Source organism: Juglans regia, chromosome 8, assembly GCF_001411555.2.
Source record: "Juglans regia cultivar Chandler chromosome 8, Walnut 2.0, whole genome shotgun sequence".
In the NCBI taxonomy this organism is placed as follows: Eukaryota; Viridiplantae; Streptophyta; class Magnoliopsida; order Fagales; family Juglandaceae; genus Juglans; species Juglans regia.
Window position 1 is genome coordinate 6,107,570 of NC_049908.1, and position 143,402 is coordinate 6,250,971.

Below are 143,402 nucleotides of genomic sequence, written 5' to 3' on the forward strand. Positions count from 1 at the left end.
CGCCTGCACGTATTTTACATTGAACAGTAGTTACTGTCTTTAGTATCCTTCATTAAAGTGGGCTATGCCTTTTGCCTTTTCAAAGGAAATCTTTGATTACTTCTTAGAAAATCATTGAAAACTGTGTAATCGCTCTCCAAAACATTTGGAGTTTCAAAATATTGCTTAGTTTCTCGAAACATTTGAGATGAACCGGATAAAGGCATTTTAGAGTTTAGATTATGGTAGAGCTAAGAGGTGGAATTTGGAAATCGGTCTAAGGAACAGTGTTCATTGAAATCAAACAATAAAAGGGGCACCATATAAAAAGTAATCTTTTCTTTTGAACAAGCTGTCTTAAGATATTTCGTATCAATTGTGTTTACGGATTCATTAAAGTTTTATGTACTAGCTGAGTTCTCTATGTAATAGCTTAAGCTTTTAGGTTGATACTTTAACATGAAATGGGAGTGTGCGTGATGTGTTCGTAGACTCCATGGTTTTGGACTTAATGAGTATATGTTTTTTTTTCGGATTTTATGTACTAGTTGAGCCTCCCTATCTACTAGCTTAAAGCTTTTGGGTTAAGTGTATTAATTCAAGAAAAAATATACTGTTGTTTCTTCATTCTCAATGTATGTTGCGGAAATCAAATTTCAAAGGCAAGAAAGTGGTGGGAGGGTTTTAGAATCAAATATACTGTTGTTTGGACGGGTGCCCATCCAAACGTCTCCTAAATGAAGAAGAAATAGAAAAAAATTTGCTGGCATGTTTTTTGGTTGCATTATGTGATGATTCCTAATCGGTAGACTTCTCTGTTTTTCAAATCTGAAATGACTTAGGCCACGCTTGAATCTTGAGCTGAGTTGAGTTCTTTATAAATAATAGTGAGTTTTGTAGGGCCCACCTAAGATGGGTTTGAAGTTTAAAATGAGCATAGTTATATTTAGGAGAAGTTGAAAAAGGTTGTGGGTCCAGCATGTAAAGAGGTATTGAGTTGAAAAAGGTTTTGGGTTCCACGTGTAAAGAGGTTTTTGAGTTGAGATGAGTTTAGTGATTTCAGAGTTGGGTGTTTGGATATTAGATTTAGTTTAAAATTAGTCTGAACTGAGTCTAAGTTCCAAACGTGGCCTTGAACTGTCTATGCACAGTAGCTATGAAAAAACTTAATCATGGGGATATGTAATGCAGGTCTCATTATTATCCAGACTTGCAGCCTTTTTTTTTTTTTTTTTTTTTACAAGTAGACCTGCAGCCTTTCAAAAGATATTTATATTGCTACTCATTATGAATAATTATATTCTAAGGCCTCTATACCACATACCATCTACATGTCATAATTTGATTTGGAAGATAAGTTTTAAAATTTGAATCTTACAAATCAAATTATGTCATGTGGATGGTGTGAGGTGTAAAGGTTTTAGAATAGCAGTACTCATTGCTTATAACACAGTTATAAAACTTGATCACGACCTAGAAACAGAAAAGTTTTGCACTAAAGGACATCCGGAGTTCCATTCTGTTCTTTTTATCAGTTCTGCCAAACAGATTTAAAGTCGTACATAAATTTCTTTTAACCTTGATATGGGGGCCACTTTGGGTGCTTTTTGCATTATCTGGTAATAAGAAAAAACAGTGTTGCAATGAATGTTTTTATTATATTCCTTTCATTAACTACTTATTTAATTATGTTAATTTTTATAAACATCTACCATGGTCCATGATGAAACAATGGGTAGGAGAGGGACTTTTTATGTGTAAAGCATACTTCTGCCTTGCGTAAATGGGACTTGGAGCAAGATAGAAGAATTGAGTCAATCTTTGGAGATGCTGATTAATGTTATACTTGCTCGTTTTTTTTTTTATAAGTAATAAGTTATTTCATTAATAAAAGTAGGCATAGCCCAGGTACATTAGAAGTATACATGTGATTACACTTATTTAAGCACTAGGAACAGTTACAAGGAAATCATGGAAGCTGCGACCATTCCAATCAAGTGCAATGGCCCACAAAAACAAAGTCTTCCAGAAAAAACTCCTAAACTCTTCCAAGGAACGTTCATGATCCTCAAAGAGTCTCTCGTTTCTTTCATTCCAAATACACCAGAAAATACATATAGGAACCATCTTCCACACGGCTGCAATCTGTGGTGTCCCTGTGATCCCTCTCCAGCTTGCTAACAAATCAACCACCTTACCCGGCATTACCCATACTATACCCATTCTACTGAGAAAATAAGTCCAAATATCTTGGGCAAACTCACAGTGTAAAAGTAAATGGTCCACCGTTTCACCACTATTTCTGCACTAACAGCACCAGTCCATAATAATAAGGTCACGTCTTCTAAGATTCTCAATGGTCATGATCTTCCCTAGAGCTGCCGTCCAGACAAAAAATGCAGCCTTTGTAGGTGCTTTAGTCCTCCATATATTCTTCCAAGGGAAATTGTGCATTTGATGCATAGTAATAGAGTCATAAAAAGAGCATACCGAGAATTTCCCTTTTCTAGAATGTCGCCATTCCATCATGTCTTCCGTTGTGACAGCAATAGAAATGTTGTATAGCATATTCAGAAATTCCACTAGCACCGTCACTTCCCAGTCATGTGCATCTCAAGTAAGGCTGATGTTCCACTCCTGTGAACCTTGATTAATAACCCGCAAATCAGCCACCATAGCTTCTTTTTCCTGTGCAATTCTAAAAATCATAGGATAAGCATCCTTCAAGGCCATGTCTCTCAACCACACATCTTGCCAGAAATTAATCCTACTACCATCCCCCAAACGCAGCCGAGTATTACTAACAAAGGAGCACCAACCTTTTCGTATATACTTCCATAGCCCCACACCATACGTCCCCCTCCCCTCTTTAGAGCACCAACCCCCCCCTTTCACTACCATACTTCATGTCAACCACCCATTTCCAAAAAGTACCCCTCTCATGGTTGTAACGCCACAACCATTTACCTAATAGTGCCTTATTGAACGCCCTTACATTCCGATCCCCCAATCCACCGTCTCTCAAAGGAGAGCATACCTGATCCCACCCTACTAAGTGAAACTTAAACTCCTCTCCTAGCCCACTCCACAAAAAATAACGTTGGATCTTCTCCATTCTAGAAGCAATACTAGCGGGTAGGGGAAATAAAGATAAGTAATAGGTGAGGAGATTGGATAAGGTACTCTTAATAAGTGTGATTTTCCCCCCTTTAGAAAGATACAACCTTTTCCACCCAGCCAACCTACGCCCAAATTTTTCCAGCACCACCTCCCAAATACTTTTAGCTTTGAAAGAAGCCCCCAACGGGAGTCCAAGGTACTTCAATGGCAATAAGAAAACCCTACAACCCAAAATATTCGCCAACCCTCTAATATTGCTAACATTGCCAACGGCAACCATCTCCGTCTTGGCAAGATTAATTTTCAATCCAGATACCGCTTCAAAACAAAGTAGAATGGCCTTCAAAGATTTGATATGTCCTGCATTTGCCTCACAAAATAACAAAGTGTCATCTGCAAACAAAAGGTGAGAAATAATGGTTGAGCCGTGAATATCTCCCACCGAGAACCCTGAAAAAAATCCTCCTTCTACTGCCGCTGTCACCATACGACTTAGAGCCTCCATTACTAAGACAAATAAAATGGGTGATAGTGGGTCACCTTATCTTAGACCCCGCGAGCTATTAAAGAAGCCCACAGGATCGCCATTAACCAGAACCGAGAAACGAGCCGTTGACACACAATACTTCATCCACTTCCTCCATTTTTCCCCGAACACGCATCTACTCAGCATATATATCAGAAAATTCCAATTAACATGATCATAGGCCTTCTCTAAGTATATACCTCAAGTGGACCATCATGGAAGTTTGCTTGCGAAGGATGGTTGTCATACGTGACTGATCACAACATAAGTGATCAGTTAGCAGTCCTTCTCTAACTGAGCCCAGTTAGCAGTCCTTCTCTAAGTATATACCTCGAGTGGACCATCATGGTAGTTTGCTTGCGAAGGATGGTTGTCATACGTGACTGATCACAACATAAGTGGAGATAAAGCAGGATCTGAGTTTTTTTTCTTAAAATAAATAAACAAAATTGAGATATACTATTATAATCCTACACAAATTCCAGGTCTGGGTGTTAGAGAGAGCAACAGAGAAATTAAGGTTTTAGGCAAATGTTGACTCCTTGTTTCCTGATAGTTGTCAAGTTGATTGCCTTTGTATCTTTTTCATTTCACGTGATGGTTGTAGTTATTGTCCTGATGATTTGCAAACTCTGTCGAAAAACATTTGTTGCTTGTTTCTGTGCTTAGATATGTTGTTGTGCTTGTTGCCTGGAAACCTTTACTCTATTATTAGTTTTCCTGTTTGATTGTTATTTATTTATCTTTATCATTTTGGTCACAATGTACAATTTGTTTGTTTAAAATTAGACTCGTCGTTTTTAGATTATAATTGTATAGGTGGACAAGCTAATGATCAGTCTATCTGCATTTTTTACATGAGCATTATCCATGGTAAATTTGCGCACGCACACACACACATATTTATGTGCACTTTCAACTCCCTCTTTAGGATCTACTGTTTCATTCTGCAATATTCTTCTTTGCCTCGTTCTTCCCTGTTGGGGGTTTAACACTCATGTTGACCTGCTTCATTGTGACTTGTTCTTATGTTTGTCAGAGACGTGCTGGAGATCCGCTTCGTGTATACATGGATCTTGAGGCTGGCAGAAAACGGTCAGGGGTAGAGGATTTATTTATAAGTTATCACGCCAAAGATGATGTTCAGTCTACCTATGCCGGTGCGCTCTTTCATAATGGTCGAAATTATCACGTATCTTCTTTGAAGAACAATGTAAGTATATTTTCCTTCCATATCATTTTGTGAAGGGGTAAAAAAAGAAATCACGGTAAGTTGACACGGGTTTTTTTTTGTTTCAAGGATACACTTGTATATTGGTCTTCATCACGTTGTCTTCCTCAAAGAAATTGGCTTGCCAAGCGGCTTCTCAGTTTGCTGCCTCACCATTCATTTGGCAAGTGTTTGAACAATGTTGGCGGCGCAAACATGGCCCTATCTTTCTACCCTAAATGTGCCAATGATGCCAGTGTCATCCCAAAATGGTGGGATCATTTACATTGTGCAATGTCTCACTACAAGTTTGTTCTTGCCATTGAAAACACCATGACAGAGAGTTACGTGACAGAGAAGCTATTTTATGCCCTAGACTCTGGTGCAGTGCCTATCTACTTTGGTGCACCCAACGTCTGGGACTTTGTCCCTCCACATTCAATAATAGATGGCTCTAAATTCAGCTCCTTGGAGGAATTGGCTTCTTACATAAAGGCCCTTGCTAATGACCCTGTAGCCTATGCAGAGTACCATGCTTGGAGAAGATGCGGTGTCCTGGGTAACTACGGAAAGACCCGTGCAACGAGCCTTGACACATTGCCGTGCCGGTTGTGTGAGGCTGTCAGCAGAAAAGGTGGGAGGAATGCGAGAGCATATTGAATTTTGGAGGCCGGTTTTCTGAGTCCGTTCTCATAGTGGTCCTAGTTGATCATAGGATTGAGTCTTAATACGATGTGTTATTCTTAGGTGTGTATAGGGTCAAGAATGAGTTTGACATCTTTTTATTATTAGAATTCGAATACTGATAGATTATACCATTGAAAAACAAAAGCTCATGTTAACCCAAAACCAACCAGAATCTATGAAATTTTTAGCTCTTTGCTTTCCTCTTTTTAGGCATCCCTTCTATTTCTGAGTTGGATTTTGTTCTTTTATTTACTCCTTGGTTTTTTTCGTTAATATTATAATAATCCTATATTTCCCAACGAAGTGCCTCCCAAATGCTCTCTCTACCTCTCCTTTACATCTTCTGGAAAAATGCTAGAAGTTTATATTACAGTGCTACTCCTCTTTGGCTTTAGATCGAAATACTAGTTTAGACAACACAATGAAAAGGAATGCCACAACTAATTCAATGAAAGGTTTGACATTTGTAAGAGGGGATCTGGCTTTTGATAAAGCTACTTACATGCTACGATACCATGCCAAATCAATACAGCACTACTACTTTAATATTTAGACATTAGAATTTAGACCCACTTTTGAATTCATCATCATCTTCCTTATGGAACTTCCATACCGAAGCCAAAATGCCATTAGAAGTAGAAGGTTTGGATTTCTCACCTCTTTGGACCTGCACTAGGAACATGACCATCGTTAAAACCATAAAGAACAGGGGAAACTCAAGCCTGTTATTAACTTTGTATCTTACTCTTTGCCTTGGTTTGCCTTTTTGGATCTTCACAGTCTTTAGTTCGTGGGGTCTGTTATATAGATACTCCTTTTTCTGCTCATCATTCATGGAATCCATCATTTCAGCCTGTCAAACAGAGTAAACGAAGTACCATATTAACTGGGTATCCATAAAATGTTTTAGCCCTTTTTGATTTCAAAAGAATTAGAGCTCAACGGTATCGTTTGGATGATGAGATGAGATGAATTAAATAAAATAATATTAAAATAATATTATTATTATTTTAGAATTTAAAAATATTGAATTGTTTATTGAGTAAAGCTAGCGTGCCGCTGCAAGTGACCGCTAGTGCAAAGTTAGTATTTTTTTTTTATCCAATTTTTTTTCATTTTTAAATATTTTTTAAAAATATAAAAAATATACCAATATACTAAAAATCAATTCCTTAATCATTAAATAAAAAAAATTATTATTATTTTTTTTCTCAGAGCGGTCAAATATAGTGGCAAGGTTTGTGCGGCAAAATAGCTTTTTCCTTGTTTATTATATTTATGTGAGAATTTAAAAAATTTATAATTATGAGATGAGATGATTTTTATATCCAAACTAGCCCTTAAGTCATTTCCTTCCTTTCTTACCCTCTGAGGTTTTGCTTACAAACTTTAGAAATGCAAAGCTACGAAATCAATGGGAAGAACTGAAGGGAACTTACCCATATTCCAAGATCTTCTATTTCTTTCTGCAGGACTTCTTCCTCCTTATCTGCAAGGCTTTTCTTCTCTTGCCAAGAAACTGCCTTGGCCTCTGCAGTTCCTTTCTTTTTCTGGTTCCCTTCCCTTGTAGTAGACATTAATAACTCACGATAGACAAAATGTGCAATGCAAGTACTGCAGAGAATATGGAGAGAGAGATTTAAGGGGAAAAGAAGAAGAAAATATGTAACGGCTGATCAAATGCAACACATGATAGACAATGGGGTTGCATGATTAATGTTAAAAGGAGTAGCGGAAAGTGGAAACGTTAAAGAGAAAAAACCACTCTATGCAATTCACAGAGAAAAATTCTATTTATAAGTCAGTATAGATAACATAATAAATGAGAAGTATTTTTGTTCTTACCGAAGTGGAATCATTAAAGAAGAATAAATACGTATGCGATCCATAAAGAAAAATTCTATTTGTAAATCGGCGTGGATAACACATTAATTAATATCTCACATTTTATTTTATTTTATTTTATAGGAACGCTTGAATTTTTAATTTTTAAAATTAATTAATATGTGATATAATTATTGGAAATGATATTTTTAAAGATAAAAAGTAGTATTGGTGATGTGAATTTAATTTTAAAAATTAAAAAAATATTTTATTAGTTTAGCATTATTAAATTAAAAATAAAACCAAGGTTGACATGGGCCCATTGGGCCGTGGCCAACCCAGCGCCTCGTAGCCCCTTATTTTATAAAGAACAGAGGAATGTAAGTCAGATTCTTCAGATCGTCGTCGTCGCCGTCGTAATAAGACATGACGAATCGCGTTTCAACGATGTTGTTGTGTTCGCTGGTGGCAATTATACCGTTATTGTATTCTGTTGGTGCGGAGCAGTCGCTGTCGGCGAATGGGAAGGTATTGGAACTGGACGAATCGAACTTCGATTCGGCCATTTCTACCTTCGACTTTATCCTCGTCGACTTCTACGCCCCATGGTGCGGCCACTGCAAGCGTCTCTCTCCCCAGGTCCCTCTCTTTCTCTCTCTATTGATTTCCTTTTCGAGAAATTGCTTGGGTAAACGCTAAAATTCATCGGTGGTAATTCTAGAGGTACATTTTTTAATATTAGCCGTGACAATCTTTAACGATCATTCACCAGAAGGCGTAGAATTTGAATACCCATATATGAACCTGACAGTATGGTCTAAAATGATTTCAGTAGAAGCCTATTTGTTTAACATTTTTTAAGAAAATCATCTAAGAACAGGAGGATATATCACTTCGTACTGTTGCCAGTCTTATTAATACAGTTGAGTCATGGTATATTTTGGGAAGGTTACCCATGTTGATCTTTCACTCTGCAAACTCTGTGGAGAATGAATATATGGTAGATTGCGAATCTTGCCCCATTTTATAAGGATATTCTTATTTTATTAGATTTCAGAGAAATGATCCGATACTTGTGAAAAGGGGTTCTGGGATTTACTGTTATGATTATTATTTTTTAAGTGAAAAGAACTTTTATTAATATGAATGAGTGGGCTACTCTGCTGCCCTACTCTTACCGCATGGCGTACCGCCCAGTGGTTTTTTTTTTTCTTCACATTTTTTAATAAATTTAAATATTTTTTAAAAATAAAAAAAAAATACATCAATACACTTAAAATCACTTCCTTAATCACCTAAGTAAAAAAAAAAAAAAAAATTGACCATCGGTCAAATGGGGTGGTCAAAGTGAGAGGCAAAGTAGTTTTATTCTAATACGAATATAGGCATAGCCTACTTACTGTTATGATTCTCGAGCAACTCACACACCCCATGGGACTTGAACTAATGATATCACCCACGTCCCCATTCTTCTTAGTAATAACCATGATTGAGTCTAGAAGGGTGGTGAATTGGGATCTCACTTTGTTAGGAGGGAGAAATTGTTTCTGTTTATAATGATTCTAAGCGGTTCCAATTGAAATCTCTACTAATCTTTTCAGTATAAGCCCATACGTGACTTGGGCTTTCTTTGGATTGTTAAAAATGGTTTTAGTATCAATCATAAATTAGAAATATGAGGCTTGGACCTTGCCACTAAGAATGAAATGGCCTGTCGAGAACATCAGGGAATGAAGGAGTAGATTTTCATACCATAGATGATAGATTGAATATAGAAAACTGGTGAATGAGATCCTACATACATTGCTTGAGAATGAGAAGTTGTGGCAATTTATAATGATTTTAAGGGCTCCAATTGTAACCTTGACTAGCCCTTTTGGAGTTTTCTTTGAGTCGTTACAAGTATATAAAAACCAATAAAGTTGTTCTTAGAATGTATTTAGGTGTTCTTTTGTATACTTCTTGTGTACATGGGCTAGGCCTATTTCATTCATGTCAAAAAATTTACTCTTAATTATAAAAAAAAAACCAATCAAGTTGTTATCATATAAAGTAGTCAGTTCGAAGAAACAAATATGAGATACCATGTATGGAGTACTTGCCCATCATGGCTCAAGATAGGTGTCAGGTTTATTGTGATGCACTCTCAGCTTAGGAATTTGAATTTTTGCTGGCTAAGTTTTTCTTATCTTTGAGCTTGGGGCAATGACGCAACTAGTGAGGTTCTAACCGAAGTGCCTCTTTTGCTTGTTGAAGACTATTTCCAAATCCCCTCTTAGACCCAGGTTTGGCCCTGGCCTTCGAGAATTTCTGGAACCCTTTGGGGGCAAAGCCCTGAGAAAAAAAAAAGTTGTTCTTATGTAAAACCCAGTCAGCTTTTGAGTTATGGAGGGAGACCAACTAGTGAGATACCATGTATGGAGTACTTGCCCATCATGGCTCAAGATAGGTGTCAGGTTTATTGTGATGCACTCTCAGCTTAGGAATTTGAATTTTTGCTGGCTAAGTTTTTCTTATCTTTGAGCTTGGGGCAATGACACAACTAGTGAGGTTCTAACCGAAGTGCCTCTTTTGCTTGTTGAAGACTATTTCCAAATCCCCTCTTAGACCCAGGTTTGGCCCTGGCCTTCGAGAATTTCTGGAACCCTTTGGGGGCAAAGCCCTGAGAAAAAAAAAGTTGTTCTTATGTAAAACCCAGTCAGCTTTTGAGTTATGGAGGGAGACCAACTTTGCACTTGCTTTTTCTGTTTTAAATTTGCTCAGGAAATGATCAAATCATGGAGAAGGATATATGTTTTGATGCCTCTTCTGTAGTACAGCTCTACCTTTACGGTACAGTTGTTAGATTCCTTTGTAATTTTCTGTTTATTTGGAGTGGTTAGTTTCAAAATTCAAAGATCTCTTTTAGCTTAGAATGGTTTTTTTACAATTCCTTTCAGCATTATTTTTTTCATTTAGACATTGGAACTTATGTTTCCAACTTGTATATTGAAGTTAGAACACTAACAGATTTAATTGTTACATTGCAGTTGGATGAAGCTGCCCCCATACTTTCCAGCTTGAAAGAACCCATAGTCATAGCAAAAGTTAATGCTGAAAAATTTACCCGCCTTGCTCGTAAATACGATATTGAGTACGCTTCTGGGGTTTTCATCCCAATCCCTTTTAATGTTAATTACACTTGTCTATTTGTTGGTCTATTTGTTGGATATTTGGGCTTCCTTTTGCGGTTGACTTGAACAAGAATATTAGGACTCAGCTCCAAGACACCATATTGATGCTTTCAGTGTGATCATAATCATAATTCCTACTCAGAATATGTTTCTCAGTGTGTTCTCTAGAATATCATTATTTTCAGAAAGCAAATCTTGCTACTTAATGATTCTGATGGAACTGTGGACTATGTATTTTTCTGTGATGTAGTGGTTATCCCACCCTCAAAGTCTTTATGCATGGAGTCCCTGTGGAGTATAGGGGGCCAAGGAAAGCAGATTTACTTGTTCGTTATATGAAAAAATTTGTCGCTCCTGATGTTTCGGTTCTTGATTCAGACTCTGCTATTAGTAATTTTGTTGAAGCAGCGGGCCTGCACTTCCCTATATTTATAGGCTTTGGCTTGAACGAGTCAATGATATCAAAGTTAGCTGAAAAGTATAAGAAAAAAGCATGGTTTTCTGTGGCAAAGGATTTCTCTGAGGACACCATGTTATCATATGATTTTGACAAGGTTCCTGCTTTAGTATCCCTTCATCCAAGTTACAATGAGCAGAGCATCTTTTATGGTCCATTTGAAGGTAAGTTTTTACTACGATAGCTATCCCCGTTCATTTCTAAAACCATGTGTTAAGTCTGTGTTGAGTACCTCATATGAAATGTCTAATTCATAAAAGTGAAAGATATTTTAGACTGTCGTGCTTCTGAGATCTTGTTTCCATAACATTTGATGGCTTAATGATGTAACTTTAATCCTAAGGGGTGGAATAGTTGTCTTGGGGTGAGCTGTATAAACCAGACTAACTGGGTTCGAAATTCCAGCATTCACACTCTTGGGGCCATTGGAGTGGGAGAATTTCCCCTTGAATTATCCGAGGTGCACTTGAGGTAAATTGCTTGCCGAGGGCCTGTGCACCAGGATTAGTCGGCACTTTGTACAGAACACCAAGTGCCAATAAATTAAAAAAAAAAAAAAAAAAAAAAAACCACCTTTCCATGTCTCATACACTTGGTAGTTCCTTCCCTCTCTCAAATTAAAAATAAAAATTCCTCCCCCTTCCCCTTGTGAGAATTTGTGTTATATTTAACCCCGTCTGTTCCTATGGAGGATTTCCGCTGCAAAAAATATCTACCTGGTTAGATTGGTGCATATGATTGTGATTTCCTTCCATTTGATACCTGGGAATTACTTTTTATATTGGGTAAAACGCACAAGTGTGCACCTACAGAGGATAGACCCTGACCTCAAATCATTTGAATTGGGCTGGCCAAAGTTGATCTAAAATTAGCTAAAAGGTTATTCTTTTTCTGTTTTAGCTACCCACTTTTCCAAAAACACCATACATCCCAAGACATTTTTAAGAAATTATCATTTCCTATCAGTTCCTTTTTTTCATAAATTCTTCTCTTACCAATGGTTATATTTTCAAAATATTTGTTTTTCCCAAACGGTAATATGCAATATACATAAGACCATTTTCTCTCCAATTTTTATCCACCTCATTCCAAGTTTCTCTTTTTATTTTAGTGCCTGTTTGGCATTGCAGTAGGAAATAGAGCTTTTCATAGTAGCGCTTTTTATTGTAGAGTTTTACTAAAAAGCTCTGTTATTAAAAAGTTCTTTACTGTTTGGTAAACATGCGCCTAAAGCGTTTTTAAAGTTATTTATGGTGGTTTTTTAAAAATATAGCATTATCCGTATGAGCTTTTCAATAAAAGCTTCAATTTGGTGTTTTTAAAAAAAGTAGATTTTCAGTTTTTTTAGGTGCTTAAAGTGCTTTTTATAAATTTACCAAACATACTATTTTTTCTTTAAAAGAGCTTTTAGGCTATTAGAAGCACTTTTTAAACCTCCAAAATCAAACCCAAACATGCACTTAGAGAAAGAAATGAACTGCATTTGAGAGGAGATGGAAGGGGGAGTGGCCTTACAAACTGAAGAGCCGGATGTGATCCTCTTTTTGATGGTTTTTTTTTGCTGTAGGTTCAGCTCACTTTAATTTGTCTAGCCAATTGTGAATGCTCTTACCCTTCATCCTTATGGTGTAGGAGATACCATTTCATCCAAAGACCATTGGCTGGTTAACCCCTTTCTTAAGGAAATATTCTATTGAGGCCTCAGTTTTGGATCTGAAGCTAGACAGACTCAGAACTATGCCTGGATGGAAGCCACACATTGCTTGAATTTTTCAAAAATATGCTCGATTTTTAGATTGAAAAACTTCATAATTTTTTTTTCTTGTATGGGTCTATTCTATATTATATCTAATTATAATTGTTAAATGCTTTTAAATTTCATTCATCACCTGTGAATCAGTAGTGGAGAAAAAAAGTTGTTTATAGCTTCCTGTTTCCAACATGCAGCGGTATTTTTGGAGGATTTTATCAAACAAAACTTGTTCCCTCTTGTCTTACCAATCAACCAAGACACACTAAAGACACTGAAAGATGATGAGAGGAAAATTGTGCTGACATTTGTGGAGGATGAGACAGAAGAGAACTCAAAGAAAATAATCAAGTTATTGAAGGCTGCTGCATCTGCAAATCGTGACTTAGTATTCGGTTATGTTGGCATCAAACAGTGGGAAGACTTTACCGAAACATTTGAGGCTAACAAAAAGACACCACTGCCAAAAATGGTTATTTGGGATGGAGATGAGGAGTACTTTTCAGTAAGTTTAAGTTTTTTTTGGAAAAACTTGTCAGATTCTGGTGCTAATTTTAGCTTGCAGATGATATTTGGGCAAATATTTTTATTTTTTATAGTAACTTATAGAAAAAAAATATTTTTTATAGTAATTATTAACAAATGACAAATTTTAAGTGAAGATATTGCTCATCATGTTTACTGCTTAGCTCTTGATCATGTTTTTACTTATATTGCATGGGCATGAGATTGTAAATGTATTTATAGTATGGAACTGTGGGTTTCCTCTAGAGTACACCAAGAAAATAAAAAGAAATGGAAAAATTCTTTGTACGAGATTTTGGGGGGGGGAGAGATACAAGGTCTACAATACAATACAGAAAGGATCAGGAGTAGAATGGTCGCATGGGGGAAATTAGATTTGTCTAGGGGGGGCTGATAATACTTTTTGCTAATTACTAATTTGTAACTTCCTATATTTCTTTTCACTCTTCGCCTTGTGGCAATTAAAACTCCTGGTAGTATGGAACTATGGGTTCATAATGAATTAGGAAGTGGTTTTTTCTCCTATTTTGAGCTTGGTACTGTTAACCATCTTGGGAAGTGATTGTACTGTTAAAGGAGAGGGATCATCTGTGTATGGTGAAGAGTGGGTGTCAGTTGTCTGCATCTATCTTGAGTTCTTTATTGCAGTCATGAATAATTCTGTATAACTGCTGCTTTTCCTAGGAATGTATTCTATGTGCTCGACACATTACCCTCTCCATTTTGCATCTCACATAGAAGTTCGCCATATTGCCTATTGTGGTATTTTTATGCTCTATCATCATCACCACCGTCATTATTTTTATTAAATTAGTTCTTTTCTACTCACACCCATTTCAGGGGGGAAAATATATAATGACATCTTTATGGATATTTTGGATTTTGACATCTTTATTGGTCTTTGTGTTTTTGTTGATGCTAATATTTTCTATTTGCCCAAGACACTTCACCACAACTGTTTGGGTCACTTCTAGAATTTTGACATGTGACTCATGTCAGTAAGTTCTCTCTACACTTATTTCTAGTGGCTAAAGTGTGAATTTAATAGCTAATGGATTACAATTATTGGATAAATCCTTTTACTACCTGTAACTTATCAAAAAATAAATAAATCCTTTTACTACCTGTACTATATAATTTGTTGAACATCTGTGTGACATCATCTGGGATATTTTGATATTTTCATCATCCTTAATAAGTATGTTCATTTCATGTTGCCACTTAGAAGTTGGTTTCTGTCCCTTCATTGACTTCATAGACACCAATTTACCATTTTTTCATTAGGTTATTGGTTCCGAAAGGATTGATGACCAGGATCAGGCAACTCAAATTTCACGATTTCTTGAAGGATATAGGGAGGGAAAAACAATTAAGAAACGAATCGGTGGTCCATCCTTTCTTGGTTTCATCAATTCATTAATCGGCATCAGAACTTTGTCCATGATTGTTTTTGTTGTTGCGGTTGTGATGATGATCCAAACCATCAATAAAGGCGACGAGGAACCACCTCCCATGGTTGGTACTCGAGAACAAGGGGATCATGCTACCAGCTCTGTCTCCGAGGCTGAAAGCAAAGAATACAGATCTGGAGAGAAGGAAGATTGAAGAGTAGGGAATTCGACGCCTTTCTAACTGACAATCTATTTGTGGATGTGCTTATATACAAATCTACAGCATTGAGTATTCACGAAAATATCAGAGTCGAGGTTATGTTACACTTACATGCTTTTGTAGAGAAGTCTTATTTATATGCATACCTTGGTCAGTTCATTTTTTCCAGACTTCTTATTAAGCATTGTAAGTTTAGTTACTTTATCAATCTTAGAAGAAAAGCAAGTTTGTTCTCCTTTCTCCGTGATAACACTTGTTGAAGGTTTTTTAACCGTTACTCCTTTGTTACTAGTGATATTATCGACATGTTTTTAGAGGATTTTAAATAAAAGATCATGCCTCTTCAAAACAAGGTTTGACATGGATCTCCAAGTTTTACTAGAAACCCCCTCATTTTACCACTTCCCCAATTTTGAAAAAAACAAAAAATACTAAGATTAATCAGGAGAAACATAACCATCAAGGTGCAGCCTAGTGAACAAGGGATGTGCTTGGCAGTTGGCATTAGTTGGAGATTTAAGTATTTTGATTCGATTCTGTACTTAGAAGTAGTCCCTAAATTCTATTGTACGTGGTTTTTATGAGTGAAGTCGTGTGTGTATTTGGGATTTATTCCTACCTCAGTGAGGTTCCAAATCATTATATATATATATATATATATATATATATATATATATATATATATATCCTCTTCAATAGAGTAGTCTTGAACCACTGCAATTGGTATGTAGAGATTAATAGGGATAGAAGACTTGCAACGCTGCATGGTTAAGTCCTTCCTGAAGAATGTTGAGATAAAACCTCTGCATTCACAATTCTTTGTGAGCCTTGCCATCTTTTTGCCTGTGCCCAAAATATAAAAATACAAACTTCTTCGATTGCCCCATTGTTCTTAGTAAAAGAACTAAATCCCAAGCCTCACAAAAAAGCAATTATAGCAACAGTTCCACATCAATCAACTTTAAGAAATTAGTTCCACTCAAATTCTCAATGAAGGTGTTTGTGAGTTAGACAGACCTCAAATGTAAAAGCCACAACTATCACTTGAAATTTGAAAGAGATGACATAACCTTATACTACAATGCACATGTGAGCAGGTAACAAGGAACGCTCCAGACAAAATCTGGTAAGCCACGGTGCAAAGTAAAACCCAATTATGATGCAGCAACTTTGAGGTTCAAGCCAGAGGTAAAAATGATCCAGGGGTGTCAGTTCAACTCCCTCTGATGAGCTCTCTTGGCCGCACCCAGCTTCCCAGTCATATGCTAAATTATATTGGTTCAGCATTCCGGAAGAGATTGGGCAGAATTAAAGGGAGAAAAACTTGCAGCCGACTCACTGCAATGCAGTGGGTGCTCCTGATAACCAGATGAACTGACAAAGCTCGGTGGCACATAGCTTGAGCTTGGGATAAATGGGGACATGTATCTCGAGTTATGTGGCGATAGAGATGGGTAACCCAATGAGTGTTGTGAAACCAAATAGGAAGCATGCGATCTTAGGGATGATCCATTCCTGAAATCTGCTGAGCTTCGGCTTACACTCAGGGGAGGGGATTGGCGGTAGGATCTGAGAGAATGCCGAACATGAGGAGTGCTAGCAACATAATGAATTCGAGAAACTGAAGGGGAGTGAGACGACGCTGGAGCTATTTGTATGGCTGATGATGATGCTAATGATGATCTAACGGACGACAAAACAGAAGAAGCCACAGAGGCTGGGCTAGATGAAAGCAATGGCGTTGATTCGGAAGCTGGTGGATCACTGGTGTTAGTTCGTGCATCGCGCTTGCAAACTGGACAGAAGGTTCTCCAGGCAGTAAGCCAGGAATCCACACAGAAGGCATGAAACTCTGTTGAATTTCAAAAATTATCATAATTATATTGCACAAAAGCTGACTAATATATGATAATGTATTTAAAGAATTTAATGAGCAACAACAAAAGAATCACTAAAAATAGTATGCCTGCCGCAAATATACATAAACTCGCCCTGAATGACAAAGGCCTGCAGCAACAATCCCCAGGTGCAGCCTTCAAATCAACACAAATAATTTCCCTCTCTTACATCCCTATGTCACTATCTCTAATAAATACATTCTCACTAAAGATAATTTTCTCATCAACAAAATTATAGACAATAAGAAGGACAAGAGCACACAAAACAATTCCTCTTTCCCTTCTCGCTGCAAAACACACGTGCACACAGCACATAATGTCCCTCCTTTTAACCTTCTTGCTACAAAGACACAAGCGTTACTATTTTCCCTGTGTAATTCTTTTTTTTTTTTGCACTGGGTATCTGAGAACAGTGTCCCGACTAATCCCAGGGGTGCATAGGCTCCTCGGCAAGGAGTTCGCAAGTGCATCCCGGGTAATTCAATGAGAAAATCCCTCAGTACGATGGTCCCTAAAGATTGTTTGCACCCAAGAGGATTCGAACCTTAGACCTTGGAGGGAGCATACCACCAAGACCAAGGCCTTTACCACTTGAGCCAACCCCTATGGGTAAATAGTTTGGTCACCAGCCTTTTGCTTTAATTTGGTTCTCTCTCTCTCTCTCTCTCTCCACACAAAGGAACAATAAAGAGATTACTACCTGGAGAGAAAATTTCTTCATATTAATTTACAAACAATGTCATGCAAAGGAAAAGCCATTTCGTGGAATAAACATACATGCAGTTAATAAATTAGTTTACAAATGTTATCATATTTGCTACTGCAAGAAAGACTTACTGTGACGACAAGGTAGAATCCTGAGCTTATCTCCAACACTATAGTCTTCAAGGCATATGGCGCATGTTATTGAAGTACAATTATCGTCCAAAACAGTTGTAAATATCAAACTTGGCATTGCTTTCACAAATCGACTACTCATCCCATGGAATTCCCGGGCGTGAGAAGCTTGTGGTCTTTCATGTCTTATGCGATGCCTGCGAACGAAGAAACAAGTAGCCAGCACTGCAGACATGGCAAGTAGGGAAAGGAAAGCGATTGCCATGATTGCCCATGCTGAGTTTTCAAAACTTGGGACAATCCATAGTTCCTTGTCCGTTAAGCCGGTGTATTTTGTCAGAATTTCTCCTGAAGCTTTAGAAACAAATACAGCATGTATTTTAATGCCAGCTGAATTTCCTGCCACTGCATTGTCCACATGAGTGCGATTAGGGACTCTCACAATAACAAAGTTCCTTGCTATTAACTAAAAGAATAGCACATAAGAAAAAAACCAATTAAAGAGAGACCTATAATATTAATCTAGAAAAACAGACTATACAAGTAAAACAATTAGATTCCAAATATCACGCATTACATTTTAAAAAAAACACAAGAATGGCCATATGACCTTAACTCTTTTTCAGTGCACACTATTCTCTCTCTTATCCTTTGACTCTCTTTTCAAAGTCCTTTCCACATTTCCCTTGAGGTACTTGATTCCTATCAGTCTCAGGCTCATATTTAGCCTTGGATGGGACTTACTGCATAATTGGGGCCACATTCCCTAACAACCTGACTTGCTAACAATGCCTCATGATGCAAGCAAGCTCAAGGCACAACGGGGCTCTCATCCTCTCCAATGCCCCCCTTCCAAGCAATTTACGTTTGAAGGATGATGAGGGGAGGGGATTGGCAAACAGTACATGATCAAGGTGGTGGCCTCATTCATAAACAGAGATAGAGAGTAAAGTGGACTATATGGCAGTAAAGCATGTGGACCATGTCAACTAGCTGGAAAGTCATTTCCAGACAATTATTCACTGGTTGTTACTACCAGTACACACAATGTTCTAGATAAAAATATTTCATTTTTATCCAACATTTTTTAAAGAGAAGTAATGGTGCTGAAAGTAATCAAAATCTGATCTTACACAATGCTTGTCAATTTCCAACTACAACTTGCAAGCATTCTACCAGACAACTTGAGTTACATTCACAATTTGAACAATTACATGTTTAACAATTTACTTTTTATTTTCTGCATTAAAATATCTTCATTAAGCTTCAAACACAAAGTCCTGGAGACAAACGCATTAAAGGTATGTTCACAAATACGTAGGAAGTGAATCTAGAATATATCCCTCATTAGACTTATAAAGATGCTTTGCATCATTTGTCTGAGTTCTTGCATGGAAAGCTATAAAATCTCCTTCAGTACTCAGTGGAACACATGTGAGAACTCACATTGTCAAAAGTCTCAGACTTCGAGTGAAGAGTAATTTAATTAACCATAGGCATGATATATAAAAAAATTATTATGCAGGAAAAGCTCGTACTTGTGACCAAGAAGCCACTGTCTTCATCGTCATAGACAATTGCAGCTTTGAATCCAGCATTTTGTGCTCTTCTGACTTTATCCTCAAAACTACATCCTCCCCTAATAATTATAACAAATGGGGAATTAGCATTTGAAGCTGGTTCGACTTTATTGGTCAATGTTGAGCATGCATCAAGAGGCTCTGCCTCATATAATATCCCACATTCCCCTGAACCTTTAACCGGTGGAGCTGAAAAATACAACATAACACAAACCACGAAACTGTACAAATAAGTGCACGCTCAAGTTGGCCCAGATGCACACAATCCAAACTTTGAACAATGGCATGTAAACATATGATGAATATGTAAAAAATGGGCAATATAACATAAACCGTAATCACTGCTCAGATTCAGTAAAATAAAAAGTTTTCAGCTTTATCACCAGAACCAACAACCTAATGCAGTTTTTAATCTTTTCCCAATTATGTCTAGTGAAGTTGCTCTTCTCTGCCAAAAAAAGAAAACGAAACAGCTCAACTCAACTAGGCCAACAAAATTAATAATCTAACCTGAGTGAAACTTGCAAAATACCCAGGCCCCCGATAGTCAAAATTTAAATACCCTTTATATAACCAAAAACAATGTATAATTACCCCGCTGAGAAGTCCCTTACTACTTCCCAAATCTTCTCACCACAAACATAAAAGTTTAAGCCAAAAAAATAATAAAAAACTCACCGAAATTAGCTTCGATATCGTCGAAAGAGAGAGTGACGTTGTCCCCAACGAGCACCACAGTCGCTGCTGTCATCCAACAGACTGACAATAGAGAGAGCAACCAGAAAACTAAAGCCGGATTCATGGCCTTCCCCAAGATTAAACTCTAAAATCTCCAGAAAAATAAAAAGAAACCCTAGTTCCTAGGCGAGACAAACATTAGAGATAAAAATTTAGGGTTTTGCAGAAATCGTGATAGGAGGAATAGACACATCCGCTTCCATTTGAGACCAAGAATAATAAATCAGAATCTTCTTGTTAATTCTTTGATGCTCTTCAAGTTTGGGGGATTTGTATTACAACGTGAAAATCAAACGATAAAATCTAGATTGCCTGTTTGGGTAAGAATTTCTTTTTGGCAATGATTGTTATTTATGAAGTGAGAGAAGTATTATTTTCAATGTTATCATCTTACAACCAGAGGAGAGAGAGAGTATGGGCCTGGTGCGCATACGTACGATGACGTGGCCCAATGTGTCGTGGGTCCTGCTCTGATGTGTGTCTTGTCATTTTCTTGATAAGAATAGATATGATACGCATAGGCGCGTATTGTGGGTGTAGTTATTTTAAAATAAATTTTATATTTATTTAATTTATTTTAAAATGATTAGACAACGTTTATATATTATTTCTCAAAAATAGATTATTTAGAGCAATTGTAGTTGCAGAGAATTAGTGAAATTGAGTGATTTAGATTTAGAGGTGAATTAAAATAATTTATGAATAATAAAATAAAATAAAAATAAAATTATTTATTATATTTTATATAAAAATTTAAAAAAATTATTTTAAAATTTTAAAATTTTAAATTTTAAATTATATTTTATATGATAATTTAATAAAATTATAATAATAAAATGATATGACCTGAAGTGACCTTAACATCTAGCTAGAGTTTGGTCACTAAGTACAAAATACATCAATTATCAAACTAGCATAAAGTAAAAAATAATCAACTATCAAACTAGCTAAATTAACGTTAATTTTGCTATTGATCATTTGGGCCGGTTAAATATGATCAGTGCTATTTATTTTTTATTATTATTTTATTACAAATGTTTTAGGATATCGGTTATGTTTTATTATTAATCTAATTTTAAATTAAATTTAATATTTAAATATTTAATTTTTAAATTTTTAAATTATTAAATTTATCACAACTTAAAATTTCTTTATACGTAAAATTCACAATCTTTATCAACTCAACACTCCTCTATACGTAGAATTTATAATATTTTTTAACTTTTTATAAATATATCTAAACTTATCTTAATATTTAAATTCATCTTAAGTGAATTTTGTAAAACTCATTCCACCATTTTACTTTATTATTATTTATAAAAAAAATTTAACTCATCTCAATTCAACTCAACGTCTAAACAGAAACTAATCTTTTTAGCGACTGAAACCATTTAATTGGACAGCAAACGTGAATTATTTGAACTCCACGATTCCATCCCAAATCAAAATCTAAACTTTTTTTTTTCACTTGACTCACAAAAATCTATAATGCCCATTTCATAAAACTCTTTTTTTTTTTTTTTTGCACTTGTAAGTTGTTGTATTTTAATTTGTGTGAATTTTTAAAAATGAATAAATATCTCAATTTTTGTGAGAATAAAAAAATATAAAAAAACATAAAAATAATTTTTTAATGAAATAGAGATCAATTGAGAGAGTTTGTTATTTGTTGTTTATGAAAAGGGCTAGCTATAATGAAAAAACTGAATTCTCTAGCTAAATTTTGATAAAAATTTAGCCACTTCACTATAAATATGCTCTTATTAGATTAAAATTATAACAAGAAGAGGTGGGATTTTCAAAACACCCTCCCCCCAAATAAATATTCTATGTCAATAAATAAATTAAGACTTCATTTGGATGTTGAGACGATCTCAACCAATTTTAGATTTTCATCTCATCTCATGATCTATTCTCAACATCTAAACACCATTCAAATATAAACATTTTTCAAATTTAAATTTTTAGTTTTTTAACTTTTTTATTTAATCATTACAATTTTTTAAAACTTTTAAATAAACACAAAAATCAATTCAACTTTTTCAAATCTTAAAACAAAAATTATATTAAAAAATTATATTTTAACTTTATAATTTTTTTATTCAACTTTTTTCTCTCATTTCTCAAATTCTCATAAAACATCTTAATTTAAACTATTTTACTACTATTTACATATTATTTTATTATTATTTATAGATTTCTCATATCATCTCAATCTTAGGACATATTTATGAGATGATATAATAAGTTTTAAAATAGTGATGAAATACTTTGAGTTAAGATTTTTTTTAGTTTTGAGAATTGAGAGATAAAAAAATTGAATAAAAATATTATAAAGTTAAATTTATTTTAAAATTTGAAAATTTTTTCTATTATTTTTTATATTTTGTTTGAAAGTTTAAAAAAATTATAATAATTAGATAAAAATGTTGAAAATTTCAAATTGAAAAGTATTTTATATCTGTGATGTTTGAGAAAGACGATTATGAAAAATTTTGAGATCGGATTCTCTCAATTCCACTTTCGGGTAAATTAAACACAAGTAGTCCCTTACAAATTAATTTGTAGTACCCTGAAATGAGATCTAAAAAGAGAGGAAAAACAATAAAGCAAGTACAGTCAAAGAAAACGAACACGAACAGGGCAGGAGACATGATCAAATCAAATTACTCTTTCTCTAGTCATGCTGATCATGATGTTCTTGCCCAAAAAAAAAACATGATATATGTGGCATGCAGCCGCGCGAGTGAGAAGGGATGCACGAGTGAGAAGGGGTGAAGAAAATAGAGTGACGATGATGACTATGCTTTGTCTTCAACGTTAAGCAAACTTAGATGGTCATCATCATCCGGCCACAAGGTCCCACATGTTTCACTCTTTTCCAATACATGTATAGATCCCTGTAATATGCTGTGTCGGCGTCGGCGGTGGAGTTGCTCATGTTGGTGTTTTAAGATTCGTGATCATGAAATTAATGATGTTAATTACATATAAAATGTTTTCAACTTGCAAGTGGGATACACTTCTCCAAGTAGCACTAATATTGTTAAGAATGATAAAAAGAATAAAATTATAATCAATCAAACACGACAAGATTTACGTGGTTTCATAATATGCTTACGTCTATAAAATTGTAAAAAAAATTTATTTAAATAAAAATAAAAAATAAAATGCGGCAGCGGCATAAAAATTTAATATAAGAGAAAATATACTTACAACTGTGAATTGCGTAATCGCCGCGTAATCGCTTTGAAAAAAATGAATAAAACATGAGACCCACATGAAAAAAATTAATTTTTTAATAGTGGATCTCACTCTTTTTCAAAACGATTACGCGGCGGTTACGCACTTCACGGTTGTATGTAGAATTACTCTTAATATAATATAAAATAAATCTTTAAGTAGTAGTTATCAAGATAAATAATAGTTACAGTAGTGAATGTGTAAATACTGTACAATCAATTTGAAAAAAATAAATAAATACATCCACATAAAAAAAATAATAAATTTTTAATAGTAAACTTTAAAATAACTGAACGACACTTACAGACTTTACGACTATATATAATATTCATCAAACTACCACAAAATGTCAAAAACAACCAAACTGTACAAAACGTAAAAAATACTTGATAGTAATTGATATAATAGAGTTATTAAATTGAGAGTGTTGACTCTCCTACTGTAAACTATATTATGTTTTATTTGTATTATATTGCATGTAAATATATATTGTATCACTTGTCAGAGTGTAGACTAATCAATACTGATAAACATCTTTAGTTTGATTTTGTATTAATAAAAATGATATTTGCAGTGCATCGCGCAATTTAAAAAATTAAATTTTTAATAATAAATTTAACTCTTTTTTAAGATGAGTCATGCTACGGTTTCGAATTTAGAATCTAAAAATTATCCCAAAAAGAGTAAAAAATTTTCTTTTTTTTTTCATATATTTTTTTAATCATTATAAATATTTTAAAAAAAATAAAAAAACTCACAACATCATTAAAAAATATTTTTTAATCATTCTGTAAAAAATGAAAAAAGTCCCATTCGGGATATTTTTTAGGTCCCGAATTCAGGACCCAAAGTATTTCTCTTTTAAGATGTGTGTATTGTATTTACATATTTTATAATTATATCTAAAATTATTATTTATCGTCAAAATAAATTGTTTATATTTCTCTCTAAATGATTGGATTTTTTTTATATAAAAATCTTACATCACACACATTTATCTAATTAATACGTAATTTGTCATTTTTATCATTTTGTACTAATGTTTAAATATGTAATTTATTTAAATAGAATGGTAAAAATAATAAATTATATATTGATTAAGTAAATGTATGTAGTTTAAGACTTTTAGCATTTTTCCAAATTATCGAAGAGACGCCACTCGAGCTAGCAGATAGGTCAAACACACACACGTGCCTGTGTGTGGACCTCTTGTTCATGTGCCATCCCTGCTTTCAGCACTCTCCCACCGGCATAAACTTGACAAAAAGACAATGCCCACAGTAACTTTCATCATATGCAACACACACACACACAAAACAAAATGGAAAGAAGATCGACCCCTATTTATTTAACAGAGAAAGAAACCTCAAGAACACACTCATGAATTTATCAAAAGGATTGACTTCATGATGAGTATAGACACGTACCCATCCAAGGAGATGGAAAAAATGCCCAACTTGAATTTAAGGACACAACTTAACCGACCTCATGATTCTAATGACACTATCTAATTCAATCGCCGTTTGTTTTTCATATTTGTTTTTTATCTTAAATTTTATCACGAGAACTGCTATATATACAAAAAGATTATATAAAAAAAAATTCACAAATTGATATGATTTTATAGAATACGTTAGATCTATTTTATAATAAAAATAATTTAACAATCTGACGTATCACATCAAGACACATCAGTTTATAAATTTATTGTTGTGTAATTCTTTTGTATCTAAAATATATATTTTCCTTTTGGGTTTATAGAAAACAAAAACACCACCAAAATAAAACGTAAGAGTGCATATATAATTGGGTAGCTCAACAACCTCTAACCCTCGTTCAAGGGGCACACAGAACTGTGTAATGGGTCAATAATTGTATAAAAAAAAAGATATAAAAAACTCCAATCATCAATACAAGAGCTATCTATTCCCCTGTGCATGTGGTCCTGTACCTTTGCTTCCTCCCACATGGGTTTTAAGTACATTTCACTCCTCCTGTCCCATACATCACATGAAAAACAGCAACTATAGTATATACTATAAAGATCTCGACATCATCACATACACAAAAACAATAAGATAAAACACTGTAACTCTCTTACTAAATAATGCAGACAAACACTGCATGCAGCTTCCTACTTATATTAACATTTTACAATGGCTTATGAAATTCTTGACATAGTTGTCCACTTGTCGTCACATACCATTTAAAAAATAAAAGAGCAGAAAAAAAAGAAGAAGAGATCAACCAATATAGCACAAACCCGGTAGAGGATGACTGAAAGGGAAACAAGTTCATCGGGAACGGGGATGAATCAGATCGTAGGAGTTTCTGCTTGATCTTGGAAGATAGACTATTGACTTTGATATTGCGCAAGTTCTCTTGCAAGAAGCATAAAGATTGATAATCCCAAAACGATCACTCAAGCTCCTAGATACCTTATTAGCTGCATTCCAAAGATTGCTGCTACTGTTTGATGATTTTTTATCATCAATATCCTTGGAGCACTCCACCATTGCAGCAAAGAATGGATCCCTTTGGAAAATCTGTCTAGAGTTATTCTTCTTCCGATCCCCAACATCTTCGGAGCTGACTCTCTTTGAGGTTGAATTGGTCGGTGGTGGCAATGGCAGAAGCTTTAACGAGGGTCCCCTTTTCATGGAGACTTGTTTCTTGGGAATTCCTGGTAGTTTTTCCCAAGAAAACGGGACACCGGAATATCTTAGGGGAGTGGCTGGGTTGAGCGGGGAATCATCAAGGAAATAAGAAGAAGCAAAGGAAGAAGAAGATAGTGAAGGTCGTGATGATGATGAGGAGGAAGAGGACGGAGTCCGGCGAGAGGATGTGTATTTTGTGGCCGGAAATGTGGTGTCACTCTCTTTGCTGACAAGTTGGGAACTGCCACTCAGAGTTGCTAAGGAATCCATGATCACTTTCTGGCTAGCAAAAGAGAAGAAGACTTGGCTTCGTAAAGTGACTTTTCTTTTTTCTTCTCCATCTTCTTTGCCTCTATATATAGAGATGTGTCACTCATTGCTCATAATCTTTGGACATTAGGAGTGAAAATATAATATTTACTAAACGACCCTACTCATCGATGTCAATTGTCAAGGAGCGAGGGGCTAGGGAGAAAAAACTGGAGATTGAAGGGACATTGTGATTGTACTAGTAGTGGACTCTTCTGCACATTATTATTGTAATTGAGTTGACTGGGTCATTCATTACACGTGTAGATCACCATATAATGTATACAGACAAAGTACTTCTATTTTTAAGATTTGCAAAGGTTTTGAGTTGAGATAAATTTAATAATTTAAAATTTTAATATTTAAATATTAGATTCAGTTTAAAATTAGACTTCAACTCAGTTCAGTATAAATTATAAAGAGTGACTAATGAGAGGTTTTGATTCAGATATGAGTTAAGATGGATTGAGATGATTTGGAAATAATTAAATAAAAGTTGAATTATTTATTAAATTTAGTGTGAAAATTTAAAAAAATTATTTTGAGATTTGAAAAAATTGAATTATTTATTATATTTCATGTGAGAATTTAAAAAAATTATAATAATAAAATGAGATGAATTGAGATAAATTTTGAATCAAAACCTCTCCTAAATTAAGTTGGATTAGAATCTACGGCCAATAAATGAGCATTCCAGTCTATTGCTTTGAAAGCTTTTTAACTAATATGTCACTTTTTGTATTTTGACTATCTTAACCACACATTAAATTAGTTATTTAACTCTTTATAACAATAAATATTATTCATTATTTTATTTTATCTATTTTTTTAATACTTGTATTTTCAGATCTAATGATGATACTTTATTCTTTAATCTAACGATAATTATATTTTATTTAATTACTATAATTTTTCGTAGATTTTTTTCAACATGCTTATTTTTGGGAATCTAACGGTCATGTATGTCATTCTATCTAATTGTATTTCAATTATATATTTTGTTCTTTTACCTTGTTTTGTTCATGAAAAATTCTTCAGTCGTAGTGTCATACAATCTTTGCATGTGTTATTTATATATTCGAGACTGACTAGAAAACTATACATGGACAATAAAAGATGATGTTTATCAGTATGCATTTAAAAAAGTGGATTAAAATAAAAGTAACATGAAAATATTTAAAAAATAGATATATAGAATGCACATAGACTTTATATATAATAAAGCGGCAAAAAAAAAATATAGTATACATTTTATCAAATGGAAAGAACAAAGTTTTTGAGTGTGAGAAATAACATTAAAAAAATAATTGCCTCAGTTAGTATACACTTAGTGCATATTTGGGATTGCGATGAGAAATATAACTTATAACTTTATGACTTATATCTTATAGTTTAAATAATAAGTTCTACTATTAAAATTTTATTTATTGTTTGGTAACCATGTGTTTAAAACACTTTCAAATATGTTATATTTGTTTGGAAACAAATTAAAATTTTTTTTTTTGATGTAGAAAAGACAATCATTTGATTTTTTACTGTTTGGTAACCATGTATTTAAAATACTTTCAAATATATTACATTTGTTTAATATTTTTTGATGTAGAAAAGATGATCATTTGATTTTTTTTTAATTATGATCATATTTTTGAAAATTTAAAAATTATAATTACCTTAAAATTATATGGATATTTTTGTCCATTGACAATTTTTTAAATATTCAAATTATGTTTCACATTATCCAAAAAAGCACGTTTGAGAAAATTATGTCTTTTCTCAAATGTACTTTTTAACTTAGTTGAGAATAATTTAATTTAAAGAACCTGTATTGTTATTTAAACATTTTTTAAAACTTCAAACACAACTCTAAACATTTCCCTACATTCGAAAGTGAAAATGGAACTCTTATGTAGGCCGCTACCCTGCCCCACATGGAGAGGGCCTAGCAGGGGCAGGGGGCGGGATGACCCCAGCGAGGCCCCGCCCCTCCCCCCGCTTCGCACCACATATATAATTTATTAAAAACTTCAAATTGTATTTAAGTCATTGTATTAAGTCTCATATTACTTAAGGATGATTATTGTATTGTCTTGATCTTTTATATAAATGTTGGCCTAAGAGGTCAAGACAATCCAAAATCTAACTCTAATGAGTTTAAGTTCTTTTTATATTTATAAATTTTAATTTATTATTTAAATTATATTATAATTTGGATCTAAAAAAATATTTTTAGACTAATTTTTTTTTTAAAACACAATGTATTAACCTGAGCGGGTGGGGCGGATGGAGTTTTTTTTTCCGGCAAGAGACGGGAAAAAAATCTCAACCCTCGCTTGATGCGGGGCGGGGTGCGGGGGAGGGTACCCCCGCCCGGTACCACGCGGGTATCACCCATACTCTTATTAGAAGCAATGAAAAGCGAACATCATCTGTCAAAATATCACATTATCTATGATTTCTGCGAATCCTAAGATATGTTTGCAGTTCAAGAATAAACATTCGAGAAGTTCTGGATCACGTCTCGCTCAGAAACAAACACAGCCTTATTAGTTACATGGAAAGACCAACGTCTCGTTTCAGTTTGGATAACCATTACAAACTTATTACGGACAGGGAAAAGCAGGACCTCGTACCCAAACACACAACACACACCCGTATCTCTGTTTTAATTCTACTACTAGCAACCGTGCTGGATTTGAAAGAAACGTTGAGAAGATCATCACCTCACCGCTCCTCCTCGTCGTCGTCGAGCTCAATTGGTTTTTTGACGCGTTTGCTTGCTTCCAGTCGAAGTTCATCTTCATTACAGAGGAGAAGAGACCGTGCCAACCAATTTCAAACAAACAAAGTGCAAGAAAGCAAAAGCGATAGAAATCCCCCCCTCCCCCCCCAAGCCCTCCCGCTCGCCATGGCAAAATTGGAGAGAGACCTTCAGTGCCAGTGCGTCGGAAGACTTGAAGTCGTTAAGCCCAAGCCCGTCGGATTCCTCTGTGGTTCTATCCCCGTTCCCACGGACAAATCCTTCCAGTCTTTCGATTCCTCCGCTCTCATCCCATCACCCCTAGCGTAATCTATCTCCCTCGATTTTCTTTAACTATTTCGGTTGAACTTTTTGCGATTGCAATTTTGTGTTTTTTAGCTCTAACAAAAGAAAAAAAATTGAATATTGTTTTTGGTTCTAATGAAAGAGTTAGCGCTCCTCGGTATCGGATGCTTCCGACGGAGACGGATCTCAATACGCCTCCAATTTTCTCCAAGTTTCCGGAAAAGTTTATTCCTATTGCTGCTGTGCAGTCCAAGGCTAATGGAGGTGCGCATTGATCCATTTTTTTTGTTGCAGATTGTAACGCATTGTAGTAGCTTGCATGGAAAAACTCATTCGATAATTTCGTTTTTGATACGTGTTGCAGTACTTTTTTTTACTTTGAATTTCCGTGCTTCCGGATTTTAGCGGTTCTTTGGGGGATACACACACAGGCCTTTGATCACAAAAATGTCACGTTTTGTGTTCGTTATGGATCTTCTTGCCATTGCACAGCATTAGATTATCTAATTAGATGGATTTCGCTCTTAGTTTCCAGAATTGATTTTGATATTTCACTACTCAGGATGCATTTATTGTGTTTCTGCTTGTAGATATCTGTTTGCGTAATTTCAAGGCTTGCTACCTTAATGAACATGTTTTTTTCTTGGATGTCCGTTCATAGAGTAATTATTAGATACTCCCGGCCCATCCCATCATAGGATGTCATCAATTAAAATTACTACTTAAATAAGCATTTAAATTACATGGCATGTTAATACTCCTTTAAAAGAATCTATAAACTGATGAATATCTAAAAATTAATAAACTCCAGAAACACTTCGCCACTGCATCCATGCAAAGTTTCCGTTTTCCCCTATGTCACCCGAACTTCTCCACTCTCTTTTTTGCTGGACATGTATAAGTATTTGGGATCCTGTTCTGATCTTACCTTTACCAAAACTATAGCCCAATTAGAGTTCACTAGTCTTGTTTACCCTTGATCTTTTGCTTCTTAATTTCCTCCCTTCAGTTTCAATTGCTTTTTTATTTCCTTTTTCTTTTTCCCCTTACGCTAACCTCTACATTCAAAACAATGTCTTAAATGAAGACATGAAAAATTCATGAGCCAAGGAGGTCTGAGACTTCTATATCGTCGCCTGGTTAATAGCATTTCTGCTATAAATCAATGGAGCTGACAATTTCCATCAGTGTACGTATCCTACTGGCTGTGTTTACTGGCCCCCAGTGGGACCCACAAAATGATGATCCTTTGAACTCAACTGATGTATAGTTTATATAGTATATTAAGGTATGTGTTTGGGGTTGCTTGGACCTTGCTAAAGTTTTCAGATAAGGAAGACTAGTTTGTAATGCTAAAGAGATTATTTCTTTGGAAATGCCTAGGGGCAATATGTCAACCGGGCCAGAAAGGTAGGAGCAGTTGCATGATCTAGTTTTGTTGTCAATTTAACTCACGCTGTTTGATGTTATGTTTTGAGTGGGTGGAGTCCATGACTCAATATTTCTTTGAGCTTCTTCAACTATTACTCTATATGCTCAAGTTTATCTTCCATGACTCTGGATGCACAGAGCCACGGGCTTCCCAACCATCTGGGTGGGCTATTTGAAATGATTATTGTTAGTTGCTAGGTGAGATTTTAATCAATGTCAAACTCAAAGATGGTTAGAAAATCTTAGTTCCTCACTTAAGCTCTTGCCACCGAGCCTTACTCTACTAATAGACGCAATGCAATCACATTTAGACTTTCAAGTTCTAGTTGGACTTTAAATCTGTAATGTTCTTAAGAAACATGCACATTCTCTGCCATCAACTTTGGTGTTCTCTATGAAATCAAGGGTCACACATCAGCTCTAGCTTTTGGCTCAATAACTTTTTCCCCCTTGCAGAAGCTAAATTTATGAGTTACCGATCTTTCTGGACGCTAAGAGTGTAGGTTCTTGTGAACTCAACTCTTTGTTGTTGCAGAATTTCTGCTCTTTAATCAATAATCATCCCATACCCTTGTTTTTAACGAAGAGATCCCATTCTCAGGATCAATCAATCATTATCATTATACCATAGTTATAAGCATATCAATCCTAGATACCTGAGTTGTTACTTGCTCATGCACCGGTTTTGGTCAGGAATGTGCTGATTCACAGAGCCAAGACCGAATATGTTTGAATGATGGGTACTTTCACATCCTATGTTCTGAAAAGGAGAAGGGACCTGTACCCTTTGTTGCAACTATTTGCTAGGGTGATCAATTAAGCAAGGGCCCAATTTAATCCTTCTTAGGTTCTTTTTTTTTTTTTTTTGGGGGGGGGGGGGGGGGTGGATGGGCTACAATTTGGTATGAGTCCCCTTTTTAGGTCACTGTATTGCCACACTAATGTAAACAAAATTTAGATAATGCTTTACTTCTTATTTGCTTCTTTGCTGAATCATTTGCACTGGTGCTCATGCTTGGCAGATTTACCTTGGGAAAGTGGTGCTGTTACATCAAATTTTTCTAGGAAATGTGAGGCCCTTGCAGTTTCTGGTTTGGTTGAGTATGGGGATGAGATAGATGTGATTGCTCCAGCTGACATTCTGAAGCAGATCTTTAAAATGCCATATTCTAAGGCACGATTATCAATTGCCGTTCATCGTGTTGGACAGACTCTTGTTCTAAATACTGGGTGGGTATTTGTCTACTGCCTTAATTTCATCCCATTAAATTTTTTCAAGATTTTTTTGTTGCAAAGGAATTCTAAGAGTGAATTGTCAGTGGATGGATATGATTGAAGTTTGTCTATCCATTTGACAATTCTTTAGAATTTCCACTCCCATAATTTTTTTAAAATGTTTAAAATGCAAGGCTATCTTTACCAATTGAAATTTGTCTGTACTAGTTGTAATCTATTTGAACCATGCGATCAATCAAATTTTAAGTACATTTAAACGACAATGACGTTAATTCTTGGGATTTCTTGCTCTTTGTGAATTAGATTCTCAAAAATAATAATTGTTGAGCATTGATTTTCTGAGAAATACTTAACAAAAAAATTCTACTACAAAATGAGCTGAATCTTTATGTCTATTCTATTTTATCAAGTTCAGGCCAGATGTTGAAGAGGGAGAAAAGTTGATTAGAAGACACAACAATCAGTCAAAATCTGCAGATTCTTTATTTTTGAATTTTGCCATGCATTCAGTTAGAATGGAGGCTTGTGATTGTCCTCCTACTCATCATGTCCCACCACAGAAGCAATCAAATTCTTGTGTTCTTCCTGGGGGAAATAGAACTCAATTTGCGGGGAAGTGCGATAGTGTTATTCCAGATGAAGGATCCAATAGTTGTTCCGAGTACCCTCAAGTCAAACAAGATAGCATCTTTTGGGGCAGTAAGAAGAATAAGAGAAACAAGGGGCGGGATCATGTCAAAAAGGCTTCACAAGTTGGCGAGAAGCCCAGGTGCTCAATGCAGGAGTCTGAAAAACATAGAAGAGTTGGAAATGATGGGTTTCGAAGGGTTTTATTTTGGCAGTTTCACAATTTCCGTATGCTTTTGGGCAGTGACTTGCTTCTGTTCAGTAATGAAAAATATGTTGCTGTCAGCTTGCATTTATGGGACGTTACACGACAGGTGGGCGTGAACTTTTGAAATTTTCCATGCTTGTGCTTATACTTTTTTTTTACGTTTTTCATCCATGTTTTGACAGGTCACTCCATTAACTTGGCTTGAAGCTTGGCTTGACAATGTTATGGCAAGTGTGCCTGAGTTGGCCATCTGTTATCATCAAAATGGCGTTGTTCAAGGTTATGAGCTTCTGAAAACAGATGATATATTTCTATTGAAAGGAATCTCTGAGGATGGAACTCCTGCTTTTTATCCTTATGTAATCCAGCAAAATGGCGTTTCTGTTTTGAGGTTCCTCCAAGATAACTGCAAGCAGGATCCTGGTGCTTATTGGGTACTGTTGTGATTTATATTCACTCTCTTTAAATGTGAACTACCTTCAAATAATGAATGCTAAACATGGATTTGATGCCCCGTAAGTCCAACTTGAATTTGCAAAAGCAATGTCTTCTTACATAAAATGATCTGAATCTGAATCAAATCGATCTATATACTCATCAGTTCTTAAGTGTTAGGAAAATAAACTTCAAACTAAATTTATTGAACCAACTTTATTTCCCAAGAGTAACAGTCGACTCAGAAGCTTGAATGATAATTTGATTTTTTTTATTTGATGCATTTGTAGCTTTTTTTTTTATAAGTAAGAAAATTTTATTAATCACGTAATTAGGCAGTTGTAGCTGATCCCCCAAGCATGTTTTTTAAATCTCTCTCTCTCTCTCTCTCTCTCTCTCTCTCTCACACACACACACACACGTTTTGCATACAGGGGTATTCTCTTTTTGAGTTCATAATGTGTATGTTTGATCTCAATTTCTTTTCCACCTATTTACTTTTAAATTGCCAGTGAACCTGTTATTTTTGTTCTACTTCAATTTCTGCAGCTTTATAAAAGTGCGGGGGAAGATGTAATTCAACTTTTTGATCTTTCTGTTATTCCCAAGAACCATTCCTCCGATGATTGTGATGATGCCTCAAGCTCCCTGCCTTCTCTATTGCAAAGGGGACGAAGTGATTCCTTGTATTCATTAGGGACTCTTCTGTACCGAATTGCTCACAGGCTTTCGTTTTCAATGGTGTGGAAGAGATATAACTATTTTTGTTCATATGTTGTCTTGTAGCCTCTAAGTAGCTCTCACTAATTATTGATGGTTTGCTGCAGGCTTCTAACAATAGGGCCAGATGTGTGAGGTTCTTCCAAAAATGTTTGGATTTTCTTGATGAGCCAGATCATCTGGTATGCTTCCTGAATTACTTTTAAGCTAACAATTGAACGCTTCTATGTTATTACTTTCATTTTAATTAGTTGAAGTACATGATATGTTTGCTCTTACAATTAATATTGTGCCAAACAGGTTGTACGTGCATGTGCTCATGAACAATTTGCAAGGCTCATTTTAAATTATGATGAAGAGCTGGATTTAACATCTGAATCTCTTCCTGTGGAATGCGAAGTTACAGTTATTGATGCCGAGGAAGAATCTTCGGACTTTGTAGGTGGTAATTCAGAATCAGTTGGGCATGAAAAGGTCTCCTCTTTAGTTGCGGAGGATAAACCATACGAGGACGGACAAAGTTTTCAAGATTTAGTATCAGAGACTTCTGTCAAGATGACGTTGGAGGCATATTTATCTGCTCCTGAAAAATTGATAGAAGCAGGTGACACGGAATTAACAGATCCAGGAGCTGTGACAAGTTCCAGTGGGAATGAAAGCTCTGCTTTGTGCAAGGTGTCACCAACACCAGTTCAAACTGTTGTTGATCCCATATCCTCTAAGTTAGCTGCAGTACATCATGTTTCTCAGGCTATCAAGTCTCTCAGATGGATGCGCCAACTGCAGAGCACTGAGCCACAGCTGGTGGGCAAAAGCGGTGGAACTAATGATGCACTGCCTTCGTCTACGAATTTTGCTGTTTGTGCATGTGGTGATGCTGACTGTATTGAAGTTTGTGACATTCGGGAATGGCTTCCAACATTAAAACTGGATCATAAGTTGTGGAAACTTGTTCTTTTGCTTGGAGAATCTTATTTGGCACTTGGTCAAGCTTATAAGGAGGATGACCAGTTGCATCAGGCATTAAAGGTGGTAGAATTGGCATGTTCTACTTACGGATCAATGCCTCAGCATCTTGAAGATACAAGGTTCATTTCTTCAATGATCAGTTGCTCATCATTGCAGAAGAAATTCAGCGAAAGAAATGAAAAGGCCAGATTATACGGTGGTGATGTGACGGATGAGAAATCCAGCTCCTCAGATGATTCTCTTACTTTTGAGCAATACTCTTCCACTTACCTCTTCTGGGCCAGGGTGTGGACGCTGGTTGGAGATGTTTATGTTGAGTTCCATGTGGTACATGGTAAAGAGATCTCAATGCACGCAGAGAGGAAATCCAATACTAGAGAGTTGAGAATCTCTTCTGAGGTGGTGAAGGAAGTTAAAAGGCTCAAGAAGCAGCTGGGCCAGTGTGGCCAGAATTGCAGCTCATGCTCCTTGGTAAATTGCAGCTGCCAGAGTGACAGGGCAAGCAGTGGTAGCAGTGCAAGCAGTAGCAATGCAGATATGCGCTCTGTAGGTTATGGCAGAAAACAGTCAAAGAAAGTTTATGCAAAGAGCACATCCTGCTCCCTTTTGGGAGACCCTGAAGATGGGCATGTTCATCACCGGATGGACAATACTAAGGCTTTTGATGGTGGGCATTTACAGCACAACGGAAATGATGAAAGCCTAAAAGAAGTTCCTTATACTGATAATGCTAATCTTGGGCTAAAATCTTTGGGAACTAATACTAAAAAAGTTGAGGGTTTTCTGGAGATGCATGATACAGGCTCCACAGTTGCCTCACAAACTGAAATGGCTTCTAGAGAAACACCCAAAGTGAAAAATGGTGGAATATTTAAGTACCTTGGGGGTCCTGTAGTCAAAGATGCAGAGCATAATCTTTTAACTGCCCTAACCTGTTATGAAGAAGCTACAAAGGCGCTGGGTGGATTTCCATCGGATTCAGCAGAGCTACAATCTGTAGTCAAGAAGAAAGGGTGGGTTTTTAATGAACTGGGTCGTAACAGGCTCGAAAGAAGAGAATTGAACAAAGCTGAAGTTGCTTTTGCAGATGCTATAAATGCATTCAGGGAAGTCTCAGATCACACCAACATTATATTAATTAATTGTAATTTGGGCCATGGCAGACGTGCATTGGCTGAAGAGATGGTATCAAAGATTGAAGATCTCAAAGTACATGCACTCTTCCATAATGCATACAACCAAGCATTGGAGACTGCTAAACTAGAATATACTGAATCACTGAGATATTACGGGGCAGCAAAGTCAGAACTGATGCTTGTTGCTGAAGGGGATGAATCTGTGACAAGTGCCTTGAGGAATGAGGTACAGACTCAGTTTGCGCATACATATCTGAGGCTTGGCATGCTCTTGGCAAAAGAAGATGTAACTGCAGAAGTTTTTGAAAATGGAGCCTTGGAAGGTAAATCTGTAGGTTATACCAATTCCAGTGACAGGAAAGCGAGGAAAGAATCAAGAAAGCATGAGATTTCAGCTAATGATGCCATACGGGTGGCACTGTCTGTGTATGAATCGCTAGGTGAATTGCGCAAACAGGAAGCTGCATATGCTTATTTTCAGCTGGCTTGCTACCAAAGGGATCGTTGTTTGAAATTTTTGGAGTCAGATCAGAAGAATAGCAACTTTTCTAAAGGTGAAAACAGCATTCTTCAACGGGTCAAGCAGTATGCTTCCTTGGCCGAGAGAAACTGGCACAGAGCCATAGATTTTTATGGCCCACAAACGCATCCCACCATGTACCTGACTATTCTCATAGAAAGATCAGCTCTTTCATTAACCCTTTTCGACTTTTTTCACTCAAATGCAGTATGTTCTTGGACTTCTCTACTTGTACAAAAATGTTCTTGGACTTCTCTATTTCTGGTCTGCTTAGCACTGTTACTAATATATTGCATTTGTTTTATAGATGCTGGAATCAGCTCTGTCTCGCATGCTTGAAGGACGTTATGTATCAGATAAGGATTCAGACTCTTTCAGAACAGACCATCCTGATACGCATGCAAAATTTTGGAGACAGTTGCAGATGCTTTTGAAGAAAATGTTGGCCGTGACAATTTCAGGAAGTGCAAACAAATCATCGCCAGTCTCTCAACCAAATCCAGTATCCTGTAGGTCTGGAGAAGCTGGAAAGCTCAGGGAGCTTTACAAAATGTCTCTCATGTCCACCGACATGAGTGAGTTGCATGCTATGCACACATTGTGGACATCATAATCAGAAATTTGACTCTTCAGTTCCTGGTTTTCAATATTGTCCATCTCAGGGAGAAAGTTCGCATGGGTTGTACACTTGTACTAAATATAGAGTAGAATGCTCTTTTTTCACTGTCTATATCATAGAGGAAAATTTGGGAGATGAAATTAACAACACTTGTAGATATTCATTTAAATCGACAGACTTGAGTAGCATATAGGGAAGTCATTTTATTTTTCTTCCCTTTTATTTGAGATTGTTAGTTAATTCTTTAATTCAGTCAAGTTTTCTTACTCCAAATTGGCTTTGAAGGTCTGGGGCGAGTATATTTGAAGGAAAAATTCTTCTCATCAATTACTATTTATTACTCCACATCACACATCTTAAGAAAAACACTCCCACACGGGAAAAATATATATATATATATATTTATATATAAATGTAGGGTGTGAAAATAAATAGTAGTTGATGAATAGCATTACTCATTTGCATCAAGATGACAAGATTGGTGGCAAATATTGCTAAATTAAGCCATCTAAATCTAAAGGGTGACGTTTCATTACTTGCAACTATAATATTTTTTAGAAAAATTTTATTTGCAGTTCTCAAATGGAGACTGAATATGCAAACCTTTCATTAAATAGAAAAAATTATTATTTTAATAAAGATATTATTGTAATTTTGAAAAAATTTAAAAATAAAATTAACTAGACTTGCAATGCAATTTTCAAATAGAAACTGTAAGTAATATTGCTCTATTTTTTAAGGGCATTTTGTGAGTGGTCTTTATTTCTTCGAACCATACATTATCTGTTCTCCAAAATGGCTCTAAAGATCATGATTTTGTATGCTAAGAAGATATGCTACCATAACTCTCCTAATTCTTAAACATTGATAATTCTAGTACTCTTTTCCTTTCCATTTGATTATATCTAGTGAATTAGATATATATATATATATATATATATAAACAAATAATATATATCATCAGGTGAAATGAACATAAACTTGCTAGCAAATGTTGTATTGATATGGAACCCAAATTTATTAGTAGCCATGCGCGCACCTTATTATAACATAAAGATTATTGGATGAAGAGCAATGACCAGCAAAACCTGACAACCCTACCCAACCCAATATTGCTCTCACTTATTTAATAAGCTTAATACGACACAGATCCAACTGCTATTTATTGAGGGAAAGTTGTCTGAGATATTTGAGAGCTTCCACCAGCTTTTCATGAGGGGGCGTTGCCTCTTTCACCGCAGGTATCTCACGCAGAGCTTTCAGCCAAGAAAATAACAATGGAGTCTTTTCTGTGTCTATAAACTTAAAACCAAGGACTTCTTCCTGAACCTCATGAGGGCCGAAGCAGGATACAACCATAATGTCCAGGAGTCCTACGCTCTCGTGGTTAATGGAGGATGGAATCCCCTCTGGAAAAATCTTCTTAATTCCCTCTTCGAACACCTTTAATTTATCAAGCAGTTCCTTGGTGACTTTCTGTTGTGCTTCTCCTTCGGATTTCATTACCGAGATCATTGTCTCAAACAACTGCATGGCAAGCAGCTACAAGCATTAGTTCTTGAACAGAAAGCTTGTAATTAGTATGGATCGGGTGAGCGAAACTTCGACACAAATTAAATAAAGATGCAAACATCTATATATGTAAAAAGGGCTGGAATTTAAGGTTGCTAGAATATATCAATCAATCTGACCTGTTGCTCGACAAAGCTAGCCCAAAAGCGAACTTGTGCTCTTTCATAGGGATCTCGTGGAAAAAGTGGAGGACCATTTTTCCAGGTTTCATCAATATATTCAAGGATGACAGACGACTCAACAATGGGTTTTCCATTATGAACAAGGATAGGAACCATTTTGTGAACGGGATTGTACTTCAGAAGCTGTGGGGATTTGTTCTTGATGTCTTCTTCCACATACTCATAAGGAATGCCTTTGATTTTGAGGGCCAACTCCACCCTCTTAACGTAGGAACTAAGCCATAATCCATGCACCGTAACTTTGTTTTCCTCAGCCATCTGATCTCTCTTTTTGCTTAATTTCTCTTAAATATTGGATACTGAAGTCCAACGTCGCACTTGATCAAGCTTTATATCTAGCACTTGCTGGTAAACTTCAACCTTGCATTTGATTGTCAAACTTTCTTGGGGACAAAGAAAATCAATGAATATTAAAATACAAGTACTCATTCGTCATGGATTACTTCAGCCTACCCATAAATTATAATTAATGAAAAGGAAATTAATGCAAGTACCCTTTTAGTTCTTCAAGTGGTGTATATATATTATATATATATGTCTTAAAATTGTTCCATTTATTTGAAGCTATCCCAAATTCTCATTGACCAAATCATGAATCTTGTTTTCCAAGAATGTTTGGGTAATTGGGTCCAACCATGTTCATATATATATACACACACACACACAATATTATATATACACACATGACACACACATATATCCTTTTGCATTTAAAAAGTACTAAATATTAACTGATCATATTATATAGTCTTCTAACACGGCATGCATGGGATAATTAATTCATTAATCCATGTGAAAGTTGAATTCCCTGTTTGGATTCAGAGATGGTTTCATATCATCTCATTGTTACAATTTTTTCAAATTTTCACACAAAATATAATAAACAATTCAATTTTTAAAAAAATAATATTATAATAATATTTTATTTAACTCATCTAAAACTATATCATCACATCTCACTATCCAAACCAATAATCCAATTATCAAAGTTAATTCATTATTTATTCAAAGGGAAGAAAAAACAATAAGGTAGCATGAATCATGATCCTAACAAAAAAGGCTTTATGCAAAGGGTAGTGCTACGGTTCGACACAATGTACAGATAATGGTCCCGATAAGCGTAGTTTTTCTTTATTTTTCATGCATTTTTTTAATTCTTTTAAACATTTAAAAAAAATTATAACATCATTAAAAAAATACTTCTTTTTTAATATTAAACATTTCCTTAAATATTAAGTAAAAAAAAATCAGATCCATTGTCGATCGAGACCCATAGTATTTTCCTTATACAAAATTGCGGGAATAATTGTTTTTTTCCATACTCAATTATATAATTGTCAACCCTAGCTTATAAATTGCTTGAAGACGTCAACCGTCATGTATTTATGCAGTAGTTTTATTTTATATGTATAGATAAATATATATTACTTTTAGATCAAAATTCCTTATAATTATTTATCTTAATTTATTTTTGTAATTAAAAGAAATAAAAGTATCTCACTATTTAAGGTTAAAGCCTACTTTCCAAAAACAATATCATATTAAACACTTTAAAATCGAAGATCATGGATATATCTCTCCTAAATCCTATTTATAAAAATACTTAAAGATAAATAATCATAAAAAAAAGTCTTTAATCTATTTTTCTAAGAAAATATTTTGTATTTATAATATATATATATATAATATGATATTATTTCTTATCACTCATTTATTATTATTTTTTATTTAATAGTTAAAGAAGTAATTATAAATTATATATTTTTTTAATGATTAAAAATATTAAAAAAAATTAGAAAAATTAATAAAAAAATAAAAATGTTAAAATAATAATAGTAGGATAATAAGTTATCATTATTCTTCTCTATATGTTTGTTTGTGTAATAATGGGGGTGGCCCACTCTATCTTTCATCCTGGATATGTCCTGTCCTCCGCCCCTCTCCCACCAATAAAACCAGCCCCCAGATTTACGTCTCAAATTCCCACCATCTTCCTTCTTTTTGACTAAAAAATTCAGAGTCTTTTTATAAAGAAAGAAGAATACGGAGGTAGGAAAAGCATTGCGTTAGTCGGGATAGCGACCGACGCCATTAGAGAAAACTGGTGTAAACAACAGTCTTTTTCTTTTCACCTTTTCTTTGATTCAGAATCAAGAATTGCAAAAAAGAAAGAGCGAATCGAAGAAACAGTGTCACGAAAATAGAGAGAGGTGGGGGATCCAAGTCTGAGAGAAGTAGAAAATAAAGAGACAAAAATAAGAGGCTGGGGCCATGAAGAAGCAGAGCACGGCATCACAATCGACGACTACAAAGCCTGCGACCACGGTGTTGCCTTATCAGACCCCAAGGCTGAGAGAACATTACCTTATTGGGAAGAAGCTGGGCCAAGGTCAGTTTGGGACCACCTACCTCTGTACCCACAAGTCCACGGATGCCCACTACGCCTGTAAGTCTATCCCCAAGAGAAAACTCCTATGCAAGGAAGACTACGACGATGTTTGGAGGGAGATTCAGATCATGCACCACCTCTCTGAGCACCCACATGTGGTACGGATCGAAGGGACTTATGAGGACTCGGTGTTCGTTCACTTAGTTATGGAGTTGTGCGCTGGGGGAGAGTTGTTTGATAGGATTGTGCAGAAAGGGCATTACAGTGAGAGAGAGGCGGTGAAGCTCATAAAGACTATTGTTGGAGTGGTGGAGTCTTGCCACTCCCTTGGGGTCATGCATAGGGATCTCAAGCCCGAGAATTTCTTGTTTGATAGTCCTGGTGACGATGCCAAGCTCAAGACCACCGATTTCGGCTTGTCTATATTCTACAAGCCAGGTTGGTTTCTGGGTTTCCTTCGTTTTTCTTGGTTTTCGTTGGAAGTGGTGGTTTGTATTTCTTTGCCTTTCTTTGGCTACCCCGGCGGTTGATAGGTACTTTTCAGTTTGCGTTCTCTCTTCATTGTTTATGAATTTGGTGGATTTTTAAACTATTCTGTCGTGGTTCCGATGGATGTTGAAGTGGACCTGTAGATTTTTATTAAATGTAGTAGTTAAACGTTTCTTGATTGCTTACTGAGATGATATCTGTGCTAATTTACTGTCTACATCTGGAAGTTGTTTCGATATTTCTCCCATATAATTTTTTTTTTTTGGGGATCTTCAGGCGGGGGTTTGCTAAACTTGTTAGACTGGACTATAGCCATTGGCATGAGTACATGTGGCGGAAATAAACAGTCTGGCGAATAGTATAATGATGCCAAAACCAATGGGTTACCTCACTGATTGAAGTCTTCAATTTTTTTTTTTGATAAGTAGTAAGAGAATTTTTATTAATAAGTAAGTAGGCATAGCCCAAGTAGTATACAAGCGCACCTAAATACAAGCTAGGGACTAGAGAAGGCTAAAGGCAAATCATGAAGATTATCTCCATTCAATACAAGAGCCTTAGCCCAAATGCACAAAGTACTAAAGGAAAACTCTCTAAGTTCTCTCATCGAGCATTTTCTATCTTCAAAGCGCCACCCATTTCTTTCCAACCATAAGCACCACATCAAACACTAATGAATCATCTTCCATATGGCAATGATGCGATGTCTCCCCTTAAAACCTTGCCAACATGCAAAAAGATCCACCACTTGCTTAGACATCACCCAAGCAATACCAGTCCTACCAAAAATCTCATTCCACAAAGTCTTAGCCACCTCACAATGAAGAAATAGATGGTCAACAGATTCACCATCTTTCTTACACATGAAGCACCAATCCGCGACAAATAATCCACTCTTTCTCAAATTATCCATGGTCAAAATTTTTTCAGGGGATACCAACCAACAGAAATATGCCACCTTACTAGGCACCTTAGATCTCCAAATGCATTTCCAGGGGTATTTAATGAATCCACAGCAGACTATCCTTCCCTTCCCTGAACAATCTTTATAGACGACATTCACTTCCCAGTCATGCACATTTCTAATAAATTGACATTCCATTGAAGATTATTATTTTAAAAAATAAAGGACTCAGCCACTGCAGCTTCTTGATCTCTAGCAATCCTAAAGAGGGAGGGATAAACATTCTTTAGAGCTTAATTCCCACACCCAAATATCATGCCAAAAATTAATCCTTGTCCCATCACCCACCTTGTATTTAAAATGATTGACAAATTCCCCCCAACCCATCCAAATAGACTTCCACAAACCCACCCCATACACTCCTCTAACTTTGTTGGAACACCAACTCCCCCACATCCTTTAACATTTAACATCAACAATATTTCTTCATAATGCATCCCTCTAAAGATGATACCTCCAAAGCCATTTCCCGAGAAGAGCTTTGTTGAAGAGCCTCAAATTTTGCACCCCTAATCCTCCACAAGAAACCAGTGAGCAAACCTTATTACAACTAAGCAAGTGAAACTTTCTTTCCTCCCCATTACCTCCCCACAAAAAATTTCGAAAAATCCTCTCTATTCTATTAGCCACCCCTGCAGGCAAAGGAAAAAGAGAAAGGAAATACATAGGAAGATCAGACAAATATAGCTTTTTCGAACCAGTCAATCTCCTCTCAATCTTCTCGATCACACCCTCCCAAATCATCAAAGATTTGTGAGGAGCGCCCAAAGGAAAGACCAAGATATCTCATAGGTAATGAGGCTACCTTACACCCCAAGATATTAGCCAAATCCAAAATATTCAAAACAGAGCCCACTGAAACAATTTCAGACTTAAGTCTTCAATTTTATGTACTTCTATGCAACATTGTGATTTTCCACGATTCTCAGATGGCAGGCTGGTCTTCAAATGGTCTTGTTTCGATGTGAATTGCTGGTTACTTTCACTAATGTTACTGTTTTCTTCCAGGAGAAGCTTTTCATGATGTAGTTGGAAGTCCTTATTACGTTGCACCTGAGGTTTTGAAAAAGCATTATGGACCTGAAGCAGATGTATGGAGTGCTGGTGTTATCCTATACATCTTACTAAGTGGAGTTCCACCTTTTTGGGCTGGTAGTCATCTTGATGAGCTAAGATATTTTATACTTTTTAGTTGTGGCTATATTGCTGACAGTTGTACTTTACTTTGCATCCATTAGTGCAACACCCCATTCCCTGGTCCTAATGTGACAATTATACCTGAGTTGTACCTATTTTGTCCAATTACTTGCAGAAACTGAAACAGGAATCTTTAGACAGATTTTACAAGGAAAATTAGACTTTGAATCTGCACCATGGCCTAGCATTTCAGAAAGTGCAAAAGATTTGATCAGAAAGATGCTTGAGAGGGACCCAACAAAAAGAATCTCTGCCCATGAAGTGCTATGTGAGTTTTTCATTCATGATATACTTGGTGCGCTGCTTGTAGAAATAGAAGTATCTGATGTCCTAGATTTTCTAGTGCTCTTGTATCTGAGTAAGCAATAACGACAAAGTTTGTGCGCAGGTCACCCATGGATTGTAGATGACACAGTTGCTCCAGACAAACCTCTGGGTTCTGCAGTTTTGTCACGGCTGAAGCAGTTCTCAGCAATGAATAAACTTAAAAAGATGGCTTTGCGGGTATATTTCTTTTCCCCCACAATACTTATTCCATTTACATTTTCAAAAGGATTTCTGTCTCAAAATATATTATCAAATGATCAAAAACTGAACTTTCTTTCTTTAAGTAATCAAGAGTTTTATTAGTGAAAGCAGTAAGCATAGCCCATGTATACAGGACATATACAAAAGATACATTTAAGTAGGACTAACTTCTGATACAAGAAAATCATGAGCACTTAGTCCATTAAAGTCTATCACAATTGCCTAGAGGAACCAAGAGTTAAAAAAAGAAAGTTTTAAGTTCGTCTATTCTCCACTCACGACCTTTGAAATTTGTATTGTTCTTTCCCTCCAAATGCTCCACAATATGCAAATAAGAACCATCTTCTATAATGCTACAATTTTTTTATCACACCCCTCTAGCTAGCTAGAAAGTCAACCAACCTTCTAGGCCTCACCCATGCTAAACCCACTCTACCACATAAGTAAGGTCCTTCGCAATCTCCTAGTAGACTATAGTAGTAGATGATATATAGTTTCACCATCCTTTTTGCACATACAACATCAGTCCACCACAATGATCCAATGTTTCTTTAGGTTATCAATGATAAAGATCTTTCCTAAGAAAACAGTCCAAACAAAGAAAGCTGCTTTTAGGTGCCTTTGTCTTCCAATATATTTCTCCAAGGAAATGGGTTAGTGTCTTGGATAGTGAGGGCTTGGTAGAATGAATGAACAGTGAGTTTCCCTTTTTGAGAAGGGCACCAAAGGACTTGATCACCTTCTCCAATTCTCACTCTTGTGGAGTAAAATAGACTAAGAAACTTTGAGAAGACATCAACATACCATTCTTGTACTGCTCTGGAAAAGCTGACCTTCCATTGGGGAGAGCCACTGGAAAACTCCAAAAGATCAACTATTGAGGCATCCTATGCCCGCGCAATCCCATACACTTCTGGAAAGACTTCCCTTTCAACCCGCATAACATCAAAATTGGATGACCAAATCTATGCATCACAGAAAAAGTATCATAATACACATGTCAAAGTACGTAATTTAGTCCCAACTTATCAAGTCTGCTGAATGAGTCTTTTTATGCCACTTGTCGCTCCCTATCAGGAGCCCGTTTCTCCATTTATCTATCCAGCATTCATTTTTACCATATAATTTTTTCTCACACCTGTATGAAATATAGATGAGTTAGATATTAACTTGTTTCCTTCGGGACTGAAGTGTGTCAAAGTTATGAAAATGCTCTTGTTTATTTTTTGTGTGTCCAGTGACATGAATATGAAGGCAGTTTCCACACTTTGCACCGCCCTTTGTATTATTAATATTTACAATTCTGTTTCTTAGTGGCCACTTCTTATTTGTCTCAGTATCTATGTAATCAATTCGTTCATTTTTGATTTGGAAAATCTCATTTTCAGGTCATAGCAGAAAGACTTTCAGAGGAAGAAATTGGTGGTCTGAAAGAGTTGTTCAAAATGATTGACACGGACAATAGTGGGACTATAACATTTGAGGAGCTTAAAGAGGGTTTGAAAAGAGTGGGCACTGAACTAATGGAATCTGAGATCAAGTCTCTGATGGAAGCGGTAAATTGATTGTCATAAACCCTGACTAGACAATAACTTAGTTTCACACTTATTCCACTTTATTTAATATATTATTTGTTATAATGTAAATGAATTGGTTTGGCAGGCTGATATAGACAACAGTGGATCAATAGACTATGGTGAGTTTCTGGCTGCTACTTTGCACGTGAATAAGATGGAGAGAGAGGAAAATCTGATAGCAGCGTTCTCCTATTTTGACAAAGATAGTAGTGGTTACATCACCATTGATGAGCTTCAACAAGCTTGCAAAGAGTTTGGTCTAGGTGATGTCCATCTAGATGACATGATCAAAGAAATTGATCAAGACAACGTAAGCGTCTCTGGTTACATTCATTCTTCATATTAAAACTTTCTTCCCATTCAAAATTCTTAGGCCGTTCATGGTTAACCTAATGTGTATCCTCAATAAAGATCATCATCATTACTTATCTATTATTTCATGCCTCTTTAAAGTATGAAATCTCTTCACTTTGATTTCTTTGATTCCAGAGTTTCTTTTGCTCAGAAATTATCTTGGCATCATTAAAAAAATATATGTTATTGCAGTTTCTTGTGGGATCAACGGCTGTGCCTTTACTAGTAGAAATCTTCACCTGATCTAAAATTCCAGGATTGCTTCATATGCTTAGAATTGTTTTATTAAATCAGCAAGGATGCAATTTGATATTTGCAGATTTTTTTTCTAGGAAAACAGCGTAGGAAGGGGTAACCGGAGAGTCTCTTTACCTACCTAGGTGTAACCAGAGTGCCACCTTACCTGCTGGGTTATCCAGCAAGTGCCTAGACAAGCCCATGACGTGGGAATGAGTGCAGGATATCTGCAGGCTCTCCCTTAAAACAGTTCAAGTTGTAGTCTAGCCTAGCCTCAGAAGGGCATAATGGTAGCAAACCAATGCGCAGGTGTAATGCGTGCAGGTCTCACCCCCCTTGCACTGTGCATGAGAATATCTAAATTATTTTTTTTCTGTTTCACATTTTCTTATAGAAAATAGTTGGAATTGATTTTTTTTTTTTCCAGTGACTTGTTGCTTTCTCACCGGCAGTAAGTATTTCTGTCACTAGAGGCCACAGCACTGTTGAAGTAGATTAATGATTCCTTTTTTCCTTGCAACCATGGTGTTGATGTAAATTTAACGTGAAGTATCCCCACTTGATGATATTCTTACAACGACTACCCTACCTTGAACTCTTTACATTATTACGTTATATTCATGACTCCTAATTTATATTGAATTGAATAGATCAGAACATAAAATACTCATATTACATAAAAACTTTTATACTAACCTTTATCACTTTTCCAGGATGGCCGTATAGATTTTGGGGAGTTTGCAGCAATGATGAGGACGGGAGATGGAGGAGTTGGGAGGAGCAGAACAATGAGAAGCAATTTGACCTTTAATTTGGCTGACGCCTTTGGTGTAAAAGCGACAACCCAAGATTAACCAAAATCAATTTACCTTTGTAGTTTCAAAAGGAATTATTTATGTTAATTGTAGTCTGCAGCAGCAGCTCCCTTTTTTTCTCTTTGGGTGAGAAGAATTTTCTATGAAAAAGCCAAGCGATTGAGTAGACAGAACAGCAGGGTTAACTAATACCCAAACCGAAAGTCATTTGGAATCTTGTTTACAACATAACCAAGAGTTACATGAACAACAAAAAGCTATCAGGATCTGGTAGTCCTCCAGTTTTCTGATCATTTTACCTGCAGTCAGAGATCGAAGTGCTACTACATACATGGTTGTCTGCTGAAATTCAAGAAGCAGCTTCATCGAAATTGATGTTCAACGTATGTACCAACATGGGTTTTGATGCTACGTTGTTGTGTAACCTCAGGCTCTGTTTTTGTTTTTTTTGACAAATTTTTTTTTACAACATTAGTTTGTCTTTTAGAACTCAACAATGGTTTTAACAAAACCTATCTTTTTTTAACATCCATCCATTGATCGGTGAAATGTACGAATTATTTGGGACCCAAAAACAGTTTTTGAAAAGGTGAGATGTGTAGCAAAGCAAGTTTCTGTAGCAACGATTATGATTAATGACATGAACAACCATTATGATGCATAAGTGGTTACTTGAACTACCACCAAGGTGGTAGCCCAGTTGGCAAAAGCTAAAGGATTGGTCTTCTCTCTCTTGTCTGAGGTCATAGGTTCAAAATTGATTGTATTAGTATAACTTGTGAACCAAAGCCTTGGAAGCCTTTGCATGCTACTAGTATCTTGGTGGGATTACAGTGACGGGCTACTCCATCCAGGATCAGTAGCTATGGTTCAAACCAAATATGTTGTAAGGAGTGAGCGCCCTTATGGTCATGCTTAGAGGAGAAGCTACATTGGCCGCCCCTCCTCACTAAAAAGTGGTTACTTGAATTCTGCACTCACACCATTGACGCAAGATATCTTTAGACTCCACATGCTAATAGTATCTTAGTGGGATTGCAGTGACGGATTACTCCACCCAGGATCGGTAGCTATGGCTCAAATTGAATATGCTATAAGGAGTGAGCGCCCTTATGGTTACGCTCAGAGGAGAAGCTACATTGGCTGCCCCTCCTCACTAAAAAGTGGTTACTTGAACTCTGCACTCACACCATTGACACAATATATCTCTATACTTCACATCATTTATCTTTAGAATTCACACCCTTCCACGCCTGTAACCCTTTTGGCTGGGACTGACTTATCCTTTTATCTCGCATGATCATTTATTTTATAGGTGAATTTGTCTTTTTATCAATGCATATGGCACCAATGCCTTTGTTGCTAGATGCAGCTCCACATTACATTGCTACGTTATCCAAGAGGCCCACCGGCATTCATTATTGAAAACATATGCTAATTAACTAGTTTTTTCTTATGTTAGTTTGTATGTACACATACACACACACACATATATATATATATATATATATATATATGTCCATAAAATATTGAGAAGTGCTGCAACAATTTCACGAGAGCAAATTTATAAGTTGTGGTTTTATGTGATCCGTTAAATCAATTTCACAATAAAAATAATTTTATAATCTGACGCACTTCATCAAATTACATCAGTTTATAAATTTATTTTTATAAAATCTTTTTGTGATTAAAATATTTCTCTAAAATATTTTTTAGAGGAGTTCATTCTCTTTTTTCGTTAAAAAAGAAACGGAGACATGCGAATTAAGTTGCATTTGGATGTTGAAGTGATTTTAAATTATCTAAGTTGATATGTGAATAATAATATTTTATGGATCACATTGAGATTTGTTTGAATGTAAATAGGTTGATGTATATATATGTTTGAATGTATGAAATAAGTTAAGATGAGTTTAATTTTTTTTATAGGAAGTTGAAAAAATAGTGAATTACATGAATAATTAGTTTGGAATGGATTGAGTTCATTCAAACAACCAAACACAACCTTAAACTAGACTAGGAATCATTCAGATTAATGATCATTGGTTAGATAATGAAGGTTTCGAGAAAGATACTACGTTAAGAATTTATGAGATGTTTGAAAATAATTCTCATCCTATCACATCACATCTCATTTCATTTTTAAACATCACTCAAATTCAAACACTTTTAACTAATAATTACAACTTTTTTAAATTAATAATTACTATTTTTCCAAATTTAAAAATATATATAACTTTATCAAATTTTAAAATAAAAATAATATTAAAAAATAATATTCTAATAATATTTTAATTTTATAATAGTTTTTATTCAACTTTTTCTCTTTTCAAAACTTAAAAAATATTTAACTCAAACTACCTCACTACTATTTAGAGCACTCTCATTGGATTGGCTAAAAACTAAATCCTTTAACTAATCCAATGAGTATTTAGCTATTAAAGAGTAAAATATGCTTCATATTGAATTAGTCAAATTCCAAATATTTAGAATTTAACTACAGTGACTTTTAAAAGTTTTTCCAAATTTAAAGGTTACTGTACATACATCAAATACATATTTTATTCATTATTTCCCTCTCCCTTTCTTTCTATCACATATTTTATCACAATTATTATATTAATTTGATTTAGTAATATATTAATTTAATAAGAACATGATTATTAATTAACATATAATAAGTAGAATAATAAAATATGATAAAATTAAATAAATTAATAATTAAATAAATTAAATATTTTTGAAATTAATAATTATTCATTATCCTATAATGAATAAATGTATAATCTAATTTAGAGATTTAATGTGAATAACTAAAATTAAATTCATATTATATTATTTTATTATTATATAATAAAAAAATAATTATTTCAATGTGAAGATTTATGTAAATGAAATAATTAAAAGTTAAACTTTTTTTAAATTTATCAAAACTATTCTTTAACTTTAATTAATCCAACAATAATGCTCTTACAAATCATAACAATGATATACATAAAATTCTCATCAAATTCCAATACAAAATTCTTTCTACTATTCACAATCCAATACAATTTGAAGGGTGTATTGGTCATTAATGAACGGAAACGGATAGGATAGACCTAATTCCCAGGAAGGGCATGGTGACGAGCAGAGTGAGAAAGAAAAGTGGCAGAGCTGTGTGAAGAAGAAAGTGCCAGGAATTTGTATTTTTCGAGCAATGGCCTCTGCCTCTGCAACCCTTTCCTTATGTTCCTCTCTCCCAACCCACTGCAGAATCTCTACAAAGCAATACCCTTCCCCGACTTTCTCTTTCTCTATCAATTGCAATCTCAGGTCTCTCTCCCCCTCTTCCCTCAACCTCTCTCTCTCTCTTCTTCTTCTTCTTCGCGTACATTTCCACTTCTCCCCAAGTCCTCAGAATCCGAGGCAGCCGTGCTTGAGTCTGAATCCGGTTCACCGGAACCCGAAGCCGCGGAACTCGTCCAAACCTCCCCAGTTCAAGTCCCCAAGCGAGAGGAAGTGTTCGCTGTGGTTATGGTGAGTAAATGCAAAACCAAGACACAAGCTCTTTGCATACTTCGAGCGTTTTTGAGGTGATCCATTTAATGGTTTCCGCTGATATTTATGGTTTTTGGAGTAATTCTGTGTTTATCCAGATAATGCTCGCCGTTTCACATATTTCTCGGATGTTATATCGTGTTCTCCTAGTAATAATTTCGATAGCTTGTATGCGTCTGAACACTTGTTTTATCTTTTCTTTACTATAATTTTGGAATTGCCGGTGATATTCTGATTATTATTCTTGTCTTTAAAATACTTTAAGGCTGTTCATATCACACAAACTAATGCTATCTATATTCTTTGGTCGTGGATGTTGTTTTTCCACCTTGTTTAGATAGGATCACGCCAATACATTGTTTTTCCTGGGCGGTTTATCTATACTCAAAGGCTTAAGGGCGCTAATGTCAACGATAAGGCATGTATTCCATTTTTTCCCTTTCTTTCTGTAAGTTTTTCCAATATGTTCTTGATTATTATTGTTTATTTTTTGAAATCGTTATGTCTGTGCACTTGTCAAAAAGCTATATCACTCATCAACCTATTTTCTTATTTGAAGGCCGTGAACTCAACGGTCCCCCTTTGTGCGGATTGTCCTTTATCTCTCAATTTACTTATTTCTTTTAGAAGAGTTTGTTGATTTTTTGGCTAAACTTTCGTTCCAATATCAAAGTTTCTTTCTTATCCGAAAAGGGTAAATTCTCAGCTACGGTTTCAATTTACCATTTGATTTATTAGCTTGCCAATACAATCTCAATGATGTGGATGCTCTAGCATCAAACAACATATTATTTACTTCCCTAATCAACAGATATCTGGGTAATTTTAAATAGTAAATATTAATTGAGTCTGCATAAATACATAAGATAATTTTACACAAGGCAAAGTTTTCATTTGAAATGTGGAGTTGTCTAAAATAGGGCACAAATTCAAATTCTAAGCGCATAGAAATGAGAATAATTTTAACTCTTTGGAAATTTAGTTATTCTGAGTCAGTACTTAATAAAAACACTTAACAAACCGTAACTACTCTTAAGATTGCCTAAATTAAGCTGTTTGAACTTTGATGCTTGCGCAGATTATCTTGAACAAGGTGTTGCTCATCGGAACCAGAACAAGTACCTACATTGGAAAACCAGTGGTGACTAACGCTGCTGTGCATGCTGTAGTTGAAGAGCAGGTTGTTCACCACGTCCTGATATATATTATTTTGGCATTATGATTATTTTCATCTACTTCCTCTGTATGTGACCTCCACGTTTTTAATGCAGGGTTTAGATCCCAAAGTAATTGTCTTCAAATATAAGAAGAAGAAAAACTATCGAAGAAACATTGGTCATCGACAAGTATGTTTCATGGTTTACTCATATCATTAATGATAAACTGGCCACTCTAAATGGTTAAGTGCATGGATGCAATTCTGGTGAATGCATAAAGCAACTACTTTTATTTTTTTAAGTGTTTGGCACAAAAAAAAAAGTTTTAAAAGAAAGTTACTGCATGGTATATCATTACCCATACAGGGTTGTAGGCTTCGCCCTTTCCCAAAATATTACCCTTTTTTCCCAAAATATTACCCTTTCTATTTCTTTCTATCCCTTCATAAAAGAATAAACAACTTTAATGTTTCTTTCTAAGCTCAGAGTCTCATCCTTGAACAATTTTCCTATCTATCTGAATCTGCTTCTTCAGCCAAGCGATGAGGGTGATTATAAAATCCTCTCGCTCAATAATATGGAACCGCTTAGCCTTCAGATGCTTTACATGGAGACATCACTTGCACATTTCTGACTTCTAAAGCTTGATTGCATTATTCTTTGCTTTTCCTTTTTTGTGGGCTTAGTTGACAGAATTGACCCACAATTTCTGCTCCATGGTGGTTAGCATACATCCAGGTGGAGATTTATGTGGTCAGCTTGAGTAATGTTGCCTGCTAGAAAGATTTGTTCCATTAACCTACCCATTTTGGTACTTCCATCCTAGCTGCAATCCACAGATAGAGAGCAATAGTCCAACTCTTATGACTCGGCTGTGTTATTTTAGATCTGTACTTCCCAAAAATAATAATAATACAATTTGACTCATTTTTTGTGTTTGCTAATCCTGTTATGGTGATTTCATTGTTACTTATAATGCAGCCAAATACAAGGATACGCATAACAGGCATCACAGACTATCAGGACTATCCAGCTGTTACACTTGAATCATAGGATTTCTTGGCGAGTACAGTACTGATTATTGACATCTGAATGCTTTTGTGAAGGTTTTGTTCTCCGATATGTATGTAATTTCCTCGGTAGGGAACTAACTCCAGCAATGGATTATAAAAGTTACTTTGTGCCAAAATGAATTGCTCAATTAGAATGCATTGTGAAAATCCTGTCTGATGCATTGTTTTTTGTTATATAATCATTTACTACACCATTCATTATTTACCATTTTTTATTTATGCCATGGACCATTTGTAAATTAATATGCAAAGCAGGGATGGCCAAGACTCAAGAGTTCCATCTACACTGTCAACTACGAAGGCAAGAGTGTCCCCCAGTGGCGACATTGAACCAAGCATGGAGCAAGACCCATGTTAAGTGAAATTTCCTCCAATCTGCTAGTGCCATGCTAAGGTTTCCATTAAACCAGCCCTCGAATCAACATTCTAAAAACCCTTTATTAAGATATGCTGATTTTACTTCAATAAAGAAGTCAGGACAACTATCCTCCACGGGGGAATTGGAATGGGTATCAATGGGCATACTTTCCAAGTTTTATCTCCTTATAATGTTGTCTCATTATCAGATTGCCCCTAGAGTGGTGCACAACAGATTGGAAACAGGAACCAGGGGTTCTGGAGCACAGAAATTGAAGCAGCTTGTTGACGTCTCACCAACAAACAAAGAATTAGGCCTCGTTTGGTTATGCAATTTAGATGAGATAAGATGCGATATTTTGTTGAAAGTTTAATAAAATATTATTAGAATATAATTTTTTAATATTATTTTTATTTTGAGATTTGAAAAGGTTGAATTATTTATTATATTTTGTATAGAAGTTTGAAAAAGTTATGGTGATGATATGAGATGGGACAAGATGGTTGTGTATCCAAACCGAGCCTTAGAGTTTCAACTTTCACCAATTCAATATTGTTGGAGTCACACCAATATCAAGCACGTAGTCTCTCTGCACAAAAAGTCTGCAATGGTTTGACGATGTAGATATAGAAACTAAACCAAATCAAGCTAAAACTCCAACTCCTAAACAGTCTAGGACTCCCAACTCCTACTTGTGATAAACAGAGCACTCCAAAGCTAACTCAAAAACAAAACAATTCAGAGAAATATTATTCTAAGTTTTTTGGTTAGTTTACTGCTATCTTTTTGTGCAGAGAGACTATGTGCTTGATATTATTGTGACTCCAACAATATTGAATTGGCGAAATTCTTTGTTGGTGAGACGTCAACAAAATGCTTCTACTTTAAATTGTGTTCTTGGTTCCTATCTCCAATCTGCTCTGCACCATCAAGGCTGTAGAAGAGAGAGATTTGATGTCAAAATGACACTTATGTACCTCGTAAAGTCCCACACCCGACTCCCAGGCTGAGGCTGCTTACATGGTTGACCGCAAAGAGTAACTCAACTTCCTTTTTTCTAAGAAGATTAAAACTAAAGATATGATTGGATGTTAAGATGAATTTAAATATATTTATAAGAGTTGAAATAGATTGTGGGTCTCGCGTATAAAAATGTGTTGAATTGAAAAAAGTTGAGTTTCACATGTTAAGAAGTTTTGAATTGAGATAAAATTTAGTAATTTAAGAATTGAGTATTTAGATGTTAGACTTAACTTAAAATTAAGTTGAACTCAATCCAAGTTCCAAACGGAGCCTAAATGTTAAACTCATGTTGAGCATCTCAATGCACGAGCCTTGATAAAAAAAAAGAGGTAAATGCTAGAATCTCAAGTCCAGATCACTCTATTGATTTTGGTTTGGCTTCTGAATTTATTTATTTTGTCCGACTCTCCTCGGTAATTTGCACTTTAATAGTCAATTTGATCTTGGGAAAGTGAAATTATCAATTCCCAGAATTTTTTGTGGGATAATTTCGCTTAACTTTCAAATGTTTCTGTACTTGGTATTCTGCTTGATTACATTTGACAATGCATGCAGTGACTAACTGTGAACTGTAGTATTTTGTTACTGAAACAAAAATCAACGATACAGGACCATTTCAATTCCCTTCGTCTGTGCAAATTACATGCTCTTAAGCACTAGAAGAATAGTTTACACACATCTTTCCAAACGCTAAATGACTCCATAATGACTAATCCTGTGGGAAAAAAACTGAACTTTTGGAGCCTATACCAAATTCCCTTTTCATTTAACATTTTTCACTTTGGATATCAAGTTATTGCCCTAATCATCCTAATTCATTGTTAGAGTTCACAATATAATCTAAATGCTAACAAAATGCCTTAGACAAGAAGATGGGAGGGGCCCACCAACATTCTCAGGTTTGCTTCCTCTTCAAACTTGAATCGAAGAATGGGAGGAGGCCTTGTAAGGGAACTTCACTCATAGATTTTCTTCCTTTTCAGAAGGGTAGGACAAATGAAGATGAAACCAATCAGAAAAAGAACAGACAGGGTTTTGAAATCATAAAGATCCTTGACTGACTTTAGATCCCCAAGTGCTAGGCCAGCCTATATAAAAATGAGGTAATTGATAAAATGACAAAAAAAACACAATTTTATTGATTAGTTTAAGATAAAAGTATTGATTATATGTAAACAATTTAATCTACAGGAAGAACTAATAAAATATATACAGAATCTACTAAGCCCGTAGCAATGGAGAGAAATACCAAGAAATAAGATCAATTATAAAATTCCAAAAAAGGTCAATTGACGAAAACAGTTAAAAAAAAAACAACCATAGTAATCCAACGATGCATCAAAAAAGAAAAGAAAAAAAGACTGACAATAGACTGTAGGAAAAAGCTTCAGATTACGAGTATATTCATCCCTTCCTTGATGTGGGGAGGATACGGGGAGCACGTAAAGCAAAAGGAAAATTTCAACTGAATGTAATGTCCTCCATTCCATTCTTAAATGGTTATCCCCTATGTATAAGGTTCAAGTTCAAAGATGAGGTTCTGGTTGGGAAAAAAAAAAAAATCCAACCACTTCGGCTCTTGTATATGTCCAGTCTACTTGGCCTCACCTATTATCAATAAAATTCTTATTTACTGATAAAAAAAGATCCAGCCACTTCGGCATGTGGTTTTGTTTGAATGAGTTGAGGCAAAAATAGATTGAGAATAATGAACAATGAAAAGGAGTGTTATTAGCTACCCTAATTCCAGGTTTACATATTCAGCACTTGTTAGGCAACAACTGGTCCACTAAAAGACTTCTTAATCAGAACTTCAGTATAAACTTAAAGAGACATCCCCAATAGTATAAATTTAAAGAGTGCCTCACAATAGAGAAGTCTAGGCCAACATGTGTATAAAAAGCACCCTCCCAACTCTAGACAATGGATATAAAACAAAAATAGAGAACTCTCCATGCCACTACCAAATCATGCCTATTTCTCTAAACCTCTAAAAATATAGCTTAATCGTGAGATGCAGCGAAGGTTTTCTTATCAGTTCATTAAGGGGAGCCTTCTTTAAATCTAACCGATATGTCCAGCATTGCATGACGGTAAGACCAACCAGAAAGAAGCAAATAACACAAGAAAAAATGACAAATAATCAATACAAAGGCAACAGTAAAAAGTTCACATACATTAAATAATCAGAAGGAAACAACATGTGTCATCTCAAATAATAACTCCAATCTAAGAGGGGGAAGAAAGGGACTTACTCTGACTATGATGTAGGATGCCGGAATAAGACCAATCAAAGTAGCCAGAAAGAAAACATGAAATGGTATATCAACAATCGGAGATGCCAAATTGATGAAAAGGTTGGGCAATGTTGGAGTTATCCTCAGAAAAAGCATGTAATTCAGCAGCTTATCTCTACGCTTAGCTATCTGATTCCATGAAAGTTCAGGTTAATGGTAATTTTAGGATACGACAAATTAACTTATCACAAACAAAAAAACAACAAGAAGATATACCTCTGATTGGAAGAATCTCAACCTTTCATCCCACAACCAACTAACAATAGGCTTGCCAATTAACTTGGACAAAAAGAAGCAGCACGATGCTCCAGCTGTAGCATTAAAAACAACTAAGAGAAGACCTCTTATAACACCAAAAAGAGCTCCAGCTAGCAAAGACAGGAAAATTGTTCCAGGAATCATGAATGTCTGCATGAAGATGTATATGGAGCAGTAACCCAGCATAAATTGAGCCGGGTAATCCTTAGCATACGATGCCAGATGATCTCTGAAGCAAAATTCGAAATAAGTATAGTTCAAGAAATGCATAATGCAGTTAAAACATGAAAGCAAACAAAGACGCCCAAATGATATAGCAAGCCAGTAATACCAAAAGTTGACGTTTACAGACGAATAGAGTGCATACAACTATTTTTGGATCATAATGCGGTATATATGAAGGAAATGTAACGAAATTAAATGAATGGAATTTGCATCACAGAAGCCATGATTTCTCGGGGCCAACGCACAAACTCTTACGTGATGGCAGCGAGTAAAGATGATATACATAAATCTACCCATAGGAACCACTGATGGGCAGCTGAATAGAGATAGTAAACATAAATCTACCCATAGGAACTACCTTCTAGAGATCTACACGATATAACGTCATAATCAAATTCAACTCCGAACCCCAATTTACCACGTAACTAGAAGGGATTGTAATCTCTTATGTAACAAATGGGGATAATCATTTAATGGCGTTCTCGCATTCCCCAAACGGTTCCCAAAGAAGAAATTGATCACTAGCGTGCCACCATATGCACGAGCCCTATCCCACTTATACGTTGTAACAGGTCATGCAACACATCTCAGTATGTATGTCTATAGAATGCGCGTTACCTAAAAAAAACTCGAGGAAAAAGAAAAATTACATGAACAAAAAGTTAATATTGTCAAAAGAAAAGAGAAATGAAAGGAACAAATCGAAAAGGGAACGCACTTGAGCAAACGAAGATCCGAAACGCTGCGAGGCAGCTTGAGTTTTCCGTATTCTGCGGCGGGCATGGTCAAGTAGATGCAGAAGAGTCCGGTGGAAAAGATGACGAAGATGCCGATGGCGGCGACGAACTCCCAGCGAGACAAGGTGAATCTCTCCGATTTGGGCTTCTTGCCAGTCGGCGAATCGTCCTCTCCGAGGCCGTTCTCTTCGTCTCTCGACAGCCGCCCGTTGTCGCCCATCAGATTCCGAGGAGCCGCCATTGAAACTTTCAGTGCGTTCCTCCGAACGGGAAGAACTGCACCGCCACCACAACCACTACCGTAGACCGAGAGGACTGTGAGGCTTTGGCGTGAGAAGGGCTGGAGAAACGCATCAAATCGAGATCAAAGTTGAAAATTCATGTATACAATTTACTACTAAAATCCAAAGAAATTTGGGGGAAAAACGCTTATTAATGTTAGTGCCGCGTTTCTGTGCAGGTTTGACCGAGAACGAGGAACCGGAAGAGAAAGTTCTATTTAGTTCTTTTTTCTTTTCTTTTTCTTTTTTTTTTGTTTTATTGTTGTCGGAGAGCCTCAAAACTAATTATATTTTTCCATGAATTTGAAAAACCTCCGCACTTCAAAAAACCAAAAACCTTCCTCACATAATTAGTTATTACTTATCATGTTATAAACTAGATTATTTCTTTTATATTTTATATTTTAAATTATGTCATATAAAAAATATAAAATAATTTTAAATAATTCTACTCTTTTATTTTATTGCAACGAAATCTTATATTTATTCTTATTTTTTAAATAAATTAATAAATAATATCACGTCAATTGCAATAAAAATGAGAAGGTAGTGAAAATATATGTATATAATATTTAACATAGCTTTTACTTTTAAGATTTTTAGTTGTAGAGTTTAAATAATAAATTTTATTATTAAAAATTTATTTAGTATCTGGTAACTATTTGTCTAAAATATTTTTAAATATGTTATATTTGTTTAAAAATAATATAAAAATTATAAATTATATAAAAAATTATTTGAAACGTATTTTTTTAAAATTAAAAACTTTGATATATAATAATAAGACAACTTAATTTTATCAAGTTTTTGAGATTATTACGAACATTTTACTACCGTAATGCAACCGCAAACAAGCTGACAAGATTAACTTACTATATATCCTTCAGCTCTTTGCCTCCAAATTTAGTGACAATATTAGAAAGACAACTCTAACTGGCAACAAAAGAATGCCTAGGGAGCGGTCCCGCTGCTCCCACAGACGTTTGGATTCGAAAATGATTTGAGATGAGCTGAGATGAGCTGAGATGGATTGTGAATAATAATGAGATGAGTTGTGAATAGTAGTGAGATTTATGAGTTAAAGTTGCTGAATAGTAGTGAGATGAGTTGAGATGAGCTGAGATGAGCTGAGTTGAGTTGAGATGAGCTGAGATCACTACCTAACTAATATATAACTTTTTCACCTTTAACAAACAGTCGTCCAATAGCCCATCACCACCTAAGAGCATTAGCATTGGATTGGCTATCATATTTTTGAAATTTTAACTAATATATAACTTTTTCACCTTTAACTAATCATTCAAAACTTGAAGTCTACATTGGATTAGTCATTACACTCTCTATAATAATAAAATATTATTATTTTTTATTATTTATATTTTTTTATTAATTTTTATTTTATTTTCATAATCTTTAATAACTTCCAACAAATCATATTCATTTTTATTTTCACAATTTAACAATCTATAATATAATAATCTCATATATATATAGATAGTAAAATCTCATATGAATAAAAATATCATATCTATAATATAATAATCTTAAAAAATACTTTTAGACTTGATATAGTTCTTTTCATATTTGAAAAGAAGAATAGATTTACTGTAGCTTATAGTTTGGATGAAAACAATTTAGCTAATTCAATGTGGAGTAAATATAGATGATGTTTACTAAATTTAAAGATGAAAAGGCATTTGGCTAATCCAATGCCAATGCTCTAAGCTGTTTATTATACATTTGCATGCACTCGATTTCCATACACCCCACCCGTGTCTCTCTCACTCCTTTGTTTTCCATGCCTCTCCTTACTTTTTCCACTCCATCCCAACCCAAATGAAGATCTCGACCCCACACTCATCCCTGATGGTGCTTGACCCAGACGGTGACAGAGCTCAACTCAAACGGAAATGGGTGGGAAGAGATTCGTCATTCTTTAATGCGTAGAGGACTCGGACTACATGAAGAAGATGTACGAAGGGTACTTTGAGGTGTTCGAGAGAATGCTGGCTGAGGAAGGCAAGACGTGGAAAATATATCGCTTGGCCTGCGGCGAGTTCCCAGAAGACGAAGAGATCTGTGTTTTTTGATGGGTTCGTGATCACTGGAAGCTGCAACGATGCGCATGGAAACGATGTTTGGATTTGTAAACTGTTGAAGAAATTGGACTCCTAATTCGGCCATTAGTGGTTTGTTTTTTTATTTTTATGTACTTTAAAATACTCCGGTTGCAATTTGGTGCCAGCCTATTGATTCTCCACCTTCCACCCATGTTGCACTAGAAACCGGTGGATGCCACATTGAATATCCAAGCACTCCCAATCTAAAGGGAAACCCAAGCTGTTTTTTTATCCATTTCAAAAGTTTTCTTTCCTTTTTCATTTGTAATGAAAATGTAAAGACTAGTGTAAATGATTAATTTACCATTAAAATCGTATTTATCTGCCCACCGTGAGATAAATGATACATTTATCTACCCTTTCTGCACCACAGTGAGCCATGTACGCATGCATGCACAACCTGCACAATGCAATTGCACATTCACGTAAACCTCTGCCAGTTCCTCCATCTTCACGTAGACCTCCACCCAGTTCATCCACTGCCATCGTATGTTAAGCCTCTGCACAACCCACATGCATGGCCAGCCACCTCTGTTTTTCTTCCATAAAACAGAGCAAATTTATGCAGCCACAGTGGGTCTCAATTTAGCCACCTTGCACCGTCAGTCCTCCATGAAGCCACTGCCCAGCCTCTCCCTGAGCCTCGTCATGCACCTCATCCACTGCAGCACCCTGTGCACAACCCACATGCACAGCCAGCCACCTTTGTTTTTCTTCCATAAAACAAAGCAAATTTATGCAGCCACAAAGATTTTTTTTTTTTTTTTTTAGCCGAAGGCACAACGTGAGTGTTGCTTTCGGCGTCCAGCCTTCCTTCATTCGGAGTCCATGTGCGTGTGGCCGAAAGTTTCCCTTTTATTTTTCTTTCTTTTTGTCTTGCATTGTTTCTTGATTTTTCTTCCAGGCGTGCGTGAGTTTTCTTCCGTCTTTTCTTTCCGTCGCTGGCCTCTTCTTTGTTTTTTTCCTTATGTTTTCTTCTTTCTCCTTCCATTTCATTTTCTGCGTGCTTCTTCTTCTTCTTCTTCTTTTTTTTTTTTTTATTTCTTCCTAGTGTTTTTCTTCCGAACGAGAGTGAGGCTGGGCAGGCTTAGTGGAAGTGCAAAGAGACGGGCTTGAGAACTTGGAGACGAAGATGAAAAGAGGAAGAGAGCTTGGAGGACAACGACTTCTGCCTTTGCGTACGGTGATTCTGTGTGGTGAGGTCTAACTAGCTTAGTGTGTTTTTTCTTACGTGGCAATATCTGAATGGAGGGCTGCTCTTCTATCATTAATAGCCCGACCGTCTCGCACCGGCTTTGTGGCAACAATACCAAAACAAAAAGAGAAGCGATGGAGAGTGGTCGGGCTGTTTAAATTAGAAGAGCAGCCCTCAAATGAGATGGTGACACGTAAGAAAAAACACAATACGGAAATGCAACCTTACCACACAGAATCACCACAAGTGCTTCCTCATTCCCGTGTTCTCTCTTCCTCATTTCAAACAAGCCAAACTCTTTTACGTTGTTGACATCGTCGCTGGCTCTTTGCACCACCACCTGGGTGATTCCAGAACAATTGAAAATTAAACTAATTTCCCAGACAAGGTTACAATGAAGAAATCTAATATATACTTAAAACAAAAACAGGCCAATAGACCTAGAAATAATACAATCCTGGGTTCACTGGATCAGTAAAAAAGGATGGACTTTCAAAACCAGTTAACTATGATTTTTATGGAATAATACGGATGCATTCTCTTAAATGCAGTTGCAAAATACGCCCACAGTTTCAGCTTACTTAAGCAAAACTATAGTTTGCCCAATACATTCAAAATAAACATAAAAGCATTCCAAACATAAAAGCTTATCAGTTGTAAAAGCTTTCATTTTATATAAGAACTCATATTTTTTAATTCTGTTTTCATGAAAAGCTAACAGAAAAATCTCCCAAATATAAATCGATATCAGTCATGAACTGCCGAATCAAGTCCGTCCACACCAAAGTTTAAATATCTCGAATCATCATAAACTGTCGAATCGACATCGTCACCGTCTGGATAGAGATCCGTCACCGTCTGGGTCGAGCTTCGTCCTTGCCACCGTATGAGTCGAGCGCCATCGGGGATGAGTGTTAGGTGTGCTTTCGTTTGAGTTGGGATCCTTGAAGACGAAGGAGCGAGGATTTCGTTTGGGTTTGGTTTGGGTTGTTGATCAGGTATATGCTGGTGCAAAGTAAACATTATGAATTTTCTACGTGTCACTATACTATTGGATGGTTGCTTTTCTAATATTAACAGTCTGACCGCTTTCTAGCTTTTCTCAAACAGGAAGTGGTCTGACTGCTCCCCCTCATTAAGCAACTCTCCAATGATTGTGGGCCATGTAAGCCGTTTATAGTGTTTAGTCTATACTTGCATACACCTAATCAGAGACCCATATAGCTCATTCCTCACTCCTTCCGTCTTCCATCTATGTTGCCCACAACTTCCATCGCCCGCACATGTTTTCTTTGATTTGTGATCAAATGTTGCGAAAAAAAAAAAAAAACCCAAGCAGTGCTCATCGATATCCATACCCATGGAGGACGATGAGTTTGGCCTTCGTAGAGAGCATGGGGGTTTTTTGCGCATGGCCTTGTCGGTGAGGGGGGCATTACTATGAACCTTCAAGTTTTTCCTCTCTTCTTAAATTATTAAATGCTCACCAAACTAATTCATTTTGGAAGCATAACACAAAAGGGTTTCAAAGCAAAAAAAAAAATCATACTCAATTTTGCAAGCTGATCAGAAACGTTTCTTTTTTAGTTCATAAGTGGTTGATCATATATTTCAGTCTTCTAGTTTTTTTCTTCATGCATCAATCATTGATGTTAAGTATTATTAGATCCTTGTCTGGCCATAGATTTTCACCTTCTTCCTTCTTTCCTTAGAATAATTTTTTTTTCTTTTTCCTTTTACCGGAAACACATGATACATTTCTTTCTTACCTAAAGAATTCCATCATCACCAGTCACCAGACCATATATATTGCATGCGAGTATGACAAATATGAGCCAGTGGCCTACCATTTGGAAGCACGCTCTTGTAGTTTTGGTCAGATGGTGGTTGTGCGAGAGTGGGTTATGGTTTGCAATATCTCTTGGTGACTCTCGAGTTTTTTTTATTTCTTTTTCAAACCGGTCAGATGGAGGGTTGCTTTTCTATCTACAACAGCCTGACCGCCCCGCAATGCTTCTCATGACTGATGTCCTTTTGAGATACCTTCTACTGGAATTAATGAGAAATGGTTTCCAAATATCTACGAAGAGCGATGGAGGAAGGTTCTCCATCTCCTATGCCTTCTTGGTGGGTGAGAGAGATTCTCCTAACCAAGTTATATACTGTTAAAGTCTGGATATTTAGAATACAATTAACTATTTGAATTAAGATATTTTATTTTGAGTGTAGAAAATAATTGAAAAAAGTTGAATAAAAATATTATAAATTTTAAAAATATTGTTATAATATAATTTTTATTTTAAAATTTGAAAAAGTATTATTATTATTATTATTTTGGAGTTTTGAAATATTCTAATGATTAGGTGATATTTAGATGAAAATATTAAAGATTTGAGATTGAAAAATATTTGTATTTAATTGATGTTTTAGAAAGAAATATATGAAAATATATGAGAATACTTGATAATAATTATGTTGCCAAACAGATCTAAACAATACATGATAGCTTGAGGGAAGAAAATAATAATAATAATAATAATCATCTCTTTTTATTGGATTTATATTTGAGATGGAGAGGGCCTAATCTCATTAATTTTCAGTTCAACAAATTCGGAATCTGTGTCTATTTACAATGAGAAGGCTTCCATACAACTTTTCTATGTTTTTTCTTTCTTTCTTTATGTTTTGTCGGTGTTCCTTATTTATTTATTGGTTATGGAGAGGCAGAAAGAATGGCTTTTGTAGCTGAAGATATTTATTTTCTGAGGTAGATAAGTTAATCAAGTTGGGCTTTTGAAAAACCATAAATTCTAAGTCCGATCATGGTCGAGGGCTTGCAAAACATGCTCTAAGTACTAACGTCACCAACAACAATTCTATTTGAAAGTTTTTTCACTATACATTATTTATGTAACATAATTTAATTTAGAATGTAAATTTTAAAATCTAAATTTTATAAATCAAATTATATCATTGGGATAATATATAGTATAAAGATCGTCAAATAGTACTACCAATGCGACCAATATGCTTTGTTTCAAGTATACATAGATAGCTAGAAATATTTTGCTTTAATATATATGAGAAGTGCTATATCTATAAAGATATTTCATAAAAAAAAATTTATAAACTGACGTGACTTGATATGCTGTGCCGAATTTGCTTTACAATAAAAAAATTTAAAATTTTTATAATATGACGTACCACATCAAATAATATTAGTTTATTAATTTATTTTTGTGCGATCTGTCTGTGGATTAAATATTTCTCAATATATATAATATATAAGCACACTTCATTCGGTGTTCTCAAGAGGAAAACACAAAAAATAGAGAATGAAACAATATTTAATACATTATCGTTTTTCCTAACCGATGATATTTAATATATAGCTATGCGAACTGTTAAATACCGTCTTTTAAGACGACCCTCTCTTTATAGGGCATGGGTGGGGATCAAGAAATTGATCCCAAAACTCTTTTTTTTTCTCCATATTTGCACTGTGGTTATTGTACTAGGGCGTTTGTTGGGAACCTCACCCCCTCAACATGTATCATATTTTCCTTGTCTAAATGAAAACTTGCTTGCTTAGAGAGAGAGAAAAAAAAACGATATTTAATAAAAACTTGGCCGTTTGGATTGGGCATGCACTCGTTAATATGCAATGAAATAGGGTCTTGTCTGGAACTTATACTGAACTGAGTTGAGTCTAATTTTAACTTGAGTCTGAAATCCAAACACCCAACTCTCAAATCACTAAACTCATCTCAACTCAAAAATTCTTTACACGTGGGACCCACAACCTTTTTCAACTTAACACATCTTTACATGCAAGACTCACAATCATTTTTAACTCAACACTTATTTACATGTGAGACCCATAATCTTTTTTAACTTCTCATAAATACATTTAAACTTATCTTAACATTCAGACACATCTAAAATCATCTTAGGTTAGTCTCACAAAATTCATTTCATAATCTCAGCTAACTATTATTCATAAAGAACTCATTTTATCTTAAATCAACTCAACATCTAAATGGGTCAATTTTTCTATTGGGAGGCTATTGGAGTTATTTGGAAGGAGATATGGTTTTATCTCATCTCATCTCATCTTAAAATTCTTCATCTTATTTCATTTTTAAATATCACTTAAATATAAACATTTTCCAATTTCAAACTTTCAAATTTTTTATATAATCATTACATACTCATTATAATTTTTCTAAACTTTCAAACAAAATATAAAAAAACAACTCAATTTTTTTAAATTTCAAAACAAAAACTATATTAAAAAAATTATATTATAACAATATTTTATCTTTATAATTTTTTTATTCAATTTTTTTTTATCTCATTTATCAAAATCCAATAAAACATAATAACTAAAATCATTTCATTATTATTCACAAATAATTTAACTACTATTCATAAAATTCTCATATCATCTTATTTCATTTATCAAATATCCCCTTAATCTCGTTACTTTGAGTTTTGATGGGTTTAAAAGTTTGAGTATTATTAGGAAGAGAAATGATATTTACAGTCGTGAATGTACAAGCGTCGTACAGTCGCTTTAAAAAAAATGAATAAATATGAGATCTATATGAAAAGAAATTAATTTTTTAATAATGAACTTTACTCTTTTTCAAAATAATTGTATAATATTTATATATTTTACGACTGTAACTAGCATTACTCTTATTAAGAATAAATCTCAAATATAAAGTTGACAAGAACGAGATGCAAAGTAAAACTTTTAAAATAATAATATATTCAAGTTTTAAATGTACAAGCATTTTACGGGCCTTTTATAAAAAAAACAAATAGATCACGTCAAGAAAAAGTGAATTTTTTACTCCAACATTTAGGAGTTTAAACAATAGTTCTATAGACAACCGGGGTTGCGTCCCCACCGCGTCCCCGGCTGACGTGGCCACATATTGTTGACTTGTTTTCATTACAATTAAGAAAGAAAAAGAAAAATGAAATTAAAAAAAAAAAGAAAAGAAAAGGGCAAAAAGCGAGAAATGAAAACCATTTCATTTCCGAAACGTCTTTGCCCCTAGTTTAGTGGTCGCCATTTCCATTTTCCCCGAGCTTCACGAAGGTCTGGTCTACGCACTTCGAATCGAGCTTCGCCACTCACGAGCTTTTTTTCTTCTCCTTGTCTGATCTGGGAATTTACATTTTCGTCTGAGCCACTCCCAAGCTTCGGCACTCCTCGTCTGGTCTCTGTGTTTTTGGTTTTTCATCTGAGCCAAGCTTCTCTTCTCCTCCTCGTCGTACGAGAGAGAAACTGATTGTTGGAGTGGCTGTGGTGGGACAGTCCACATCTCTGAGTCGCGTTCATCGTCGTGGGGGAGAGAGCGACTGGTCCATCTGCCATTAAGGTATAATATTCTCTGAATTAGTTAGATCCAGTAGGTAGATCTGCTAAAATCTCACTCTACAATGAACTATAATTTTCATTTTATTTGTTTCCAGTGAGAGGTGGAGGACCCACGTTTGTTTGCTATAAATCTAGCTACCATCTGCTATTAAATTCAAGAGCCGAAGAGGACATTTGTTCCCAGTGAAGGTAGCCGAATGCCCTTTTCATTTTAGTTGTTCCCAGTGAAGGTAGCCGAATAAATTGTTGTTAATTTCAATAGCTTAAAATTGTTGTTAACTTCAAATAGGTTAGTAATTGAGGAACTATCAGTAGCCACTTTAGCCATTTTAGTTGTTCGCAGTGAAGGTAGCCGAACAAATTGTTGTTAATTTCAATAGCTTAAAATTGTTGTTAACTTCAAATAGGTTAGTAATTGAGGAACTATTAGAAGCCACTTTAGCTTCATACATATTCTAACAGATGATGTTATAGAGTTGACGTAGTAGAAAATTACAAGAAACTGAATTTTCCATCACAGGAAGCAGCTTAATCAAGCATATTCAGTTGTAACCCTTTGTAATTGTTGAGTCAAATGTTTGGGAGTCAATTGGTCCAGTCCAGAAGTGATCCTTGAAAGTCGTTTCGCAGTCCAATGTGTATTTGAAAATTATAAATTAAAAAGCTTATCAAAGATAATGAATATTGGTTAAAATATTGGAGTAAATGAATGTCTAGTAATTTCCTTAAGTACTGTTCTTTCGTAATTTCCTTGAATTCTAACAAATAGTTTTCAACCCTCTCAGCATGGGAAACGGGAAAGAACAACCATCTACGCTAACACCATATAGCTCAAATCCATCATCCACGGTATGTTATATCAGTTAATATATCATTAACACTGGAATGTGTTGAGTTGATATTTATTTTCAAAATACATAAATAACTTTATCCAATAACATGTGCGTGTAGGACATACCACCAACCTATCCAAACATCCCAAATTACATGCATGGTTACTATGGACAAGTGCCTGCATGGTCATCGGGATTTCTGCCAAATGCTGGTGGTTACTCATTTCCACACAACATCGAAACTCCAACTCCTCTCATCAGTACAAGCTCTACTACATGCATACTAGTTGGGTCAGATTCGAATAGACTCGGTGGTGGGGAAACTGAAGCCCCATGTACATCATGTACAGTTGAAGAAATTAATGAGGATAGACCAAATCCACTGGAAAACAAGGATTGCAGTGCGGGGACATCTCAGAACATTGATATTGATGGTGATGATATGATTGAGGAGCCAAAGTCGGGGATGGAGTTTAATTCTCTTCAAGAATTACTGGGTTATTATAAGAATTATGGTAAGAAGTGCGGGTTTGGGGTGATGACGAAAAGGACTGAGAGGGAAGAAGATGAAACTGTTAGGTATGTCACCCTTGCTTGTGCTCGTGGTGGGAAGGCCCGTAATAGAACTTTCAATGTCGCCAACCCCCGTCCGACTGGAAAGACGGAATGTAAGGCAAAGATTAATGCATTAAAATGTGATGGAAAACTTCGGTTGACTACGGTTCATAATATCCATAACCACGGCCTTAGTCCAAAAAAATCTCGCTTCTTTCGATGTAATAGAGAAGTTAGTGACGCTGTAAAAAGAGTTCTAGATACAAATGATATGGCTGGTGTCCGAATGAACAAGAGCTTTGGATCTCTTGTTGTTGGCGCGGGCGGGTTTGAGAACCTTCCATTTTTAGAGAAAGATTGTCGTAATTACATCGACAAGGCAAGACATCTACGACTTGGCGCAGGTGGTGCTGGTGCATTTCAAGAGTATTTTCGTAGGATGCAGTACAAAAATCTCGAGTTTTTTGCATTGATGGATTTAGATGATGACGGAAAATTAAAAAATGTCTTCTGGGCAGACCCCCGTAGTAGAGCAGCCTACCAATACTTCGGTGATGTGGTCACATTCGACACCACATACCTGACGAATAGATATGGGATGCCATTTGCACCATTTGTTGGTGTAAACCACCATGAGCAGTCAATTCTCTTGGGAGCAGGTTTGATTTCCAGTGAGGATACAGAGACTTTTGTGTGGTTATTCCAGACTTGGTTGCAGTGTATGGATGGTATAGCTCCTAAAGCTATTATCACTGACCAAGATAGAGCGATGAAAAATGCAATTGGTATTGTTTTCCCAAACATCCGTCATAGATTTTGCCTGTAGCATATATTGAAGAAAGTGCCGGAAAAGCTTGGCTCCTATGGTTCATACAAAACTGGGATGAAAAATGCATTGATGAAGTGTGTGTATGACAGCCAAAGTGTTGATGAGTTTGAGACAAGTTGGGTTGAATTAATTACCATGTACAATTTGCATGAAAATGGCTGGTTACAAAGTCTATACGCTGATCGTGAGCATTGGGTTCCAGCATTCTTGAAAGATTGTTTTTGGGCTGGAATGAGTACAACGCAGCGAAGCGAGAGCATGAATGCCTTCTTTGATGGGTATGTTAATGCTAAGACAAACCTTAAAGAGTTTGTCGACCAGTTTGATAACACTTTGAAAAAAAAATTTGAGAATGAAAATGCTGCTGACTTCCACTCATTTAGTGTCACAACTCCCTGCATATCTAGATCTCCAATTGAGAAGAGGTTTCAAGAGTTGTACACAAATTCTAAATTCAAGGAAGTACAACAGCAAGTTACCGGCATGATTGATATGAATCCAAAGTTACATAAAACTGATGGTGCAATACAGACTTATCTGGTAAAGGATTAAATTCATTTGGCAGAGTTCACAAAGTTGGTTACATATTTTGTGGACTTCATTGAAGAAGGAACATCTGCAAAGTGTTCTTGTGGATTATTCCAGATGAGGGAAATATTATGTAGGCACATTTTGGCTGTATTCAGATGTAACGAGATTACATCATTGCCAGATATATACTTTTTAGATCGATGGAGGAAGGATATCAAACGGCGATATACGTTGATCCACAGTAGCTATGATGCGGGGGAACAACGGGCAGATTCTAATAGATATTCAGAGATGTTGAATATCTGTTATCAGATGATTACTCTTGCAGCAGGTTCAAAAGAGCATACTCAGGATGCGAAAACTAAGTTATATGCAATGATTGAGTTGTACCGTGCCAACCAAGAACCCTCATCGATGACCCAAACGGGTTCCAATGTTCCAATATCTACAGGGGGCACAGCTACTGTCGGTGGTTCTGGGCAAGTACGTAGTCCAAATGTTGTGCGTGGGAAGGACAGACCCCCATCTTTGAGGAGAGCATCCAGGATGGAGAAAGATATGCGAAAAGTTAAAGCAAAAACGAAAAAATCACAAGGAAAGGGGAAACACAAAGAGGTGCGTCTATTTAATGACATTTGCATTCACGGGTTTTTATTTATTTAATCACAATTTGTGTTCTTATTTGTTATTTAATTATTAGGGAGATGGAGGAGATACACCCATCGTGAGCATACAAAGATCTTTATTTGGTCATGCAGAGATTGATATGGCCAATGTTGAAAATGTGCAGGTATACTTATAAGTACATGACCATTTTTTAAATATTGTGTTTGTCTGGATTTTTACAAGTATTTGGTTTCCAGGCCATTCCAGAAAGTACCGCTTTTGACATTAGTGGAACCCAGATCCGAGGAACAGTAATTCAAAGTCAAGAAAGTGTAAGTGTGTTGGTTTTTTTGATCTTTCAAGAGTTGGTTTTTTTTTTATCTTTTGTAGTCTTTCTTTCTCATAAAGTGTAAGTGTGTTTGGGTTTTTTTGATCTTTTGTAGTCTTTTGTTCTATGCTATTACTCGTTTTGATGAATTTTGATAAACCAATACTTACAACCTCTGCTTAAAATATGTACTAGGATAGAAGTAAGTAAAACAAATGAAGAATTTACAGAAATGAAATAATATGACAAGTTGGGCAGAGAGTTAGATTATAAATTACATAAAATGGGGGTAAGATAGTGAGAATGGTCAAACATGGAGAAAGGCTCTTTGACAGAGGGTAAATGGCTATTTGCCTGCTTTGGAATAAAGAAATGTCTGGAACGACCACTTAACTTTCCTAGAAAATATAAGAGGGTTAAATGTATGCAAGCTAGCCTTTCCTCATTTTTTTAACACACTGCAACTTGGCCTAATTTGACAGTTTGGTATCTCCAACTTTTTTTTTTTTCCCTTAACAAAATGTTGTGCAACTGAGTGCTTTTCCCATCGTTGCCATATAAAATAACAAAAGTAATAGAGCTGAAATTAGGCTTTTTATAATCTTTTATTTAACTATATTTTAAATGATGAACATTTTTATAAAGTAATTTAGAAAGGTAACATCAGTAGACTCAATAAAATTTGGCTAAATTCTAACTCTCTGCAGTGAGTATTTGAGTATTTGAAGTCTTTAGTTTTATGGGTTTAGAGAAATTATTGGATTTGAACATGTGTGGATGACATATGACTATGTCTTGATGATTAGCAATCTTTCATCAGTTTAGAAGAGCTGAAAAATGATTGAGTCTTGTTTTCCTGAATTCTAGGCAGCCATTGAGTCTTGTTAAATGTGAAAAAAAGAGAAAAAAACTATTGTTAGAAAAAACTCAGTACTTTATTCAAGTATTTTCTATTGTTTATTTGTTTACAGATGCAAATTGGGTTGGATGGATCACAGCCGATGAACTTTGGGTTGGATGGATCACAGTCGATGAACTTTGTTTTGGATGGATCGCGACCGCTACAATGATATGATTGAATATATTTGCTTGTTGATGTTATTAAAATACTTTAGTGTATTTATATTTGTATTTGTATTTAATGCACTTTAGTGTAATTGAGTTTTGACATTAGCCTATATGAAGTCTGTTGCTAGCCTATATGATAAGAGTTTGTTGCTATATACGCTTTTGACAGTGAGTATATTGTTTACACAAGCAGGTTTTATTTGTTTAAGTTCACGCAGGGTTTATTTTAAAATTTTCTGAGTTATGACATTAGCTTATATGAAGTTTGTTGCTGGCCTATATGATAAGAGTTTGTTGCTGTATACGCTTTTGACAGTGAGTATATTGTTCAGCCAAGCAGGTTTTATTTGTTCACATGAGACACCTCTATTTCCATCTGCGTAGTATGACCACTGAGCTATAGGCTGAATTCTCTTGTTTTTTCATTTCCCCTGAACATAGGTAGAACTCTATAATTTGATTAGGTCTGCTATGGTTAATTAACTCAATGAAGAGTATTTAGCATGTTTGAATTGTCATAGGATTCTTTATGCCCATCAAAAAATGGAGAAAATAGAGAAGTGGATTATTTCTGAAGCAATCTGTCCAAATGCATTACTGTCCAATAGTTCTAGACCAATCAGCATTCAAAAACGAAAAACCAAAAACATTACTTCAACATTCTGAACCAATAAGCATTCTAAACCAAACAATGGAGAAAACAACTCCAAACAGTGTTGCTTTATCCATTCCCATATAACTGAACTTAATATATTTGAAAAAAGTACAAAATCCAATACTTAGATACTAACACTAGGCAGCAATTAAATTACTAATTGAACTTAATATATTTACATAAAGTACAAAATTCAATACTTAGATACTAACACTAGGCAGCAATTAAATTACTTATACAGTACCAAGTAACATGCAACGACAAATAAAAAAGTCCAAAACACCCGATGTAGTGTGCGTCCCCGCCTCATTACAGTTTCTTGTTCTAGAAGCACATTCTCTCTTGTGGATACCACTATCTCTCTATTCAATACCACCAGCTCTCTCTTCTCGATTTCATCCACTCTTTTACGGAGCTCAGTCTTCATCTTTTCCACATCGTCCAGCATCTTCTCGACCTCCTTCTCCCTCCTTAACAGATCATTGTTTTTTTCTTGAAGATGGAACTCAATCTCTTGATTACTATCTGCCCACTTGAAAAATTTACAATATGGTAATCCCTGGAAAATGTAAATTCACAAATGTTACATGTTGAACATATTCATCAATATAATTTACAAATGTTGTAACTACAAATAATATAGTTATTACCTCTGTTTTGTACTTTGGACACCCTAAGAAGGGTCGTCCTGGATTTCTTGGAGTACTTGAATATCTCAATGTGGCATCGACCTTACAGAAGTAATGTGCTTGTCCCAAAGTACGTTTTGCAAAGGATGAAGAAGACATTGATGATGATGACGACGACATTCTAACATGATGTTTTATAAATTGTAAAATGAAGTTTCAACCAATTAATATAATATAGTGTTTTGAACTAATTAATTGGGTCCGCTTGCCTCCTGTTGCAACATTAATAATGTACATCGATCTCATCTTATAAAATCAAATGGCTACAGTTGCCGGTTGGAAAGTCAAATTCATTAATTTGTCCCATTTTCTTTTCCTTCACTCTGCTATTCATTTTGTTCAAACCTCTCACAGAATGCAGCATGTAATGGAAATGGACAAATGATATTATAATAATAAATTGACTGTGATGGGTATGTTAATGCGAGACAACAAAAATATTATAAACATTAACAAATGCAGCATTTTGTTGTACTCACAGTGGCAGTACAAACCAACATGATAGAATAACACCATCATAGATGATAGAATAAACATAAACATAAACATAAACATTCACAGCAGCACTACATGATAGAATAACACCATCATAGATGATGAAACTATAAACCAACACAAGCATAACACCATCAACATATAATTAAATTACAAACAACACCACCACTTGAGAACAAGCACTTCCAGAATATCCTTACCCACGAAATTCATAAACTCAGAACAACAATACGAAACAAAAACCTCAAACAAATTAGGCTGTAGCGAATCACTTTCTCTTCGTAAAAGAGAAACTCACAATACTAACCAAATACGAGAAAATCCCAGATATAGAAACTGTCAATCTACAATAGAATGCTGCAGATATGAAAACTTGGAAAATGCAACCTTACTTGAGAGCCAAACTGCGTTGCTAGTGGAAGTGAGGGTATGGGTTACGTTTCGGGTTAGGGTTTCGGGTTGGGGGTAGGGTTTCGGGTTGGGGTTGGGGTTAGGGTTAGGGTTAGGGTTAGGGTTTCGGGTTGGGGGTTGGGGTTAGGGTTAGGGTTTCGGGTTGGGGTTAGGGTTTCGGGTTGGGGGTAGGGTTTCGGGTTAGGTTAGGGTTTCGGGTTGGGGTTAGGGTTTCGTTTGTTTAGTGGGAAGGGGATTGAGAGGTGGGTAGAGAAGACGAAGAGTCAGACCGGGCTTCGTGGAGAAGACGAAGAGATTTCGTCTTCGGGCATCGTGGGATTTCGTCGGTTCGTAACCCAGTGAGACACAGCGATGAATCTGAAAACCCAGTGAGACACATCGATGAATCTGAAAACCCAGTGAATGGAGACACAGCGATGAATCTGAAAACCCAGTGAATGGAGACACAGCGATGAATCACGATCAAGAAAGACTTGGCTTCGTGGCGAAGACGAAGTGATTTCTCTTCGTGTTTTGTGGGATTTCGTGGGTTCGTTTCGTGGCGAAGATGAAATATGCGTTTGGAGCAGATGAAAGGCAATCGTGTGTTTCGAGAAAGGGTTTGAAATGAGGGAGACTGAAGCTTCGTTTGGATCACAAACATCTCTCAACTCATCTCAACTCATCATTACAATTTTTTCAAATCCCAATATAAAATATAATAAACAATTCAACTTTTTTAAATTTTAAAATAATAATAATATTAAAAAATAATATTCTAACAATATTTTATCATCTCAACTCAACTCAACTCAACTCACTTTAACATCTAAACACAACCTGAGAATGAGGGAGACGAGGACCCCTGAAGATCCAAAAAAAATTAATTGGAAAACGATGCCGTTTATTTTACCACGTTGGACGCGAGGCCGCGGCGAGGACGCGAGACCAGTTGTCCCAGCATTTTTGATAAAATTATTGCATCTTTTCTTAAAATATATATATATATATACACACATGTGTAATAGACTCCAACATTTGAGAGTTGTAAATATAATTATTGCATCCCATTCTGGTCAACCATGCATTTACGTACCAGGTGTAACTACTTAAAAAAAAAAAAATGATTCTGTGACTTAATACTTTATAAAAAGGTATATTATTTTTTAATTATTGATTTTATTATTTTTAATTATACAAATTTAAATAAGAATAATCGATTAGACATGGATTGGTCAGATGGGGAATCAACATCGGTAGGTGGAAAGTTGATAATAATTTGGAATGTGACGTCAGTTTTCATAGAAGAGGAGGGAGGGCCCCACCCCAGTGCACGATCCTTTTTTATGCTGCTGTTCCCTTCATAAATTATGCTTTTGATGCGACAAATACTTCCAAATTTAATTAGTTTCATCGATGTAGCCAAAACCCAAAGATTATCACCATTATGCAACTGATTTGTCGCTATATAATAAGAAATAACATAAAAATATTATATAAAAATAAAGATAAATATAATTAAAATAATATATTTAGAGTTTCATAATATAATATTATTGATATTTTTTATAAATAAATATTCAAAAAATAATATTCTTTGTCTAAACAGAAATTCAAACTCACCTTTTAAACTTTTATAAAAAGAGATGACTTAATTTTTATATACAAACATTTGAAAGTCAAACTATTTGTTTATTTTAAAAAGAAAAACAGTAAAAAAGATGTAAAAAATAATTAATTACGAATTATTATTAAATATTGTGAAGGTGTCGTGTGTGTACTTCAACTGTAAACTTAGTGCGATTATTAAATATTATAAAATAAAGACGATACGTTAAAAAAATCTTATAAATAAATTTGATGGTATTATCTAATTATCATTAGATATAATTATGAATTGTGTAAATATTATAATTTAAAAAAAATTAATTTATTATTAAAAATTAATTTTTTTTATAGAAATTTTATATTTATTTATTTTTATCAAAATAATAGTGGGATGATTAACTATATTTTTCTTATTTTATCTATTTTCAAATCCTGTTACGTATGTGTTCGATCTCTTTCCCCTCACTTTCTTTCGCATTTTTCTTGGCATTCTTTCTTCGTGTCTGATTCTGCAGAGAAATTTCTGCAGTGAAAGAACACAGAGAAGAGGAAGAGGAACAAAGTGCGTAAACCTTTACGTACGTGGACCCTGATAATGGACTACCAAGCCTCCTCTTCTACTCTCTCCAATAAACTCTCCAATGCCCACAGCGTTGGCTCAAAAACTGTGTACGACGGCGCTTTCTCTGCTCCGACCTCACAGTTTCGGGCTACAAATTTATCGTCCCGGGTTCTAGACTACGGTGAGATATTCACTTGCTCCGAAGCCTCGCGAGGTTCTTCGATTCCGTTTCTTGACGTTCCTGCGCTGAATGACAGCAACGTGTCGGTGGATGCTTCAAGTTCAAAACTCGATTACTCAAAGGTTTTCGGTTCCTTTGGGGATTCAGATTTTTCCCTATCATTTGAGGAGCTTATTTGTGAGCCAAAGACAAGGAATGGATTTTCTGATATAGAGCGGTATAAACCCGCTCTTCGCCTTTTAGTTGACGGTATTTTTGTTTGAGTGTGAAACTTCAAGCTTTCTTTGGTTGCTGAGATATTCTCTGAAATGGAAGTTCTGAGAAAATAAGCTCTGCAAATTTTGTAATGCACAAGTTAGAAAACATACTTTTTTTTGTTACTAAATTGATGTCGGTTTTAGAAGTTCAAGATCTTTATCCTAGATTTTATTATCTATTATTTACCTAACAAAATTAAGTATGGAATTCGGTCTTTGAGTTATGAAGAAGCGTTTGAGGCCCAGTAGGTAATTCGTAAGTAGTCGAGAATGTGAAGGGATTTCATCGTATAGATATGTGAGTTCCAACAACTTTTCGTACAGTTCGCCAGGGGATTGGATTAATGTTAGGGAACTTTATTAGTTTGTAATTGTTTAGGAGGAATCTGAAAGAGGAAAATTCAGTTTCTTTTATGGCATATGTTATACTACTCGTAATTCTGAGAGAGCCTCCCTTGTTTTGGAACCAAACCCATACCATCATGGAAGCAGTTATTCTCAGAAAATCTTATGGATGTCGTATCTGGCTTTTTGGGATTGCCGGTCTGTTGATATTGTCTGGTGTAAATAAGAATAAGAATTTTATTGATGAGATCTAGGCATAGCCTAAGGCCTTGGCATTGAAAGGAATTAAACAGTTTTCTTTAAAATCAATTGAACTTTTAGAGGTTGAGCATTGAGCTTATGTTATTGTCATATCTATTTTTATAATGTAGGAATCCAGCTGAAAGAGGATCCCCTTTTGAAGGGGCAGATCCTGCTGATTGTCAAGAAAGAAATCAGATGTACTCACATGAAGCATCTTATCATTCATTTGATGCTGTGGAGAAGCTCAGCAAGTCACGCATTAAAATCAGACATGGAGGCAAAAATGGAATAAATAGGACAACCCAAGTGGCTCAGCTTCATGGTGCTCCTGGTTATACGTGCATAATCAATGAAATGACCACCTTGCAGATGAATGAAAGCCAAAAGCCGGTACCTTCTGCAGTAAATGATGCTTATCTGAAGAATGATTTAACCGATGGGCTAATAGATAGTGTTCCTCCCACAAAAATTGTGACAGATCTTCCTGCTTATGGTGCTAGCGAACAGAACTGTGAAGTTGGTGTTGCACTTCAAAATAAATATGGTATGTGTGGGTCCAATTCAATTGATATGCCATTTGGTGCGTGTGAATACGGCCATGGACATTTTTTGAAAGTTTCACCATCTTCAAGCCCACTGTCCAATTCATGTGGTAGCAAGGGTGATTCTGAGAAATTGATGGCTCCAAAGTTTTGGGCTTCTGGAATTCTTTTTGAAGGTACTGGACATGTCTCTTCGCCAACATACTCTGATGAGGACATAGATTCAAACTCATTTTCCGTCGCCTCTGTGGTTGCTTTGAGGAAAGCAATAAAGGAGGCACAAGAAAAGATGGCATTTGCAAAAGAATCAATGGCAAGAAAGAAGGAATGCCTTCAAAATCATACCAATTTTAGTTCTAATTACGGCCTCAAAGCTGAGCTGAGAAGGGAGGGTAAAGCTACAGACAAGGCAAAGGGGTATAAAGAGAAGAAGGATTCAGAGATGTATGAGAAGGAGGATGCTCCAGAGCAAGCTTCTGCAGGTACGAGGGAGCAAAATATGATGAGAACGGGCCGCACAGTAGACTTTGGGATCAGGAAGTCACCTTTGGAAACTGAAGCAGCTTTAGAAGGACAGTTTTATGAACCTGTTACCACAGGTAAACATGAAGAAGTAATGCTAGAGTTTAAACAGGCAGACAGCACAAAGAAAGAAGGCTTTCAGAAGCCAGAAGAAAGTAGTGAGAGATCAAATGCAGTTGAAGAGGCTCATAAGCAGGAAATTGAAAGGAATGTAAAAACAGTTGAAGCTGCAGTCAAAACTGAAGAACACAAGGGCGAATTAGAATTAGGTCAACAGGTTCATGACCAGGAAGAAAATGAGAAGATATTAAGAGTTGTTCTCGAGCAGGAAGAATCTGAGATGAAAGTTGAAGCATCCCATGTACAGGAAAAGCGTGGAGAGAAACTAAAAATTCTCGAGGAAGTAGTAAATCATGAGGAAAATATTGAGACTCGAGAGTTTGAGGAAAATGAAAACATGAAGGGGCAGATGAAGCCTCAGGAGTGGGTAGAAAATGTAAAGCAAGGAAAAGATGATTGTGAGGAGGAAGACATTCAGAAGGAACAAGAATATGCCCACTGGGAAAAAGACACTGAAAAGAGGCTAGACAAAGTTCATGAGAAATTAGTAATTGAGACGACATTTAATGACATCCACAATGAGAATGAAAATGGGAAGAGTCTTGAAGTGAATGGTGATTTGGAAGGAAATAAGAAGCTGCAAGAGGCTGGAGAAAATGAGATGTTACATAAAGGGGTTGTTTATCGGATTGAAGATAAAGACAATAGACTAAAGTGTACTTGCAAATGGATAGAAGCTGAGAAGATACAAACAGACATTGATCAGAGTGCAGAAGACGAGAAAAGATTGAAAGTGGCCCAAGAAGCTCTTAGTTGCAAGGAAAACAATCTTGACACTGCTGATGATCAATATAAGCAGGATGAAAGTCAAGACCTAAATGAAAATCAAAAAGTGAGTAGACATATTGAAAATGATAGAAATGTGGATGTAACGTTTGAGGTACCTGCACATGATGAGAATGGAAGTAAAATTGAAGTAAATAAGGATTCCATTAACCTGGAGGAGAATGTAAAAAAGGCAGAAGGTGTTAAAGTTGAAATTGAGGTAAGAATGACCGAAGAATCCCTTTATGATGTGGACAATCATGAGACAGTTGATGATCGATTTAAGCAGGATGGAAGTGAGAAGCTAAGCAAAAAACATGAAGCCAGCAGACAAAAAGACAATGATAAGGATGTGGAAGTAACTTTAGAGGCACCTGCACATGAAGAAAATGGAAATACAATGGAAGTAAATACATCTTCCTTTGAACGCAAAGAGAATGGGAAAGATTTAGCAGCAGTTAAAGAGGAAAATGACACGGAAGATAAGGAGATACTTGAAACAGTTGGTTTTACTCGAGATGCCTGCAGACTAGCTGAGATAAAGCAGCAAATGGAAGATGTGATAGATACAGTTGGTTTTGACTCAGAAAGGGTAAACTTTGTTAAATCTGACATGAGTGGGCTACAGCAAAACTACCAACACGAAGAAGAACACAAAATAGCCTTCAATCTGGCAGGGAACATTGAGGAATCGGCTCCTGAACTGGGGAATATGACTGTCAAGGAAGTTGAATTTGCTGGATGTCAGGAAGAAGATGGGAATTGGACCATGTCTTCTCACAAGGAAAAATGGATTTATGGGAACAAGGTGAAAGCAGATCCCGAAGAAGATGGAAATAATTCTACCTCTTCTCATGAGGAGAGATGGGTTGATGATGGGAACAAGATGAAAGCAGTTCAGCTTCCCAGCATGTTACAAGGGGAAGGAAATAGCCTGGAAACAGCTCAAGAGATCAAAATAGCCCAGATAACAGAAAAAAATGGGACTCATCAATCGACCCTGACAACGGAAGAGAAGGAAAGCAATACTAATGAGCAAAAGGATGTGGAAACGGAAGAGGAACACTTTAAAAACATAGATGAAGCGCAAGAGTGGGAAAGAGAAAGAGAGAAGATGGCTGTTGAAAGAGCCATCCGTGATGCTGTTGAAAGAGCCATCCACGAGGCTCGTGAAAGGGCATTTGCTGAGGTTAGAGAGAGGGCTGAAAGGGCTGCTGCTGAAGCTCGTCCAAAGGTGACAGCAGAGGCACGAGAAAAGTTAGCAAAGACTTCTGCGGTTAATGAAAAGTCGCCAGCTGAGAAAGCTGCTATCAAAGCCAGACTTAAAGATGAACGTGCTGCTGTAGAGAGAGCAACTGTAGAGGCTCGAGTACGTGCCCTAGAAAGAGCAATGTTCAAGAAGGCTGCCTTCAAGGCAAGACACCAGGCTGAAAAGTACGTTGATGAGAAACTATCTGGTGCATCAAAAGATAATGGAAGGAGGCAGAGCTTTTCACCACATGTGCGTTTCTCTGTTAAACATGTTTCTCACTTGACCTTTCCCATGAAGCTTGTCCAATGGCTTATTGCATGGAAAATTAATAGTTAACTGAAATTCCTGCAGGATCCACATCATAAAGGCTCGAGTTCTACCAGCAATACGAAATACCCCCACTCTTCAAGTCATGGTGATGTGTCATACGGTGAGTGCTTGCCCCCTTGCCCCACCACCCTTTTAGAGCATTTGACATATCTTTACTTATTAATCAAAATGAGGATTAAACTCTACTTGCTGATGGCCGATTTCTGAGCAATTTATATTTGTTTAATGAAGCTCCCCACTCCACTGAGAGATTTGATGGAACTAATGATGAATCAGCTCAGAGGTGTATAGCAAGGTCTGAGAGGCATGAAAGAGTAGTGGAACGTGTGGTATGCGTCCTATTTTTGTTTAGGTTTACATATACAGGTGCTCTAGCATGTAACAAGCTTGGTTCATGCTTTTTCTGGTTTCCTTCAGACAAAAGCTCTTGCGGAGAAGAATCTGCGGGATCTTCTTGCACAGAAGGAGCAGGCAGAAAGAAATGTACGATCAGTTCTATTAAGTTAAAGAAGTTCTTGCATTTACGCTTTACAGCCCAGGAAAACACCTGGGGTCTCGTCTTACCATCTGAACATCGTTTTTGTGACAGAGATTAGCAGTGTCACTTGATGCTGATGTCAAAAGGTGGTCAAGCGGGATGGAATGGAACCTGAGGGCACTGCTTTCGACACTAGAATATGTATGTGTGAGCCTAGTACTTATGTTTTATAAGAAATTCATATCTCTATGCTTTGTACTTCTATAATCTTGACTTTTTTGTAGGATGGCATAACTTTGGATCTTGTGGACTTATTGACTGGGCATCTGCCTGCCGTTAATAAATCCGTAGTCTAATAGATATATAAAACCTTTTCCTATTGAAGTATTACATTTTTTTCGTTGGAGAATGCCGATAAGATGGAAAAGTTAAAACTCCCTTCCTTGGACATCAACAGCATCGATTGGAGATGACTTCAAAACCAACAAGCCAGAAAAAAAAAAAAAAAATCATAACTAGGAAATATAAGAGGAAGAGATGAAGAGACACATACATTATTCTATGTTGTACAAATCCTATATAGTGCATTGATAAAGCTATGGATGCTATATTGCAGTGATAATTGACTCTTTTCGTTCAATTTCTATACATAGATTTGATACTGAGAATTAAAGTCCAAGGTTACTTCAATTGCCATTAACTCGATCACTTCTATCTGTACAATTTAACTGGATGTTTTGTACTGGCAGATCCTTGGGCCCGACAGTGGTTGGCAGCCAATACCTCTTACAGATATCGCTACAACTAGTGCTGTAAAGAAAGCTTACCGTAAAGCTACTCTTTTTGTTCATCCTGACAAGTTGCAGCAGCGGGGTGCAAATATCCAGCAAAAGTACATTTGTGAAAAGGTTTTTGATCTTCTAAAGGTGCGTCCCTGATATTGTCCGTGCATTATTATTCGGTGTAGGAACTAAGCTAGGACCAGTTCGCCCTGGAGGAGGGTTTGCGCTTAGTCCTTGATTAGGTGGAAGAACTGGATCAAAACTACCATTAACATAAAATTCAAGTGGAAAAGAAACTGCTAAAATGTGTTGGTTGTCATTTGCCTTCGTTGACGATGCTCAACAGCGTACCCCAAAGATGATCATGATTAGTGCCACGCATCCTTTCACCCCATCCACTAGGGGGATGGTGCAATCAGTAGTTTAATCTCATATCAAATCATTTTTTCATGTAATTATGTACTTGAGCACTCCGAGCTGTGAACTGTAAGAAGATATAAATGTTGCTATAGATATGCCTTTTGATCTAATATTTCAATTCTTCCATGTTTCATTTACACTTCATACTTTTTCGGCCAGATTATGAGATTGGGACATGAGCCTTGCATGGACATCTTTTTCTTCATTTTGTTCTCTTATTTATCCAGATCCTCCTAATAAGCCTGGTGCTAACCCATATTATTTTGTCTTTTTTATCCCCAGGAAGCTTGGAATAGATTCAATGTGGAAGAATGGTAGATAGGGACTGGTGTATTTTTTTGGCCACCTAAGCCAAGTAATACAATAAATAAACAAATAGTATCCATTTTTGCCCATCCGGCCAAATTATGGACACAAGCTTTAAAGCTGGAACACCTTGAAATAGCATCAAATGTGAAGTATTTGAAAAAACATTTGCTGTTCACAGAATGCAGACAAATCAGGACCGTTCAGGCAGCCAAAGCCAAAAATGCAAGTGAAGGATGCAACTGAAAACACGCCATGAACCAAAAGTCACTTTGAGAAGAGAGGAGGTGCAGGCCACAAACTATCTCGTTCAGTAGCTAAAAGGTGAAATTCAAGTTGTAAGATGAATAATCTCTTTGAAACGAGTTTTGTTCATCCAAGAGAGTATAAATGAAAACAGCATGAGGCTTATTTATTAAGCCGAGAAATTAACTAATAAATAAACCGAAAAGCAATTTCTTTTATTCAGGAACTAGCTGGCCTTCTTACATACATATATTAAGCTTGTAATTTACATATATAGGAGTATTCCTGCTAATGTTTATTGCCGAGTACAATTTGAACTTACTGTCTGTCTGCTCTTGCTCATGCAACACTGGCTCAAAATCTGATAAAGAAGCCCTTCGATCTGAAAATTGTTAAATTAATGTTCCATCCTTTATTGTTGCATTCTTCAGTATGACTGTGATCCCTGACCGTATGTAAAATCCTTCATTCGGTCTATCTGCTTCTTGAACACCCTGAGAAGTCAGAGAACATCCTTTAGCAGTGTTGATGAACAGTTTAAAACACCTTCTCCAATAAGTTGGATGGCTTGATGTTTTAAGAGCAATCTATAATTTGAAGATCTTAGAATCTGCACTTACATCACCATTTGCTATGACCACATTTCTTCCTATCTTGGCATTCTTATCAATTATGCAATTCCTTCAAGAAGTTTGACATCAGATATTAGGTAACTGGTTAGGCATATCGTTCTGAACTTTAGGACAAAGCATTAAATGTTTGGATATCAATCAACACAAGATTTAGGGGAGAGAGAGAGAGAGAGAGGTTAATAGCATCCATAAGACCTCACCTGATTTTGGTGTTCTGTCCAACACCAATTGGAGCCTTTCCCTCCGCGAGCAGAGATGCAATTTCAGATTCTGTTTGGTAGTAATCTGCACCCATCATCATGGTATCCTGGAAACCAATACGTAACCAGATATAATCATTGTTCCGTCAGAAAATGAAGATAGTCAAGCTCCTAAATCACACCATCTTGAAGTCTGAGGGAGCCGTTAACTGACCAATCTCACTTGAATATATATGAGTATAATCAGAATCCAAATATTTTGAAGCCAATTGCACAACAGACCACAAAACCTACGACTTCAAAGAGGTGGAATTGGGCATAAAATAAGTTTCCTCACCTTAAGTTCTACACCGTACTCTAAACGTGAGCGCACACCAACTATGGAGTGCTGAACGCTGCATTCCTGCAAGAAGCAACCGTGGGAAACAATTGCATCCTGAATCTGGAAGAACCAATTTAAGCTATGAGACACAAGAAGCAAACCAATCTCAGATACCAATTTAAGCTTATGATCATACCCTGCATTTGTCAACTTTGGTAGGAGGCAAGAATCTAGGAGATGTGTAGAAAGGTGTCTTTGGATCATAGAATTCAAACTTTGGAGGCTGCAAGGAGGAACCATATGATTATGATCAGTTCAGAGTCATTTTCTCATTTGTGGGGACTAAAGAAACAATGTCCAAACCCCAAATTTATAGCACAGGTGTGATATGTAGAACTTCTTGTTAATAATCAACACATTATACGTTTTCCCTATGCATATATATTTTTTATTTTTTAATGGATCATTACTGAAGTTTTTGCCTACCTTTTAACAGGATACTCTCTAGATCACTCCAATTTGTCAGACATAATCCTTTTACTGTATATTCCGAGCACACAACAATGACCAAACAATCCAAATACAGTGTTTCATGATATCCGACAGTGATTCGTCTATAATATTTATTGTTGCGAATAATATATATCAAAATATGTCACTTGGGAGAAACTTGCACCAACCTGTTCTGTCATGGCCAAGTTGGCATCAAAAAAAGACTTTAAAGTTCCAATGTCCTCCCAATAATCATTGAATAAATATGCCTGACAATGAAAATGCACCAAGAAAATCAAGGATTACCATGCTAAAATATTGCTTACATGGATCACAAATGCTAGCATGGGAAGATTCAAAACCATAAAAAAAACAGAAACTCAGATAGTTAGTTCTATCCTACTTGGACATTGTGCTCCATCACAGCTGATGGAATAATTTCAGAGCCAAAGTCGTTGCATGAAGGATATCTCCATCTCAACAGCTTTAGTAGGACATCGGTTTTAAATACATAGACACCCATTGATGCAATGTATGGGTATTTCCTGGCATCTTGCTCAGAGAGCCCTAGAAGAGTGGTGTTAACTTGCTGCAGCACAAATGTGTGAGAGAAAATAACCAATTAGAGAGAATGGAAAGGTGTAGAAAGAAAGCTAAAATAAGATCAAACAACAACAGTGAAGTAGATTTTCTTACCATTGCTTTTAGGTCAGGGCCCTTTGGTTTCTCAGAGAATTGAATAATACGTCCTGTGCTGTCAATTTTCATGAGTCCATAATCTGATGCACGGCTGCAATACAACATTAAAGGATAAATATCTAGACACCAGGAACTGAATCTGTAGATCTGGTGTGTAAGTGTGTTGTGTGTGTAGATTAAACTGTGACAGATAATGCATCAGAGATACCTCTCATCCATGGGCACACATGAAACTGTAATATCAGCGTTTGTGTCAATATGTTTCTGCAGGCACAGCTCCATCAATAAGCAGAATTGTTAAAAGATGTAACCAAGTGTTAGATGAAGTATTCCACCAGTAGGTAGTTAAATATTACTTGCACAAAATCCATATAGTCCATCCGATAGAGGTGATCACCAGACAGTATCAATATATGCTCTATACTCTTGTTCTTTGCATCCTGCACAATCAAACAAAAGCCAAAAAAGTATTATTATGGGGGTTTAATGTTGAGCATTAATGCAAAATCATAATCACTCACCTCAAAGACCCATATAAATTGCCTCACGGCATCTGCTGTTCCTTGGAACCATCTCTTCCCTGCTTCTCCTGGTGTTTGAGTGGCAGCCAAAACCTGTTTGTCCATTTACATTAGCCTTAATTCATTGAAGGACATTTTCCAGTCACTATAATTCCTGTTGTACTTTGTCGAATGATTCTGATTTCTAAATGACAAACCGAAGGTATCAGGTTGTATGCATTTCCATAGAACATGACAACTCAACAAGGATTTTATTTGCCTTAATCATCTTACCTCCACAAACCCATCTCCAAAACTACCACCATTCCCAAAATTATATGTGCGAGCAAGGTGACGGTTGAGGGAAAACGAGTTAAACTGCGTTAATATGAATATCTTCTTTATGCCACTGTTGATGCAATTACTCATCGGGATATCGATTAGCCTGTAATACCCTCCAATTGGAACCTAAAGATCATAGCAGATTGTCATAAATCCCACCATGAGATCATATTCAACTTCATAATCAGTACTAAAAAATTATCATCATCTTGCTTTTAGTTACTGATACCATACAATCTGTTTCATAGCAGCCGAATCATAAAACAAGAAAAAGAGAAATAAATAAAATATGGAGTGGTAATTTGTGATATTGACATCTCAAAATCACAAAGTGCCTCCTAGAAGCGATATCTCACCGCCGGCTTGGCTCTTTTGCTTGTGAGAGGAAATAAGCGAGTTCCAGCACCTCCACCCAAGATGATAGAAGCTACACTTTTCGGGTCTGCTCTTGGAATCTCAAAAATGGGTGCCTGAAATGACTGAGATCATAATTGTAATGCTACAGTGAGAGTCTAGTAACACTGCCAATTAAAAAATGAATTAGCTCACAATTTGATTTGAGTGAAATTGCATGGAATTCGCTTACCAAGGCCTCTTTGTTGATATCTGAAGCGAGAACAGAGCAGACAACAACCGGCTTAAGTTTAGTAACCCTGCTGTTTTCACTTTCCGAGCTCTTCAAGATTTGTGCACTCAAGTCCCTGCTCTTTAGGCTCCCCAGAATACTCTCACCCCAAAAACCCGTACCCATATTCCTAACTCCTCTTCTGCCAACTTTGACCGGATGAGCATTGGTCTTCAGTGTCGCACAGCAAGAATCCATGGCGGACCCAGATAGAAACCAAGTTTCAAGATGACTATTTATTTAGGACAGCGGTCTAGAGTGCAAAGTCCAGGAATGCTGAAGCTAAGGAAATACCAAAATCACTGTCTTAAGGAAAAATCGAAACCACTCTCACTGAGGTCGCAACTCCCAACCTTTGACAACCACAAACCACATAAAAAATAACGAACCGAACTCTGACCGGATCAAGAAGAAGCAGCCTGAGAACGAAGAATCGGAAGCACCCAGAAGCCAAAAAGAACGAAATTTTGTTAGAGGCCGCCCGGACCACCAAATGTGCAGTAAAGAAATGTGATCGAATCGAGTGCTTATTTTGGCAAAGCTCAGAAAGTGTTTAAGTGCGTGATCAATGGCGGATCAGATCACAAAATACAGAAAACATTTTCTTTTCAACGCTAACAAGGAATGATGTTGAAGCGAAGCAGGAAAAGAATCACACACAGAATAGAGATTTTTTTTCTAATGCCGATGATGATGGGGAAGACAAGTAGTGAAACTAGCTTTATTGGCTCGTAGGCCGTCACGAGAAAACCGGGAAGGGTTGCTATCTTTTAATATTTCCACTCTCCTCTGTATTTTTTTTCCAACTCTTAAACACCACTGATTCCAAAGCCTACGGTTGCTATGGACTTCTCTGCAGTGGCATTCTGAAAAGACTTTCTTTACAAAGATGAAACTCCTTTCTACCTCGACGTACGACTGTTCTGTGATTTTTTTCTTTTTTTGCTTTTTCTTGACATAAGTTATAAATCATGTGCATCTTTTTAGGTCCCAATGTCAGAATATACTAAAATCTCTCAGTTAAATTTAATTTTAAGTTGAATTTCATATTTTAATTTTTAATTTTTAAATTTTTAAATATCAGTTAATTTAAATTTTTTTTATATATGAGATTTATAATTTTTTTATAATATTTTATAAATATATTTATATATATCTTAATATTTAAACGCATATAAACTCATCTTAAATAGATTTCATAAAATTTATTTTATTATCTTAATTCACTATTATTAATAAAGAATTCAATTCATCTCAACATTTAAACAAAGAGGGAGACATTTGGATTCGCAAGTCATCTCAGTTCATCTTAACTCATCTCAATTCATCTCACTACTATTCATTACTATTCAGTAACTTTAACTCACAAATTTTACTACTATTCACAATTCATCTCATTACTATTTACAATTTATCTCAACTCATCTCAAATCATCTTCGAATCCAAACTAAAATAAGAAAAAAAAACTGTCATTTAGTATTTAATTTATTTAAAACTATATATTTGTTTGGCATTGAAATATTAGCGTGAAGATCAGGTACGAATTTCAAGCCACCCCCCACGTGAAGCAAGATAGATATGATTTAGGAGCCCGGAGCCAATGGACGGCTATCACATTAACGTGGGATTTGGGAAGAGCTTATAAACTATTAGGTGCGTATTACTACTAAGATTCACATTATATATATATATATATATATATATATATATATTATCTTGATAAGAAAACATTTTAGTCACAAAAAAGATTATATAAAAATAAACTTACAAACTGATGTAATTTTATATGGTACGTCAGATTGTAAAGTTACTTTTATTATGAAGTAAATCTAACGGATTCTATGAAACCACATCAATTTGTAGATTTATTTTGTGTAATCACTTTGTGTCTGTAGCAGTTCTATATCTGATATTATAATATTCATTTCATATTTTATATTTAATTTCTATTATTGTAAGTCTTAAGATTAGAAAATAAACACTAGATAATCTGTTAAGGCAATTGGATTATCATGTTACCTTTATCAAAATATGTATAATGATCCTCCTTTTGGCAATGGTTTTTATATTTCCTAAGTTTATCTGTCTCTTTTTAAATGAATAATGGATCTCTTATGGCAGGATAATACCTTTTACAAACGAGAGAAGAATTTTGAAAGCATATAAATCCCGAAACCAAAGCTCTTGCAAAAACACTATATTCTAAGAAATTCTAACATACAATAATTGTTTTAAGCCATCTATTATTATAGAAAAGTATAAAACTAGTGTTTAGAGTGAGGAAGTCCAGTTTTATCTAACACATATATCCATATAAGCGTTTTGGTAAGTGAAAACTTGAGAAAAAAACAAAAAAAATCTATACCAATAGATCCACAGTTTAGTTGTCTGATTAGATGTGAATTAATTTATGTTTTTAATGCTTTATCTATGTCATATTTTTAAGAAAAACAAAGTATAAAGTTCATATATGCGGTTTTATAATATTCTAGATGAATTGAATAAAATATTATTAAAATATTATTTTTTAATATTATTATTATTTTAAAATTTAAAAAAATTGAATTATTTTTTATATTTTATATAAAAATTTAAAAAAATATAATGATAAAATGAAATAAATTGATATGAATTTTCAATTTAAGTCTAGATTGAAAATTCATATCAGCTCATCTCAACTCATCTCACTACTATTTATTACTATTCAGCAACTTTAACTCACAAATCTCACTACTATTCATAACTCATCTCATTACTATTCACAATTCATCTCAACTCATTTCAATTCATCTCAAATTATCTCAAATCATCTTCAAATCCAAACATAATTTTTTATTAATTTTAGCCATTTAAAATTTTAAAAGTGAGTGTGAGTATGCTATTAATTTATTTTTATTAAAAATCACAAGTCACAGTTGTAAAATCGAATGATATTACTGCAGATTCTCTAAAAACAATAAAAAAAAAAATTGACTCTGGCACGGACAATGATGTAGACGTACGGCTAAAAACAAACAAAGTTTGGTCGATCTGTACGGTTGTGTTTCGTAGATTTCTTTATGATTTTCATTAAAGTGCCACGCTGCGACGACATTTCTTTGGTTGTCCGTTGTCGTTTTAAAACGAAAGCGGCCTGTGATGAAATGGGAAAGAAGAAGATACTTGGGATGGAACCAGGTGGCCCAGGGAGACTGGGGAAGGTTCAGGTTGAGGCTGATATTTTCAACGGCTACTCTCAATGATATGACAAACCACGTGGATTGTCGATGTTCTTTGTTAACGTGGGCCCACCATCCTAGATTTTTGTTAAATCATATGGGTGACAACAACAGCTCAAAAAAGAAAAAAAAAATAATAAAAAAAAAAAAAGTCTACAGAAACCTCCACATGTATAAATGAACAAAATAGCTACATTTTATATGAATAATATTATTTATTATTTTTATTTTTATTATTCTTCTATCATTATATTTTATTTATAAATTTATTATTTAATATTATATTATGAGATGATAAGAAGATGATGATAGTTGAAATGATGAATAGATTTTTTCATTTTATATACTTTAGCTCACTGGGTCTTTGCTTTCTCCCTCCTTTCCCTTCGTCACAGTCAGAGCAAACAGAGCACGAGCAACCCTCCTTGCTTTCTGACAACCCACAGACACAGCAACATCGCATATTTGTAGAATTTCTTATATTTTATTATATTCTTATCTCTCTCATGTATAAGAATTAACTATTTCTCAACATCTAGGTAAATTCTTGGTTAGAAAATAAATATAATTTATAATAACATATCAATATAATATGTTGATTAATATTATATTTGAGTTATGCTATATATAGTAGACTACTATTTTATTTTTATCCTGTAATATCAATGTAATATTATTCATAAGTCGTTGGTTTATTTCAAATAAGAACAGATTTAAAAATCAAGAACAAGGGTATATCAAGATAACATGAATAAGAGAAAAATGTAATATATAAAATTTTGCATGACACATATCTTGGGACAAATTAAAGTAGTATAGTCGAGAGGGCAACATGTTCTAAAATACTTGAGGGCAAAGGGAAAAGATCATTGTCAATCCTGTATGAGTAGTGCTACTATACCATCCAAGTTTATCCACTCGTGTGCCTCTAGTTTAAATTATATATATATATTTTTGACTTTGTATTTCAAACACTTTTTAAATATATTTTTTTTAAAAATATTAATACATTAATAATCATTTTTTTAATTATTATATAAAAAAATATTAAAATATAAAATAAAATATATAAGCCGTCAAATGGAAAGAATAAACTCAAATACTATGATTTTCCATGTATATCTTACATTTGAGGGTGGCCAGAATGACACATTTTTTCTGTACGGAATTTGAAACAACATGTGATACGTCTTATTCAATCTGCAACAGAACTAAAAACTCTCTCTCTCTCTCTCTCTCGAAGTGAATATAACCACAAAGGAAAAAGCTGTTTTGCCATGTTACCGTTCTAATTGATCGCTTGAAATTTTTATTTATTTATTTAATGATTAAAAAAGTGATTTTAAGTATATTAATATATATATTTTTATTTTTTAAAATTATTTAAATATATTAAAAAAATATGAATAAAAAATAAAAATAAAAAATTGTAAAACACAAAATCGGTAAACAATAAGCGGTGCAAGCGACAGAGTAGAACCGCTCTATCCCACTTGTAATGTGTACGTAGGAGGGGGGGTAGGTTGGATATGTGAATTTATGAGAGATAGTGGGTTGGGTGGGCCTCTAGCCGATCAAAGGTTTTGTTTCACAAACGCACGGATGAGAATGCCTGCCTGCCTGATAACTGCAAATCGCATGCTACTCCGTGGTATCAGAGATTCAGAACCACAAAAAATAGGACACGGATCGAAGTGTCATCAAAAGGAACGAGTTCCAAGTTGCCAAATGGAGATAATAATAATAATTGGGAACAAAGAACAGAACGCCTAGAAGACAAATTACACATGGGGATCTTGTATACATGTCGTTGCTACTTATGACTTTGGTTTTTTGTGCCTTTCTTTTACCATTTATAATCTGATTTAGATGAACTTGGCTTTATGTCAATTCCATGACCTATATATATATATATACATACACACACAAAAAACTTAATTTGTCATCTAAATCCATACAAGTCTTTCTACTTGTAAGTCAGTGTAGAAGAAGGAGAATACAACATCCACTTCGCTAACATAACAGGAGTTTTTTTTTTTTTTTTTTGACATCCCTAACGTAACAGGAGTTAATTTGCCATAGTGGTTTAAAATTTAAAATTTTAAGTTTTTTTTTTTTTAATATTAGATGTCGAATGTGGTTATCACTTGCAATTTGCAAATAACATTTACAAAGCATATAGACAGACACCCACAAGTCCTTAGGTATATAAAGAAACAGAAGTGGTCCACCTAATAAAAGCCCATGGCCCAAAATAACAGAATACGTCCAAAGCATGGATTACTTGTTCGTTTTGAAACTTGGAACCCATTTGACCTAAAACCTTGAGCCCACCGCTTTCGACACCGCAGCCCACCACTTCATCTCTCATTTCAACAGTAAACAAAGACCAGAAAATGGCGCTGATCCTAAACAACACATTCCTCGTGGTAAAGCCCTGCCCTTGTCCACACCTCTGTCATTAAGGCTGCTTCAAAACTTACCATAGCACTCGTTTGCTTCAGTTTTGTCGTTGAATTAACCCTTTTCTCCTTTTTTTTTTTTTTTTTTCTTTCTTTCAGGAGAGTAGTAGAGAAGTACCGGTCTGTTATGAAGTGCAGGAAGAAGGACATACTGTCATACACCCGGAGTTCCTCGAGGACGCCAAGGTGTACTGCAACGGTGCGCTAGTGATGACCACTGGCCGGACCCAGAAGGAGTACACCGTCTACGTGTGGTCCAGTAACCACCCCTTCTACGTACCTCAGCAACCGCTCCGCGCGCTCTACGACCAGGTAGAGAAGTTCAGCAAGAATTATGGAGAGCTCTCTCAGGTCATGGAGATCTCCGTGCTCAAAGGTGAGATTCTGCTCCCTACTAAGCGCAAACCCATTTCGGTTAAAGGAGGCAAGCCGCAAGAAGAAGTATATGAACAACTCGCAGTACTTCCCTTTTCGCTGTAACCTGGAGAATTGCAAAAGAAATCTCTTTTTTTTTTTTTCCCTTTCTAAATAGCATTTCCCGGCATACGAAATAGGAATTGTTTATGGTTGATACCCAATATGTACTGAGTGAATTGCATTTAATCTGTTCGTGGAAATGTATGGGTTTTGGCTACGGTGTCGAACTACATTTTAATTTTCTTGTCTTGCTGATGAATAATTGTAGTCATCTTTATTAGGGTCGTTTCCTTCCTCATCCTTACTCTCGTACAATCTGATGGTCCGTTTATGTTGTGAAACAGCTAAGAGATGGGGCATGCTGAGAATTTTAGATGAGGGTTGCTCCGTTACAATGCGGTTTCAACCTCTCATTAACTTTTGGAAAATAGCAGATTCTTTGTTCTCAAATCTGAGTTATATTCTTCAGAGAGCATGAACATGATTTTGACATGGACTTCACACTTCAAAGGCATCACTTTACCCGTTACTCAATTTGCAAATTGCTTCCTCTCTTTATAATTTGTTCTTTTAAGTAGATGCAGCTTCTGTTAGGAAAGCCTTTCTCTTTAGACATTTTGGAAATTTGGCAGGGAAGACATGAGCGGCAGTGGCAGTGGCAGTACTGGTATATATCATGCTCATGATGAGTTAACAGGGTTTTACAAGACCCTAGGATTTGTACCTGATAAGTGATAAGATCCTTGCATTACCCTAGCTAGCTCCTTTGCTGTGCCAGTCACTGTTACCGGAGATTTCACAAAACCCTGACCAATTGAGGATGCACATGTCTGCATCTCATTGTACATTCTAGGTTTATTTATTAAGAATACATTTGTGAATTATATACTTCCAAGCATGCATTTATATCCTAACATTTTTGGTTGGAGTGGAGACTGTGGAGTAGTACTCACTTCTGAAAGATGCATCGAATGATAAATCTCTTGGTGCTTTAATCAGTTGTTATATTGCCCTTGTCATTCTTATCCTTCTTTAACTTGGAAATATCTTTTTTTCGCACTCTTCATGAACCAAGGATCACCTAACTTTAATAGACATATTGATGATCAAGTTCAGCAGCAAAATATACAATCAGTTTATTATGGAACTTGAAGCTGAAGAGCAGACTTTACTGCATGAAACTTGAATCAACATTTGAAGTAACAGAAGCAAGCAAATCCTGGGAATTGGGCGTGACAAGCTCCGTGTTGTGCACGCTCCGAATTCCTGCACTGACTCCTGCGGTTTCCGGAGTTGGCGCACAGAACCCTGACCACGTTTTGCTACGCTTCTCACACAGTTTTGCTTCCACCATTGCCATCTCTGCATACCCAAACACAAGTAAGTTATCATCAGGATCTGTAAATATTCATCCCAAATAAAATCATTACAGGGTGCATCATGAAAAATCGATAGAGATGATGATGACTACCACTGGATAGAAGGAGAAGAAGTAGAAGGAAGATGAGAACATAAGATAGTAATTGGCGACCAAGCTGCTTAGCCATATCTGGTTTTGTTTTTTCTAGATAGTGAAAAGAAGGCCGGGGTCGATGAAGTACTTTTTTTTTTTTTTTTTTAAGTACTCCTTGGTCACGTAGTTAGCTGATATTTATAGCATTTTTGTGTCTAAATATCCTTCCTTTTTTCCCTGCTAGTTTCATGAGGATAATCTTCACTTCGTTTATATGAATGCCAGCAAACTTTGATAAAAATGGAAACCATAGAAGAGCTGTGTAGGTTTCATGAACTTTGTGATCCCAAGCCAGTTAAGAACCTGTATATTTCTTTGTGGGTGTTGACGCAATTTTTGCATTGTCTAAAGAGCTCCTCCTACAAAATATTGAAATACAATATACATGATATAGAGGTACTTTAGAGCCAATCAGAGTGTTGAATGTTGACAGATGTCAATGTGTGCAGTAGTACTTGAGTAACACTATCGGTGTTCACGTTTAACAGAGACCTTATTTTTTTTCTATATTAAGTATGAGTACTGCTTGGGTCTCGTTCATCAGTGATTACTGAGTGTGCTGTTGGGCTAAATTCTATTTATTTATTTATTTTATATTTTTTAAACATTTTTTTTAAAAAATATCAATATATAAATAATTATTTTCTTAACTATTAAAAAAAAAAAATACATAAACAGTTAAAATGATTGGACAAAATAAGGGGACATTCTATCGTTTTCCATTAAGATTAGTTTAGCCTTGCTTTTTCTCTAAAAAAAAGTTTGTATCGCGCCCATCATTTTATCCACCTACAAAATACCTTTTTATTTCATTAATCTAATTTTTCCATAAAAAAAGAAAAAGAAAATTATGCTTATAAACAAGAGGATCTTTGTAATATTGATTTTAAAATTTTAAAAGAATTATATAAATTGTTATGATTTCATCTGATCTGTTAGATCTATTTTATAATAAAAATAAATTTAAAATCTGATGAGTTACATCAGTTTATAAAATTAATTTTATATAATCCATTTGTAGCTAGAGTATTTTTCTATTTAATCAGGTAACTTAAAATAAAAAACTACTAATATAATATTAAAGGAAATAAAAAGATAGATAGTCGAGACAGTGATGTATAACAGAAACAAAACCAAGATGCATACATATATAAAATAATGCTTCATACAATTGTGGAGTGTGCAAGTGTCGTGCAGTTATTTTGAAAAAGAGTGGGGTTTATTATTAAAAAATTAATTTTTTTTTTCATGTGGATCCCGTATATATTCATTTTTTTCAAAATAATTATGCGGTATTTACGAACTCACGACTGCAATTATCATTTCTCTATAATAAGATAAATTAGATACAATGACTGATTCTCTTTCGAAAATTTGGTTATCTCATCCTTATGGCCTACTTCTACAACGCAGCCGCTTGCATTTTTGTTTTGTTTTTTTTTTTGGGTGGGGTTTGGGGTTTTATGTAAGATAAATTAGATAAAAAAAACTATACAAAAATATTAAAATTATAAAATGACATGATTTGATATTATAACTTTTATTATAAATTAAATGAATTAAATATATTGGCTCTTATCCCTTCACTTTCAATCTTCCTCAAGAGAACATTAATTAGTTGCAATATTGATCATACTATTAACCTAGAGCATACATCAGGGTCACTTTAGTCTTTATTTTAGAAATAGATTTTATTCTTTTATCCTATTCTTGTAACAGAAAAGATTCCCTTATCTTTGTGTATAAAAGGAACGTTTTGTTCAGACTATAATGAGATGAGAATTCAGGAATTTTGCCTATGCTAACATGGTATCAAAGATGCTCGACTAGTAGTCTCATTGATCGATGGCCACGCACTCAAGTCCTTCATCTTCCATTCTTTCATCTTTTTCTCATGTCGTCTCTATCAAGCTTTCATTAGAAAATTTTCTACTATGGAAGGTTCAAATCACAGCATACTTTAGAGGGCAAGATCTCTATGTTGATGGTTCCCTTCCAAGTCCTCCAAAATTTCTTGAACCAACCAAACCAAATCCTGAGTTTCTTTCCTGACCAGAGTTGATCAATTAGTTCATATGTTTTCTTCTTTATCAGATTCTATCTTTGACTATGTGTTATCTTCATATGCTGCACGAGCATTATGGCTCACACTAAACTCCATATTCACTTCTCACTCTCAAGCCAATGAATCTTAAGTTCATTTCCAACTTACCAATCTCTCTCATGGAGATCCGTTCATATCAGATTACTTTGGCAAAGTAAGATCACTGGAAGATACATTGGCAGCCAAGTCCTGCAAATAATTCTTCTTCTGTCGTCAATTCATGACTTCACCCAAAATTCTTCTGATCCAATAAAAACATTTCTATTATAATAATTGTCAAAAAATCTTTTGAAATTGTTATAAGCTTCGAAAAGAGGATCGTCGTAATATTATTAACTAACTAATATAGCATCCCAGAGTTCGATGATGATGATGATGCATAATTACTTAATTAATTACCCTTTTTTTTTAATTTTCTGGGACCCATCCAATTCTAAAACATCGATCCTGTTATTTCGTACTTTCAAGTATTTAATAATTTTTACTTATCACAACTAAAAATAGCCGAAGGATTATCTGCATGTAACCAATAATTATTTCTTACTGGAAGAGCGAAAGGCAGGGCTATATAATATGACGTGTATACAATGCTCAGGAGTCAGGAGACCGAACAAGGACAGAAAAAAAAGTTCAGAAACATCTACCGATGGATGGGAAGATAACAAATGGGCCAGGCTTTGCTCAGAAGTCTCGAAAGTGTGTCTTGAAAGTGTATCTCGAAAACTTTTTTTTATTTTTTATTTTTTATTTAGTAATTAAGAAAATATTTTTTAATGATGTTATAATTTTTTTATTTTTTTTAAAAAATATTTATGATGATTAAAAAGATACATGAAAAAAAAGAAAAAAAAAAAAAAAAAGATAAAATGTACTTTTCGAGACATATTCGGGATAAATTTTCAATGGATGTAGTGTTGCTCTAAAAAGATAAGTGTTACAGACGGGCAGGTTTGGATATTGTGAGTTATTATCAAAATATCTCACTATTATTTTTTATTTTATTATTATTTTATATTTATATTTTATTATTATTTAATATTATATCATTACTTTTTTTCTACTATTTGTAAAATACCTAAGATACTCTCATTACCCAAACTTTAATTGTTTATTAGGCTTCTTTTATTTTTTTACATATAAGATGAGATAAAAATTAAAAGTTAAATAAAATATTTTTAAAATATATTGTTTTAGTGTTTATTTTATTTTATAATTAAAAAAATTGAATTGTTTATTTTATTGTGTAAAAATTTAAAAAAATTATAATAATAAGATGATATGAAAATGATTATAAAAATAAAAGAGATTTAACTAATATACATGTTGAACTTGAGAAATAAAAGCCTAGTGCAATTCTTATTAAAAAAAAAAAAAAAAGGTCTGTACAGTATATTTTACCCACCTTGAGGAAGAGCAGCCAATTTCGCGTGTCTGACGGCTTCAATGTCCTTGAACAGAGGCGAGAGGTAAAGTGCGATTCATTCCTCAGAGGAAAACAACCTTTCCGGACAATTTCTTAAAAAACCAAAAACAAAAAATAGATTTTGGTACGTAGTACTGTCAGTTCAGGACTAGGGAAGGTTGCACGTGGAAATGTCCCCCTCCATTTTCCACAAACAGTTCGTGCGATTCTCAACTATACTCACAACGTACAGACTTCTTTTACTTTCTCTTACCTTACCTTACCTTACCTTACCAGACCTGATCCATGGTGTCTGTGTTTTGCTTTTTGTTTGAATCGATCAAATAAGTCTATATATGGGTTTCATCAGCCCCGGCCACGACCAAAAACACATGCGCGCTGCTGTCTTAACCCAACCATGCATCCCAATATCATATCTATTGATCTACATATGATATGTAGGGGCATTTTCTTTTCTTTCCCACTTGTCCCAAATCTCACGACATTCCCATGCAATTCCACCCAATTACTGATTGACTTGACCTATTCACCTTATAATTGGTTTCTCTTTCTCCTTCCTTAATTTGCTGCTCTTCCAATCATATTTATTTGCTTAGTATATTTGTTTTTAAAAAAATTATATCTGAAAGTTGGCTGTCTCGTTTATTTTTATAATTTATTTAATTATTATAATTTTTAATTTTAATTACAATTCATCTTATTTATTAAAAAAAAGAGACAGACATAATGTGCAAAGCATGCCCTCTATTTTATTAACAAATTAAGATTTAATTTGGTTATCTAACTCATCTCAACTCGTCATTACAATTTTTTCAAATTTTAATATAAAATATAATAAACAATTTAACTTTTTCAAATCTCAAAATAATAATAATATTAAAAAATAATATTATAATAATATTTTATCATTTCAACTCAACTCAACTCACTTTAACATCCAAACATAACCTAAAAATATTTAAGATCAAAATCACTTATAAACAATCATGTCAATACAATGGAATGTAGTTGTACACCGACTTTCAAATAAAACAACTCATATTTTAAATGATTTTACGTACGTGTCTTGCTTAAAATGATAATTATTTTAACCCAAACAATGGACAGTTGAAATTACAAAGTTATGATTCCGATTGAATTCACACTATAAGAATCCGAACAAACGCGATACGTATAATTAACGAAATAATAGAAAAATAAAAATGCCACGTTGGTGCAGCCGCTTGGTGTCCGTTTTCCTTCTGTCTGCACTCTGCAGTCAGCGCAACTATAGACGCTTCTTACCCACGCACGCTTGCTCTTCGTAGTACGGTCGCGGTTCACTCCATGTGCATCCTTTCCCTGCCCCCACCTCAGAATTCCATATACAAAATTTTTTTCTTTTTTTAAAAAAAAATATATATATACATATAAAATTTTAATAGAAATTTTCATTTTGAAAGAGGAATTCTACATCGCTTACATAAAATTATTTTTAGAATAATACTAGTTGTTTCGAAGATCGGTTTCGATACAATTTTTTTTATTTAATAATTAAAAAAATATTTTTTAATAATATTGTGAATTTTTTTAAAAACATATTTAGAAGTATAAAAAAAGGAATGAAAAAAAAAATTAAAATGGCTTTATGGGAGAATTCTCTTATTTTTATGTAATTAAACTAAATTTTTTTTAATTGCAAGAGTAATCAGGGGATGAATTATTCAGAGCTTCTATAAAAAGGGGCAGCAGATCTCTACCCATGCCTTCAGTATTTCCTCTCTACATGCATTCAGAAACCATCCCAATTCCCATTAGCTTGCATATAGGAAGTGTGTGTGTATATATATATATATATATATATATATATATATATATATATATATATATATATATATATATATCAGGGCTATCCCTCCTCGACTCTCCTTTTCCATGAACCCCTTGTTTTCCCTCACTTTCTTTCAGTTTCTCCCACTCTGTTTTCTCCTGGAAATCTTTCCTCTTCCATACCTCCATAATCCTCGCGCTTCCCTCCAAACAGAAAGCCCACAAAATCATATATAGCTCTTCCTCTTTATAAATACATACCTGAAAAGCCTTTAATCACTTTCCTTTATATTCTCCCAAGCCCTTCTTTTTGTTCGTGAAATTATATATATTACTTAAACTTTTGGTTTTCTTTCATTCTCTAAATAAATGGCCTTGTTCGAAATTGACGTCGTCAAGGTTGAGAAAGCCAAAGCCATGAGAAGGTATAATCGGCGGCGAACGGTCAAGTGGATTGTCGAACTTTGTGCTGCTCTGTTTGTGCTTTCGCTGTCCCCCGCTTGGCTTCCGGGCGCCGCAGAAACAGCATGTGAGTTTTTCCGGCGATTCATCGCCGTCTTTGATTGCACTTTCTACGTCTTCATTCTCATCATGGCGATTATTTTCATCCTCTACGCTTTCTCCGGCGAAAATGGGGCCAGGACCGATATCCACGACGACTTCCTCAGATACAACAAGCCTAGCAGTAAGTTAGCCGCCGGTAACGAGCTACCGGTGCAGCCGGAGACATACTCTTCACCAGCAGAGACCTTCCATGACAAACACATCGTGTTCTGGGACATTGTGAACTCTCCGGCTCACGATGACGGTACAGTTTCTTCAATCACCGAGCGTACGGCCTCTCCATTTCCGCTAGATAGAGTTGCTGCAGTCACTAAGAAGGCTTTGAGGGAAAAGCGTAACCGGAGAGCTAGGTCCGAGAAGCTCGAGCTACGTATTCTAGAGACGACTAGACGAGAGTTACGGCGAACAGAGACGGGGATATGCCAGGAATTGGTGAGGTCCGGGGAAGAACGGGCGAGGAGATCGTCCTCGTACCCGCCGGAAGAATTGAGCATCGAGGAATTCAACCGTATGGTAGAGGCCTACATTGTCGATAAAAAGGAAGCTCAGAGAGAAGAGTACAAGGAAGAACGGAGAAAAGAATCATCATTGGCCCTCACTACGCAGAACTGAGCCTCGATCGAACACCAAAAAGAGAAAAAAAGCATGAAGAAAATAATAGGGGATTATGGATATTACTCACTCTTAGGAACCGGATCATGTACCAATTTTCTTACTCCAGTTCTCGATCGAGTACTCATTACTTTGCATGTCAAAGAGGATTTATGGATTGTTGATAATATTTAATGCGTGCTTATCTTGATGGTAAACTGAGATTAATTTGGACATTTATGTTGTTTGATCCGTTTTATACGATGTTTGGCTTCCTAATCTGGGTGTCCCCCATAGGAGAAAGTTGAAACCCCAGAGAATGGGTTGCAGGGGACCAGAGGCAATACGCTCTTATCGATTAAACTCCGCCAGTTTCATTGCGTTTTCTTTTAGTTTTGTTTTTTTGTGGGCCTTCTTTTAATTTTTAGGGAACTTTATTTTTTACGAATCAAATCCTGATCTTGATGATGGAGGAATTAAGGAGGGGGATTGAATTGACAATGGAGATTCAACGTACGGATTCTAATTTCTTTGTGGTGATATTGATGATTATATGTTGCGCGCTGTCTGTCTGCTTTTCCACTTCATTTTTTTTAAAATACTCAATCGAAGTATATAAAAATAATTTCATAAATTAATGTAGATTAATATGATTCGACATATCATAAAATTATTTTTATTGTAAAATAGATCTAACAGATTAAATAAAATCATATTAATTTATAAAATTACTTTTGTATAATTCGTTTACAGATGTAACAATAATTTTTTGATATATATGTATAATTAAAATTTTGATGCTGAAATTGACGTCAAACCAAATCCCCAAATGTCCCCAGGTAGAAGAAGATTGTGTATTTATGACCCCTACCATCAGTTTGAGATTTTCCCAATTTTTTTTTTTGCATGACAAATCTGGGTTGATTCTATTGTATTTTATCGTATGTGCTTGAAAGCTGGGACAATTTCCCTTTTGTTAAGGGGTGGAGATCATCAATTAGTTTAATCAAGTAATTTTATATATATATATATTACCTAATCTTGTGCGTTTTAAAAGATAGCTTGAGATCATCTCCTTTAGTGTTTTTGTTTACTGCATAGTGATCTCTTTATACCCTCATGAGATGTGTAGCCCAGCAGTTGTGTTCCTTTTGTAACTTTTGTTAAAAAAAAGAGAGAAAAATCCTTGATGATCTTCATGTTGACCGATTCTCACACATTTAAATTATTTTTGACCGATTCTTGCTCATGAAGACGTTCATGAGTGGGAGTCTATCATCTTAAGAGTCCTTTAAGTGGTCCAACACTCCTCCATCAGTTTAAATTGATCCCATGAAAATAGGATCACGTGGGACACGTAAAACCCGAAATTTGATGGGAATTTCGGCTATAAATACATGTGTTTGGTCCCCAAACTCACTCACTCAATTCCCTTCGGTAATACACCATCTAAATAGAGTAGAGAAGAGTTTGGAAGAGCCAAACACAGTGAAAACCGAAACTTTTTCAGTGAATTGCATCAATGGCTGGAGGTAAGATTTCTTGGCATTAAACCCTTTAATTCTCGTTTCTAAAGTGTTATTCCGCATTAGAGAATTTTATTTAAGTCTAACAGTTGGTATCAGAGCATTAAAATCCTCTGTCTTGATGTTTAAATACAAAAACCCGAGTTCCTCTGTTTTTTGGCCGTGAATTGAAAATTTTTTTTGGGTTTTGATTTTGGACGTTTTTAATTTGAAAGAAGTTTAGAAATCATATAGAAATATTTTTTCTAAGCTTTCTGTGATTAAAAACATCATTTTTGACGTGAAAAAACACTGTAAAACGCGAAAATCGCGCTGCGTCTGGAGGTAGAAGACGACGCGAACGACATGTCGTTTTCAGGCTTGTTGAAAACGACATGTCGTTTTGGCAGCTTATGTTTCATTCGGTTCTGCTAAACGACAGGTCGTTTTCAACTTTGATGAAAACGACATGTCGTTTAGCATTAGGTTCTCTACTCCCGTATACCGCTAAACGACACGTCGTTTTCAATTTAATGAAAACGACATGTCGTTTTACTTCGGAGCCGTTCAAGTGTAATGACAAAAACGACACGTCGTTTTTCAATTGATGAAAACGACATGTCGTTTTATTCGGTAGTCGTTTATCAAGCCTGAAGGTAAACGACATGTCGTTTTGAGTTTCAGTAAAACGACATGTCGTTTAGAGGCTGTCTGTGTTTTAAGAAATGGGCAAAACGACACGTCGTTTTTTCATTCTAGAAAAACGACATGTCGTTTACTTGGTGCAAAAAAAAAAAAAAAAGTAAATTTTTTTTTTTCCCATTTTTAAATGGGTTGAATAGTGGGTTTTTGGGTTTATGCCCATTGTGCTTATAATTTTTTATTTTTATTTTTAATTATATGCATTGAGGATATTTGTTTATTATGCTCATATTTAGTTTGCATAAATTGATTAATTTTTGCTTTTTACATGCAATTTTTGATGAGTATATAATTTAGAGCATGAGATTAAATGTTATGCATAATATTATAATCTAGATTGTGCAATATTTATGCTTATATTATGAATCTTTTGTGCATAGTTATAACATGTGAGTATTAGTTAAAATTATGTAATTCATAATATTAAGCTAGTCTTATGCAATTTAAATGTCTAGTGATCCATATAGTTTTATGTTAATTAGAGAATAGCCACAGCATCTTTAATTAAGTAAAATTATAATGATTGATTAGGATCACATAAGGAATATTAGACATTAATTGTAATTAATTATACATAAATATAATAAATTTTATCCCACAGGAATTTTTATTATATTTATATTATTAATTAGGATAAAATATCAAGTTATTCATAAATTACCCACAGGAATTATGAATGAAGTAAATAATTTGATAGTTTTATCATAAAAGTCTAAGATAGAATACACATGAAATTCATAATATATCCTTTAGAATTATGAATTAAGTAATAATATTGATAAAATTCTATCATATAGATTAATTGGATCTACTGGTATTAAAATTTAGCCCACAGGCAATTTTATGTCCTTAGATTCAATTTTTAGGCATGATTAAATTGGTAAAACATGAATATTTATTTAGGCCTCAATTTTAACATAAACATGTAATCTATATGCAGTTTCACAACCTACAAATTTCTCTGATATTCGTTATGATATCCCTGAACTTAAGGGAGATAACTATAAGGTCTGGAAGGAGAGAATTCTTCTTCATTTAGGGTGGATGAATATAGATTATGCTATTAGGAAAGACGAACCACCAGCTGTAACTGATACCAGTAATGCAGCAGACATCGCACTTTATGAGCGATGGGAGCGATCTAATCGCCTAAGCATGATGTTCATTAAGACTAGAATATCAGCTGGTATTCGTGGTTCTGTCGATCAGCATGAAAAGGTCCGAGACTTGCTAAAAGCCATTGATGAACAATTTGTCACTTCAGACAAGGCTCTAGCAAGCACCCTAATTATGAAGTTCTCATCCCTAAGACTCACCAGTGTGAAAGGTGTGCGTGAGCACATCATGCAAATGAGGGACAATGTGGCTCAATTGAAGAAACTCGAGGTTGAAATGTCGGAGTCCTTCCTAGTGCACTACATCCTGAACACACTCCCGCATCAATATGGACCCTTCAAAATCTCTTACAACACATAAGGATAAATGGTCAATTAATGAACTCATGACCATGTGTGTTCAAGAGGAAGGGAGACTGATGATGGAACAGGGTGAAAGTGCAATGCTGGCAACGCATGGAAAGGGCAAAAATCAAGCCAAACTGAAGGGAAAAGGCAAAATACCTCCGCAAGGTGGTATTAAGAAAGATTCCAAGTGTTTCTTCTGTAAAAAGAAGGGACACATGAAGAAGGAATGCGCCAAATTCCAGAAATGGCTTGCAGACAAAGGTAATTCGACCTCACTTGTTTGTTATGAATCTAATATGGTTAATGTCAATATTAACACATGGTGGATTGATTCTGGATCAACAATCCACATTTCGAATTCCTTGCAGGGTTTGCAAAACCTAAGGAAGCCAGTGGGAAGTGAGCGAAGCATCTTATCAGGAAACAAGATGGGCTCGCATGTGGAAGCTGTTGGAACTTGCTATTTAATTTTATCTAGTGGTTTTGTTTTAAAGTTGGAGAAGACCTTTTATGTTCCAAGTTTTTCTAGAAACTTGATTTCAGTTTCAAGACTAGTACCTTTTGAATATTCCTTTAATTTTTCAAATTCATCATTCAGTTTATTTTATAAATCTGATTGTGTTGGGAATGGTACTTTGTCTGATGGTCTTTACTGCATTAATTTACAAAACAATACCACTTATGATTCAATGCATGTTCACACTGGCACTAAAAGATGTGTTATTAATGAGGATTCCTCTAAATTATGGCACCGGAGATTAGGCCATATCTCCATAGATAGGATTAAAAGATTAGTAAATGAAGGGGTACTTAATACTCTAGATTTTTCTGATTTTGAGACTTGTGTGGACTGCATAAAGGGAAAGCAGACCAACAAGTCAAAGAAAGGTGCCAATAGGAGTTCAGACATATTAGAGATCATACATACTGATATATGTAGTCCAGACATGGACTCATATGGTCAGAAATACTTCATCTCTTTTATAGATGATTACTCACGATATATGTATCTCTACATGCTTCATAACAAGAACGAAGCATTAGATGCCTTTAAAATCTTTAAGGCTGAAGTAGAGAAACAATGCGGTAAACAAATTAAGATCGTGAGATCAGATAGAGGTGGAGAATATTATGGTAGATACACTGAGAATGGACAAGCACCTGGGCCATTTGCAAAGTTTCTTCAAGAGCATGGGATTGTTGCCCAATACACCATGCCTGGTTCACCGGACCAGAATGGTGTAGCAGAAAGAAGAAACCGAACATTATTGGACATGGTGCGGAGTATGCTTAGCAGCTCCAATCTTCCTAAATCATTGTGGGTTGAAACACTTAAGACGGCAGTGTATATATTAAACCGAGTTCCAACCAAGGCTGTTTCTAAAACGCCATTTGAATTATGGAAAGGTTGGAAACCGAGTTTGCGACATATGCGCGTTTGGGGATGCCCGTCTGAGGTGAGAATTTATAATCCACAAGAGAAGAAACTAGACCCAAGGACCATTAGTGGGTATTTCATTGGATATGCTGAAAGGTCTAAAGGTTATAGATTTTATTGTCCATCTCACAGTACTAGGATTGTGGAATCAAGAAATGCAAAGTTTCTTGAGAATGACTTGATCAGTGGGAGCGATCAAACCAGGAACATAGTTCCTGAGAATGATCATTCAGAATCTCAACCTTCCACTTCAAGTGATAGATTGGTTATTGTTTACAACACCCCTCAAGTACCAACTGGTGTTGAACTACCAATCATTGAAGTTCCACAAGTTGCTAACGACACTCTAGTAGATCAGGTAGTTCAAGAGTTGCCAACAACTTTTGAACAACCAGTTGAACCACATACTACTTCTCAGGAAGATGATGGTGCAACATTAAGAAGATCTGTTAGAGCAAGAAGATCAGCAATTCCTAGTGATTATGTTGTGTATCTGCAAGAATCTGACTATAACATTGGAGCCGAAAATGATCCCGAGTTATTTTCACAAGCCATGAGTTGCAAAGAATCAGAATTATGGTACAATGCCATGAAGGAAGAGATGAATTCCATGAAGAGTAACGAAGTCTGGGATCTTGTTGAGTTGCCTAATGGTGTAAAAGCCATTGGATGTAAATGGGTCTTTAAAACCAAAAGAGACTCATTAGGCAACATTGAGAGATACAAGGCAAGACTCGTTGCTAAGGGATTCACTCAGAAAGAAGGAATCGATTACACGGAGACTTTCTCTCCCGTATCTAAGAAAGATTCCTTGCGTGTTATTTTGGCATTAGTAGCCCATTTTGATTTTGAATTGCAACAAATGGATGTGAAAACAGCATTTCTCAATGGAGATCTAGAGGAGGAGGTTTACATGAAACAGCCTGAAGGATTCCCCTCTAGTGATGGTGAGCAATTGGTTTGCAAGCTTAAGAAATCCATATACGGTTTAAAACAAGCATCTCGCTAATGGTATTTGAAATTCCATAATGTAATTTCTTCATTCGGTTTTGTAGAAAACGTTATGGATCAATGTATATACCAGAAGGTCAGTGGGAGTAAAATATGTTTTCTTGTTTTATATGTGGATGACATTTTGCTAGCAACCAATGATAAGGGTTTGCTGCATGAAGTGAAACAATTCCTCTCTAAAAATTTTGATATGAAGGATATGGGTGAGGCATCTTATGTCATTGGCATTAAGATCCATAGAGACAGATTTCGAGGCATCTTGGGTCTGTCTCAGGAAACCTATATTAATAAATTTTTGGAGAGATATCGGATGAAGGATTGTTCACCAAGTGTAGCTCCCATTGTGAAGGGTGATAGGTTCAATTTGAATCAATGCCCAAAGAACGACCTTGAAAGAGAACAAATGAAGAACATTCCATATGCTTCTGCTGTCGGAAGCCTAATGTATGCTCAGGTCTGTACAAGACCTGACATTGCATTTGCTGTGGGAATGTTAGGACGATATCAGAGTAATCCAGGTTTAGACCACTGGAGAGCTGCAAAGAAAGTAATGAGGTACCTTCAAGGGACCAAAGAATACATGCTTATGTATAGACGAACGGACAATCTGGAAGTAATTGGCTACTCAGATTCTGACTTTGCTGGCTGTGTTGATTCACGCAAATCAACATCAGGATACATATTTTTGATGGCCGGTGGAGCTATATCATGGAGGAGTGCCAAGCAGACTTTGACTGCCACTTCTACTATGGAAGCCGAGTTCGTCTCTTGTTTTGAGGCCACTTCACATGGTGTATGGCTTAAGAGTTTCATTTCTGGGCTTAGAATTATGGATTCAATCTCTAGGCCATTGAGAATGTATTGCGACAATTCAGCTGCTGTTTTTATGGCTAAGAATAACAAAAGTGGGAGTCGGAGTAAACACATCGACATTAAATATTTAGCCATAAGGGAACGTGTTAAAGAAAATAAAGTGGTCATTGAGCACGCAAGCACTGAACTAATGATCGCTGATCCTTTGACTAAGGGCATGCCACCGTTGAAATTCAAGGATCATATAGTGAATATGGGACTTGGTTCCATTATGTAGTTTTTCATTGTATGAACAATGTTATTTTTATGAAATTCTTAATCATTTTGATGATCTTTTTCTCATATTAATGTGCAGCTTAATTTATTTTTGAGAAAATTTATCTGTATTGGACCAAGAATAAACATAGGGTTTATTCATTAAGAAATTGTTCCCACATAAATTATAAAGAATGAATACATAGTAATACATGGAAGATAATACTCGTCATTAGAGGACCTATCGCCATGATTCATGTATTTATTACTTAAATGAAGATTATTGATGGGTTTAAGATCAGGAGTGTGGACCAAGTGGGAGAATGTTGACCGATTCTCACACATTTAAATTATTTTTGACCGATTCTTGCTCATGAAGACGTTCATGAGTGGGAGTCTATCATCTTAAGAGTCCTTTAAGTGGTCCAACACTCCTCCATCAGTTTAAATTGATCCCATGAAAATAGGATCACGTGAGACACGTAAACCCGAAATTTGATGGGAATTTCGGCTATAAATACATGTGTTTGGTCCCCAAACTCACTCACTCAATTCCCTTCGGTAATACACCATCTAAATAGAGGAGAGAAGAGTTTGGAAGAGCCAAACACAGTGAAAACCGAAACTTTTTCAGTGAATTGCATCAATGGCTGGAGGTAAGATTTCTTGGCATTAAACCCTTTAATTCTCATTTCTAAAGTGTTATTCCGCATTAGAGAATTTTATTTAAGTCTAACACTTCATCCTCATTTGGTGGGTGGGGGGAATGACGTAAGGGTCTTCCAATAATTCTCTTTTCCCGGCCTCCATTTCTTTCAAGAATTTCCATGGTTTTGATCTCTTCCTCTCTCGTTTGTTTTTGTCAATCAAGCATGCACATTAGGCCTGCAACCCGACATAAAACAAATGAGTTTGTATCTGACTCGATCCAATCCAACCCGAAATCACTTATTTAAGGTGCCAAACCAAACTGATCCGATCCAACCCCATAAAATGGAATTGGGTTGAACCCGTATGACTCGACATTTACCGAAGAAACCCACATTTCCCAACCCAAACCTTCAACAGATGCTGCAACAAAGCCCACGACCTCAGCCCAGTTGCCTTCTCCACTTCATCTTCAACTTGAGTCTTCTGTTCCCAGATCTAGGGTTCCAATATCTTACAGTCAGCAATTTGAGAGGTAAGAAATGCAGAATCTTGGAGGGCTTAGGAAGGAGCAAGACAAAAGGGATGAAGAAATCTGGTCTGAAGTGAGAAACCTCCTTTGAAATCCCAACCTGTAGTAGTGAAGAAGGGTTACACAACATTCGATCTCCATAATTTCTCCTTTCCCAAACTACATCCTCGATCTCCTTCATCGCCCACTTCAATCATCTAGTTTTTTTTTTTCCCGACTCATTGGAATCAAATCCGGTTGGCAATTAGCACAACACAAATGGTTATTTGTAGTTCGTCCTATTCAACGGACGTCGCCACAACCAAGCTCATCTAATTACAAGACAATCCGCTTCGATTGTTAAGGTTTCTTATGTTCTGCAAAAGAACCCCACGTTTGCTCGAAGAGATGGACTTCGACGACGTCATATCCACTGTGAACAAAGACGAAGAGTTTCAAAGTTCAACTTGCTCTGCTTTAATTTGCTTTGCCATTGAGTAAGCTGAAGCAACCACTCCAGCCCGAGGAAATAGCTGCATTGGCGATGAGAAATTTTCTATATTGAATCTTGATGGTTGTAGTGAAATAAAATTTACTTTATTCTGCGTTGATGGAGGCAAGTGGAGGTGAGAAATTTGAATATTTGGACGGCTAGGGTTTGAGCTTGAGGATAATTTTGTATTTATACGGATGAGTCGACACCGAAGATAAAAACCCATTTTTAGTCGGGTTGAGATCCGGGTCGGGTCGGGTGATTTTAATCGATCTTTCGATTTCTTGGTGCTTTTGCACAGCCCTAATGCACATATAATATTTAAGAAGAGACAGCTAGCTTGTTACGCAGTCATATATATTAATGCATAAAACATGAATTTCTTTTATGTGCGTGTGTGTCGTGGGGTATTGGTTTCGGAGGACTTTATGTACTAAGTAATCATGGAGTAGTACAGCTTCCTTTATAACTTGATCTTATCCATTGCTAGTTATAGGAATTATGTACGCAAGAAACGCCGGGATAAACAGGTTTTGTTTGTTTAATAACAGTGAGTAGGTCTGTAGGTGACAACTAAAGTCTAAAGAGGGCGCTAGAGTCTAGTTTGGATGTTGAAGTGAGTTGAGTTGAGATAATAAAATATTATTAGAATATTATTTATTATTATTATTATTATTTTAGAATTTAAAAAAGTTGAATTGTTTATTATATTTTGTGTTGAGATTTGAAAAGATTATAATGATGAGTTGAGATGAGTTGAGATGAATTTTAATTCCAAACGAGCCTAAACAAGTTAAAAGTCGCTGGATTATGCCGCCCCAATCTTACTGGGGTTTTTTTTTTTTTCACAGTTTTTAATATATTTAAATATTTTTAAAAAATAAAAATAAAAATATATCAATATATTTAAAATTACTTTCTTAATCACTAAATAAATAAATAAAAATTATTTAAACCGTTATATCAATAAATAAAAAAAAATTATTTAAACCGTCAGATATAACGGTTCAGATGGGGCGACCGACTATCTTTTCCCTCATATATCAGCCTAGCTTGTCAACATCGATCATAAACACAAGCAGCTAGCATGAGTACGTACTCTTAAAAGGCAGAAATTTACCACTAGTTTATTTTCATAACTTTTTTTTTAATTTTTTATTAAATTATTATAATTTTTTTTAAATTTTTACGTAAAATAAAATAAAAAATTTAATTTTTTTAAATTTTAAAATAAAAATAATATTAAAAAATATATTTTAATAATATTTAATTCAACTGTTAATTTTAATCTTAATTCATCCCATTTAAAAAACAAATGATCCATGTTGTAAGCTCTCATAATATATATAAAGAGCGGTGCTATTTTACTGTTCAAATGCATCGTTCTATTTTACTGTTATTTTAATTTTTTTATTATTTTAAAATATTTTTAAAAAATATAAAAAAATCAATACATTAATAGTTATTTTTTTAATTATTAAATAAAGAAAAAAATAAAAATAAAAATAAAAAATGTGAGATGTGAAAACGAGGAGACAAATAAAATGTACTAGGAGGAGGAGAAGAGGATGAAGTAATAGTTTTTAAGCCTACAGTAGCTGAGAGGCGAAGTGATGTGATTGGTTTGGAACGGGCCTCGTATGAGGGCCTGGAGCCTGGTCTAAATGCTTCTGCTGGTGTGAAATTTCTTGGCAGTTCTGTTTCAGCCCCTCTAGGTAATCTCCGGCAGCAGATTGCTCTTGAGGTGGGTTCAAAAGTGCCTGCATCTGTTGGTAATATGGTTCCCCCGCATCTCCAACCGATTCAATCTTATGCTTCAAAGTGGTCAATGGAAGAGGAAGCTCTTCTTGCTAACAGCTTGAAAGGTCTAAGGTTTCTGGAGAATGGAAATCTAATGAAATCTGAGCATCAAGATATTGGCATATTTACTCCTATCCTTTCAGCTTCCATCCAGCAAACTGTCAGTGCTGCTGGCGGTATGCCATACAGTCACACAAAAGCTCTGGAAGCTGGGATATCCAAAATGGATGCTTTTGCATATTCTGGGGCTATTTCTGATAACTTTGCTTTGAAAACATCATCAGCATTGCCTGCAGGTATGAAAAAAAATCCAGTTAGTCGGCCTGTTAGGCACCTTGGGCCTCCACCTGGTTTACAAATACAAATTTTTACAAATAAGCGTTCATAAAATTAGGCAAACGTGCTTTGCACGTTACTTCCGTCTAGTATATATATATAACGTAGTATCTCTTTATATTTAAAAGCATCTATCGCTCAATGAACAATAATAAATAGTATGAACAATAATCTTATTTTACGCTTTTCTTTTTCGTCATTCTCTACATCCTCACAGTAATATTCTTCTCAAAATCACCACAATGGATCACAAAATCACCATAACAGATCACAAAGTCACCGCACAAAATCATCACAACAGATCACAAAATCACCGCACAAAATCATCACAACAGATCACAAAATCACAGCAAGCACAAACCAAACTCACCGTAAATCATCTCAAAATCACAGTAGGATGATCACAAACTCATCATAAATCATCCTAATTCTACAAAATCACAAAATGTACAAATTCACAAAATAACAAAATGGGAGAGGTAGAGGCTCGGCTGGGTATGGAGGAGCAGGGGAGGTGTCGTGGAAGGCTAGTGGTGGCGTAATGGGCTGTAGGCGGCAGATCTAGGCCGTCGTGGTGGTGCGGTGGCGTGGGCTTGGCTAACGGCGGCGCTACGGGGAGAAACCCTTGCGTGTAGAGGTGCTACGTGGTGGGGCTAGGGAGGAGCTACGGGCGCTGCGTCGGGGAGCCTCGTTGTGGGGAAGAGGTGGTTGTCGAAGCTTGTGGGAGGAGCTACTCATGGCCGCGCGATGGAGGGAAATCAAAGGGAGAGGAAGAGAGGGCTATGAGCTTCGGAGAGAGAGAGAGAGAGAGAGAGAGAGAGAGAGAGAGAGAGAGAGAGAGAGAGATTGGTGTGGAGAAGGTCGCCGGTGATTGGGCTTGTGGTGACGCGACAACAGAGGCCGACGGAGCTGGGAGGAGCCGAGGAGAAGAGAGATCGAGAGGGATAGAGGCATGAGGCTAGAGGGAGGAAAGAGAGGGAAGAGGGAAAAGTAAGGGAAAAAGTTAGAGTTTGGGTCTTTAAATCTCAACCATTCATCTTGAGTCTCTAGATTTAATCCAACGGTAGATCAAATCATACATTTAAATAAACTCAATTAAAATAGATAATTAAAAAATAAATATCATATCACACATTTAAAATCAACCTTAATTTATAAAATACTAATATCTTATCATTAAATAAATGAAGAAGTTTTGCTAAATATTTTTAAGAAAATAAAACCATATAAATAATTAGAGTTTTTAACATAATTTAAATCTCATAATATTCTTAATTAACTAAAATAATTTTCCACAATTATAATATTTTTGGGGCTTCCAAAATTTAAGTGGCTTACTTTAATGATGAAAAAACGTTAGAGCAGAAACATAAATAGTGGAGTTGCTTCATACGAGCTCGCTACATCTTCTGCATAGTTGGAGATAACATGACATGTATGCATTGATCTCTACCGTCAAATATGATTAATTTGTAGAGTTGAAACTTCCATGCAAAGCTTTTAACACGTGATCGTAATTGATATTTCACGTACAGATGATAAACCCAAAGGAAATGTAGAGAAATTCTGCGGTTGGAACAAACTTTTCTTATTAAAGTAGAGAAAGATGAAAATTCATAGATATTTGCTTATATTAGGTTTTATGCTCATGTGCATTAGGTTATTACTAATCTATCTTATGTACTCTTTCAATCTTGATGATTGCGAACTAACAACTAATTCAATTATTCAAAATTTTGTACTGCATGTAAGGATCAGTCACACTTTATTTGTTGTTTGGACATATTATTTTCCAAAAATTTATTTTTTCTTCCAATTAGGTAAACGTGGCAAACGTGCTTTGCACATTAAACCACTACTAGTATGTATATATATATATATATATATCTCTATTCTATAGTTAAAAGTGTATCGATTTGAAACAGTAATGAAATATAATTTTGTTCATCCGTTTTCCTTCCATTTTTTTATTTTACTTGTTTTGTCCGGCTGTTCAATACATAGGTTCTATGCATTTTTCGTGTGTTTTAAGAGTATAATTGTCTTTTGGTGCTGGTAGGCAGCTTATTTTTTTATTTATTTATTTTTCTTTCTCAATCTTATCTCTTTCGTCTTTCCTCTGCATCTTCTCTCTTCTTTTGGTCTTCGTATCTTTATTTTTTCTATTGCATATTTTTCCAACGGATTTTTTCTTTCATTTCATTTCGTTGTTATCGTGTTTCCGTTTGTTAAAACCCTAAAGTTCTTTTCTTTATTTCTTATTTCTCTTCTTTTCTCTATTTCCTCCTTTCTCCTCTGTACTGCACCCCACCCCAAGCCCTCTCTCCTTCATTTCGTTTCATTTATGCCCTTGTGGGATTGAGGGGTGGAGGCCAAAGTCTTTGGTCCTGATTCGCATGAGTGTGAGACAGCTTCGCGAAGAAAGTCGAGCGGAACAGTACCCTCATTCAGATTCCCTTCATTTCCCATTTCTTTGTATTTTCTTCTAACTTCTGGTCCCTTCCCTGGTTCTTTAATCTTCTTGCTTGTGACATTCTTTTCCCTCTTTTTTTTGCTTGAGTTCCTGTTTGGATGCTGAGAAAATAGAGGAAAAGAAAAATGAGCCGAAAATAAGCTGGTGCACAGTGGAGTTTTCCCAAATGAGCTTTATGAAACAGATGTTAGACTTAAATAAAATTCTCTAATGCGGAATAACACTTTAGAAATGAGAATTGAAGGGTTTAACGCCAAGAAATCTTACCTCCAGCCATTGATGCAATTCACTGTAAAAGTTGCGTTTCTCATTGTGTTTGGCTCTTCCAAACTCTTCTCTACTCTATTTAGATAGTGTATTACCGAAGGGAATTGAGTGAGTGAGTTTGGGGACCAAACACATGTATTTATAGCAGAAATCCCCATCAAATTTCGGTGTTTACGTGTCCCACGTGATCCTATTTTCATGGGATCAGTTTAAATTGATGGAGGAGTGTTGGACCACTTAAAGAACTCTTAAGATGATAGACTCCCACTCACGAACGTCTTCATGAGCAAGAATCGGTCAATATATTTACATGCATGAGAATCGGTCAACATTCTCCCACTTGGTCCACACTTCTAGTTTAAGATTTCATCTTAAACCCATCAATAATCTTCATTTAAGTAATAAATACATGAATCATGGCGATAGGTCCTCTAATGACGAGTATTACCTTCCATGTATTACTATTTATTCTTTCTTTATAATTTATGTAGGAACAATTTCTTAATGAATAAACCCTATGTTTATTGTTGGTCCAATACAGATGAATTTTCTCAAAAATAAATTAAGGTGCACATTAATATGAGAAAAGAACATCAAAATGATTAAGAATTTCATTAAAAATAACATTGTTCATACAATGAAAAACTACATAATGGAACCAAGTCTCATATTCACTATATGATCCTTGAATTTCAACGGTGGCATGCCCTTAGTCAAAGGATCAGCGATCATTAGTTCAGTGCTTACGTGCTTAATGACCACTTTATTTTCTTTAACACGTTCCCTTATGGCTAAATATTTAATGTTGATGTATTTACTCCGACTCCCACTTTTGTTGTTCTTAGCCATAAAAACAACAGCTCAATTGTCGCAATACATTCTCAATTGCCTAGAGATTGAATCCATAATTCTAAACCCAGAAAAGAAACTCTTAAGCCATACACCATGTGAAGTAGCCTCAAAACAAGAGACGAACTCGGCTTCCATAGTGGAAGTGGCAGTCAAAGTCTGTTTGGCACTCCTCCATGATATAGCTCCACCGGCCATCAAAAATACGTATCCTAATGTTGATTTGCGTGAATCAACACAGCCAACAAAGTCAGAATCTGAGTAGCCAATTACTTCCAGATTGTCCGTTCGTCTATACATAAGCATGTATTCTTTGGTCCCTTGAAAGTACCTCATTACTTTCTTTGCAGCTCTCTAGTGGTCTAAACTTGGATTACTCTGATATCGTCCCAACATTCCCACAGCAAATGCAATGTCAGGTCTTGTACAGACCTGAGCATACATTAGGCTTCCGACAGCAGAAGCATATGGAATGTTCTTCATTTGTTCCCTTTCAAGGTCGTTCTTTGGGCATTGATTCAAATTGAACCTATCACCCTTCACAATGGGAGCTACACTTGGTGAACAATCCTTCATCCGATATCTCTCAAAAAATTTATTAATATAGGTTTCCTGAGACAGACCCAAGATACCTCGAAATCTGTCTCTATGGATCTTAATACCAATGACATAAGATGCTTCACCCATATCTTTCATATCAAAATTTTTAGAGAGGAATTGTTTCACTTCATGCAGCAAACCCTTATCATTGGTTGCTAGCAAAATATCATCCACATATAAAACAAGAAAACAGATTTTATTCCCACTGACCTTCTAGTATATACATTGATCCATAACGTTTTCTACAAAACCAAATGAAGAAATTACATTATGGAATTTCAAATACCATTGGCGAGATGCTTGTTTCAAACCGTATATAGATTTTTTGAACTTGCAAACCAATTGCTCACTATCACTAGAGGGGAATCCTTCAGGCTGTTTCATGTAAACCTCCTCCTCTAGATCTCCATTGAGAAATGATGTTTTCACATCCATTTGTTACAATTCTAAGTCAAAATGGGCTACTAATGCCAAAATAATACGCAAGGAATCTTTCTTAGATACGGGAGAGAAAGTCTCCGTGTAATCGATTCATTCTTTCTGAGTGAATCCCTTAGCAACGAGTCTTGCTTTGTATCTCTCAATGTTGCCTAATGAGTCTCTTTTGGTTTTAAAGACCCATTTACATCCAATGGATTTTACACCATTAGGTAACTCAACAAGATCCCAGATTTCGTTACTCTTCATGGAATTCATCTCTTCCTTCATGGCATTGTACCATAATTCTGATTTTTTGTAACTCATGGCTTGTGAAAATAACTTGGGATCATTTTCGGCTCCAATGTTATAGTCAGATTCTTGCAGATATACAACATAGTCACTAGGAATTGCTGATCTCCTTGATCTAACAGATCTTCTTAATGTTGCACCATCATCTTCCTGAGAAGTAGTATGTGGTTTAACTTGTTGTTCAAAAGTTATTGGCAACTCTTGAACTACCCGATCTACTAGAGTGTCGTCAGCAACTTGTGGAACATCAATGATTGGTTGTTCAACACCAGTTGGTACTTGAGGGGTGTTGTAAACAATAACCAATCTATCACTTGAAGTGGAAGGCTGAGATTCTGAATGATCATTCTCAGAAACTATGTTCCTGGTTTGATCGCTCCCACTGATCAAGTCATTTTCAAGAAACTTTGCATTTCTTGATTCCACAATCCTAGTACTGTGAGATGGACAATAAAATCTATAACATTTAGACCTTTCAGCATATTCAATGAAATACCCACTAATGGTCCTTGGGTCTAGTTTCTTCTCTTGTGGATTATAAATTCTCACCTCAGACGGGCATCCCCAAACGCGCATATGTCGCAAACTCGGTTTCCAACCTTTCCATAATTCAAATGGCGTTTTAGAAACAGCCTTGGTTGGAACTCGGTTTAATATATACACAGCCGTCTTAAGTGTTTCAGCCCACAATGATTTAGGAAGATTGGAGCTGCTAAGCATACTCCGCACCATGTCCAATAATGTTCGGTTTCTTCTTTCTGCTACACCATTCTGGTCCGGTGAACCAGGCATGGTGTATTGGACAACAATCACATGCTCTTGAAGAAACTTTGTAAATGGCCCAGGTGCTTGTCCATTCTCTGTGTATCTACCATAATATTCTCCACCTCTATCTGATCTCACGATCTTAATTTGTTTACCGCATTGTTTCTCTACTTCAGCCTTAAAGATTTTAAAGGCATTTAATGCTTCGTTCTTGTTATGAAACATGTAGAGATACATATATCGTGAGTAATCATCTATAAAAGAGATGAAGTATTTCTGATCATATGAGTCCATGTCTGGACTACATATATCAGTATGTATGATCTCTAATATGTCTGAACTCCTATTGACAACTTTCTTTGACTTGTTGGTCTGCTTTCCCTTTATGCAGTCCACACAAGTCTCAAAATCAGTAAAATCCAGAGTATTAAGTACCCCTTCATTTACTAATCTTTTAATCCTATCTATGGATATATGACCTAATCTCCGGTGCCATAATTTAGAGGAATCCTCATTAATAACACATCTTTTAGTGCCAGTGTGAACATGCATTGAATCATAAATGATATTGTTTTGTAAATTAATGCAGTAAAGACCATCAGACAAAGTACCATTCCCAACACAATCAGATTTATAAAATAAACTGAATGATGAATTTGAAAAATTAAAGGAATATTCAAAAGGTACTAGTCTTGAAACTGAAATCAAGTTTCTAGAAAAACTTGTAACATAAAATGTCTTTTCCAACTTTAAAACAAAACCACTAGATAAAATTAAATAGCAAGTTCCAACAACTTCCACATGCGAGCCCATCTTATTTCTTGATAAGATGCTTCGCTCACTTTCCACTGGCTTCCTTAGGTTTTGCAAACCCTGCAAGGAATTCGAAATGTGGATTGTTGATTCACAATCAATCCACCATGTGTTAATATTGACATTAACCATATTAGATTCATAACAAACAAGTGAGGTCGAATTACCTTTGTCTGCAAGCCATTTCTGGAATTTGGCGCATTCCTTCTTCATGTGTCCTTTCTTTTTACAGAAGAAATACTTGGAATCTTTCTTAATACCACATTGGGGAGGTATTTTGCCTTTTCCCTTCAGTTTGGCTTGATATTTACCCTTTCCATGCGTTGCCAGCATTGCACTTTCACCCTGTTCCATCATCAGTCTCCCTTCCTCTTGAACACACATGGTCATGAGTTCATTAATTGACCATTTATCCTTATGTGTGTTGTAAGATATTTTGAAGGGTCCATATTAATGTGAGAGTGTGTTCAGGATGTAGTGCACCAGGAAGGACTCCGACATTTCAACCTCGAGTTTCTTCAATTGAGCCACATTGTCCCTCATTTGCATGATGTGCTCACGCACACCTTTCACACTGGTGAGCCTTAGGAATGAGAACTTCATAATTAGGGTGCTTGCTAGTGCCTTGTCTGAAGTGACAAATTGTTCATCAATGGCTTTTAGAAAGTCTCGGACCTTTTCATGCTGATCGACAGAACCACGAATACCAGCTGATATTCTAGTTTTAATGAACATAATGTTTAGGCGATTAGATCGCTCCCATCGCTCATAAAGTGCGATGTCTGCTGCATTACTGGTATCAGCTACATCTGGTGGTTCATCTTTCCTAATAGCATAATCTATGTCCATTCACCCTAAATGAAGAAGAATTATCTCCTTCCAAACCTTATAGTTATCTCCCTTAAGTTCAGGGATATCATAACGAATATCAGAAAAATTTGTAGGTTGTGTAACTGCATATAGATTACATGCTTACGTTAAAATTGAGGCCTAAATAAATATTCATGTTTTACCAATGTAAATCATGCCTAAAAATTGAATCTAATAACATAAAATTGCCTGTGGGCTAAATTTTTAATACCAGTAGATCCAATTAATCTATATGATAGAATTTTATCAATTTAATTACTTAATTCATAATTCTAAAGGATATATTATGATTTGATGTATATTCTATCTTAAACTTTTATGATAAAACTATCAAATTATTTACTTCATTCATAATTTCTGTGGGTAATTTATGAATAATTTGATATTTTATCCTAATTAATAATACAAATATAATAAAAATTCATGTGGGATAAAATTTATTATATTTATGTATAATTAATTACAATTAATGTCTAATATTTCTTATGTGATCCTAATCAATCATAATAATTTTACTTAATTAAAGATGCTGTAGCTATTCTCTAATTAACATAAAACTATATAGATCAGTAGACATTTAAATTGCATAAGACTAGCTTAATATTATGAATTACATAATTTTAACTAATACTCACATGTTATAACTATGCACAAAAGATTCATAATATAAGCATAAATATTGCACAATCAAGACTATAATATTATGCATAACATTTAATCTCATGCTCTAAACTATATACTCATTAAAAATTGCATGTAAAAAGCAAAAAAAAAAATAATCAATTCATGCAAACTAAATATGAGCATAATAAATAAATATCCTCATTGCATATAATTAAAAATAAAAATAAAAAATTATAAGCACAAAGGGCATAGGCCCAAAAACCCACTTTTCAAGCCATTTAAAATGAGGAAAAAAAAAATTTCCTTTTTTTTTTTTTTTTTTTATAATAAACACTGCACCATATAAACGACAGGTCGTTTTTCTGGAAGGAAAAAACGACGTGTCGTTTTGCCTATTGCTTAAAACAGAGACAGGTCTTAAACGACATGTCGTTTTACTAAAACTCAAAACAACATGTCGTTTATCTTCATGCTTGGATAAACGACTACCGAATAAAACGACGTGTCATTTTCATCAATTTGAAAAATGACGTGTCTTTTTGTCATTACACTTGATACGGGCTCCGAAACAAAACGACATGTCGTTTTTATTAAATTGAAAACGACGTGTTGTTTTCAGCCTTGTCGTTTTCAACAAGGCTGAAAACGACATGTCGTTCGCGTCGTCTTCTACCTCCAGATACAGCGCGATTTTCGCATTTCACAGTGATTTTCACGTCAAAAATCATGTTTTTAATCACAGAAAGTTTAGAAAAAATATTTCTTTATAATTTCTAAACTTCTTTCAAATAAAAAACGTCCAAAAAACAAAACTCAAAAATTTTTTTTCAAGTTTCGGCCAAAAATAGAGGAACTGCGTTTTTTTGACTTTAAACACCAAGACAGAGGTATTTAATGCTCTGATACCAACTGTTAGACTTAAATAAAACACTTTAGAAATGAGAATTGAAGGGTTTAACGCCAAGAAATCTTACCTCCAGCCATTGATGCAATTCACTGTAAAAGTTGCGTTTCTCATTGTGTTTGGCTCTTCCAAACTCTTCTCTACTCTATTTAGATGGTGTATTACCGAAGGGAATTGAGTGAGTGAGTTTGGGGACCAAACACATGTATTTATAGCCGAAATCCCCATCAAATTTTGGTGTTTACGTGTCCTACGTGATCCTATTTTCATGGGATCAGTTTAAATTGATGGAGGAGTGTTGGACCACTTAAAGGACTCTTAAGATGATAGACTCCCACTCACGAACGTCTTCATGAGCAAGAATCGGTCAATATATTTACATGCATGAGAATCGGTCAACAACAGATTGCAAGTAAGTCTCTTTTTTGGTTCTTAGGCTTCTGCTTCTCTTTTTTTTTGTTGATTACTTTGTCTTGATAAGCAACTCTAAAGAAGAATGAGCTCTTAAAAATTAGAACATGTTGTTTATTTTCTTTTCTTTTGGCAAGAAAAAAAATGTCATTCATTTGGGAGTCTGGAAACTGCATTACTCCACTAACCTCAACTAAGCAAAATTGTTAGAATAGAGCTTTTGTTGTGGCAAGATTAGATTTTTTTTTTCTTTTTTATTGTCTATCTATTGTTCTCGACATTGGAAGGATTGTTTCTGTAGGAGGTTGAAATTGTTCTTACTGCACATCCCACACAAATTAATAATCGTGCGTTACAATACAAGCAAATTTAGAATTGCGGTAAGTTTCTTCACAATTTTAGTATGTTGAAATATTATATCTTAATATCGTTTTAGGTTTTCTCTTATTCTTACATTGCCTTTCCTTTCAGCATCTCTTAATAGTGACCTATTTGACCTCGGTCTTGAAGATTGAGAAATGCTGATCAAAGATCTGGTATTATTTTCCTAATGGCATGGCATCCCTTTTAAAGTCCATTGTCAAGTGTGTGAGTGTGTGGTGGGAGGAGAAACTACTTGTATCTATAAGATAATGTGGAAGAAATTTGTGAATTTTTGTATTTATTTGATTCTCAGATTGTATACGGCTTTTATAGGTAAGAGACAAACCTTTGATATGGCATGTGAGTAATAGATTCAATCTTGTTTTTGTAGGTGAGAGAGACAACTTCAATCTGGTAGACAGACGAGCTTAGTCACTACAAACCTATGCCTATTGAATAAGCCAGGGTCGATAAGCTATGGGAAGCTAAGAATTGTTACATACCACATGTTCTGTTTCTCTGTAAAGTCGTTTAAACATAGCTTCACTTGTTCATTTTATTATCTCTGGGTTGAACATTGTTTAGTAGTCCCTTTGGAAAGCTGTACCTCATTACTTACACAGTCTCAACAATGCTTAAAGAAGGTTTGTCTTTAGTCCGTATTTGCGTGATTGGTAGCTAATGGTCTCTTTATACCTTCTTTATGATAGATTCTCTTTCTTACTCTTTACTTCTTCCCTCATAGCATACTGGAAAGCCTCTTCCGTTAACCAATTAAGTTTGGGTCTTGGATGGGAGGTGATAGAGATAGAAATCCGAATGTAACAGCAAATGTGAGGTGTCCAAAATTGTTTATCTGGAAAATTAATTTATCCTGCTTGTATGTGATAATATCTTCAACATATTTACAATTGTTCCTCTTCCAAATGATTTCTGATATCTTTCCCTTAATTAAGCTTGCATAGTTATATTATTTATCGTCTGAATGTAGATGTAGTGTATGGTCCCATAGGATCATGGTTTGAAAACACACTAGAAACATTCTAGAGAAGACCTGTGTTATTTCCTTTGAACGGGAATATATTAAAAAAGAAAATTGTTGATATGCAATTAATTTCTAAACTATTCCACATATATTAATGTAGAGGATTAGGCGATAGCCAACAAATTTCAGTTGTGTGGAAAATGGTTCCTACATGAATTAGTTGGTGTAATTTATGAGAAAAGAATAATAAAAATTTTGAGGACTATGAATGAACGATGGAGGAGTTGAATACTTTCTTTCTCTACACTCTCCTCCTTTGGATAGCTTCCATAGATTTTAATGGGTTTAGTTTCCATGATTTTCTCTTTTTCTTTTTCTATCTCGAGCTAAGCAACTTTCTTTTACACATCTCACGATACTTGGATTTTCCTTTTGCACTTACAAGAAAAATCTTATTGCTTATCACAAAATTAATGAAGAGGTTCGACTAAATTGTAATTTTGTGTTTCCTTATTTTTATTAGTAATGAACTGGGCAGTTTTTGGAATAGTTGATAATATATCAAGCAAATTTTTTAAGGGTTGGAATAAAAGGAATCACTATGCTTTTGCTACTGAAGTACATAATGACATCAAGTGCTTTTCTTTCCATTGCTTCCGGTCACAAATGATGTCTCTATCGTATCTAGGTGGATGGCTATTGATCGATCTGTACATTCCTAAAGTTGATACCATCAGACTTGAACTATCCATGAATCGATTCAGTGATAAATTGTCAAATCTTGCACACAAGAGTATAGAAGAAGATTTTGCATATAAGTTCTCTAAAATTAAGGATATACTGACGTGTCCTTTCATCCTTATCTATAAGTAAAAATTATGAACTAGATATAATTCAAACTTTAGAAATGTGTCATGTTCTGGGACCTGGGGAACTGTTAAATTTAGTTCCAAATAAGTCAGTCACTAACAATTTTATTTTCATATAAAAATAATTTTCCTTAATTATTCAGTTCAATGACTAATGATAGTAATGTAATCATTTAAATTATGATCAAACGTGACTATAGGAACACGATATTATTTCTTGAGTTACAATAGGCACACACGATATTATTATCCTTCTTTAACTTATCATTATGTATTTTACTTATATATATAAAAAAAGAACTTATCATTATATTTATTTTTTATTTTTAATACAGAGCACGTATCTATTTTACAACAATTTATTTTTCTTTTAACTGGGCAAACGCCTACTAGTATATAATATATATATATATATATATATATATATATGTTTCGCTAACAGTTGCTGCTAGAGGCCGTGCTCACTCTCTCCAGGGTCAAGCTCAAGCCCATCAAGGCATAGTTATTAGCATGGAATCACTTCAGGCACTAGAAATGCAAGTTCACACTGGGGAGATGCCTTATGTGGATGTTTCAGGTGGCGAGTTGTGGATAAATATTCTGCATGAGACTCTTAAACATGGGCTGGCACCTAAATCTTGGATAGATAACCTTCATCTCACCGTTGGGGGTACTCTATCAAATGCAGGAATAAGCGGGCAGGCATTTCGGCATGGACCCCAGATCGACAACATCTACCAGTTGGAGGTTGTCACAGGTATTCCGTCAATCCATTGAATCCCTCCCAAAAAACATGTTTATGGTACAATGTGGCTCAATCACAGATCACTAATAAGTTGCATAACACTATCATTTCACTAAAATCCATAAGTTCTCCAGTAGGTTCAATATTTTTCGGATAGTGAACTTCTAAACCAGCTATTGGAAGAAAAACTTGCACTAAAGCAAAGATGCAATACAGAACTAAAAGTTACCACAAGTTTCACCTTTGTCTCACGTTCTTGTGCTTTATACTTCGTGGATTGACACTTATAGGTTGGCAGAGCCCGAGGGCCCTGCTCCCTCACCAACGCATTGTTTTCGCATCCTTGCACGAAGCTCGGCAAGTCATTCAGATTGCGTTGAGAATAGTTGTTAGCAGGTTAGAACTTATGGCTCGGTTCTTATGCTTTATACTTTGTGGATTGACACTTATAGGTTGGCAGTGCCCAAGGGGGCCCTGCTCCCTCACCAACACATCGTTTCGCATCCTTGCATGAAACTCGACAAGTCATTGAGACTGCGTTGAGAATAGATGTTAGCAGGTCAGAGCTCATGGCTCAGTTCATGTGCTTTACACTTCATGGTAGATCTAGAGACTGGGCTTGTTTTTGGTAGCTCGGGCGGTTCTTGAGCTTTCACTCCCAGCAGTTCGTTTCAATGATGGAAATAACTTTGTTAGTAGAAATAGAATTCACATGAATTTTGAGAGTAACGAATCTGGAGTTGTTGTTTAGTCAAGGAGAGTCCATAATTGCCTACGCAGCAGTGCAGAGCAGAATAGCAGAGCCGAGCGGGAAAACCGAACCGAGCATAACAAAATAGTGCAGCAGAGTAGAGCAGAAAAACTAAATCTTGCAAAAAAACCAAACCTCGCAGGAAAGCCGAACCGAGTAGAAAAATCGATCCTCGCACAAAAGCTGAACCCAACAGAAAAACTGCGCCGAGCAGAACATAATGGCACAGCGTGGCGTAAGTGTGCCCTGTCCGAGCCCAACCAATGGCGTTTGAGTCTCATGCAAATTGTGTTGCCTTCGTGCAATGATGTGTATGCTCACGGTGATTTCCGAGTAATAGTTTTCCATGAGGGTGAGTTTGAGCAGGTCGTCTAGTGACCTCTGAGCTGAAGGATCCGTGCATGTAGTTTCCGAACTGAGTAGTTCATGCATATGGTTACCTCGGTGTGTGTAGTTTTACCGAGCTGATGAACCCATGTAGGTATTCGTGCATGTATTTTACCGAACTGAGGGACCTTGTGTGTGTTATTCCCGAGCTAAATGATCCGTGCATATATTTACCAAGCTGGGGGAGTCCAAGCATGTAGTTGCCAAACTGATTAGTTCGTGCATGTTGTTGCCGAACTGAGCAGTTTGTGCATATGGTTACCTTGAGTTGGGGGACCCATGCATAGGGTTTGCCGAACTGAGTTTCATGCTAGTTTTGTTGCCTCCGTGCATTTATTTGCCAAACTAAGTAGTTTGTGCGTGTTGTTGCTGAACTGAGTAGTTCGTGCATGTTGTTGCCGAACTGAGTAGTCCCCGTGCATATTGTTTCCGAGCTACTGACTTCCGAGCAGGTGGTTTCGGAGCTAGAGATCGAGCTTGGTTCAGTAACAAGTGGAGATTGAGCTTGGGCATAGTACCACCGTAGAGCCTCCCTGTACGCAGCAGGATAGACAATGGCCTCTCTCAGTTGTTCTCGTATCGGCTGAAGTAGAAAGCATCGGCAGTTCACGTAGTGACCGCTAGCGAGACAACCGTGCCCATGATTGGACGCTAAGAGTTTTTTTTTTGGTGCATGGCATCGTGTGCCTGGGTCATGGCGAATGGCCACCGCGGGCCAGCCATGGGCATTGGAGACAACATCGGGGAGGTCAAACGTTGTCGACGAACCACGAGGACCTCCGCCAGTATCTCTTCTATTTGCAACATGGCTAAGCCGTGCCTCAGTTTTTTTGCATTACGAGACGTGGTTCGTGCGGAACCATGCTAGAGGGAGTGGGCAGTCATTGACCGACCCAGAGGAGATAGATGGTGCCAGCGCACCTCATGATGGGCGCCGGCCCCCCTCTCTTGTCGTGTCGTGGCTGGGCCACGCCATGGTCTCCGTGCGCACGGGAAGTACTGCTCAGACCCCCTGGTGGGGGCCACGTCTCTGGAGATAGAGACCATCGGCGGTCTAGGTGGTGACCGCCGATTGGTGACTGGGCTCTCGGCGTGGCGCCGCAAGCTCTGGGCACACGAGAGGTTGTGCCCCGTGCACTCGCACAATACACGGTGGAGTTGCTGTGTGGAGCAACCTGCTAGGCCCCTGGCGACGAGGTCTATCAGGCTGGAAACAGAAACCTCCGACGGCTTTTGTAATGGCTGTTGGAAGGTCAACTGGGCTCACGGCTAGCATCTTATGCAAAACTTGTACGTCTTTAATATATATGATCCAACTAGCTAGATATCACAATGCATGAACAACATTGCGTTTCAAAAGCTAGCTGTGTCGCCATCTCTGCCAAATATCCATGGGCTTCAAAACTCCAACAAGTGTTTCAACTCCAATGGCAAAGTCCACGCCTGCCTCGAGGGTTGGATGTATATGAATACCAGACAAGCCTAACTGATCATGATGTCCTTTTTGCCGCAAAAGCAACATCGATGTTACAACTCATCGGATCCTCAAGAATTTTAAAAGCATATCTTTATTTATGATGATATTGTTGGGAATATTTTGGATAATGAATGCCATGTCTGTAAATGTTTAATAAATTAGAGAATATATAAAATACTTAGAATAAATTAGAAAAAGAAAATTCAGTGTTGAGGCACATTGTAATGGATGTAGTGTAAATTGTGCTGCCTCCAAATTTAAACATGCACTAAATTTTTTTACAGTCTACTTCCAAGATACAACATCAGTTCCCATTAATCTTCTTGTCATTGCACACAAAAAGAGATCCTCAAATCCGATATAAAATAGCCAAAGCCCAAAGAAAGAAAGACAAAAGAATGAGACAGTATTTCTCTAATTTTATAGAGAATTTGAAATGAATAAATTTTTGGGTGGAATTCCCTATTTATAAAGAATTAAATGACACTTGTGAAAAGTTACAACTTATATAAATGAAATGGTACTTGCGAAAAGTCATAACTTATATAAATGAAAGGGCATTTGTGAAAAATCACAATTAAAATGAATAAGCACATGTGAGAAGTCACAACTTCTCAAATATTAGAGAATACATTGAAAACATTTCTAATTCACTAAAGAGAACAACACTTTGTTTGGTTGGCAAGCAGTTAAGGCTCCTATACTCAAGAGGCATGTATTGGTTCAAGTCACCATGACATATTTTCATTTAAATCTTGACAACCGAACAGATACATTAAACAATAGCAATGGTTCATATTAATATTTTACTTAACATTAAATATTTTAACCATTGTTAAGTGAACAGATATTACAACCACCATCCATGCAATCAACCATTACAGAATTAATATCAGTAAGCTAGCAGGCGTTTTTGCCGGGAAATCTTCAATATGGTAGGCTTAAAGTTAGAACCGATCTTTTTCAACTTATTTTCTGGCCTGCATGCATATAATTATGAGAGGTTAGATATATATTACCATTCAATCCTTGAGATCTCATGCCTAATCCTTATGATTTTTGTTGATATTTTCAGATATATCTATGAGGCTAAGAACGCTTGGAATATCTACGATTAATCTTTGGTTGCAATTAGCATTCATGCATACACACAGATCAATCACATTTTTTTCCGATCAAAACAGGAAATTAACAATTCTTGATCAAAGGGAACATTTTCTTTAAGATTGATCAAGAGACTTCATTTGGTTACGCAGTTCATATGAGATGAAATTAGATGTTTTGTTGAAAATTGAATAAAATATTATTATAATATAATTTTTAATATTATTATTGTTTTGAAATTTGAAAAAATTGAATTGTTTATTATTTTTTGTGAAAGTTTAAGAAAATTATAATAATGAAATGAGATGAGATGAGTTTGTGTATCCAAACCGAGCCTAAAGTTGTTGCCTGAACTTGAGAGTCTCGAATAAAAAAAATATATATATATGTACATGAAATGGATTACAAAATATTTACTATTGTTGGTGTAAATCTTTTAAACACATTAAATCATTATATATATATATATATATATAGAGAGAGAGAGAGAGAGAGAGAGAGAGAGATGATCATTTTATACATTTATAGTCTCTTAGATTCTCAAAAAATCGAATAGGTACTTGGAGACATCTTGGTCCAATCTTAAATATCGATAATGAAGTGGCATCCCCATCCCATGTTTTTTTTTTTTTTTATCGATGGAAATAGTTTCATTTCATAAATAAACCGAATTCTGCACGTTACTTGACACAAGCAGGTGAAACCAATATTCAAATGTCATCGTGTGTGTATATTTGGGTGCTGCTTCTATGCGCCAAATTCCACTTTTTTTTTTTAAACATTTTTTAAATATCTTTAAATATTTTTTTAAAAAAATATCAATATACTAATAGTCACTTTCTTAGCTATTAAATAAAAAAATTAAAATAAATAAAATAAAATACATGAACGGCCAAATTAAAAGGATAAACTCAGACAACATAGTATTATTTTCCTATATATTTAGTCCAATGATTTGTCTCAAAGTCAAATATTTCATGTGCTTTTTAATTGCACTTTTTACTCCCTATGATTTTAGTTATGGAGAATAAATTTACACATGAACAAAAGCTCCGAGAGATTCTCTTTGGACAGATGTGATCAAATTGATGTAATTGATTGACTCCAAGTGTAGGGGTAAAATACACCAGGCCCAAAATGGCTCTCAAGGCCCAGCTCATCAAGGGGCTATAACTAGAAGACAAAGGAAGAGAGTGAAATGAGATAGAGAAGGGACAAGGAGGTGAGAGTGTCAGGAGGCAGAGAAGTATCAGGAGAAAGTAAGAAATAGAGAGACGGTCAAACACGCAAAGCAAACAATCATCACCGCTATTGAGGCGCACGCGTGAAGCGGGTCAGATAAAAGGGACGGACACATACGACTTCAGGGACTTTTTGGTCAAGCTTCTTCTTCAACCTCTGGACAAAAAGCTCCAGAGAGAACATATTCTCCAATAAGTAGATCTTCAGATCCCATTGTACAATGAGAAATGAGAGGCTATGCGAGACTATAAAAAAGCGCATTATAGTGAAATCTCCCCTCTCCGAAATCCCGTGGACATAGGCCTAGTGCCAAAACACGTAAATTTATGTGTTCATCTCTTTTTTTTTTTTTTTTTTTGCATTTAAATATTGTTCACTGCTATAGACGTATGCATAGACACTGTACAGCAGTACCGAATTACTGTCGGGGGCTTTACACCTCACCGATGGAGGCCTAGTCCACCTTAACACGTTTGGGAATGGATCTTTCTCCCCTTTCAGTATGTGCCATTTTTGGGCATTAACACCAAGCATAGGTTCAATTGCTTTAGAAAAAAACACAAAGAAAAAAAAAATCAACCAAGTCGAACCCAAGAAAAAAATGCAATTACCAAAAAGGAATACCAACAAATGCACACGAGGATCTAAGTCGAATGTATGATGATGGAATAAAATTATTCAAAGCAATGATAATAAAGATTGGCGTAATTCAACTCATGAATCATGAGGATGCCACGTGTCAGCCAAATTTGGTTGAGGCAGACGTGCTCCGGCATTTGGATTTTAAACACTACCCACACTTGGTTGGAAATTCAAGGGTTTTTGCTTCTAAAATCGTGCTCGATCTCTGATTTCCAATCTAAAATGGCGGCCGTTTTTGGCTTTGATCAAGCTGGCCTTTAGTTCGAGTTTAAGAAACCATTTTCAAAGATTGCTTTGGTCTCAAGCATTCACACACACCTCAGCATGCAGAGTAGCATTTTCTTCATACTCTTTAAGTTTGTTTCCAACTCCTAATCTTTCTGTGTTAACAAATCCTAAACTGAATGGAATTTCTTCCTGGTAATCAAGGATGAGCCCATCCGTAGAGCTGCTAAGTTTTATGTCTTCAAGTTGCAGCTTTATCTTTGCTTTGCTTAGCTCCTTGGCAACACACTCACCTATATGAAGGGTAAAGACCATCCCTTAGAAATCTCACCGTGCCATGCATGTGACAGATGGCATGGCATGACTATGCAAGTAGCTCCTGACTGCTCAAGAAACACCCTTTTACACTACCTAGAAGAACCCATCTCTTGAATTCTTTGAGACTCTCCATCTTCACCATGCAAACATTTCCTTGGGACATGCTATTATGGAGAAGAATGGAATTGGCTGCTTCGAGGAAGCAGGTCCTCCAAAGTCCAATCTCGTACAAGACGAAATATTAGGTAGATAATCTCTTGATTTCTCATTTCAAAACAGAGGGCTCCTTATAGAGATAGCCAAGCCAAGAGCTTCACATAGAAATTATATGACCTTTATTACATTAATGACTTAAATCCCACCATTTAATATTTATGACATTATTTGCTCATATTATAGTTTGATCTTATTCTATAACTAATCACGGATTGATTACATAACACTAGCAGCCGCCCTGTTGACACAAAACTTGACCAAACTCTTGATCATCTTCTGGAATCATAAAACGCTCAAAGTGAGAGTGTAAATAAATTTCTTTAGAAGACCCTGCATTTCATTTGAAGCAATGACGACAGTGTTCGCAGCCTTGCCCCGTCAATGTCACTTCTGTTCAATGCTTCATTTGCAGAAATTGCATTGTGTTGCATCCTTGCTTGGCCTGGCAACACCACTTCAAACCCCTGCATGCAGATTGAAGTTTATAGTCTCAATTGTTATAAACATTATTATATGAGAAACAATGGAAGACAGATGAGAAAGGATGAAAAAAGGGCCCCAGATTTCATTGTATTGCAAAATCGAAGAAGTTGTACCAGAAAGAAGAGAAAGGATACATGTTTGATGAAACAACGGTGCTATTTTGTAAGCAGCTGCGCTGATCCTAATCTTTCTATGTCCAATACTAAGTCCCACATTGATGAGAAGCAAGAAAACTCCGGTCTTTATAAGACCACAAAGAGGTTGTAATGTTCGCCGGGCTCGGCAACGCGAGCCTGTTACCCATGTGGGGGCTTCAAAGTGATGGGACGCTGGCATATTCCATCCAGGTCGGGCTCCCTGATGGCTTATACCGTCCCGCCCGCTCCAAGTCAAGAGATGAGGCATGTGATTTGTGCGAAGGCCCTCGGGTCACGTGATTCCTAGAGGTTGGGGGCAAAGCGTGAGGCTGGTTTCACAGAGCAGCGACAACCCCCCGCTCCTGACGGTGGAGGGATAACGGGTCAGTGCCTCAGTGACCCAATAAAAAGACCCGGTGGATATGACTCGGCTGGACCATCACTTTTTGAAGACCCATTTCTTCAACCAACCTCCTAGAGGTTTGATACCAACGCTATTTCTGTTATCCTTCCAGCTATTTCTCTGTTTTTCTCTTTAAGAAGAACCTTTTTCTTCCCACTATCTAAATTAGATGATATTCAACTGCTTGATAGCATTTACTTTATTAAATAAACAATGCAAATGGAGAGTTTTTCTTTTGGTTGTCAAATGTTGAATTGTTTACTTTATATGTCTGGTGCCGTCTTATATGATCTTCCTTTCTCCTAGAAACAGACATTTATTTCATAATTAATCAAAAAGACTACTGAAATGGGTCAGTGGATCATCTGTTGTCTAAAATATTAGCAATTTGCAAAGAATTACCTTGTTCAATCCTCGAGCATCATGTGAAGTTGCTAGTCATTGATAGCATATATGGTTGCTCTTTAGCAGTTGAATCAAGCTTTAGACCTCAGCATTACCTTTATAATCAACATTTCTCCCTCTAATATTTTAGGATAAGGTTAGGTGAGAATGCTGTTTTAGGATTCAAAATTCTCTTTTGCGGACTGAGTTGCGATTATTAAGAGGGAGATATCAATTCCTATATCTTATCAGCTTTCAGTCAGATCATTCATTGTTTGGTTACCCACTTTTAAGTGATTTTCTATCTCAAATCCCCGCCTGCTACATGATATGAATAACTTAAGTCTTATGTTCGATCGGTAGGAATGCAAGTTATGGAACTTGTATTTTTCATACAACGTTTATATTTCAAACATTTATATTTCAATATATACCTAAAAGAACTGTCTCCATATGATTTACCAGAAAAACCTGTTAGGGTGCAACTGAATGGTCAGAGGGCGGACTTGGGATGAACTGCGTACTCAAGACTTTTTGGGTTCATTGTCAAAGCTCTGTGCCATATGTCCCATCTAAAACAGAAATGAAAGGTCATGCATGTGCGCTAACCATCCTTTTCTAGACATTCCTCTAATGTTGATTAGCTCATAGTAACCTTTACTCGATCAATTCAACAAAGCCTTTGTCCCTTCCACTTAGGGCTGGCTAAAATGTTCCTTTTGCCACCAGTGCTATGTTTTCAAATCTCTTCCACATGTACTTCAGATATACCTTCAAAATGTACAATGCCCATATATCATGCATTATTGAGTTTGCTGTTGCTAATATAGTAATTATATACATCATTCAGGGAATATTGAGAAGGGCCTCCTACACAACGTAGCGAGCTTTTGTTATAACCATGCACATGATCAATCTGTGTCTGCGAGGCATGCACGGGGGGCATATATAGTGAGATCATTAATTAGAGCGCCCAATTAATTCGCTAATTAATTAAAGGCTAATATATACTTAATTGGTATATATAAAATGTGGTTGGCCGTAAAATTAACCATAAATATTGCGTAAAACCATGCATGTGCATGCAGACGTGATCTCGCGTGCGTGCGTACAAAATGAAATTAGTTAGTTATAATTAGGTAGCTGGTACTAGTTTGGAATAATATTAATAGTGGTGAAGAGCCTCTGCAACTTTGCACTATAAATATTATTCAAACAAGCAGGCCAAGCCAATCCAGACGTAGTACTAGTACTAGCTTTCTTTTTTCAAAACCATTTTTCTTTTCAAACCAATCATAAACCATTAATTAAAAATGGGTTTGAAAATGAATCTCGCCCCGATTGCTTTGTTCTTCTTGTTAGCTTCAGCATCCGCTGCCTGTACTGCTAACATACCCGGTGGCTTTAATGTCAGAAAGTATGGAGCCATGGTTAATGCAGATATCACCTAGGTACGTACAGGAGTTTTGTTTGACACTTTCTTCTTCCCACTTTTGTCCCTACACAACCTCAATTATCTTTCTCACAAAATCACCATAAATCATCACAAAATCACAACACAACAGAGCATGGAAGATTAGAGGTAGAGGCTCGGCTGGGCATGGAGGAGCTGGAGAGGTATCGTGGAGGGCTGGTGGTGGCATCGTGGCCTGTAGGCTGTAGATCTAGGTTGTGCGATGACAAGAACCTGTGAGATAGAGAAAGACTTCGTGAGAGAGAGAGGCAGATCGGGGAGCTGCATCGTGGCTGACCTCGTGATGGCTGCTAGTGGCGGCATACAGTGGCGTCATGGTGGTCCTATGGCAGTGGATCTGGGATCCCGTGAAAAGAGAGTGCATGAGAGGAACTAGGACTTTGACTGGAGGAAAGGAGGAAGGGGAGGGGTCGTCAACAAGGGAGGAGGCTGGTGGTGGTGGTGCGATGGCGTGAGGGTGGCTAAAGGTGGCGCTACGGGGAGAAACTCATTTGCGTAGAAGGGCTGCGTGCATGGGGCTAGGGAGTAGCTACTGGTGGTGGGTTCCATGGAAGTGGTCCACGGCGTGAGGGGAACTTGGTGGTAGTGCTTGGTGGAGCTGGGGCTGAGCCACGGTGGCGCAAAGGTGGAGAACCCGTGCGTCATGACCCATTTCGAGTTGCTTGCGTGCGGATGAGAGAAGAGCTGCCAAGGGGCTTCGACGATGAGGTTTGGTCGCCAGTGAAGTAGTCGGTGATGTCATAGGGTGGCACATGGCAGAGCTGGACTGCTTGAGAGAGGAGATCGGGTGAGAGAAAGGGAAAACGTGTGGCTGCAGAAGGGGAAGGAGAGAGAGGGGAAAAGGCTAGGGTTTGAGATTTTAAATCCTAATCCTTCATCTTGAGTCTCAAGATTTGATCCAACGGTGGAGATTTAAACACTGATTTAAACTAACTTAAAATAGATAATTAAAATAAAAATATCATATCATACATTTAAAGTCAACTTTAATTTATAAAATACTAATCTTTCATCATTGAAAAATGATAAAGTTTTGCTAAACGTTTTTAAGCAAATAAAACCATCTAATTAATTAGAGTTTTCAACATAATTTAAATCTCATAATATTCTTAATTAACTAAAAATTAAATGATTTTCTACAATTATAATATTTATGGGGCTTCCAAAATATAAGAAGCTTACTTTAATGATGAAAGAACCTGAGAGCAAAAACATGGAAGATGGATTTGATTCATACGAGCACACTACATCTTTTGCATGGTTGGAGGTAACATGCATGATATGCATGCATTGATCTCTACCGTCAAATAAGGTTAATTTGTAGAGCTGAAACTTCCATGCAGAGCTTTAACATGTGATTGTGATTAATCTTTTACGTACAGATGATCAACCCAAAGGAAATGTTTGGAGATACTGTGATTGGAACAAACACTTCTTATTAAAGTAGAGAAAGATGAAAATTCATAGATGCTTGCCTATTAGATTTTATGCTCCTTTACATTAGACTATTTACTAATCAATTTTATGTACTCTTTCAATCTTGATGATTGTGAACTAAGAACTAATTCAATTATTCAATATTTTGTGTTTCATGTAAGGAGTCACACTTTATTTTCTGTTTGAACGCATTATTTTCATAAATTTTATTTTTTCTTTCATTTAGGTAAATGTGGAAGCACGATAAACCACTCCGTGTGTGTGTGTGTATATATATATATAATAATGTTAATTTGCATGCGGTTATACGCACGATCGATGCCATGCATTCATTCTCATCATACTATATATATATATATATAAAGTACGCATGATGATTATATATATTTGCTGGCATTGTTAATTAAAATAGTTTTGCGTGGTCTTTAAGATTTAGGCTTTGACAAAAGCTTGGAAAGATGCATGTCAAACACCGAGTAAGAACACGGTGGTGATCCCAAAACGGACATACAGGTTGGGAGCAGTGCAGTTGCTGGGTCCATGCAAGGTTCATATCGACCTTCAGGTTAGAGGCACCTTAGAAGCCCCAGGGGACCGTAGTTACTTCAAGTCTGGTAGTTGGGTCAATTTTCAGAGGATCGATGGCTTCACTTTGTCTGGCGGTGGAACTTTTGATGGCAAAGGCAAAAGCGTTTGGGGAAGAAGATCTTGTTCCGGTATTAGATACTGTGGTGACCTTCCCATTGTGAGTTTTGATCACTTCTATCTAACGTCGATCATCTCTAATTTCCAACATTTCATCCTAATTAATTGAGTTTGTCGATGGCGCTAATTAATTATCCTTTCTATTATGATCATGAGCAGAGCATGAGGTTCGATTTCATCACTAATGGATTGATCAAGGACTTAAAATCAATATTGGATAGCAAACAGTTCCACATTAATTTACTGGGTTGCAAAAACGTTACCTTTCAAAACGTAAATGTCATAGCACCCGAAAATAGTCCCAACACAGATGGAATCCATATTGGGCGGTCAACTGGAATCACGATTATTGATACAAAGATTGCAACCGGTGATGATTGTATCTCTCTTGGTGATGGAAGTAAGAATATACTTATCAAGGGAGTAACTTGCGGGCCTGGCCATGGAATCAGCATATATAGGAAGTCTTGGTAAGTACAAAAATGAAGAGCCTGCGGTTGGAGTTAACGTTGTTAACTGCACAATGATAAAGACACAAAATGGCGTGAGAATCAAGACATGGCCTAACTCCTTTTCCGGGACTGCTTCTGACGTGCATTTTGAGAATATCATCGTGAACAATGTCGACAACCCTGTCCTCATAGATCGATCATACTGCCCATGGAATCAATGCAAATCACAGGTACATACATAAGTATAAATATCGATCTTGTTGTGATTGACTTCATATTAATATTCAAAGTTAATGCATATAACGAATAGTACTTTTATTGATCTGGTGGTGGTTGTTGGCCGGTATATATACTAGGTTCCTTCAAAGGTTATGATCAGCAACGTTAGCTTCAAGAACATACGAGGAACAGCTAGCACAAAGGGGGCGGTCAAACTATTTTGTAGCAAGGCGCTTCCATGTCAGAATGTGAAGGTCAGTGACATAGACATCAGATACAGTGGAAGAGACGGGCCGGCTACTTTCCAATGTGCTGATGTCAAACCCATGACCAGTGGCAGACAGTGGCCGGCCTCCTTGTTCTCACTAATTAACCTTTTTTTTTTTTTTTTCTTTCGCGTTGTCGTTAATTTCTTTACAACACTAGCTCGATGTAATCTAGTATCTACACTTGAGTTCTTTGAAATGAAAAACCGGGTGTACGTGGATCTGAGTTTCCAAATTCAACAAAAATCTTTGTCGTAAGTACGTAGTTTCTAATTAGTGCACAAGTGGGGTCCTCTCTCTTGAGCAGATGGGGTTTTCTCTCTATGCTTAATTCCTAGGCCAGAACATAGAGTTCTGTCTCTTGGATCTCCTTGATACATAGAGGTTGGTTTTTGTCTCAGCTGATCTTACACCCATGGAAGAGGAGATTTCTCATCTTTGTAAGAGCCTCAAGCTTACGGAAGAGGAACAACAAGAATACTACCTAACGAAAGAGGAAATTACGTTTTCTCGGGATATTAGCAACTCATGCCTTGTTGCACTGGTAGCTGCAGATAGAGAAGTGAATAAAGGAGCCTTCAAAGCAACAATGACTAGGCTATGGAATGGTGAAGGTGGGATTTCTTTTAAAGATTTAGGAAGAAACAAGTTCCTTCTCGAATTTCATAACCCCACTGTGAGAAACAGGTTGTTAACTGGTCGACCTTGGTCTTTCGACAGAAACTTAATCTGTATTCAGGAATGCAAAGGCAGGTTAGCCTTAAAAGATATCGACTTTTCTCTAGAACCGTTTTGGCTCCAACTCCATGATCTCCCATTTGCTACGATGAACAAAAGAATGGGTGAGAAGCTCGGGACCAGTGCAGGTAAGGTCATCATGGTGGATGTTGATGAAAAAGGAAGAGTATGTGGGGGAGTCTTACGTGTGAAGGTGATGATTGACCTCTCTAAACCTTTGACAAGGGGTTGTGTTATTAATGTAGGAGATGCTCGCTCCTGGATACCTTTCAAATACGAAAGACTACCTTCATTTTGCTACTACTGTGGGATAGTTTTGCACACACAGCATAAATGTTCAAGACATTTCTCAGATGGTAGTACTCATACTGAGTCACCACTTCAATATGGCCCCTGGCTTAGAGCTGATCCATCTTAAAAGCCAAATCACTACAAAACACATTCTAATAGTCCAGAGGGGAAGACCATAGGCAATGGTCGACAGGCCAGCTCAGATGATCAAGAATCTGATTTTGGCGGGAATAATTTATTTCAAAAGTCAGCTGATTTCTCGCCATTAGACCCGTGTGATCTTGTGCATCCAAACTCTGCATTGGAAAAGGAAAGGGAAGGTGAAGACCTTGTGTCAAAAAAGGACAATGTCAGTTGTCAACAGTAAAAAATAAACACCCCAACTTGTCTCGAGGGGTCACCAGTTGGAGATGTCAGGACCTCACTTTCCAGCAGGCAGTCAGACTCGTTGTGTATGGACAGCAATATGACCCTCGTAGCAGACACTTACCAAGTAGGTCCTCCTCTTCTGTACTCTCAATTAGACCAAAAGTTACAAACAAAATCTCCATTTTTGTCAAACTAGAAAAGAAGAGCACGTGGTAAGACAGGCTTGAAAGCTATGTCAAGCTTGTCCAACCCCTATGCTAGAAATGCAACCACCAAAAGGAAAAAAAAGAATCAATGGCTCGACAGTTAAACCCACGAAATCTTCAAAAAGACTCAAACAAACTTTGGTAGTGGCTGTTCAACAACACTGCCTATCTCCATGATCACCTTATGCTGGAACTGCCGAGGACTTGGGAACCCTCAGACAGTTAGAGAACTCCACCTTTTGGTGAGAGTTGTGTCCCCATCTTTGGTTTTTTTAATAGAAACAAAATGTAAAAGAGAAAAAATGGAGTTCATTAGAAACAAGCTAGGATTTGAGTGCAGTTTCATAGTGGATTGCATAGGTCGAAGTGGTGGCCTAGCTTTTTTTCTGGAAGCAAGAAACATCTGCCAATCTGTTGTCTTACTCCCTTAGCCATATATCTCTCAGAGTTCAAATGGAAAATGATGGAAAATCTTTCATTATCACTGATTTTTATGGTCAATCTATTACTGCAAAAAGAAAAGAAAGTTGGAACCTTCTAAGACTAATAAAAGTGAACCCAGATACTCCCTGGCTGTGCATGGGAGACTTTAATGAGCTTACTTCTCATGGTGAAAAGAGAGGTGGCCCTCCCAGACCTTTTAATCGGATGGAAGCATTCAGACAGACCCTTGCCTATTGTGGACTTGGTGATCTGGGCTTTGAGGGCTCCCTTTTTACTTGGTGCAATAACCGTGAGGGTCCTAACTTCACAAAAGAAAGATTGGATAGAGGACTAGCAAACAGTGCATGGCAGGACCTTTTTTTATTCTAATTCAGTTTCCATCCTACCTACCATTTGTTCTGATCACAACCCTCTTCTCATATCCAGTTCCTCATTTACTCCCTCTTTTATCAGAAACAAAAGAGTTTTTAGATATGAAGTTTCGTGGGCCAAGCAGAAGGATTGTGAGTTTGTGATTAAAAGGGCTTGGCAAGGCTCACTACAATCGGGTTCCAAGGCAGATGTCACTAGAAGGGGACTTGAGAGATGCAGATTCCAATTATGAGAGTGGTATACTTTGATTAGAAATTCTCATCAACAAGACCTAGATACGAAAACTGAACTATTGAAATCTTTGCAAGCTTCCAATTCTGGGATGGATAATGACCAGATTCGAATTGTTAAGAAGGAATTGGATGTGTCTTTAGAGGCAATGGACCTCAAGTGGAGGCAAAGAGCCAAACAGAAATGGCTCAAAGATGGTGATAGGAACACCAAATTTTTTCATAAATGTGCATCGATTAGAAAACAGAAAAATTTGATACAAAAACTCCAAACTGGTCTGGGACAGAACTTGACAAATCCGGATGATATTGGTAGGAGTGTAAACTCAAACCGGCAAACCGGAAAACCGGTCCGGACCGGACCGGTTTTACCGGTTTTGAACCGGTCCGGTTCGGAACCGGTTTTTAAAATCTAAAAACCGGCCGGTTCCGGTTCCGGGATTTTTTGGACCGAACCGGACCGGTTGATTAAAAAAAATAAAAAATAAAATTTTTATATATAAGTTTTATACATATTTTATATATATATATATTAAATATTAATATATATAAGTTTTATATATAATGTATAATTATAAATTTTTATATGAAATTTTTATATATAATTATATATATTCATATATGAAATAATTTCTTATTATAATTTATAAATTATTACATAAAATGTTAATACTAAATCACTAAAAGTTTATAACTAATACTAATATATAACTTATAACTATATCAATAGTCTAATATTAATACTATTATATAGTCTAATATATTAATAAAAGTATAAAACAGTTTTTTTTAAATCAGTTTTTTTTTCTTTTTCTTTTTTTTTTTTATAAACAAATTTTTCATGACAAATTGTGAAACTTACATTTTAAAAAAACCGAAAAACCGGACCGGACCGGACCGGAAACCGGTAAAACCGGAAGTACCGGTTTAGGAGAATAACCTGTGCGTAATCGGTTTTGAAAAATACAAAACCGGTACATACCGGTTCGGTCCTAAATTTTATCCAAAACCGGACCGAACCGGACCGGTTACACCCCTAGATATTGGATGTGAATTCCAATAAGCTTTTAGAGATCTCTTTACTACCTCCAACCCTATAGGCCCTGATTCTCTATTGGAAAACTTCAGACCAACGGTCACGCAAGAGATGAATTCTTCCCTAACAAAAGCTTACTCTAAAGAGGAGATTGAGCTAGCCATTTTTCATATGAATCCTCTGGGTTCCCGAGGACTAGATGGATTCCCTGCTATTTTCTTCCAAAACCACTGGCATATTGTTCGTGATGATGTGGTTGCTGCTGCTCTAGAATTCCTTAATACCAAGTCAAATTTCCAATCAATCAACCACACTTTTATCACACTTATCCCCAAGAAGAAACTCTTTTTGCTTGTTTCAGACTATAGGCCCATAAGCCTTTGTAATGTTTTCTACAAACTCATTGCAAAGGTTATGGCAAATAGGCTTAAATCCATTCTGCCTCTTCTAATCTCAGACACCCAAAGTGCCTTTGTTCCAGGAAGGATGATCTCTGATAACACAATCGTGGCATATGAACTAATGCATTCAATGCAGAACAGAAGAAAGAATCACAAAGAAGGTTTCATGGCACTCAAACTAGATATGAGCAAGGCATATGATAGGCTAGAATGGTCTTTTGTACAACAAGTGCTTCAAAGGATGGGGTTTGTTAAGGAGTGGATTGAGCTGGTCATGCAGTGCATTAGCATGGTTTCTTATTCTATTCTTCTCAATGGTTCACCTCAGCCTTCATTCAAGCCCTCGAGGGGTATTCGTCAAGGAGATCCACTCTCACCATACTTGTTCATTCTATGCTCAGAAGTCCTCACTTATGCACTGAATCAATCTGAACAAAAGGGCCTAATATCTGGCTTCCCAATTACTAGAGGCTCTTTGTCTGTTAACCACATTTTTTTTGCAAATGATAGTCTGGTTTTTTGTAAAGCACAGTTGCAGGAATGGAACAGGCTACTTAACATCATCTCTTTGTATGAATCAGCTTCAGGTCAAAGGCTAAACCTTGAGAAGTCTTCAATCTTTTTTAGTAAAAACACAAGGCAAGAGACCCAAAGTTCTATACTGTCTACTGCTGGAATTAAAGCATCGGGGCCTTTTGAAAGATACTTGGGATTGCCTTCTTACATAGGAAGGAGTAAATCAAGGGCCTTCTTTCCAATCTTTGACAGAATCAAAGCTCAAATGAGTAGCTGGAAAACTAACATGCTTTCCCTAGCAGGTAAAGAAGTCTTGTTGAAGCCAGTCATTCAATCCATACCTACATATTGCATGGGCATTTTTCTAATTCCAAAAGGCATATTGAGGAACATTAATAAACTAATGCAGTCCTTTTGGTGGGGTATCAAAAACCAGAATTCTAAGATGCATTGGCTAAATTGGAAAGGTCTTGGAAAAGGAAAACAGGTTGAGGGTTTGGGGTTTCTAGATTTCGAAGATTTCAATAAGGCTCTTTTAGCTAAGCAAGGGTGGAGGATCATCACTAAGACTCAATCACTAGCCTCTCGAGTTCTAAAAGCTAAATATTTTCCATCTACTGACTTCTCCTCAGCTAGAGTCAGAAGGGGTGACTCCTTTGTGTGGAAGAGTATCACAGCAAGTAGACAGTTACTCTATGAGGGCCTTATATGGAAGATTGGTAATGGGAACAAAGTGAAAATCTGGTCAGATAGATGACTGCCTATTCCAACATCTTACAAGTCTCATTCTCCACCCAAGGTACTATGTCTAGAAGCTACTGTTAACTCTCTCATTGACCAAGAAACCCACTCGTGGAACATGCATCTGGTTCAAAATGTTTTCACTCCTGAAGAGGCTACTATTATTTCCAGAATTCATGTTAGTCCTTGCAACAACAACGATAAGCAGGTTTGGAGGTGCACTAAGAACGGGGATCTTCACAGTTAAATCAGCTTACCATCTCCAAGTTTCTATGAATGATATCAGTAAGGGACAAACTTCAGATACTTCCAAACATGAGGCCCTTTGGAATCGACTATGGAAGCTTAAAGTGCCTAACAAAGTTAAAATGTTTCTTTGGAGATCACCTAAGGAAATCCTTCCCACCAGAGTTAACTTGCACAAAAGGAAGATCATTGACTCACCATTGTGCCCCATATGTTTACTTTATCCAGAAACAGTATCCCATGTTCTATGGATGTGTAAAGCAGCTCAGGATGTTTGGAGTATTAGCTCAAGAAGAATACAAAAAAGTAAAACTGAGGAGGCACCTTTTTATGATTTACTTTCAAACCTCCTATCCACACTTCCACCAGAGGAATATACTAAATTAGCTATCACAGCTAAGGAAATTTGGCTCAGAAGGAACAAGTTCATTTTTTAATCCAAATTCGCCTCTCCCCAACAGGTCTTAAAACTGGTCTCCACTAGCATTACTGACTTGGAAGAGCTTGAAAGGAACCAGCAGAGGACATCTCCTCAGATTCAACGTACAGTTAGGTGGTGCAAGCCTCCAAACAATTTCTACAAATTAAATTGGGACGCAGCCATTGACAAGGCTAATTGCAGGGTGGGTATTGGGGTGTCAATTAAAGATTGGCTGGGTCTCGTGACAGCAACTCTCAGAAGCCCTTGTAATTCCTTTCCTGATCCACTCTTGGGAGAAGCTTTAGTTGCCTTACGAGCAGTACAGTTTGGTATTGAACTTGGTCTGAAATACGTCATTTTCGAAGGGGACTCAAAACAAGTGGTACATGGCATAACTGGCGGAGCTGAAGACTGGAACACGGTGGGGTTGATTTATCAAGATATCAAGAAACTTTTAGGCACTTACACTTATTGGTCTATTAGCCATGTTCCTAGACAAGCCAACACAGTGGCACATTGTTTGTCAAAAAGTTCTCTAGATTTATCTGAGGACTCAATTCATGTAGAAGATTATCTTCATTGTATTCACAATTATCTCTCTTGAGATTTTAATATGAAGTATCTTTTCTCTCAAAAAAAAAAAATTAGTGCACAAGTAACGTCTATTAAAAATTAATAATAATAACAACAACAATAATAATAATAACAACAATAATAATAAGAGGATATAATTATCATGATCACCAATATCTTCATGGAGATCGAGCTAGCTCATAAGTATACGCGGAGTATTGAAACACGTTGGTGTTGTATATTCCAAACTTAATTAAATGTATTACAAGAGGAGCCTATTTATACACCGCTAGTTGTTTACATAAAAGGAAAGCAATTAATTAAGTTGCTTGCTGTACAGAATATTACAAGAGCTTAAATTTAGGAAGTAAACA

The 143,402-nt window shown here is 35.9% G+C and overlaps 13 protein-coding genes, 1 long non-coding RNA gene and 5 pseudogenes across 16 annotated transcripts in view; 11 read left to right on the forward strand and 8 right to left on the reverse strand.

Moving 5' to 3' along the window:
* Positions 1-5,729, forward strand: part of LOC109011840 (alpha-(1,4)-fucosyltransferase-like) — a 6,691-nt gene extending 962 nt beyond the window's left edge. The window contains exons 2-3 of the mRNA XM_035693472.1: positions 4,665-4,838; positions 4,926-5,729. Coding sequence (XP_035549365.1) covers positions 4,665-4,838; positions 4,926-5,495 — 744 coding nt within the window. The 3' untranslated portion in view covers positions 5,496-5,729. The remainder of the gene's footprint in view (positions 1-4,664; positions 4,839-4,925) is intronic.
* A 378-nt stretch (positions 5,730-6,107) lies between these two features.
* LOC118349256 lies at positions 6,108-7,046 on the reverse strand. Its single transcript, XR_004802221.1, has 3 exons — positions 6,962-7,046; positions 6,268-6,375; positions 6,108-6,189 (listed from the first exon to the last, which is right to left on the reverse strand). It is a non-coding gene; the product is annotated as an uncharacterized LOC118349256 (long non-coding RNA).
* Positions 7,047-7,672: 626 nt separating this feature from the next.
* On the forward strand, positions 7,673-15,109 carry LOC109011811 (protein disulfide-isomerase 5-2-like). Its single transcript, XM_018993150.2, has 5 exons — positions 7,673-7,985; positions 10,376-10,479; positions 10,770-11,140; positions 12,924-13,231; positions 14,536-15,109. The coding sequence occupies exons 1-5, from the start codon at positions 7,773-7,775 to the stop codon at positions 14,854-14,856; spliced, it is 1,317 nt and encodes a 438-aa protein (XP_018848695.1). The 5' UTR covers positions 7,673-7,772; the 3' UTR covers positions 14,857-15,109.
* On the forward strand, positions 9,534-9,673 carry LOC118349338 (annotated as a pseudogene).
* LOC118349339 lies at positions 9,862-10,001 on the forward strand (annotated as a pseudogene).
* Positions 15,110-15,780: 671 nt separating the features above from the next.
* LOC109011810 (receptor homology region, transmembrane domain- and RING domain-containing protein 2-like) lies at positions 15,781-20,296 on the reverse strand. The gene is made up of 4 exons (XM_018993149.2): positions 19,856-20,296; positions 19,136-19,366; positions 17,598-18,002; positions 15,781-16,714 (listed from the first exon to the last, which is right to left on the reverse strand). Exons 1-4 carry the CDS (start codon positions 19,977-19,979, stop codon positions 16,143-16,145), a joined length of 1,332 nt encoding a protein of 443 aa, XP_018848694.2. The 5' UTR covers positions 19,980-20,296; the 3' UTR covers positions 15,781-16,142.
* Positions 20,297-25,037: 4,741 nt separating this feature from the next.
* LOC109011842 lies at positions 25,038-26,165 on the reverse strand. The gene has a single exon (XM_018993183.2). It carries the CDS (start codon positions 26,083-26,085, stop codon positions 25,453-25,455), a length of 633 nt encoding a protein of 210 aa, XP_018848728.1. The 5' UTR covers positions 26,086-26,165; the 3' UTR covers positions 25,038-25,452.
* A 2,670-nt stretch (positions 26,166-28,835) lies between these two features.
* Positions 28,836-37,335, forward strand: LOC109011805. Its single transcript, XM_018993144.2, has 9 exons — positions 28,836-29,187; positions 29,310-29,431; positions 31,621-31,828; positions 32,250-32,775; positions 32,852-33,103; positions 33,654-33,845; positions 33,932-34,006; positions 34,125-36,656; positions 36,757-37,335. Exons 1-9 carry the CDS (start codon positions 29,030-29,032, stop codon positions 37,060-37,062), a joined length of 4,371 nt encoding a protein of 1,456 aa, XP_018848689.1. The 5' UTR covers positions 28,836-29,029; the 3' UTR covers positions 37,063-37,335.
* A 703-nt stretch (positions 37,336-38,038) lies between these two features.
* On the reverse strand, positions 38,039-39,154 carry LOC109011808 (glutathione S-transferase U9-like). The gene is made up of 2 exons (XM_018993146.2): positions 38,760-39,154; positions 38,039-38,595 (listed from the first exon to the last, which is right to left on the reverse strand). Exons 1-2 carry the CDS (start codon positions 39,078-39,080, stop codon positions 38,227-38,229), a joined length of 690 nt encoding a protein of 229 aa, XP_018848691.2. The 5' UTR covers positions 39,081-39,154; the 3' UTR covers positions 38,039-38,226.
* A 1,624-nt stretch (positions 39,155-40,778) lies between these two features.
* Positions 40,779-47,676, forward strand: LOC109011806 (calcium-dependent protein kinase 11-like). The gene is made up of 7 exons (XM_018993145.2): positions 40,779-41,649; positions 43,673-43,816; positions 43,977-44,129; positions 44,250-44,365; positions 45,778-45,945; positions 46,052-46,276; positions 47,271-47,676. The coding sequence occupies exons 1-7, from the start codon at positions 41,094-41,096 to the stop codon at positions 47,409-47,411; spliced, it is 1,503 nt and encodes a 500-aa protein (XP_018848690.1). The 5' UTR covers positions 40,779-41,093; the 3' UTR covers positions 47,412-47,676.
* Positions 47,677-50,458: 2,782 nt separating this feature from the next.
* On the forward strand, positions 50,459-53,280 carry LOC109011809 (annotated as a pseudogene).
* A 1,802-nt stretch (positions 53,281-55,082) lies between these two features.
* Positions 55,083-58,526, reverse strand: LOC109011791 (uncharacterized membrane protein At4g09580-like). The gene is made up of 4 exons (XM_035693662.1): positions 58,022-58,526; positions 57,037-57,307; positions 56,779-56,949; positions 55,083-55,611 (listed from the first exon to the last, which is right to left on the reverse strand). Exons 1-4 carry the CDS (start codon positions 58,279-58,281, stop codon positions 55,480-55,482), a joined length of 834 nt encoding a protein of 277 aa, XP_035549555.1. The 5' UTR covers positions 58,282-58,526; the 3' UTR covers positions 55,083-55,479.
* Positions 58,527-72,343: 13,817 nt separating this feature from the next.
* On the reverse strand, positions 72,344-73,242 carry LOC109011838. The gene is made up of 3 exons (XM_035693355.1): positions 73,084-73,242; positions 72,807-72,992; positions 72,344-72,388 (listed from the first exon to the last, which is right to left on the reverse strand). The coding sequence occupies exons 1-3, from the start codon at positions 73,240-73,242 to the stop codon at positions 72,344-72,346; spliced, it is 390 nt and encodes a 129-aa protein (XP_035549248.1).
* Positions 73,243-76,076: 2,834 nt separating this feature from the next.
* LOC109011803 (auxilin-like protein 1) lies at positions 76,077-83,263 on the forward strand. 2 transcript variants are annotated; one of them, XM_018993140.2, is made up of 9 exons: positions 76,077-76,575; positions 77,332-80,653; positions 80,756-80,834; positions 80,966-81,063; positions 81,152-81,217; positions 81,324-81,413; positions 81,962-82,138; positions 82,697-82,763; positions 82,900-83,263. In XM_018993140.2, the coding sequence occupies exons 1-8, from the start codon at positions 76,211-76,213 to the stop codon at positions 82,730-82,732; spliced, it is 4,233 nt and encodes a 1,410-aa protein (XP_018848685.2). In that variant the 5' UTR covers positions 76,077-76,210; the 3' UTR covers positions 82,733-82,763; positions 82,900-83,263. The 2 variants fall into 2 exon arrangements, with proteins under 2 accessions (XP_018848685.2, XP_018848684.2); XM_018993139.2 differs by having other exon boundaries at positions 82,697-83,263.
* On the reverse strand, positions 83,154-87,616 carry LOC109011804 (glucose-1-phosphate adenylyltransferase large subunit, chloroplastic/amyloplastic-like). Of its 2 annotated transcripts, none has more exons than XM_035693065.1 (14): positions 86,740-87,616; positions 86,510-86,632; positions 86,106-86,279; positions 85,833-85,925; positions 85,668-85,751; positions 85,520-85,575; positions 85,309-85,402; positions 85,016-85,201; positions 84,801-84,881; positions 84,317-84,403; positions 84,136-84,201; positions 83,799-83,905; positions 83,587-83,647; positions 83,154-83,460 (listed from the first exon to the last, which is right to left on the reverse strand). In XM_035693065.1, exons 1-14 carry the CDS (start codon positions 86,974-86,976, stop codon positions 83,359-83,361), a joined length of 1,551 nt encoding a protein of 516 aa, XP_035548958.1. In that variant the 5' UTR covers positions 86,977-87,616; the 3' UTR covers positions 83,154-83,358. The 2 variants fall into 2 exon arrangements, with proteins under 2 accessions (XP_035548958.1, XP_018848687.2); XM_018993142.2 differs by having other exon boundaries at positions 84,136-84,240; positions 86,740-87,615.
* A 4,749-nt stretch (positions 87,617-92,365) lies between these two features.
* LOC109011843 (50S ribosomal protein L31, chloroplastic-like) lies at positions 92,366-93,856 on the forward strand. The gene is made up of 2 exons (XM_018993184.2): positions 92,366-92,426; positions 92,559-93,856. The coding sequence occupies exons 1-2, from the start codon at positions 92,394-92,396 to the stop codon at positions 92,937-92,939; spliced, it is 414 nt and encodes a 137-aa protein (XP_018848729.2). The 5' UTR covers positions 92,366-92,393; the 3' UTR covers positions 92,940-93,856.
* A 6-nt stretch (positions 93,857-93,862) lies between these two features.
* On the reverse strand, positions 93,863-94,602 carry LOC109011844 (annotated as a pseudogene).
* Positions 94,603-100,094: 5,492 nt separating this feature from the next.
* Positions 100,095-100,901, forward strand: LOC109011837. Its single transcript, XM_018993178.2, has one exon. The coding sequence runs from the start codon at positions 100,095-100,097 to the stop codon at positions 100,899-100,901; it is 807 nt and encodes a 268-aa protein (XP_018848723.2).
* A 33,653-nt stretch (positions 100,902-134,554) lies between these two features.
* LOC109003259 lies at positions 134,555-137,600 on the forward strand (annotated as a pseudogene).
* Positions 137,601-143,402: the final 5,802 nt, after the last annotated feature.

Bases quoted from the DNA above. Each gene is read 5' to 3' on its own strand.
- LOC109011842 (XM_018993183.2), bottom strand. From the start codon at position 26,085: ATGGATTCCTTAGCAACTCTGAGTGGCAGTTCCCAACTTGTCAGCAAA.
- LOC109011803 (XM_018993139.2), top strand. From the start codon at position 76,211: ATGGACTACCAAGCCTCCTCTTCTACTCTCTCCAATAAACTCTCCAAT. The intron at 76,576-77,331 runs GTATAAACCCGC...TTTATAATGTAG, and splicing joins GGATTTTCTGATATAGAGCG to GAATCCAGCTGAAAGAGGAT. The intron at 81,414-81,961 runs GTATGTGTGAGC...TTGTACTGGCAG, and splicing joins TGCTTTCGACACTAGAATAT to ATCCTTGGGCCCGACAGTGG.
- LOC109011806 (XM_018993145.2), top strand. From the start codon at position 41,094: ATGAAGAAGCAGAGCACGGCATCACAATCGACGACTACAAAGCCTGCG. The intron at 41,650-43,672 runs GTTGGTTTCTGG...GTTTTCTTCCAG, and splicing joins GTCTATATTCTACAAGCCAG to GAGAAGCTTTTCATGATGTA. The intron at 45,946-46,051 runs GTAAATTGATTG...TTGGTTTGGCAG, and splicing joins TCAAGTCTCTGATGGAAGCG to GCTGATATAGACAACAGTGG.
- LOC109011837 (XM_018993178.2), top strand. From the start codon at position 100,095: ATGGCCTTGTTCGAAATTGACGTCGTCAAGGTTGAGAAAGCCAAAGCC.
- LOC109011805 (XM_018993144.2), top strand. From the start codon at position 29,030: ATGGCAAAATTGGAGAGAGACCTTCAGTGCCAGTGCGTCGGAAGACTT. The intron at 29,432-31,620 runs GTGCGCATTGAT...CATGCTTGGCAG, and splicing joins GCAGTCCAAGGCTAATGGAG to ATTTACCTTGGGAAAGTGGT. The intron at 32,776-32,851 runs GTGGGCGTGAAC...ATGTTTTGACAG, and splicing joins TATGGGACGTTACACGACAG to GTCACTCCATTAACTTGGCT.
- LOC109011810 (XM_018993149.2), bottom strand. From the start codon at position 19,979: ATGAATCCGGCTTTAGTTTTCTGGTTGCTCTCTCTATTGTCAGTCTGT. The intron at 19,367-19,855 runs GTGAGTTTTTTA...TGTATTTTTCAG, and splicing joins CGATATCGAAGCTAATTTCG to CTCCACCGGTTAAAGGTTCA. The intron at 18,003-19,135 runs GTACGAGCTTTT...TGGACAATGCAG, and splicing joins CAGTGGCTTCTTGGTCACAA to TGGCAGGAAATTCAGCTGGC.
- LOC109011838 (XM_035693355.1), bottom strand. From the start codon at position 73,242: ATGTCGTCGTCATCATCATCAATGTCTTCTTCATCCTTTGCAAAACGT. The intron at 72,993-73,083 runs GTAATAACTATA...TACATTTTCCAG, and splicing joins GTCCAAAGTACAAAACAGAG to GGATTACCATATTGTAAATT. The intron at 72,389-72,806 runs GTATTGAATAGA...TGATTGGTCTAG, and splicing joins TCGAGAAGAGAGAGCTGGTG to AACTATTGGACAGTAATGCA.
- LOC109011804 (XM_018993142.2), bottom strand. From the start codon at position 86,976: ATGGATTCTTGCTGTGCGACACTGAAGACCAATGCTCATCCGGTCAAA. The intron at 86,280-86,509 runs GTGAGATATCGC...TATGATCTTTAG, and splicing joins GCAAAAGAGCCAAGCCGGCG to GTTCCAATTGGAGGGTATTA. The intron at 85,752-85,832 runs GTGAGTGATTAT...TTGATTGTGCAG, and splicing joins AATTTATATGGGTCTTTGAG to GATGCAAAGAACAAGAGTAT.
- LOC109011791 (XM_035693662.1), bottom strand. From the start codon at position 58,281: ATGGCGGCTCCTCGGAATCTGATGGGCGACAACGGGCGGCTGTCGAGA. The intron at 56,950-57,036 runs GTATATCTTCTT...TCATGGAATCAG, and splicing joins TGAGATTCTTCCAATCAGAG to ATAGCTAAGCGTAGAGATAA. The intron at 55,612-56,778 runs GTAAGTCCCTTT...ATTTTTATATAG, and splicing joins CATCCTACATCATAGTCAGA to GCTGGCCTAGCACTTGGGGA.
- LOC109011811 (XM_018993150.2), top strand. From the start codon at position 7,773: ATGACGAATCGCGTTTCAACGATGTTGTTGTGTTCGCTGGTGGCAATT. The intron at 10,480-10,769 runs GTACGCTTCTGG...TCTGTGATGTAG, and splicing joins GCTCGTAAATACGATATTGA to TGGTTATCCCACCCTCAAAG. The intron at 13,232-14,535 runs GTAAGTTTAAGT...TTTTTTCATTAG, and splicing joins GAGATGAGGAGTACTTTTCA to GTTATTGGTTCCGAAAGGAT.
- LOC109011808 (XM_018993146.2), bottom strand. From the start codon at position 39,080: ATGGCTGAGGAAAACAAAGTTACGGTGCATGGATTATGGCTTAGTTCC. The intron at 38,596-38,759 runs GTCAGATTGATT...CTTGCCATGCAG, and splicing joins CTAGCTTTGTCGAGCAACAG to TTGTTTGAGACAATGATCTC.
- LOC109011843 (XM_018993184.2), top strand. From the start codon at position 92,394: ATGGCGCTGATCCTAAACAACACATTCCTCGTG. The intron at 92,427-92,558 runs GTAAAGCCCTGC...TCTTTCTTTCAG, and splicing joins TAAACAACACATTCCTCGTG to GAGAGTAGTAGAGAAGTACC.